Source organism: Marmota monax, unplaced genomic scaffold (assembly GCF_021218885.2).
Source record: "Marmota monax isolate L192 unplaced genomic scaffold, Marmota_monax_Labrador192_F-V1.1 WCK01_AAM20220418_F8-fsc00055, whole genome shotgun sequence".
In the NCBI taxonomy this organism is placed as follows: Eukaryota; Metazoa; Chordata; class Mammalia; order Rodentia; family Sciuridae; genus Marmota; species Marmota monax.
Window position 1 is genome coordinate 2,707,575 of NW_026695205.1, and position 121,896 is coordinate 2,829,470.

General features: G+C 46.2%; 3 long non-coding RNA genes across 4 annotated transcripts; 2 read left to right on the forward strand and 1 right to left on the reverse strand.

The window, feature by feature from the left end:
• Positions 1–9,714: 9,714 nt before the first annotated feature.
• On the forward strand, positions 9,715–96,978 carry LOC124083361 (uncharacterized). The gene is made up of 5 exons (XR_009225471.1): positions 9,715–9,858; positions 10,181–10,348; positions 53,577–53,679; positions 74,115–74,398; positions 88,499–96,978. It is a non-coding gene; the product is annotated as an uncharacterized LOC124083361 (long non-coding RNA).
• A 338-nt stretch (positions 96,979–97,316) lies between these two features.
• Positions 97,317–104,771, forward strand: LOC124083402 (uncharacterized). 2 transcript variants are annotated; one of them, XR_009225491.1, is made up of 3 exons: positions 97,317–97,460; positions 103,671–103,740; positions 104,549–104,771. It is a non-coding gene; the product is annotated as an uncharacterized LOC124083402 (long non-coding RNA). The 2 variants fall into 2 exon arrangements; XR_006848719.1 differs by having other exon boundaries at positions 104,558–104,771.
• Positions 104,772–106,538: 1,767 nt separating this feature from the next.
• On the reverse strand, positions 106,539–113,026 carry LOC124083353 (uncharacterized). Its single transcript, XR_006848705.2, has 2 exons — positions 111,987–113,026; positions 106,539–111,551 (listed from the first exon to the last, which is right to left on the reverse strand). It is a non-coding gene; the product is annotated as an uncharacterized LOC124083353 (long non-coding RNA).
• Positions 113,027–121,896: the final 8,870 nt, after the last annotated feature.

A 121,896-nucleotide genomic window follows, 5' to 3' on the forward strand; every position in this document is an offset into this window, starting at 1 on the left:
AGTCAGTCTGTGTATGTGAAAGGGACAGGGGACAGGACTTACGAAACCCAAACCACCCGGGAATGCGCCAGGTTCCTGTGCTGGAGATGTGAGACATTTCTCCTGGGGTTTCCTTCACCCTGCTGGTCAGGACTGGCTGGACTTTGGTCGCCGTGGCCTGATCCTAGTAGACCTGTAATTTAAATGGATTTTGAAAGAACGGGAAGCAGATGGCAAAGGGCTGCGACACTGAGAAAAGACAGCCTGGGCGTGGGATGGGGCCCACCACCCACTCGATCTACGACCTCGCAGGCACTGTTTGTGTCTCGAATTTCACACCCACTGTTCATAAAATATGAATTTGTAAAATCACTAATCCATACATGGATTTTGAAATAATTCAACATATTGATACATGTAAATCTTTGGACTAATGCCTGGTACACAGTAAGTGCTCAGAAATGTTACACTTATGTTAACAATGATTAGATCCAACTGCCTATCCAATAACAATATTGAACAGGGAATAAACCTTAAAAGTTCATCATTTTCTTCAGTCTTCCCGAGAATTGTTCAAGTACAGTGGAAGAATCATGGATCAGACATCACTTCCAGGTGTGTTACCTTTGACTCTTTACCTCTCCAGTTTCTTTTCTTTAAAATGAAATAGTGTTTCATGGGGATGGTATGAGAACTAAATAGCATCATTGCTATGGTTTGACTTTATCCCCTCAAATTCACACGTTAATGATATTTGGAGGTGAGTTTTTGGGAGGCAATTAGGATGGATGAGCTTGTGAGGGTGGGGCCCCTGGATGCCATCTGTGGATTTATAGGAAGAGCAGGGGAGACCTGAGCTAGCATGCTTGCTCTGTCTTGCCATGTGATGTCCTCTGCCATGTTATGATGCAGCAAGAAACCTCTCACCAGATGCTGGCACCATCTGATTGCAAAACCATGAACCCAGCTCCCAGACTATGAGCTAAACAACCTTCTATTATTTAGAAAATACCCATTCTCTGGTATTTTGTTATAGCAATGCAAAACGGACTAAGAAACAGCATCAGGAACATTGTGCCTGATGAAGAATAATGGTCAACCTGTGTCATTTCCCTTCCTTTCCCCGGACAAACTGACTCATCCGAGAAAAAAAAATGAAATGTTTTTGAGTCAGAGTTCTCACAACTAGGGCCATTAATTATTAACCCAATGACTATTTACTGAGACCCTACAATGAGCCAGGGCTTGTGCTAGGTAATTGGAATACAATGAAGAATGGGCCCTGCTTTCCTAAGGCTTCCATTAGCCTGGAAAAGTCAGTCTTAGTGGGTAAGACTTTTACTTTGATGTTCAAGAAGATGCAGAAGGAAACATTGGTGATCATTAATTCTTGAAAGAGGAAAATCCAGGGAAAGTTTTGTTGAAGAAGGAAGTCGCCTTTGGATTCTCTTCTCTCCTTGAGTGGGTCTGACAAGCACCTGCTGGGCCTTGTCTCTACTCTCCTAAGGGAAAATGGAAGCTGAAGGGAACCACAGGCACTGATTAGGCTAATTTCTCTGTCCCATCTGTCCTTATGGCTCAAGATCTTCACAGGCAGTTCCAGAAGCCTTCAGAACTCGATACCCAATATCGGTTCTCACTAAGAACTCACCGGCTGATTTAGCAGAAATTTGAAAAGGTGGCTGCATGCCAGTGTGCTCTGTGAGTTCAGAATCACGAAGTTCCTCCCCTGGGAGCTTGGAGTTTTACCTCATCAAAGCTCCCTCAAACCCAGCGAAGAGTTTTTTAAGAAGAAAAACTAATCTGTGGGAGGGAGGTGTGAGGTGGAATGGAAGAAGTGTGATCTTGGAACTGGATGAATTGGGAGAGGAAAGTGCTTATTTCTGGAATCAGAGACACCTTGGGTCTGCCGTCTCTCTAGCTGCCTGACTTGGAGGAGGTTTCTGAGCCTGGATTTCTCTCACTGCAGCGGGGGATAGTGACATTAGCCACTTCATCAGGTGGAGTCCCATTAAGGTCGACCTGAAAACGTTCTGGGGGAGCGGATGGAAGTGGATGATCCAGGATCTGGCTGGGCTACAGGCTGAAGAGTGTCAGGAAAACACATGCCACATGCTTGCCAGTGTCTACTGTGGGCCAGGCTCTTTGCTCTGTGCAGGAATTCAGGTAAAAGAAGAAAAGGGAAGAGGTTAATTGTGTGACTGTCAAATGCTGTCCACACATTATTTGGTTAAATCTTTTTTTATATATATTTTTTTGTTTTTATTTATTATTGGTGTGTTTTTTTTGTGTGTGTGTGTGTGATGCTGAATATTGAACCCAGTGCCTCACACATGCTGGGCAAGCGCTCTACTACTGAGCCACAACCCCAGCCCCTTATTTGGTAAAATCTTGACAACCTCTTTCAGAGATGGCAGCTGCAGAGAGCTATAGTGTTCGGATGTGGGAAAAATTGGAGACTCCATGAGTTTAAACAACTGATAAATGACAAACCTGAATCTGAGACGCCATCTTACTCCCCAAATCCATCCTCCACCAATTCCTCAGAAGGTGAACAAGACCAGATCTTTCTTCCAAGAGGCTCACAGTCTAGGTCACTGTCATCACACAGATGCCTCGGCTTCCACCACGACACTGCTGTGCCATCAGAACTCTCCACTTCTTTATATCCGAATTCACCTTGAGTCCTAAATTCCATCCATGGGAAAATTTCAACCTTACCTCTTTAAGGTGAACACAGTCACTTCTGCCATTTATCCTCAACAATGTCTTTTGGACAAACAGTCAATTTAGAAAATTATTGCTCCTCTCCCTTTTACTCAAAGGTGATCGAAGTTCCAAGCACTTGGATGATTTTCTGGCATTCTGTCTGTGTCAGTTATCTGATCTTGCTCCCCTTTGTGGAGGGGAGATCCATCTACTTCCAGACCCACTGTTTTGTCCTGATTCCCATGGTCCCCATGGTCCCTCCAGGCCCAAGCCCCAGCCACACCCTGTAGTTCCTCAGGTCGGTATTGGGTTCATCATGTAACATCGTTGGTGGTTGGGAATATGAACTATGAGCTGCACATTGTGGCTCTGGACTTTACCTGAAACCAGAGGGCCCACTTCCAAGTCATGCACATAGAATAGCACTGAAGGGCTCCCTTACATCTTGGTCTTCCACAGAATCTTCAGTCAAGGACCTTGGGTGTCTGGCACACGGCTCAGTCCCTGGCATAAGGTGAAGACTCAATAAATGTCTGTTTTAAAACAACGTCATAGCTGGGCATATGCTTGTAATCCCAGTGGCTTGAGAGACTGAGGCAGGAGGATCACAATTTCAAGACCAGCCGCAGAAACTTAGTGAGGCCCTAAGCAACTTAGTGAGACCCTGTCTCAAACTAAAAAAATCTGGATTAAATCTAGCTACTTTTATCTGAATATTTCAAGCTACTAGAGTCTGAATCAAACTCACTAAATCCTGGAGCCAGAATGGTAAGTTCTGGCTCGCTCGCTCTCTCTCTCTCTGTGTGTGTGTGTATTTTCCTGGTGAATTGGTGGGTCCCTGTGCTAAGCATCTTAAGTCACACTGTATTTCCAACACTTCTATAAGATGGGCATTACTATGCCTGCTTTACGAATGAGTCAAATAAAAGAGTTTAGAAAAACTGAGTAGTCAAGCGACAGTCAGGTTTTGCACCTGTGGTCAGGTGCAAGGTCTGGCCATGTTGGAGTGCATAGCCGGGTCCTGAGCCTGAGTTCAAAAGCCAGGCTTGGTGTTCAGGAGGCCATCTGGCAGAAAGCACAGGCAGGGACATGACCCAAACTGACCTCGACTTTGAGAATCAAGACTTGTGTACAGATGGACCCTGATGGAAGAAGCAGACTGCACACAGGGAAAAGGCAGAATCCAGACTTGATCTGCTTGGAAAAGAGGGCTCCCGGCGGGGCTCAGAGCCTCCGTGGTGGAACCCGTTGCCCTGACCATTGGTCTGGAGCAGGCACTCTCTGCCTCCTGGGATCTGAAGCTGCTGCTTGGCATGAGCAGAGAAGGCAGGCAGCAGATGAGGCTGGGGTCTGCAGTTACCCCTCCTCTGCAGAGCCTCAGAACTTCTTGGATAACACAAACACAAGTTTGATAAAATGTAGAAGCTTTAGCATTGGAAATGGAAATGTGGGCGAAAGCTTGTCTCCAAGATGGGAAATAGGAATGTGAAGGGGGAGGGTAGGGCCCACCAAGTTGCCTGACGACAAGGGGAGGAGGAGTGCTGGGGGCCATGGAGCCCTGGCTGGGCTCGGAAGTGCCGGGGAGGTTGGGATGTGGGATATGATGCATAGGCCAGGTAACTGATAAAAGGGAACATTCACACTCTGGATTTGGGGGGTCGTCTCAGTATCACTCCTAAAAGCCAGTAACTACTGCTGTTTCTTGGTTTAGTGGCTGAATGAAATGGGGGGCACTGGTTCTAGGCAGTGGAGAGCATTCTGTACCTGGAGGATCAGGTACAGAAAGGGCTGAGTTATGGGGTCCGGATCCAGAAGGTGTGCTCCCTTCATTCTTAGTGGATGACATGGGGACTCTCTACTTCCAGAGTGACAGAGTTCTTATAAGTCTGAGTCCCCCGTGTTGTGCCTGTGGCTGCTCCTCAGAGTTTTTGTTTGAGAAATGAGGTCATGAAGAGATAAAATCCCGGAAGCCAATCCATTACATGATTTTTTGAAGCCACAACACGTCCCTCCCCAGCAGGCTGCCCAGGTGATTTCTACACTCAGCAATGCAACGGCAGCTTCAGCCTTCCTTTAATGGTGACAAAGCCAACGGCTCCAGGAAACATGCCCTGGGCTCAGGGTGAGAGTTTCGATTTTCTGTGAAACATCCGGTTCGCATCCCATGATCACTCTCGCTCTGGTCCCTGGGCTGGTGGGCAGATAGATACTGGCCCGACTAGGAACGGTGTGCTCCTTGGGTGGCGTCGGGGTCCCCTGTGCTGCACGTCCTTTATTTTTTACACATCTACCACCAACATCAGGTTTTATTAACACAGGAGACAGCTTTCTAATGAAATATGGCCCTTAACTTCCTTTTATATTTGGTAATATCCTGAACTCTTTATCCAAATGAAGCATAAAGCACTTACAACTGTGTTTTGCCATGCCACTGACCGAGGAATATATTCATTTGCAGTAACATGGGATTCAATGGAGTGGAAAATAAGCTCTGAAAATTGCTCTTGCCACAAAATTGTATCAATAAATAGGAAAAGCCCATTTAGATTTCACTGACCAGCCTCCCCCCTGTGACAGAAATTAATATGGCCAAGTGGTGTGTGTTGAAGGTAAGAAGCAGAGGTGCAGAGGATGAGTGCACCCTGTATCAAGGCCTGCCAGTGTAGCTAGCTTATTTTATTGTCCAAAGAGAGCTGAGGGTGCGTGTGTGTGTGTGTGTGTGTGTTGCAATGAGTGTGAGGAAGGCACAAGTCCCTGGGGCTGAGGCAGGAGCAGAGGTGCTGGACATTGGGCACTGGGCATGCGGCATGCTCTTGCTGTTGTGTTTGTCTGCAGACACTGAAGCCCTTCCCCAAGGGCATCCATCCCAAGACAAGAAAGGGAGAAGCAGGCTCATATTGTATTTCTTTGAGTTACTGTGTCTTCTGGCTGTTAATTTCAATATATAGTACCATGTTCTCATCATAAAATCCTAGCAGACATATCCAAAAATAAACACGTGGCTGATCTGTGGGGTTTTTTCCCATGTGGAGATGAATAAAACATCAAGTTCAGGTGTAAAGTAGTCAATTATGATGTTCAAAATTTGTGGAAACTACAAAGACTTGTGATTGACGATATGGAAATAAAGTCAAACGAAGAATCAGAACAGTCGGTTCGGCGTGAGTTTTTGCAAACTGGGTGATCTCTCTGAACTCAGTGGCCAGGTTTGTAAAATGGCTTTGCTACTTTGTGTTTTCCAATTGTTGCAATCAGATGAGACTGTGTGGGCAAAAGTCACTGCGATGTTCTGTGAACACTTGAGGCTCTGTTATTATTTTCCATCATCAGCACGGATGTTGAAGAACAACAATTATGAAAGTAAATTACACCTTTAGGAACTTCTTTGTCACGGAAAAGGCTGAAATACGTGGTGAAAGATGATCCACCTGAGTCTGAGGAGCCGGATTCCAGTGCTGCACCTGGTTAAAACACAGCCAGTCCTGGAGCAGCGAACACAACCCCTCTACTTCTCACATCTGTGAAATGAAGAGTCTGCACTGAATTATCTCCAAAATTCGTTCCCAGTACCCAGTTTTGTGCCTTTGATCAAAGAGGGATTATGCTGAAAACCCAGGTGATAAGCTAGAAGTGAAAGAGCATATGTTGTCATTTTAAGAAACCAGAAGATCCCAATTCTCTGTGACTTGATGTTAAAGAACAAGGTCATGGAGGAAATTTTGGAACTCTTTTTGGAGCTATTAGAAATAGAGATATTTCCTGGGATAAACTTGTCTAAACCAAAATCACCTTTCTTGGGCTGTTTCGAAACCTTCCCATTTCCCTTTTTTAATTTTCATTTGAATAATCTGTCCAATGTCAACGAAGCTTGCTAGAGATGGCAGAGTCTCCTTTCCAGACACCCGCCAAGATTCTGAAGTCTTGGCAAAGATGTAAAGGCTGTATTCAGGAGCCTATTACCACCCTTGTAGAAGGTGGCTGTACTACCTCCTCTCCTTGCCAATAGGGTGCCTGGAGTTGGTGGGGGTGGGGGGGGGCTCCTTTTAGTGTGGACATGCAGAATAATAACCAGGGGAGGAGACTCACAGCCTCTTGCTGGTTGTCTGAGCCCCTCCCTGGCCCTCTAGGTGGCCGTGAGGAGACCTGACAGTGGTAACTCCACGCGGTGCTCAGCACACATCTCCCTGTGTGATCTTGTCACACTGCCCCTTCCGCCCTGCAGGGTTTCTGCTGCTCTCATTAGTCAGAGCCTAGCAGATGATCATACAGACTTGTAGCAGGTGGAACAGGGGAAGGAACATTGACTTGTAGTCTGTGTCCCATTAGCAATGTGGGTAAAGGGAATCTGTGCTGTGTTCTCTGGCTCCAATTAGTTGCCAATTAGACTCTTGGAAAAAGTGCAATTCCTTAATCAAACTTTGGGAAAACTTTTCCAATGCAGAGTCAACAGTGCTCCCCACAATCTGGTGGTCAAAACTAAGGCTCTGATTTTGTCTCTCTTGACTAAAGCACCCGGGGTAGCTCCAGAGGCCAACTGACATATCGAATGTATGAATGAAATATGTAAAACATTCTCTTTGTAAAAGCCCAAACAATAGAACTAAAGCCCATTCTCTTTATCATGGTCCCATGTCCTTCCCAGAGGAGAACGCTGTCAGTGGGTTACTTTTGTTTGTAGATATGTGGATGTATGTAACAGGGAGATGAACAGCCACTCAGCTCAGGAGTCACTAGATACCTCCCTGCAGGATCCACTCAGAGATCCTGCTACCATCACCCAAAATGCCCTCCTCAAAATGTGAAAAGGAAAGTGTTGGGATTTGTTGGCTTAGGGAAAGAGTGCTGGGACTCTTCCCATGTGACTTCATGGAGAATGAAAGGACTGAACTCCATCCTCAGGCCGTCCTTTTGTAGTTTGGGAGTGTCTGGCTTCTGATTCACTGACTGGGCATCTACTGGGAGAGTGGCCTTGTGCTCGCCATTTAGCACTCATTACTGGATCCACAGGGGACCGGGGATCTCATCCACAGTCTTTGGTTTGGAGCAAACTAAGGAGTTTTCTGTCCTTCAGGTGGACACAGAAGAAGGTGCCCTGAACACTCTCACTGTTACCTGATGGAGCTGTCTGACTTCCAGGGGAGGAGACCCTGTCCATAAGAGAAGGTGGCTTTGAGCCACTAGAGAGGTGGATCAGAAGGAATCAAATCAGAGCCTTTCATCTATCTCAGGAAAGGTTCACCACGTTCCCCAAAGGAGGATGTCTGCCAACTCATGGCATCAAGGACCAGACGGTGCCAAGAGAACACCTGAGCTCCAATTCCACCTCTGTTCCAGTACAGTGGAGGGGGAGGGCGGGGAGCACACCAGGAAGGAGGAGGAAGAGAAGAAGCAGAAAAGCAGACAAGCTTCCCCCCTCCAAGTCCCTCCAGCCAGGAATCAGGCTGAATTAGGTAGGAAGGAAGGACACATGAGATTGAGGGCTTAAACTGGGACAAATGGATTGGACTCACCTGGAGTGTTTAAGGTGTGACAGTGGCCAGAAAGCTGTGAGGTCTTTCCTGCATATCATTAAAATCTTGGAAGGGGAAATTCAATGCAGTTAAAAGCAATGACAAAAAAAAAAATCAATTCCATATTTGTCTCCCAATGAATCAGACTTGTCAATAAACCAGTTATGTGCAGAAAGATTTAGTGCTGTTTGTGTTTTTAACATTAACAATGTCATAATGTATATATCATGCTGTAACTTGCTTTCTCCCTCCCCAATATGTCTCGGAGATCTTTATCTGTCAATATACTGGGATTTTTGTTGTTATTTATGACTGCTGCATAATCTTCCACACTAGAACCTTCCTGGAGTGAATCTGGCCACTCTGTGATGATGGGATTTCAACTGTTGGGAAATACCACAGGCCATGCAAGAGGGCAAGGTCTGGCATAGATTTCTGAAGTGGGACCATGGCTTCTAAACTGGGAATTTGTCCAGGATTTCTGACTCCCTGGTGTTCTCTAAGGCTGGACTCTAAGGATGTGAAGATGGAGGAGAGTGGAGAGTAGATGGCCTCATCTTCTCCTCTCCATCTTCCCAGTCACAGCTCCTCAAAACCCCATCTTACCAAGGTAGGAGAAGAGCCAGGGACTTCAATCCTGTTTTCTTCCCTAAAAACTGGAGTGGGTTCGTTCATTCTTTTTCCAAACTTTGGTACTGTGGTAATTGACCAATAATATCAGAGAAGTACTTTGAAAAATCTTGAAATGGAACAAACCATCCCCATACCAGTTAGATGTAATATGTCCCATGTGTTTGTGAGATACATATATTTTAACCTCTAGTTTATGTTTTAAAAGTAATACATGCTCATAACAGCAGGATATTTTTCTGGTAATACTTTGCCTCATTGCCATTCATTACTGAACAGATGTAAGAGTATTCAAATAAATATATGCAATATCAAACATACAGTGCTGAGTACGTAGGGTATGGATGCTTTGCATTCTGTGGGATCCTGCTCACCCTGGTCAACATCTATACATGCATCTTAAAATCTAGTGAGCTCCCCCTCCTAATCCTAAGGATTGTATTTTTATTTCTCTTTCCATAGCTCCCCTCATGAAGCTCAAAAATGAGTGTCAGATTTTTGCTCCTAGAACTGTTCCTAAAATATCTCTTCTTTGTTTTCTTCCAAGAGTAGAAGAATCTGGCATTGTTCTGTCTCCAGTTTCAACCTGGGGCTATTTATGGTGATTTTCCTGTGGTGTAGTTGGAACTGCCTTCCTTCCAAAGTCTCCCTACTAAATTTTTTGCAACAAGCACATTGTATTTATCATGCTCTGACCCAGACTAGCTAAGAGCACGTGCACATTCCTAGACAATTTTGGGAGAATCAGTCACTCCAAATATGTTCTCCTGATTCACAATTCTATTTCAGGCTCTTATCTACAGGCCTTGGTCAAATGCCACTGGGTGATGATACAGATGAAGCCAAGCCTGATCCTTCTGAAACCTTAGCCCCCACATCAGCCACCTGCCAGTGATTATTTTTTTAACTTGGAGGAAAAAGTAGATATAAATCACTTGGTGTGTCTGACAATTTTTTATTGAGGGGATTTATAGAATCACAGGCTCAGAAGAGAAGCCAAGAGCCTGGAGAGTTGTTCTCCTGCCTTGGGGTAAGTTAGCAGTTGGCTTCCTGGGTAGACTGGCTCACTTTTCTTACTATAGTTTTTCAGAATAAAAGATTATATTCCTCATTCTGCACAAAGGATTATAATGTTCAGTAATCCTCACAGCCGGGATATTTTTCCTTTAACCCCCCTGAGAATTAGAGTTGGAAACCATTGGCTTCTCATTTGAATAAACCTCGGTTCCTGAAAAGTCTTGGCATGAGTATGTGGAGTCATCTGTGACCTTTGAAGACATCATCTGTTTTGGACACAGATAAGTCTGTGTTTCTATCATTTTAGTGAGGTTTTTTTTTGATACTTTCTCCAGGTGCCCGGGATCAGATCTGGAACGGCCACCCCTACCTTTTTCCCATGGGCAGAATGGCCCAAATGCAAAGAGGACAGATTTCCTAAGAATGGGAGTGTGTGGAAAAGACGGATGGCCTCCTCTGCACCTGACAGCTTCCCACTGACAACATCTGTGAAGGGAGGAGAGGTATTTACTTTGAGATCCTATTTGTGTCACTAGCAAATCAGATGTAGACTTGAACGGCATCTGTGGAAGTGAAGGCAGAGGCTCTAAATCTGCTTTCTCCTTCAGCCCTGCGGCCACCATGTCCCTCACTCTTGACGTTGGGCAGAGTTTGCTTTATCATTAAGTCTCTGGTGGTGAAACCAACTGCCTACAGCTTGTCAGGCCAAAAAAACCCTCCTGGCAGGGTCCCATGACTGCATGGGGTGGGAAGAACCCCAGTTCTTGGTGGGTGTGTCTTTTCCATTGACATTTTAGTCCCTGGCCCACTTCAGTCCATCTCAGGGACAACAAGACTAGAACTGGAATATGATGAGTTGTTAAGCTCAGAGTCTGATGGACAACTCAGATTCGAGCTCTTCTTTACAATGAAAAATATGTGTTCCTAGTAATATAGATGCCTGTGACCTTCACACGAGATTTCTTCCCAGTAACAGTTCAGATCTAGAATCTGAAGTTGCTCAGAGAACTCAGAAGTGAAAACTTTTACAAAAAATCTCCTCCTCTTAAAAAGACCAGAATTTAAAAACTGAGTTTTGACCTACTGAACTCTTATTATGTACTATGCAAATAAGACATGCTACCTGTCTTCAAGAGCCTAGCCTTGCCAGAGAGGACCTTCACGTATGTGATGTATGATGCTAAATAAATGCCATGGGGAGGTGTTCTGAGCCAGGCAATGTCTGAGAGGGGTCTTGAAAGATGAGTGGGCTGCAGTTAGGTAACAGGAGAAGAAGGGCCGGGGGAGGTGGTGAGGTAAGGGTGAACCACTTCTCCAGGGAACTGCAAGTGGTCCCGTGAGGCAGGATTCAGAGTGCAAGGTGGGAATGATACAATGTGACATTCCATAGACAGGATGAAGGGCAGACCTAAAGCATTAGAGTTTGAGCCTGAAGGCAATTAGGAATCATTACACAATAAGGATCGCCTCCTGTTTGTGACTTTAAAAGCCATTTGGGTGGTGGAGGGAGAGGCTTACATAAGAATGAATTGGTGAAGACAAAGTTGGAGGTAGAGAAACTGGAAAATTCTTGAAATAACATGAGAGATTGGTGTGAACTCAGGTAGTAGCAAGGGGATGGAGACGGATGAGTTGGTACCATATTATGGAGACGAATTAATGGTTTCTCTGATTGGCTGTTACAGCTGTGGGAAAAGAAATCAAGGGAGAAGTAGCTCCAAATTGTGGTCACTGAGGAGAAGGTACTGAGGTCAGTTTCAGAGGTAGGAATTGTGAGATGTGTATGGGGCATCCCAGGGGCAGTGTCCAGCATTGGTCTGGATCATCTGGGTCTGGGTCGTGACTCACTGGTCACTGAGCCATCTGCATGTACGAGTAGGTGAAATCACCCATCGCTTGTGCAGAGGAGCAGAGAATGTGCACTCTGCCCTTGCTTCATGCTGGAGCACAGCCCTTCAGGGTCTCATCCAGTGTGCAGCATTGACAATACTGTTCTCTCCTGGCACCGACGGACACGCACTTACATTCCTCCTCTGTTTTCTGGACTTCACAAAATCACAACTTCCATTATTAAAATCTCACCTATACCTTATAGTTCATTTTAGTTCTCAGGAGGATGTGGGAAAATGTCTTTTTTTTCTGGGAACATAAACAGATGCCTTAATTTGGGTATTAGCTATGCCCAGACACCAAAGTGAAATGATGTATGATGATGCCTTTGGGACAGCTACACTGAGTGACAAATCCTTGCTTCGTTTCCAGATGTGGAGGTGGATTGTTTTCTGTTAATTCTGTTCCCTGACTGCCAGAACTAGATTCCGAGCCCTTTGTCACTATTTTTGTTTCCACAGAATAGTCTCCATATCTGTTTGTCTCTGACCGCTGGTGGATTGTTGTGAACGTTTACATAATGGGCATGGGAGGAGGATGGCTTTCAAAACTTGATTTTCCAAGGCCTGACAAAAGAGTAAATATTTTTAGATTTTTGAGAAACATAATTCAGAGCAGCAAATAAATGTGTCTTAGTGTTCTGAGGGATTCAAATGTTCTAAATGAGGACACTCTCAAGTAGCATCTGTGCCTGTCTCTTCACCACGTCCCTAATTCCCTTTGAGGCACAGTGAAGCAAGATCACTCTGAGCACCGATTGCTTCTCTTCTGAAATAAGTGAGTGCTAGCAGGTCTCCCAATTTGCAGGTGCTGTTTTGTTGAGTCAAAGAATACTCCAAGTAGGAGCATTGGCATGCTGGAGAGGAGCGTCTACACCTCTGCAGTGGGACTCTCTGGAGGAGCCACGTGTTTCCCAAATCTTTTGGAATGGATAGGATGCAATTCCATGCCCATTTTGTGCCTTTTTAATTTTGCTCAATTTGAGACCTCTGGGGTGGACTTGTCTACAAGATGTGAGCCCACCCCAGAAAAATCTCGGTTCTTATGCCATTTCTCTTCCTCCATCCACTAGTGAAGACTGGACACATCTCTGCCTTCACAGGTGAGGGGTGTGGGGGCAGGATGGAGTTGCTGATGTGAACTGGACTTTTATGACTCAACCCTGGCTAGTTTGACTTTAGGGACATGGTTTCTGTACTAATAACAAATGCTGTCAATCAAAGCATCATATCGAAGGGTACAGTGTTAGAGTCTGTAAACAAGTCAAAATAACACTAACAGTACAGAACCTTGTATCTAGAATATTCTTTATTTAGATGGAAAAAAAGTATCAGAATAAAAAAACAAGACTTGTGTCCCAGTGAGTTGATTTTTACTCTGGAGAGAGTGGCTGATTGGAAATAGGTGGGGGGGGGGGAGGCAGAGCACAAGCTACCTCTAAGTAGAAATGGGGAGGGGGGTGGTCAAAAATGAGTTCTGGGGACAGACTTCTATTCAAAAGGAAGGACATATGAATTCATTTTGGAATTCTAAGAGGTGCTGGAAACAGAAATTTAAAAACTGTAAAGATGACCTAGAGTTTTGTTAAGAAGTATCTGGTTTGGCTTTTGTACCCAAGCAGTCAACTGCGCAGCTTAAGAAATGGCTGAATCCTTTCAACCAAAGTAGAGAATGATTAATGCAGAAACAGCAGCCTAGCATTAATGGCAGCATCAGGACAAGTGATGGTGGCAGGCAGCTTTCCGGGCACCGGACACAAAGGTGACTAAAACAGTAAGAGAAAGAACTCAGGGGCATTGTGGTGTGTATCTGCATACAATCTTGTGCAAGCTGGAGCAAGCAGCAGGTAACCACAGTGATCTGAAAGCTATGAGCAGTCCCAACGAATGACTGTCTCTCCTGACATTATTCCCAGGCTCAGGCAGCCTGAGAAATCAGTTTTTACTCTAGGTTATACGCACCACTACGGAGAGCATGTTTTAGGTCCTTGTTTCTCTCTGACTGTACCTCTCTCTATAACTCTCTCTGTCTCTCTTCTGTCTCTCCTCTGTTTCTCATACAAGTGTGCACAATGCTCAGACTTTCAGGTTATGAGACTTTTTTGGAGGCTACATGACTTCTCTAAAAGATCCAGAATTTTGGAGGTCTAGAGCTGGGGTCTGGGGTTTGAACGCATGTGATTTATACACAGGTGGCTCTTTGGAGAAGCAGAAAGAGGTAAGTAAGATAGAGCAGGTGTTATGGTTTAGATATGAAGTGTTCCCCGAAACTGATGTGTGGGACAATGCAGGAATGTTCAGAGGTGAAATGATTAAATTATAAGAGCTGTAACCTAATCGGTGGATTAATACATTTGATAGATTAATAATTTGAATGGATTAATGGGTGAGAACTGTAGCAGGTAGCTCATGACTGGAGGAAGCAGGTCGCTGGGAGAGTGCCTTTGGGAATTATATTATCCCTGATTCGTTATTCCTTGCACTCAAGTCTCATATTCTCTCTCTCTCTCTCTCTCTCTCTCTCTCTCTCTCTCTCTCTCTCCTTCCTGGCTGTCGTGAACTGAGCAGTCTTCCTCCACTGCGCCCTTCTTCCGTGATGTCCTGCCTCAGCTCAGGGCACAGCTATGGGGTCGGCCCACCATGGACTGAGCCTCTGGAACCTAGAGCCAAAATAAACTTGTCCTTCTCTTAGTTGTTCGTATCAGGTCTTGTGGTCACAGTGACACAAAGGTGACTAAAACAGCAAGAGAAAGAACTCAGGAAGCGTTTCGTGTCAGCTGGACTCCACAGAAGCTGTGGAACATCAGTGGCGCCCAGTGTAGGGGTGGGCAGGGCTTATTGTCTTGGGGAGTCTGCTTCTATTCATGGGTAATTCTTCTGAGAAGAGCACTATCCAACACCCACAAATGTTGGGACATGAGGATTCTCACCCAGAAAAGAGGATCTAGGTGGATGCTGCCACAGACTCTACCCTTTTTTTTTGCAGACTGAGTAACTGAGATTCAAGATACGCATTGCACTGGCTACCTAACCAGTCAGTGACACAGCACGAACTCAGAATTAGTGAGCAGAGATCACAGCATGGTCTCCCCATTTCATCCCATCTATGCATGAGACTCCGGGCCCTCTGGTAGTGTTGGTCCCCAAAACCAATATTAAAGCCTGCATGAATCCTGGCTCTGGCTGAGGCCAGCACAGAAGGGTGAAGATTATTTTATATTATTGGAATACAGTTCTCCATGGATCTCTTACGCTTCCATATGTCTTGTGAGGAAAGACACTGACTGCTGTTATTCCTGACCATCTTTTCAATGATATTTGTTTAGCCAACAGCCTTGGGAGACAGGGACAGGGTCTTTCCCAGGCAAGGGGAGGCATGCTTCCTATTCTACAAGGTTTGGATTCATTAAGCTCAGCTGTCATCTCTCATAGCATAATACACAGAGTATGTCCTCTAAGCAGTGCCTTCTAAAATTGGGCTCAGGGAACTGATGTAAAAGTAGGATATTCTGGCTGTTGCTAGTGCTACGACTAATAAAATGTCCTTTGCTTCTGACCCGGGAATGTGTTTTTCTTTTTTTTTTTTTTTTACCAATATGAAATTGTGCCAGGTTAACTTGTTAGCATACATAGAGGGTAAAATCTTAGACCCCTTGCAGAGTTTGACTAAGCATTGCCACTTCTGGTTATAGGAAGAAAATGTAGCTTTGTGACAGGTGATTTGAATTTCTCATGAGATTTTAGAAGTGTTTTTTTTTTTATCCCTAAATTATTTATTTCCACGCTACATGATGGTTGGTCTGGGATGTGCTTTAAAAACAATTGTTTGCTCTTACGGGGATGAAGAGCCTCTTCATTAAGTTAATCAATTTAGATTAATGCAAATAGGTAGACTGCGCTAATGGTCTAGTGCTTTACTCCTTTGGCCAATGGGATGTTAGCAGAGGCAACTCAAGCAGACCCTCGAAAATGCTCGCGCTGTTGGGTTTGTGTTGTATGTGTGCCATCACCATGAAAAGAGCAAACAGGACTACCTGGCTGGTCGCAGGACATGATGAGAGGCCCATGGGACACACATCCCCCAAGACACTCAAGTCAGTGATACCCAGCCAGCCACAGACGTATGAGGAGGCCAAAGCAAGACCAGTCGGGTGATGCTGCTGCGCCCTCTCTAAATCAGGCAACTCACCACTGTTGGTTAAGTCAATGTCTATGGCTGTTTTAAGCTATTAATTTGGGGAGCTATTGGTTATACACCAAAAGCTGTCATACTTTCATAACTATGCAGAGATGATTGCTTTTGGTTTTTCATTTGCATGGACTTGGGAGAAGGGTACTAAAGAGCTGCCAAAGCCCCAAACTCCACATCTTGGCTGTCAGAGCTCTGTTAACTGCAGTTTTATATGGTCAGTCTAGGAAGTTGCCCGCCCTTCCTCCCTCCCTCCCTCCCTCCCTCCTTTCCTGAAAAGCTGGAATCCAGCCTAGACTCCTTTCCCCAAATTGTACTCTTCAGCATGAAATTCTGTACAGCCACAAGTAGCTTCTGCTCACTGTCAGGCCCACGTCCCCCAGAGGCCTGGGTCCCTACAGAGATGCCCATTATCTAGCTTCTCTGCTCTTCCTTCTAATTCAATAAAAAGCCCCACTGTAGAACTGACATGACTGAGATTCCCACAGCCTAAGCCTGTTCGCAGGGCCCTCCTGACTAGCTCACCAAGTGTGTGATCGCCCTGCAAGGCAATTAGTGTCGGTGTCATTCAGTCATTAGATATTCTTTAATATGAGATTAGACAATTAATCTGATCATGAAAAGAAATGTCATAAAACTTGCAGGAATGGGAAGGTGCAAGTCTGGCAACTGTAAATGCGGGCATCCTGTACAAGAATTAGAAGAATTCAATTTAACATCAGAGCACTTGGGACCGGAACTGAAAAGAAGGCGATTCACAATTGGCAAGAGGAACACCAGAAACCTAAATGGGAGCAGCGGGGAGGCTATTCCCAGAAGAGAAATAAAAACTGTTGGGTAAGCAGTAGCGCTGCCTCTGTCATGCTTAGCAGAATGTTTCAGGAAAGAAGGACTTTTGATTAAACATATTTTTCCTGGATTCTGAAATAATCCTTTAAGATGACAATAAAGCAACTAAACAGGTAGAAACTGAGAAAGGTTAGGAGAATTGGCGGGGTGAGGGGATAAAGAACCATGAGTGAGAGACGGTGACAAAGCTTAGAACATGAAGATCAGATGAATTTGATGGGAAAGTGTTAAATATTTGACAAAGAGAAAATAGATGATATATCCCAGCCTCCTGAAAGTCTCAAGTATTGGAAGAGAAAGGTGTCTTAATTAGGTATAGGCACAATAATAATATATAACAGAGTCACAAGACCTCAGTGGCACAGTGACCCTTTGCTGAAGATCAGCAGGATTGGTCATGCATTTATGGGCGAGGGGGCTTTCCTGAAGGCTGGACTTGGTGGGAGCGCCTTAGCTGGGGCAGCTCTGCTGCACATGTCTCTCTGGCTCCTGCTGAGGCCTGTGGGCCAGCACAGACACCTTGCTCTCATGGAAAAACCAGAGGCACAGAAGGACACACTGAAATGCTAGACTCAGGCTCTGAGCAGGCACATTTACCCATGCTTCGTTATCTTGGTCAAAGTGAATCACACAACCAAACCTCAACTCGAGGGGTGAGAACCTAGACTCCTGCCCCTTAGGGAGAAGAGCTCCCAAGCCACATGGTAAAGGACACTGATGAAGGAAGGGGTGAAGAATTGAGTCCATCAACACTGCCTGCCTCCGTCTGTGTGGACTACCATACAGATTGCTGCAGACTGGCTCGCTTATGAGCAACAGCAATGTATTGCTTACACTTCTGTGGACCAGGGAGTCCCAGAGCAAGGTGCACATTCAGTGCCTGGTTCATAGACGATGGCTTCTATGGTGGAAGGGACCTATGGGGTCTCTTTTATGAGGGCACCAACCCAGTCATGAGAGCTCTGTCCTCATGATCTACTCACCTCATCAAGGCCCCATCTCCAAATGCTATCAACAAGTGAATTGGGGGGAGACACAAACACTTGATCTATGGCCCTTCCACGGCAAGACTGAGAGGACGAGCTAAAAACAGGGGCGTGGGTTGGAGCCTTCTTGTCAAGAGGAGTCAGAGCCTCAGGGGTCTCTCCCCAGAAGGCTGCAGAGGAGGGTCAGGTGACTGCTAAGACAAGGGGAACGTTGGCCTTCTGTAAAGTGCTTTCCTGCCAGGACTCTAGCTCATCTGAAGAAGAAAGAGGCAGTCTTTTCTGGAAAAACTGAATGAATACAGAGAAAAGGCCTAAGCAGTGCTCATGTGGAGCTGAGTTTGTGAAGGTGCATGGCAAAGGAATGTTAAATTTTAAAAGATTATTGTATATGTATATGATAATACATATAAAATAGATACAGTCTTCAGTAAACATATGTGCCATATAATTACACACAGAGAAATGTGTATATGTATGTGTAAATATCTGTATCGATATGTATAGTAATTTTACAAAAGTATGAATTAGACATGAAGTGACACCAGCGCATGAAGATAATTCCTTTAAGGGTGGATGTTAGAGTCTGTAAACAAGTCAAGATGGCGCCTGGCATTTTGCCAAAGGGAGTGGTTTGTGAAATAACGCCAGCGAGCCATTAAGTGTGGAGATTCCTTATTGGTTGTCTGCTGTATCTAGTTTATGTTAATTAAGATAAGCTGTGTGGAATGTATAAATACCCCTCCTGTCCTACAATAAACGGCGCCCACTCCAGCCGTATCAATGTACACAAGTTGCTCGTCACCCCCTGGTTATTTTGCCCAGCCAGCCAGGCTGCAGCAGGTGGAGATGGAGATGGGAATATGTTGGTAAATGGAGGGATAGGTAGGTCTAAATAATATTTTTCCAATACATTTTATGGCCAGATGTGGTAGTATGTGTCTTTAATCCCAGCAACTCTGGAGGCTGAGGTGGGAGGATCACAAGTTTAAGGCCAGACCTCAGCAACTTAGTAAGGCCCTAAGCAACTTTGCAAGACCTTGTCTCAAGGGCTGGAGGATGTGGCTCAGTGGTAGATCAACCCTGGGTTCAATCTCCAGTACCAAAAAAAAAAAAAAAAAAATGCAGAAGAGATAAGACATAAATAAAAGCTCAGAGTCTTTGAAAATGTAAGAATCTGAAGTCAACTAGAAAACAGGTAGTTCTGGATACTTCAGGAGCGCTAGTAACATGTGTCTCTGTTTAAGAACCAGAGGACCCTGTTTCTCTTTTCCTATTTTGTTCCTTTGCAACATCTTGGATCTCTCTCTCTCTCCTCTCTCTCTCTCTCTCTCTCTCTCTCTCTCTCTCATCTTTACATATGTAAAGTAGAAAATCAATGTATAAAAATGCTAATAATGGTTATATCTATGTGACAGCATGGCTGATTTTGTTCACTATGCTTTTATGCATTTTCAATTTTATATAATACGAATGCATTAATTTCAAATCTGGGGGAAAGTGTTACCTGTCTATTCATTTATGCTTTTATTTATTTGTTTCCTTCAGAAAATGTAGGTTCCTGGAAGGGCAGGTAGACTGCCCAGGAAGTGTGGTTTAACTAAGTTGACATAATTTAACATACCCTATCTTTTGGGGAATGATTTTGCCTGGAGGGAAGAATGGATGGTTTAACAGAATCCTGGGGAAAAAAAAAAAAATCTCTGCCTCCCGTGCTGGGCCTGCGCCTCTCCACGCGGTGCCCTTTCTTCACCACATCACAGCTGTCTGCCTCCCTGTCGCTTTCTCACGTGTTCGTCTCTCACTCCCTCAGGCTATTTTCAGTTGGCCCCCTCCCACTGCCTGGTCTATTTTCATGTGAAGAACAAGGTTTTTGAGAGCCCTACTTCCTCTGCCCTGGTCCCCCTGTGGACCGTCCTGAATGCATGTTGTCAGGGAATTATGCTTGGCCCAGTGCAGGGAATGAATAAAACACTAAGAGTCTATTCTCTCCAGGACACAGGAAAAAGTGCAGTAAGCTGCCTGTGTCCTCTCAGCGCCGGAGGATTGCACTCTGGTGTGCCGGGACCCTGGGCTCTGGCCCTCTGCTCTGCCACAGAATCAAATGGACTAGGATTAGATGCTCGGCCCCTGCCTCTGTGTGTAGCTCTGGGTAAGTTCTTATGACCCCTCAGCTTAGGTGTCCTTGGTAAGATGGGGTCATGACACCCACCTCACTGACTTCCAGGCAGAGAAAGAGCTGTCCTGGTCAGGCTGGGCATCCAGTGAAAAGACCTTTCCACCCCTTTCTTTCTACTGGATCTTCCCACTTCTTCTGTTCCAGTTGATTTTCTTAACTAGATAAAACTCCGATGCTTCTGTCACAACCCAAGGGATGTCTTGCCTTCATCTCCAAGTTGTATCTAGGCTAAGCTCAGATAGGAGCAGAACCAGAAGTCAAGGACCTTGGCTCTGGGGAAATGACAGCCAAGCGCTTTTCTCTTAAGGAAACCTTTCTCTATTAAAATGAATGAGGATATTACAACCTGCCTATCTCTTAACCCCGCTGCGAGATCTCAGTTCCTCTGGCCAAGGTCCCATGGTAAGCACTTAAGTTTAACCTCGTCGAAGCCTCAAGCAGCCCTTGGAGCTAATGTCATTCCCAGACCACAGAGAAGAAAAGTGAAGCTCCAATAGTTTGTTCAAGGTCAAACTGCTGGTAAGTGCTGGGGACAAAATCTGAAACTTAAACTCGGATTCTGCGTAAGTTCTGAGGGGAGTTCATCTGCTTTAATTTCCGGTCCTTGTTGCAAGTAGATACCCAATAGAAACTGGATTTGAAGACGCTAATTAGTTCAAAATGCCCATATCTCTGACATTATTACCTTTTTTCTCTTTGGAAAAGCCTTTCCTTCTCTTTGTTTCTCATTTGTTACCTTCCTCTTAATAATTTTTCATTCAGTGGGTTGGATTTGGGGGACTCCAAGGTCCTCACCTGTTTATCTGCTCACACCTTGATATCCACCAGCCTCTCACGTGCTGGGAGCTGTGCAAGTCACTGGAGATGCGCAGACGCCGGTGGGGTCACAGTCTGATGTGGAAGGGGAATGTCCTATGGAAGGGGGGTACTGAGAGTGGAATCCTGAGGTACGAGGCATTCAGCTGCAAGAAAGCCCAGTTCAAACTGACTTGAACAATAAGGAAATTCACTATCTCTTCAAACACAGTGTCCACGTCATGAAGGTAGAAGTCACATATGACCGGGGCTCCAGCTCCGTTTCTCTGCTCTTCTCTTTGCTCTTTTGTGGGCTGCATCTGACCTTGGCTTCCCTAAATCATTCTGGATGATGGCCAGTGGGGCAATGGGCTTCCTTGGTTGTGCCTAACAGGAGAGAGGGGAAAAACCCCTCTACTCATGTACCCACTCCAGGGACAGTGGAAGGGAAGAGATTATCATGATGGGAGTGGACTAGAGGAGATCCTGCCCCTGAGATAAATCCCCCCTGAATCACAGGCCTGGCATAGGAAGGAGCAAAGATGCAGGGACAGTAACGGACAGTGTGATGGAGAGGGAAAGTGACATTCAAAGTGGTCACTGATGGGTGAATAGGAGCTCACCAGACAGAGAAGGACCCAAAGTGTGTGTTCAGGGAAGCAAACAGTCTGTGCCTTTGCCAAAGGACCTGACGCACCTGATACCTGTCACGTTGCTCCACAGGGGCAAAGTAGATAGAGCCACCGGGGAGCATGGGGTCCCCTTCCTGTCGCACGCTGGCTGTCCCCTGCCCACTTTTGTGCAGACACCAGCAGGGTCCTGACCTTGTTGCCGGAAGCTGTTTGTGATCTTGCCGAGGCTGATGTGACCAGGGCTCAGTATGGGTGTGGGACCTGTGGGTTGGGGTGAGTACAACCAATCTCAGACAAAACCCAGTGGGCAACAGGGGAGAAGCTGCTCATCCACGTCTGGCCTGTGGCGTAGAGATGCAAGGACTGGGCTGTTTCCCTTGGTGGTCTTTTATTTCAGCATCTGAATTCTTCTGGAAATTACATTGCCTTCTCTAAAGGCTCATAAAGGGTTCCTTCAACCCTGCTCCAGGTGGGACTTCCGCTTGATGGCAGGGAATAGAGGATGGCTGCAGCCCACCTACAGAGTAACATGGGCCACTCTCCTCGCTTCGTTTCTTTCTCCTAAGTCATTCCCGCAGCATCCAGACACAATGTCACATAGTAACACAACCACAGAGACCTCTTGGATGCCTTTTGTGCTCCAGCAACTCCATAGCCTTCCTCCCTGTACAGGGAAGCCGCTCCATGGACTGTCCACACCACCTCTATGCCTCGTCCCCAGCCTCTCCCTGACCCACCCCAGTGAGGTCTCCATGCCCACTGATGTCCGTGAACCTCCTCATGAACACATCAGCGACTTCAATCTGCCAATCCAGTCTTCCCATCTCATTCCTCATTACTTGGTTTCTCAGACCCTCTGACACACCTGGCCATTCTTCCTTTTTGAAATTCTTCTTTACTTATTTTTTTCTGGTCATTTGCCCACATCACTGGTCACGTCTTGATTCCTCAGCTCTATCTTTTCCCTTTGCCTGTAAAGTTGGAGTGTCCTGGGTCTTGGTCCTTGGGTCTCCTTCCTTCTCATATTTCCTCACTTCCTGACTGAACTCATGGAGTAGCTCCATGACTTTAAATATTGTCTGTATGCCAAGGACTCAAAAATGTCCTCCGGCAGTCCCCAGCAGTCCAGGGAGCAACCTGTGGCATAGCCTATCACCTGCTTTACAATACTGTAGCGGAGTTAGTGTTCTCTGGAGGTGTGCATTAGTTACTCTGAACCACAGACAGTCGCTGCAATCAGGAGTCTGCTCTAAGCTGGCTTCTTTGCAGAAAGACCTTCCTCTTGAGGCAGCCACTACAAGCACTTCAGCTATCTTTAACTCTGATCAACACCAGACATTTTGCTAATTAACATGCTGAAGTCAAAACTGGGTTTTCATTTGTGAAATTAGTGGCTTGTTAATCAGCATAATGGATGTGAGAAATGGGTTTCATAGGTTGAATTAGAGGTAATCAAGACACGAGAATTGGCTACAATATTTCGGGGACATTGCCTACTGGTATAAAAACACCAGGTACCATTCTCCCGAGGCCGCAGGCCGGCCTGTCAGGGGCAGTACTTACAGCTCACTCCCTGCAGCATCCTGTTTCCAGCCACTAGGCCAAGATTTCCAGGTGTCTCACCTGCCTTGGAAGGTCCTCTTCTGACAGTGGGGGCCTCATTCAGTGTCCGTCGGGTGCACCTGGGTGGATGGCCAGGTGGGAGGACAGCAGGCGTGGACTGCTTGTTGATGACTTTACAGCTGCATGTTTTGTAAAATCTGACCCGAGACTGGCTTTCATTATAACCTGGTAATGAGTTTGTGCAGAAGAAACTGACCCACACCTTCCAGCCCCCTCCGCGCCTGTCCCTGTCGATGTGGCCGAAGTGTACCCAGGGCTGTGCACCACCCCACAGGCTTGTCAGTTCTCAACACCCTTCAAACCTAACATGGCCACAACAGAGCTCTGGTCCCCTCTGTCCCGACACATCCGGCCCCGGGCTGACTCTTTGGGGTAAGCGACACCCCACTTGCTCAGGCCTAAAGGTAGCCCCCAGCCTGACACTGGCCCGGCCCCCACAGCCCACATCCATGGGTTGTCTGGAGCCTGCCTGAAGGGGCTAGGCTCCATTTGTGCAGGTCTTCACGTCCACGTCCACGGTCGTCTTTCATCCTGTAGCTACAATAGCCTCCCAGCTGGACTCCTGTTCCAGGGGCCTCTAGTTGGTTCCCACCAAGCTGCGGAGTCTGTCTAAACTGGCAATGAGGCCATCTATTCTCCTGCTGTGGTCCCACCTAAAATCCCAACCTTTACTTCCCAGGTCCTCCAAGACCCCTGCACTCCGTGACCTCCTCCCCAGCTCCTCTCGGCCCCGCCCCTCTTCTTGTGCCACCTCCCTGTGTAGGCTTCCGTCTTTCCTCTGTCCCTCCCTGCCTCGGGGCCTGTCTGCCCGCCCCTCCCTCAGCCCAAAGGCCCCTCCCCTGCACATCCCTCAGGAGGGACTCCTTCCAGCCACTAGGCGAGGGACTCCTCAGTCACCCTCGGTCCTCTTGCTGCTTTCTTCCTAATGTATTTCCTGTGGAGTGACATTATATCACGTCTTTACTGATTAAGGACACGGTGATCCTCTCCCTCTTGGAAACACAGGCTTTCTGGAGACAGAGCCTTTCTTCCTTAACCGTGGGTCCCCAGTGAAGACGACAGTATTTGGCACATGGTAAATAAATATCCCTTAAATATTTGTAGAGTAAATGAATGGTTTCAGTGTGACATTACATTTCTCTGTTTCTGTCCTGCGATAAGGTCCCTATACACTGTAATCAGGACAACTGGTGAGTGAGATATCTCTTTGCCAGATATGTTCCCATTCACCCATTCATTCACATCCGAATCTTTCTCACGTGCCTTCTGTTGGGCAGACTCTGCAGGTAGTGCTGAGATGCTACTGTGAGGGGGCAGACGCCTCATCCGCACCCTGGGATTTACAGTCCAGTGGGAGCCATGGACACTAAATGGCGAACAAATAATCGTAAACTATAAAGGAAATCAACAGAATACCAAGATACAGGATGACAGGGACATTAACTCATAGAGTGTGGTTAGAGGCAGCATCTGAAGAGATGACCTCATGCTGAAGCCTGAAGGACATAGAGTAGAGTGGGTGGCAAGGGCAAAGGCCCTGAGGCAGGAAATAAGTTTGCTGGTTCAAAAAGAGCTGAAAGATTTTTACAGCTGCAGAGTTGTGAGTGAGGAATGGGAGTCATGTTTGACATTGAGAAGAAAGGTCATGCTGGGCACCGGGTCTCACCAGGGTATTTTAGTTTTTCATGAGTACAAAATAATTTTTGGAATATTTTAGCCCACTGTAGAATCATCATGCTTTTGAAATCACTCTGGAGACTGGGTGGGAAATGTGTGGAGTGTGAGTTTAGGGTCGGAGTGAGACAAGAGGTCAGTTAGAAGGCAGTGGAGATGCCGGAGCGAGGGTGGTGGAGGTTGGGATTAAGGTGGTGGCCAGTGGAAGGAAAGGTTAGGTGAGATGAGAGGTGTCCTGTGGAGGTGGAGTCTGCAGGACTGGGACACATGAGGCCCGTCATGTGAATGTACGATCATGTTGAATCACCGGGGAAGGAGAGGAGTAAGTGCTTGTCTGCAATTCCTGGCTTTTGTAGCACAGAGAAGGGTGTTTGTTGTTTTCTGAGATGAAGAAGACTGAGAGCGCAGCATCTTCGAGAGGAAAACTCTCTTCTCACTTGAACACCTTAATCGTAGCCTGGCGACAGCGCACCACGTCAGGTGGCCAGGAGCATGTGCAAATCCAGAGCCTAGGAGAGAGGAACAGAGGGTGTGGGGGGCTGGGAACGGGCTCATCACCTGGGGAGGACCACTGAGAAGACTCCAGGCCTGGGTAGGCTGGAGTTTGTGCAGCCAGGAGAGGAGGGAGTTAGAAGGGAACAGAGGGAGCGGAGGAAATCCCAGAGAGGGTGGTGCCCCGGGACCCAGGAGCAGCGCATTTCTAGGAGAGAGTTTGTCAGGTAGGTGAGCGCTGGGGACACCCTGAGCCTTGAGGCCTGTCGGCGCCATTTAGAAACACGGAGGCCCTTAGCTCTGACACTCGCAGTTTGAGTTGGGTAACGGCGGGGGAGCCGGGCAGTGCTGGAGAAGGTAAATGGAGATGCGCAGAGTGGAGACGGCCGTGTGGGGAAAGGGTTTGGGAAGTCTGACTGTGAAGAGGAGCAGGAAACTATTGCCACAGCGGAGAATCTTTGGGGTCAGGGGAGAACTTGCCCATCTTCTGTTCTTTAAGATGGGACATTACAGAACTTGTTGGGTCCTGATGGGACTGTCCCTGACAAGGAGAAACTGTAAGGAAAGGAGTGGGGGCAGCTGCCTTTAAAAGCCAACAGGGAGGGGCTCCAAAGCACAAGCAAAGGCATCGGTCGGTCGGTTGGCTGTTGGTAGGAGGAGAGGTTTTATTTTGGGCAGCTCGGGATGTCAAGGGAATTTACTTTTCCGATTCCATGGCTGACGCCCAGGAGCTGAGCAGGACCCCTGCATTCTGAAGGGAGGTGCACATCACTGGTGGGGACTTGGAGAGAGGGGGACCAAAACCTGTTTTGCCCCATTAGCCCACCAGACGACTCCAGGCCACACGAGGGAAGGCTGCGTGTGTGTGAGAGGCTGCTGCTGAGTAGCCTCTCGGGACGGTCAGCTTGCTGCTCCTCTCGACCTGAGAGAGCACTTCGGCCAACCAGGAAGAGCCTGGTGAGCATCCCCTGGAGGCTGGGGAGGCACAGGGCGGGTGCCCATCCATGAGAGGGTCTGCATGAAGAACTGCGGAGTGGCCGTGGGCAGCGGGGCACACAGCCTCACTGAGAATTTCTTACAAAGTCACCACCATCAAAATGGTCTTTTCCTGCAAGCTATGTGTGAACCCCACAAAACTTAGGTCGTCTTGGGACTTCTTGAAAGGACTGTCCCCAGCAGGACCATCTGGAGAGATGATGAAAGTCTGTGTGGAGGGGCAGAGTCCCCCTGGAGGGAGGACATTTCCCACATCAGGGACGGGGAGCTGGGAACCCTTCAGTGGGGACCCATGTGGGGACCCACCAGCGGCCCTTCAGCAGGGGGAGAGCTGCCTGTGGCCTCTGACCCACACAGGGCCCAGGGCTGGGGACAGACCATCAGGAAACACCACTGTGGCCTTTCTCTCTTCTGAGCTCAGCCCTAGAAGGGGCCGGGGACCATCTTTAGATGGTGGGAAGGAGAAGTGGACAGAGTGAGGAAACCGATCTCCTCCTCCTCCCTCGCCACAGAGCTGGAGTGTCTGGCTGCAGTGTGGGGAGGGCAGGGGGCATTCCACTAGGGCACCAGGGGACACTTTGTTATGTCTGGATCTGACTTTCTAAACACTTGAAAGCTGGATTTTTCATGAATACCTGAGAGGGAAGGGGAAAATAAGGACATGACCCCAAGTCCTCCCGTGCTGGGGAGAAGAGATGCTGTGCGCGGACGGTGAGGAAGGGACCATGGGGAGGAAGAATCGGTTGCTTTTTGCCTGGTCTTTTCTGATTCCAGCTTGTTCAAGAAGCTGGTGATAGTTACATTTGTTTCCATCTTAAAACTTTGTGATGTTTATTCTGTTGGAGTCCAAATGAAACTCGAGTCTGACAATTTCCAGGCACTGCCATATTTCCTGTTCTATCATATTTTAGACCAGGTTTGCACATCTAAAAGCATCCAGAAGCCTGGCAGGGAGCCAGAACTAAATGAAGAAGGTCAGGAGCCACGGAGCAGAGAGGAATGGAGACTGGAGAAGGTGTACCTTCCGAAGGCTCAGAAATCCTCTGTGGGTCAGACCCTGCAAACACGCAGACTGTCCGTTAGGGCTCTTGTGTTAGATGTCAGTCTCCCTAGATGGATCACTGCAAGCCTGCATTGCAATAGTGGCCACAGATGGGGCAGGAGGACAAGGGGATGTGGCAGGCCCCTGCCCCTTATCCCAGTACTTATCAGGAAAACACAGGAAGATTTTGAGAAATCCCAAATCCATAATTTACATTTTTTTTGTCCACCTACTTGTCACAAGTAGGAAAGCATAAACCTGCCACCCTCCGATCAGCAGGACGACAGAAGAGGACAGATGCAGAGGTGGGGCTCACAAACCCCCTTCCCCATCCTGACGATAAACACCAACACAGACCATTGGCTTGCTCAAAGAAGCCTCTTTTGAAAGAGCCTCGGTTGGATTCACTAACTATGTGCCAGGTGCCTACTATGTGCAAGGAAATATGGGGAGGTCAGCTGTGACCAGAATAAACTGTACACTCTGGTGTCTAATCTTGTCATTTGGAGTTATGCCTGAGCAGCAATATGTTAGCCTCAAGCAAAATATCTTGTCAGCAAAACAAGAGCTCCCTCAACCCAAAACAAAACATATGAGAGAAATAAAAAAAAAAAAACAGAATTTCTGTATGAGAATAGTCATATGCTAGAGAAAAAGAAATGTGATTCCGTTTCATTAAATGTTCGCTTTCTCAATGATTCCCTAAGACGGAAGCTGGAGTTCATGTCTTCACGTTGTATTTGAAGGTGCCACCAAAGCCCGGTGTTGGGAAGGCTCAAAGGCCATCCATGCCCCACTGCCAGGGTGGGCCAGTGTCCTCTTTGTAATAGAGCCACTTCAAGCCATTCATCCCTTAAGCTCGGACCTTCATGGTTACCGTAATTTGGTTCTGGGTCTGAGAGTTGTCCCAGGTCAGCTGTGACTAGGTGTTGTGCCGCAGTCTGGCTGGGCACAATCAGGAGCCACTTGTCAAAAGAAACTAACTTTATTTTTAGAACCACACACGCCAAACAAAACAGCCTCTCAGGAAAAACCTTCAGAGCCTCAACTGCCACCACCGGCTTTCCACAAGCCTCTCTCTCCCACACAAGCTTCTCTCCACCTCCCACAATCCTCCTGCTCTTGAGGCCGATTGGCTGGGTCACGTGGGCGGAGCCAAAAAAGTCCCCCAATGAGCAGCTCCGTGGTCTGAAAGGGCAGGGAAACAGCCCAATGAGCATCACCGCAGAGGAGCCAATCAGCTAGATGTTGCTGGGGCCGAGGAGCCAATCAGCTAGATGTTGCTGGGGCTGCTGTGAGCCAATCATCAGCCGGCAGCTGGAAGTTTGCTGGCAGCTGGAAGTTTGCTGGGGCCCCTTTGGCTGTGGCTCTCAACATCTCCCCCTCTCTGTTTAAACAACAAGCATGTGGCTTAGGGACCGTGCCTGCCTTAGGTTGTCCAATAGTACATATGGTCCTTAGGTTGGTACCATTGCAATTGGATCTTACCCGTCACTGACTACCGGTCCAGTATACAGCCACACCTGTGGAGAGGTCTTTGTACCAGCGGGGGGGGGGTGAGGTTCTTTGCCTCACCTCTGTTGGCCCCCAAATTTTAGCTGGACGATCATGACAAGCAGAAGGGAGGAAGATACACCAAGCCAATTGACGGCTCCTTTTGGAAAAATTGTACCACCAATGACATCATCAGCAAAAATACCCCAACACTACCACAAGTCGCTGCACCAACAGATAGTTCACAATGCATACAGGTGAGCTCACAATGTGTCCAGGCAAGTTCTGCAAGCAGTTCAGTGATGGCTATTGTAGAAGCTGTAGATTGGTTTTATCTTTCACTTCACCAGCACTGGGATGAAGACAGGAATTCTGGCAATAATGGCTAAAGAAAAAATTATGTAACATTACAGAAGGCACTAAAAGAAAACAATTTTCTTAACAATTTACATTATCTTTAAGAGAATTATTAAATATAATGAAAAGGAAAGGTGAAAGTAAACAAACAGATCTGTTAACTTTCTTTTTTGTTTACATATTAAAACAATCCTCAACAGTTGTTTACCCAATTTAAATTAAACCATATAAATCACATGAAAAAAATATTTGGATCCATTTTATCATGAGCGCACATCATATATGATATATGGACATACGTACATTCAAACATATAACACAAAACACAAGTGTGCACACATAATATAATACATACAACACATAACATTATAGTAAAGGCCTTATAACTTTTTACAGGTGAAATCTCCATTGCAATGTTTAAAAACTCTATAGTCAAAAAATAGAACTGATCAGCAAAACATTAACCTAGGTCTGTATGAGCTCAAAAAACAAAATAGAACTTCATGATATGGCAAAGGGCAATAATAAAATAGATATTGAAAAAAGCATCCTGGTTCTGTTGCAGATGTAAGAATAGCCAAACTGGAGTTTTGGATATCAGTTGTTATGGATTTGAGCCAAATCATCTTCTTTTTGGTCTGTAGAAATCGCTTTAGTTAATCTTTCTGGAATCCAAATCGGCTGCTGTTCTCCCTGTGGAAACACATAAACAGACCCCCGACTCCAGACAATCACTGGGTCAGGACCTTGGTTAATCTCTCTGGAATCCAAATCGGCTGCTGTTCTCCCTGTGGAAACACACAAACAGACCCCCGACTCCAGATAATTACTGGGTCAGGACCTTTCCATTGTCCTGTTAGAATATCCTTCCAAAGTACCTTGGGCTTATGCACATTTTTTGGACACATATGCCTTTCCGCAGCACTAAGTCCTGATGAATCCAAATTTTAAAAGTTTAGAGTAAAAAGGGTTATTTTAAGTTTATCTTTGGGGAATATATACCCCTTCCCAATTCCTTCTTTTTGCTTTAATAAGTACATTTTAATAGTTTGATGAGCTCTTTCAACTATGCCTTGTCCCTGTGGATTGTATGGGATTCCTGTTATATGAGTAATGCCAAATGTTGAGCAAAATTGTTTAAAAGAGGTAGAAGTATAACCAGGGGCATTATCTGTTTTTAACTGTTTTGGAACACCCACAGTGGCAAAATTTTGTAAGCAATGAGCTATAACATCTTTAGTTTTTTCTCCGGCATGAAGGGAGCCCATCAAAAATCCAGAAGAAGTATCAACTGTAACATGCAAATATTTTAATTTTCCAAATTCTGGCAAGTGTGTGACGTCCATCTGCCAAATATGGTTAGGTATCAATCCTCTAGGATTGACTCCAAGATTAACTTGTGGTAAAAAGGTCACACAATTTTGACATTGTTTTATTATTTGTCTAGCTTGTTCCTTAGTTATTTTAAAACGCTTTTGTAAAGTATTAGCATTGACATGGAACTTTTTATGAAAATTTATAGCTTCTTCTAGTGTAGAGAAAATATGTATGTCATGTGTAGTTTTATCTGCTAAATCATTGCCCAAACTAAGGGCTCCAGGCAATCCTGTATGTGCCCTGATATGTCCTATAAAGAATGGATCTTTTCTGTCCCAGATTAGACTTTGTATAGTGGAAATCAAAGAGAAAACAGTAGAAGAACGGGAAATCCTACCAGCATCTTCAAGAGATACTATAGCATTAACTACATACTGACTATCAGAAAATGAATTAAATACAGAATCTTTAAACATCACAAAAGCTTGTAAAACTGCATTAAGCTCTACCTTTTACAGGATGCAATGACCAAAAAGACAATAAAGGATTAGATGGTAAGTGGTTATCAAATGAAACATTAGATTTGCACATGATTATTGCCCAAGTATTTAACTCATTAGCTAACTCATCAATTTGATTCATAGTATATGGAGTAATAATTTTATTGGGAGAAATTCCAAACACTCCCTTTGCTGCTTTTATTCCTTTGAGTATTAATTGTCCTACAGCCTCAGGATACCTAGTAAGAATAGTGTTAGGAGAATAAGATAAATGTATCCATAATAATGGACCTTCTTGCCAAAATACTCCTGTAGGAATATTTGTTGTTGGTAGTACAATAAATAATAAAGGCAAACTTATATCAATTCTATCCAAATGCATATTTTCCATATATGTTTCAATGATTTTTAATGCCTTTCTTGCTTCAGGCGTTAACATTCGGGGTGAATTTGGATCTGATGGACCTTTTAGGATATCAAATAAAGGTCCCAACTCTCCTGTTGGTATACCTAAATAAGGCCTTATCCAATTTATGTCTCCTAATAACTTTTGAAAGTCATTAAGTGATTTGAGTTGATCTACTCGTATTTGAATTTTTGGTGGACGGACCATGGTTGAGGATAATAGAACTCCTAAATAATTAATTGGAAAATTTAATTGTACTTTATCTATTGCTATCTCTAGGTTATAATTTTTTAATAAGTTTGTAAGTGTGGCATAACATTCTAGCAATGTGGTTTTATCTTTGTGTGCTAATAATACATCATCCATATAGTGAAATATTTGTAGTTCAGGATTTTGATTTCTAAGTGGCTGGATTACTTTGTTAACATAAATTTGACACATAGTTGGGCTGTTAGCCATCCCTTGAGGGAGTACTTTCCATTCATATCTCTGATCACGACCTTCATGATTCAGTGCAGGGATAGTAAATGCAAAACGTGGACTATCCTCAGGATGAATTGGAATTGAAAAAAAACAATCTTTAATATCTATAACTAAAACATACCAGGTTTTTGGCAAAGCAGACAACTGAGGAATCCCTGATTGAGCAGGTCCCATAACAACCATCTCATTATTAATGGCTCTTAAATCTTGCAATAATCTCCATTTACCAGATTTCTTTTTGATGACAAAAATGGGAGTATTATGGGGAGATACAGAAGGTTGCATATGTCCTTCCGCTAATTGTTGTTTGACCAGGTCATGGGCTGCTTGTATCTTTTCTTTAGTCAGGGGCCACTGAGGAACCCATACTGGTCTTTCTGATTTCCAAGTAATTTTGATTGTCTCAGTGGCCCTTTCTGAAAATCCAACCCATGTCTTTCTGTTCCTTGATCTATTTGTATTGGTGCTGCTATACCTTGTTCTTGTTTTTCTAATCTTTTTCCTTTCCTAAAACCTTGTCTAGTCATAATAGTGGGTGCATTTTGGTTGATGTTATTTGTTAATGTCAAACATAATTGATCTAGGACATCTCGTCCCCATAAATTTATGGGAAGATGATCCAATACATATGGCTGTATAGTTCCTTCACATCCTTCAGGATCCTTCCAATCTAATACCATTGCACTTCTATGGGGATTAGTCGCCACTCCTAGGCCTCGAAGCGTTTGAGTGGCTTGTTGTAATGGCCAATGTTTTGGCCATTCTTGACGAGAGATGATGCTAAGGTCTGCACCTGTATCCAGTAGTCCATTAAATTCATGTCCTTGAATATTTAGTTTTAGCATGGGGCGAGAATCTAAATTTAAAGAAAGCATAGCCCAATCTACACCTGTGGAGCCTAATCCCTTGGAACCTCTTTCTATAGTACGACTGGAAAATTTATCATGTAGGCTGGGTATTATTAGTAACTGTGCTATTCTATCTCCTGGTGAAATTACTGATATACCCTTTGGAGAACTGGCTATAATTTTTATTTCACCTTCATAATCGGGATCAATTACCCCAGGACTTATCATAAGTCCTTTTAGAGTAGAAGAGCTGCGTCCCAATAATAAGCCTACTGTTCCTTTGGGAAGAGGTCCTTTCACCCCTGTGGGAATGATTTGAACTCCCATCTCTGGAGTTAGTACTGCTCTGGCGGAGGTGCAGATGTCCAACCCTGCGCTCCCTCTGGTTTGTCTGATGAGGGATCTGATGGACAATGTGTCCTGGGCACTACCCTGATGGGGTTGCTGGGTTCCTCCAGTGCTCCATATATTTGTGGTTTTGGGCCCCGGAGCATTGGGCCCCCCTGTCCATTTTTTGGCAATGGAGCCCGATGCCTTTCTCCACAATATCGTGGATAAACACCTGGTCCTTGTTCGTTTTTTGATAATGGAGTACCCTCTATGGTGGTTTGAGAACGGCATTCATTAGCCCAATGTCTCCCTCTACGGCATCGTGGGCAAATACCTGGTATTCTACTCCTTTGATACCTAGTTTTGTTAAACCCTCCTCCAATGGGGCAATTCCTTTTAAAATGTCCTGTTTGTTCACAATTGTAGCATGTTCTTGGCCTGGCATCTAAAGCCTGTTTTACTGCAGCTGCCACAATTTGCCCTTGTTCATTAATGTCTCTGGCATCTAAAGCCTGTTTTACTGCAGCTGCCACGACTTGCTCTTGTTCATTAATGTCTCTACATAATTTAATATATGTGTTTAAATCTTCATGTTTCCATGGTCTAATGATATCTCTGCACCAACGATTCGCTTGCTCATAAGCCAGGTGTTTTAGTAATGGCATTGCTTGTTCTGTATTCCCAAAAACTCTGGTAGCTGTTTGAATAAGCCTATCTACAAATTCAGCATAAGGTTCATTAGCTCCTTGTATTACCTTAGATAATTGACCTTGTAAACCTCCATGTCCTTGTAAAGTCTTCCATGCCTTAATTGCATCTACAGCAATTTGTGCATATACACCAGGATCATATGCAATTTGTTGCTGCTGATCCTCATAAGGTCCCTTTCCTAACAACATATCTAGATTTCTCTGAGGATAACCAGCTGCTGCATTTCGCCTAGCCGTCTCCTTGCAAAATTCCTCATTGGCAACCTTCCATAACAGGTATTGTCCTCCATTTAGCACAGCTTTACACATATTAGCCCAATCTGCTGGCGTCATGTTCAAGTTGGTAATGGATTCGACCATGCTTACAGTGAAGGGTGCTTGAGGACCATAGGTTGTTACAGCCTCTTTTAGCTGCTTCACTGTTTTGAAATTTAAAACTTGGTAAAATCGCTGCCCTCCTGCCTCAAATACAGGGCATGTTAATATTTGAGATCTTGTCTCAGGATCCCAACTATCAACTGCGGGGGTTGGGGACCTCCCACCATATGGAGGTGGCCTTGTTAGTTGGACACTTACGTCCTCTGGTGATAGAAAGGTGTTGGTAGCAGTCTCCTGTAGTAACTTTCCCCCTGATGGCTTTTTCTGTTTTACACTTTCTTTCTCTGTCTGACTAGCTTGAGAGGCCTTCTCTTTTACTTGAATCTTTTCCTCTGTCTAACTTGAGAGACCTTCTCTTTTACTTGAATCTTTTCCTCTGTCTGACTAACTTGAGAGACCTTCTCTTTTACTTGAATCAATATGTCTTCTCCTTCCTCTACCATTGTCTGAACTGAAGGCTTTGGACTAAGCAAACAAGATATGAACGTCCACAATGGCAATGTGCCAACTGGCAGAGTCCCTGGGCTTTTCTTTTCTATTCTTTTTAAATCTTCACCATGATGGTTCCATTGTGATATATTTAACAACTCCTCCTTAAAAAGCCATGGGCTACATTTTTGTATTGTATCAACGTATGCCCTGATTGTTCTTGATTTTACTGAGATGCCTCCTTCCTCTAACAATTTACTTAACACTCTTTCAGTTTGTTTTTTACTAATTTCTGATCCCATATTTCTACTATAATACAACCCAACAAGATAACGCCTAACAAAACTGAAACAGAGTGAAACAAAATTGGAACAACACAAAATCATTATAATAGCCTCCTGAAATGTCCATCCGTCCTTTCTCCCTATCTGTTCCTCAGATGTGAGCGGTTTTTCTTCCATCTTACACATCTCCAGGGACAGGCAACTTAAAACAAAAGTGAAACAAAATAACAAAAGAAGAATCTTAAAATGGCTACCCATCCTCTCGCCCTGCCCTCAGGGGCAAGCAGTTCACTTACCCTCAGTCGCTCCCCGTACGGGCCACCAAATGCCGCAGTCTGGCTGGGCACAATCAGGAGCCACTTGTCAAAAGAAACTAACTTTATTTTTAGAACCACACACGCCAAACAAAACAGCCTCTCAGGAAAAACCCTCAGAGCCTCAACTGCCACCACCGGCTTTCCACAGCCTGTTGTTTAAACAGAGAGGGGGAGATGTTGAGAGCCACAGCCAAAGGGGCCCCAGCAAACTTCCAGCTGCCAGCAAACTTCCAGCTGCCGGCTGATGATTGGCTCACAGCGGCCCCAGCAACATCTAGCTGATTGGCTCCTCGGCCCCAGCAACATCTAGCTGATTGGCTCCTCTGCGGTGATGCTCATTGGGCTGTTTCCCTGCCCTTTCAGACCACGGAGCTGCTCATTGGGGGACTTTTTTGGCTCCACCCACGTGACCCAGCCAATCGGCTTCAAGAGCAGGAGGATTGTGGGGGTGGAGAGAAGCTTGTGTGGGAGAGAGAGGCTTGTGGAAAGCCGGTGGTGGCAGTTGAGGCTCTGAGGGTTTTTCCAGAGAGGCTGTTTTGTTTGGCGTGTGTGGTTCTAAAAATAAAGTTAGTTTCTTTTGACAAGTGGCTCCTGATTGTGCCCAGCCAGACTGCGGCAGTGTTGGAATCTGGGAGGTCCTTGGTGCAGGACAAAGGTCAAGGCTGCATGGGTGTGACCAGAGGTGGTCTGTGGCTATGAGGAAGGCTGAAAGGACAAGGGAGGCAGGGATATAACAGGACAAGGACCCAGCCAGCACTGGGAGTGGACAGGCTGCCCCGGCAGCCATCAGTAGAAGAGAGGGTGGGCCTAGGTGAGTGCCAGATGAGGCAGCGAGAATCGGAATCAGAGCAGAGGAGAGTCTTCAATAGAAAAGAAAAACGTCCACGGAGACCTGAGAGCAAGGCCCGGACCCAGCCCGGGGGAGACGAGCCTCCAGGAACCCAGAGAGGCAGAGGCCAAGCCTCAGGCAGCTGACAAACGTCCCCCTGTCCCCTCAGCCCGTGCCCAGTGACCTGTGCCCTCTGGTGAGGTTAATTATTTTATCATCCAGGAGAGGAAAGATGCCAAGCAGTATGTCCCTGTCCCCTTGACAGGAGACTGTGGCATTCCATCGACAACAGGAAAAATCCAACTTTTTCAGAATTTTCCTTAGACGGAATGACTTCCTCTTCTTTAAGTGTGTTTCCTTTAGGTCTCCATCATGCCGCCGTCTCCTGGCTGGGGTCCTGTGTGAGTGGCCTTCCCTCTGCTGGCCCTGCCTCCTCTAAGTGGTCTCTCAGTATGAGAAACTCCCAAGGCTCAGTTTTGAGGTCTCCTCTCTGTCTCCTCCCATCCTAGGACAACAGCTCTTGTCACATGGATGGTGACGGCTCCCGTCTATAGGCAGGAAGTCTTCCCTGAGGAAAGCTAACTTTCTAAATGACACGGCGATTGTGAGTCAGATGGGGATTGCAGCATCATATTTCCAAAATGTGATCCTTGACCCCATCTTTATCCACTGCTGGCTCCTGCTCCTTCCAGTCCCTATCTTCATAAGGGGCAGAAGGAGTCTTCCTGGGCACCCCTGTTTCCCCATACCCTCCGTCTCCATCCCACCATGTTTCTGTTTTTTCCTCTCTCTACAACATCGCCACCCTGCCCCATGCCTCCGTCCCTTTCCCTGGGATTCTGCCATAGAGCTCACTCCCCCCACCCTGGACAAGTCCTGCCTGTCCAGCGCTCCCCTAGGCCCTGGGAACAAACCGTCAGGAGGCCTCACCTGAGCTCCCTCTGCCTCCTCCTCCACTCCACGCCTCTTTCCCTCCTTGACTCTCCTTCCGCCACCCTGGCCTGCTTCTTCTCCCCATTGCCTGGCTCAGTCCTGTTTGGACCTTTTCACCTTCTTTCACCCTGCTCAGAAAGCTCTTCCTGAGACTGTCCTTTGGTCATTCTGCTCTCCCCGTGTCTCCTCCTTGGAAGGTCCTCCCTGGACCCTGTTCTGGAGAGCTCCCCGCCACCTGGCGCCCTGCCACCACCCCTTGCTCCATCTCTTCACGCTCCAGTCCTTCCCCACAGTACCTACCGGTACATAAAGCCATTTATCTTGTTGATTATCTGTCTTCCCATCACTAGAATATGAACTCCAAGAGAACAGAGGCTGTCTCTGTCTTGTTCCTCATTAGATTCCTCTCCCTAGACCAAAAGCAACTAGATGTGGTTATTTAATAATTATTTATTGAATGACGGTGAACTCTATCTGCCTATGATGGCCACTCATTGATCTGCTGGAGTTATGTTCGATGAGTGCATTATTCCTTCCATGTGGCAAACCTTTAAATATACGGAGGAAGCCTTTGTTTCACGTGCCCGTGGGTGCACGGGTGGCGTCCTTGTCCTGGCTAGCTGTCTGCAAGCATTTAAATTCATCCTCATATGAAAGGATTTCCACATCCTTCACTATCCAGGTCACCTACCCCTGGATAACTTCCAAGAGAAGATTCTCCAAAGTTAATTCCAATGGTGTCTAAAAATAAACTGAATGACACCATAAATAGACAGTGGGAAAGAAATACTTGCAAGCTGGGATTAACAGCCAACTCCTGTCCTGGTCTGAAGTGTTTTCCTGTAATGCAGAATTCAAAGCATAGAAAATCTTAAAAGACTTTCTTTACTCTTCTCTCCTAGAGCAAATAGTCCTCCCCCCGGCCCCCAAGCAATCAGCCTTAAACATGTATTATTTAGTGTCTTGCTAGCTTCCTTCCAGGCACTGATCTAAGAGAGGTGAACTAGAAGACGGGGCCTCTGCTCGTGTTCCCAGCTGTAGGTCCCCTCGGGACTTTAGATGTGTACGTCACATTTGTCACATTTCCTCTCTGACACCTCCTCGGCTGTCCCATGGGCACCTCCACTTCAACACACTCCCCAACTGGAATTTGCTCCCCATCCCTATAATTCTTTTCTCACATATTTCCAGTGTCTGTGAATGTCACCAACTTACCTGATCACCCAAGCCCCAAACCTCAGAGTCATCTTAGATCTCTTCTTTCTAATAGCCATGTCCACTTTCTGACTCGGCCATCTCACCCTTATTTTCTCACCTAGCTCAGGCCTTCACAGCTGTTAGTAGGAGCCCTCTAAACTGGGCTTCCGGCTTTCCCTGCCCCTGCCTTGCTCTCCTTAAATCCACTCTACGTGGCAGCCATGGTGGTGTTGTGGAGTTCAGCTCCAGTGCTGCTGTGTGGGAGCCAAGACCACCTTGCCTGGTCCATGAAGCGTCCTTCAGCCTGACCTGTCCACCTCTCTGGCAACATCCACCTTTTCCTGATTGACAATTAGTTCTAAAGGAAGCAACTGAGAACCCACACCCAGCGTGTGTGCACATGGACACACACACACACACACACGCTGGTGCGCCATGTCTTTACTTTTCCTGTCCCTCTGTCTGGACTTTCCTTTACGCCTTTCTTCACCTGACCAACAAGAACTTTCAGCTTCTGCAGGGAGCCTTTTGCAGCCCTCTGCCTGGGCTATAAACTCCTCTTTTCTGTGACAAGTGCTGCAATTATGTGATCTCAGGTTTTGATCTGTGGCCAAACCCATATTAAGTAAGGTAGATGATAAGATAGGTGACCAAGTCCAAGGTAATAAAACCTCCGTGAAGCCACAGCAGGGGCTAGTTATTGTACCATCCACAGTGTGCCATTGTTACCTGTGTACACCTCGTAGTCCCTACTACTGTGCTTCTACCTGGAAACCAAGCTCAGGTCTTATTTATCCTTGCAACTGCTCGAGTCTCTATTGCAGTGCCCCACGCGGAGCATGACCCTGTAAATGTGTGCTGGACAGAATTGAGATTGCTAAGTGGAGAGAAACTAATTTGAGACACCATTTTTGTTTGTGATAGTCATGGAAAAGTGACCGTTTCTTTCTCTTTGCAGTCAAGGCCTTTTTTTGTCAAATGCCTTTTTAAAAAGCAAGTGGAGATAATTGTAAGTCAGCTGGAAGTGCTGCCAAGATAGGGCCTCCAGGAGGGGCCAGGAGATGGATGATATTGTCCAGGCTGCTACCATGTGGTTCTAACGGATTTGAAATAAAGAAAAGATTTGAAATTAAGATGAGTAAAGCCATCAAGCGCTCACAGGCATAGCAAAAGATATTGTCACCAGGCCCTGGAAGAAAGGAGGACGCCTCCCTTCCCTTCTCAGCCTTCCCTTGTCCTGTCAGACTCCAGCTCTTAGAGTCTGTCAGGCTCCAAGCGTATTCCTAAAGCATTGCATCTCTAGAGCCCCCGGGTCCAACAGTACTCATCTTTTCCACCATTCATTCATTCACTTGGTAGAAAGTTATCTATCAAATGAAGGCACAGGTGTGAATGTAAGGAATTTAGAGCCAATATTCTTCATGGAATTGTCCAGGGATTGCCTGCAGGTACATAAAGCACACAACGAGGACACTAATCTAAGAGGCATATGGCGTGCAATTAAATTAGGGGAAAAAAGTGATTCTGAGTTCAGAAGGTCTCATTTTTTCCATGGTCGGCAGGGTATCCTATAGAGCCCTTGTAAAGTAAATATAGAGAGATTGTGAGTGTTAATTTACCCTTGCCTTCAAGGGTGAGATTTTTTTTTTCACTTTTATGTAAGAGAAACAGTGATTATGGTGGATAACAGGGCATAGCAACGATTCTCAAACTAGCACAGCCACATCTCCACATAGGACAGCAGCAGCGGCGGGTAGGCATGCGCCTCTGGAGGACTCAAGAATCACGCCTTTCTTTTCCTTCTTGCCTCTAAAGGCAAAAAAACATTGTTTTCTGGATGTAGTGTAATCAGAACAGAGCCCGGTGTGGACCAGAAGCCCTGAATTTCCATCTTTCCTGTGTTACTTAAAAGCTGACATTAGAAAAGTGATTGAGCTTCTCCTAACTTGAGTTTCTTATCTGTAAGGTGAAATAATAAAACGCATTTCACAGGGTGGTTATAAGGATCAAACAAGATGCTGCTCTTGTTTCACTATGATTTGTCCCCCCCCCCGCCAAAATTTATGTGTTGGAGACCTGGTCTCCTGTGTAATGGTGCCTGAGAAGTGGTGGAACTTGAAGAGGTGATTAGATTATGGGGTTCCAATGTCATGGGTGGGTAAATACTGTCCCTCAGGAGTCCTCCCTTTCATGGGACAGGGTCAGTCACCGTGAGCGTGGACTGTGTAGGACACCTGGCCCCTTCCCTTCCCTCCTCTCATCTGCACACACCTGCTCAGCACTGGGGCCCACGCTCCCACTGTCCATGTCCCACCATGGAAGCAGGCGGGTGCCACCTTCCGTGTTGTGACACTGCACGAGACGCTAGCCAGATGCAGCTGCCTGACCTTGAACTTCCCAGCCCCGGCCATGAGCTGAATAAACATCCCTTCTTTAGAAATTACCCAGTTTCTCAATAAAGATTAAGTTGAGGTATAATTTTAAAAATTACCAATATCAAGTATTCTGTGAGAGCAGCATAATATGGATCAAAACATTTGGAATTGAATCTTGGTTTGGTCTGATTATCAATAAGACCCATAACGTTCAGGTGTCCTTGGCATTTTTGCTGTTGCTATTGCCAAATGCTAACGATCGAACCAGAACGTGGACTGGAATATCTGTGGGATTTCAGCAAGACTGTTAGTCCACCAAAGCCAAGACGTGGGCTGCCAGTTTCCACCACTGATCCAAACCAACAGCGGCCCTCGCCTCACATCTATCGACAAGCAGGTGTTCTGTGCTGGGTACCCGCCTCCATCCTCTCCTTGGACCCTCAACTCGAACCCACGAAGCTGGAACTCCTCCGCCCAGCACCACGGACCCAGTGGAAGACACGTGTGTGGCCAAGGCAGAACACAGGCCACCAGCTCTCCAGAAGCCATGCTTGTTATCCCAGGCCTGAACCTGAAGGATGCTAATTAATGAGCAGCCTATGTCCCTCGCTGCCGGGCTTCCTTTTTATTTCATACTCTCTCTTGACGTACCGCGACCTCCCCAGGGCCTCTTATTGCCTTTTCCACAGCTACCAGGGTGATCTTCTGCACCAGGTCACCCATGGCCCTGGGTCCCCAGGCCTTTGGTCCCTCCACCCTCTGAGTGTGTGTGGCACTTGCTCACCAGCTCCGACGCCTTCTCTCTCTGGAGACTGGGAGATGCTGGGAGGGAGGATGCTATGGTGGTATCCTGCTGGGCTGTGTGGGATGGTAGGGTTCCTTCACTTTCATTTTCTACTAGAAAGATGACTCTCAACTCTGCATTCACTTTTAGGATTGCCTGGAGATTAAAAAAAATAAATTCCATGGCCACACCCAAGTCCAGCATATTGGAATCAGAATCTCTGGGCTCAGTGATCGAGTCTAGGTTTTGCTGAAACTCCCACAGGAGGAAGCCTGGACATAAGCAGCCCTTCTCTTCCTCCTTCCTGGGCTCTTGCCTGCAGAGGGTCTGCTGTTGTGCTCCTAGCCAGGCCTGGAGGGAAGCGGTCTCTACTCTACCCACTTGGTCCTCAAGTGCTATCTGTTCTGGGAAGGAGGACCTGTTTAAGGCCGGACTCCTCAAAAATCCATTATTACTGCAACCAGCGCCTCCTTCTCCAGTAGTTGTTTTCAATAATAAATTTGACATTTATATCTCTCTTTGCCTGACACCCCCACCACATCAATTGATCTAGAATTTGGGAGGGGAGAAATTTATTATCTCCCTCACGCTCAACAGCAATCTCATGGGGTTCCCAGGCCATGAGAGGTACTCAATAAATATGTGTTGAAGAAATCCATTCCTTAGCCACTTCTCTCCATATCCATTCCCCACATTTCAGCCTCACTCTCTCCCGTCTCCTCTTCCACGGCTACAGATGGTATAAATGCTGCAGTCCTCGTGAAGACTGGAAAAGCAGGCAGACAGATGTGTTGTTCATAGCTCCCCAGCCAGGCATAACTAAACATTTACATTTATTACCAATTAGAGGGGAAACAGACTGTAGTTTTATGCACTGTATGTGGTTGGATATATTTCTTTTTGGGATCTCACTAAAAATTTCAAAATGTATCATTGGATCTCACTCTCTCACCAGCTCGAACCTCATTGAAAACACCATTTCAATAGAGGTCTACAAACGACGGCACAAATCTGCCTGTCATTCTCCCACCCAAGCACAGAATCCCGAGGAGGTGGAAAAACCATGACCCAGCCTCATCAAAAGATCAAAGGAAATTGCTGGCTGAGGTTAAGACAACCTGAGTTCCAGTCTCAGCATCTTCACCTGTAAAATCAGATGACTGCTAAGGAAAAAATGAGATTTAAAGATTTATGTGTTGTTCAAGGATTTCATCCCTTGGTTATTGACAATAGGAGCAATTTCAAAACAAGCTGACTGCCAACAACAGGGTAGAGACCCGGCTAATGCAGTATGGAAAAAACACAGGAGACCCACACATAAGCACTAAAGAAAATCATGGTCTTCCTACAAGGAGGTGCCACTCCACACCCACTGTGGCGGGTGCAGTGGACAGCTAGCATGAACATGCAGAGAGAAATTAGCAAGTGCTGGTGAAGACTTGGAGAAATCAGCACCCCTTGTGCATCACTGTTGGGAATATCAAGGGTTAGAGTGTCTGTGGGAGGCAGTTGGGTGGTTCCTTAAAAAATTAAATGTAGAATTACCTTGTGGTCCTACAACTCCACTCTGGGAGTCTAATGCAGTTGAAAACAGGCACCCAAACAAGAACCTGTTCATAACAACAGTGTTCACCGTAGCCAAAAGGTAGAAACAGCCTCAGAGGACACTCATGGGTAAAGGACAAACAATGGGGCACACACATATGATGGACTTGTTTACAGCCATAAGAAGAATAATGCAGTGATAGATGCTATAATGAAGGTGAGTCGCGAGAGGCCACATATTGTATGATTCCATTCTATCTGGAAGACAAAATCCAGGACAGAATACAGATCAGTGGTTTCTAGCTGCTGGTAGGAAGGGAAGATGAGGAGGAACAGCTCCATGGGTCTGGCATTACCCTGGAGTTACAGGAATGTACTGATGCTAGATAGAGGTCGCAGTTTTAGTGTCACTGAATTGTTCTCCTTAAATTGGTTGATTTTATATTCCATGAATTTCTCCTTACATTATTTTTTCAAATCATGACTTTTAAAGGATATCTATTTTTGTGGGAATATTCACACCATGGTAAAAAAACCTGAACATACAGTATAATGCCAATCTGTAAGATTAAGACGTATGTGACACACATATGCACACACAGACCTATAGGCTTATATGTGTGCATATATATTCACCCTCCTTCCCTGAAACTAAACTGAACAGAAGTTTAGAACTCTATTATTTGTATTAGAGATCCTTTCATTTTTTGGACTCCTTAAAGTGAGCACATTAATTTTATAATTTGAGTGGAAAACAATGTTACTGAATAAGAACTGGGTTATGTTAGCACTGCGATTCTAGGACTCTAAATATGCTACGTTTTATGAAATACCAATGAGATGTTGGACAAGGACAGATAAGTCTCTAGGGTGGGCACCCAGGAATTAATGACATAAGGCTGGCCGGCAGTGTCAGCCCAGAGACATCTAGAATACCAAGAGCTACACAGGCAATCTGTATGTATAACCTTAACTCTCATCACTTCATCCACAGCAGAACCACCCGAAGAGCAGACACACCAACTGCCAAGCTCCATGGCTCCCTCTCTTTGGTGCCTCCATTAAGATGGGCGCTCCGGGGCAGTACTCATGGCTCTCAGGCTGACTTTTCCACATTATGTGCATCTCAAAAAAATAATAATAATGAATACTTCTGTTCTACTCAGCCACCCTAGCTGAATTCCTGCTGGTTAAAACAAATTGATTTGGCTGGTTTTTCCCTGTTCTTCCGTTTTTCAAAAATAACATTCTTCATTGGTATATTCCTAAAATGATTAGCTCTTGTTTGGCTTGTGGGACCTGAAGGTTTTGCTCTCTTTGATTCTCCCTGTTTCTTTCTCTCCCTACCACTCAGCATCACTGTGACTCACTAGAACACCGAGAGTGAAAAAGGAGAGTTTGATTTCATGTTCCCAGAGACTGAGCATTGTACTCCATAGCCACAAATGTTTTTAAAATCTGACTTTTTGTTTTCATGTTTGCCATTCAATCATCTGAATAGATCCTAAAAGGGACTATTAAAGTATTGAGAGCAGGTTTATTTCTGCTGGTAGAAAATTCCTGTACATGGAAGGAGTTTGTTCCTAGACCAAGGAGAAGTTAAAGCCTCATTGTTTTCAATTGGGAAAAGATTCATGAAGGAAACACATTCAGATGCTGTTTCAGAAAAACTGAGTCAAGTTGCAGAGGCACGAGGTCATTCAGAGAGGAAGAAGATGTGGAAGGTTGAGAGCCGGAGGACATGGCTATAGCCAAGACCTTGGCTCTTCCCATACCCAGGAAAGAGAGGTTCCAGGAAACTCCGTGGACAGGGTGCAGGCTAACTGCTGAGAGCATGATCTGAACTGAGCACAGGTTCAACTGAGACAGAGGAGTTGACATCCTCCATCATGGCCCAAGGCACATAGCTCTGGTGTCTATCTAGAGGAAAATGGAGATAATATCAAAGGAACTCACTTGTATGTTAACTTTCCAGATACCAAACTCAAATGAATAAACTTACAGACTCCGCCACGGTCCCACCTCTAATAAGCTTTGCATGGGGCAACAGTGTGTGCCCTCTAAACGTCTGAGTGTGCATGTTTGTCCTGAAAGCTGGGAGTCATTGCTGCCGGAGATTTTAGCAGAGGCTGCATCCCTATCTAAGCCCTCCCTTGGGTGACTTCTTTTTGTTGAATTGTAAAGCTCTGAGCCCTCAATTGATAACCTGACACAGTGATTACTGTTTTTCTGCCCCTTTCTTGGAACCGACACTAATCCAGCTCCAGGGAAAATAAACAGCACTGGGATTAAAGAACAAAAGACACCCCTTCCCCCACCTTGACCTAGATGTCCCAGGAGGTCAGCAGATATCCAGGGGATGCTACCCTGCTCTAGCTAGCAGAGCAACGCCCTGTGTGACTTGCCTGGCCCCTCTTGGATCTCACCCCTCTGGGCTCTCTCCGTAGATTCCATGAACTAGGACAGTGCTTCATGTTGTCTACATTAAACCACACTTTCCTGACTCCGGCTTCAGGTCATCAAAACAAAACAAAACCCCTCTGGATCCAACACATGGGGCTCAATTAGTGGCTCCATCTACAAGTTGAGTTTATCAAGAGGAAGCTCTAATACATCCTAGCTTGATATCCCCTCCCAGCCTCATTTCCATGCCCAGGTTTTTGAATCTGAACGTTAGGAATGTCACATTCTGTGCTTTAAGCAACGTGAGGCTCAGTCTGCGTTGTCACTTACAGCAGCACAGATGTGCTTCCTCTCCTGCTGTGGTACTCAGCCTCCATGTGACATCTAGAAACTCACGATTCAGATGGGGAGATGGGAAGCAGTGTCAGGTGTCACAGGTCTGAGTAGCCGTCACCTTGCCTTAACACACCCCAAGCTTCCCAGGGTTTCTAGATGATCTTAACAGTGACAGGATGTATTCCTCCCATGGTGCTGTCTCTACATCTTAAAGAATTAATTGAACATAAAGAACAAGAGAGATATGAGAGGCTGTCCTCAAAAGTGTCTCGATCCTGGAAAGTGGAGGGGCCGCCCGTCCTGTGGTGCCCTGCCCCCACTCACACAGAGCAGTCAGGATGAGTTTATGTGGAACCAGACACTTGCTCCCCCATGTCCCTTGTGACTAGGAGAGAGGACTGGTTGGAATCAGAACATCATCACTGGAAGAAACAGCAGCTGTCACACCCAGCGTGACTGGAGAAAAATGATTAACACCATGAAGTCACCAAGGCGGTGACAGAGAATCAGTTCAGTCAACGGTCCAAAAGGCAACTGTTGGTGGCACGGTTGCTCTGAGAGGGGACACAGGGAGCCAGATCAGTTCCAGAGGTCAACACTGGGGAGAATAAGGGAGAGAAACAGCTCCGGATAGTTCTGCCCAGCGACATTTTTTTGGCTTGGCCCATTTCTGATGTGCTGGGTCCAACATAGCTACTGATAGTTTTTTATATCAGAGGTGATGGTGAGAGCCAGAGTGTCTAGGCAATGGCAGCAGGCAGTCAGCTCTCTGCTGGCCCAGTGCAGTCAGCCAGTGTTGTCCCAGCACCGTAGGGTGTCCTAGAGCTGAGACTGGGAAGAAGTGACATTGTCGGAGCTCCTGGGGTCATGGAGCTGATTAGGTTGGTTAACATTGGCCAGCTCTGGAAGATCTATTCCTCCTCTTCCTTCCCCGTTGTTAGGTTGGTTTGAGGTGGCTAAGGGAACAAAGCACCAGGCAATCCTCATTCGAAAGATCCACCAATCCGGTGCCAACAGAACCACCTGTCAATCAGTGGGGTCTTCTGACCAATCCTGGAGCTCAGCAAGCTCCCCCAACCTTGTCCCTGTAGGACAAGGGACTCTCAAAACCTCCCTTTCCTGTCTTAAACCCTCCCTTCCTTCCCTAAGCGCAATAAAAATTCCAATCTGGCTGAGCCCACAGGCAACTCCGCTCCGTTGGTCTGGAGGGTCTCGCTCAGGAGCGAAGCTCAATAAAGCCTTGTTCAGCCGCCTTTGAATTTGCCTCCTTTTGGTCACTGGGGCCTGACCTTACACCCATCAACAGAATGAAAAAGGAGCCTGATCCTGGAGTAGAACTTTCCAGAAACACTCTAAAAGGCACAGATAGAAATGGTTGCCATACCTGGCTGCCTTTGCACCAAGCTCTGAAGCTGGAGGCTTCGGGACCCTTCCCCCAGGTCCTCTCCTCTCAGATCTTCACACACCCTGGTTCTTTCTGTTCATTAGCACCCCCACTCTCCACTGCTCTAAGTCTGTCTTTGGATTTGAGCTTCATTATAATCTTATATCTTTCGACTTCCATGTTTTAATCCCTTCCCTCCAGAGCTATGAGCTTCTCTTGGTATTCTAACCAGTTATTTCCTTCTGTCTTCTCTTTCTCGTCTACCTTATTTTTGGACCCTTAACCATTTGAAACTTTAAGCCCAAATTTTAATTTTTTCTAATTGTTCTTAGCCATCTGTGGCTCATTTTAAAGCTTTCTGGCCTTTTACTTGACTTTCCTGTCTATATCTTAGATCTGTTTATGAAATTCCCTTTGATCTCGTTTTTCCTTTGCTGTGGTAAGTTTCACCTCACTGTTTACTATGTCCTACGGTGACTAGCAGCCTGGGTTCACCAACCACATGGAGGTAACCATCACCCAGAGGGACAGGAGGGGCTTCTTACTCCCAGTGGCCCCTCTGTATGTCATTTGCATTTCCCTCAACAGATTTCCGGGCTTGGTGGAAGAGGATTTTGAAAAGAATGTTGCCCCAGGAGACTGGAGAGACGGATGGGCAGAATCTCCCAAGAGCCCAGATCCCACCCTTCAGAGAGTAGTTTTGCCTGGCTGAGCCTTTGCTATTTGCCGCAGTCTGCCCTGGGTAGGGCAGGAATAGAACAGATTCCTCCCCGGCAGTGCTTTTGGCCTTGACCTTGGAAAGGAGCCAGGTAGGCTGAGTGGAGGGAACAGAGACCAGACTCTGTGATCACGTCTGTCTGCTCCTCACTGAGCAGCTTCTCTGCTCTTTCTGGGGAGGACCACAGGAGAGCCCAGGCGGATGTGGATGCCACATCTCACCTTTTTCCTTCCTCGTGAGAACAAGGAGAAGCTGTCTGTAGTGGAGGCCTTCGTGGACAGGGCTTCCAGTTGGGGCAGAGAGACCACTGCCAGGTGGGTATCTCAAACTGCCAGGCCTGAACCTGGCCACAGAGGCCGGTGAGAGGCACCATCTGTGGTTCCCTTCACTTCCTGACCTGGCTGCTGCCTGACCCTCACTGCCTCCCATCTCAGCAAGTCCATGGTACAGAGGAGTGTGGCTCAGGGTGGACAGGTCTAACTCTTGAGCACTCGAGGACAGTCAGGGTGATGACATTCCTTGTCACGTGCACAGTAGCACATCTTACCAGTGGCAGCTGGGCGGAAGTGACCCTTCCCACTGGAGGGCCACCATGGTCTTCAGAGGCTGACAACTGAAGCGTCCACGTGGAATTCTCTCTAGCCACAGCCAGCAGGGTTTGAGCATCCTTTATACGCAGATCTTGGCGTTGGGGGCCAAGGAAGCCACACGTGTGTGTTTTAGTCTTTGCCTCTGGGACTTTACAATGTGGTTGACACACACAAAAAAATATGCATATAGTAGTAATCTTGAGGCTCCTCTTCTCCACAGAGCCCTCTCTGCCTTCCTCCTTGGTCTCCCTAAAGAGCAGCTCATCCTCAGGTTGTTTCAAGGTCATTTCCTAGTGGGAATCTGCCTTTCCTGGGTTAGCTTAACCTCTACTGGATCTCACTGAAGCCCTTTCTGAACTTGGCCTTTGGATTTTGCATTTCACTGTTATTCTGTTTTCTTCATTACACAGTAAGCTATTGGAGAAAAGAGCCTAGTGCCCAGTTCTAGTGCACACAGGAGAGAGAAATGCTCAACAAATATTTTAATGAATGCATCACTTAATTAACAACAGAGAGATCATATGTTACGTGCTAAAAGCATAGAAGAAATGGCAAATTCTGGAGCTGTTTAGAAGGGAGTGGGGGAGCGGCTCATGAAGAAGGCCCCGGGGAAATAACGTGTGATCTGGCCATTTTTGTGACTCTTGGGCACCTGCTTCACACACATTCACTTCTCACTAGTGCCATGTTAAGGTGTGGGGTCCTCGATGACAGGGAAGTTGATGAGGATTTATAAACACTCCTCTGAAAGATTCTCAACGAGCTCACCAAAGCCACTTCTCTGCATGTGCATGTGTACGTGTGACAGTGGCAGCCAGGCCAGGTGACCTTGTTCAGCCAGTCTCCATCACTGCCACTTCCTAAAAGCCACTGCAGGTAGCCACCTGTGAGTGATAGAAAGGACCTAATTACCACACCCTCCAGCCCGTGTTCTGGTGGGGAGCCAGGGCATTCATAAAGAATTATGAAGAGAAATATCTCTGAGCGTAAGTGACGCACTTGGAGAAACCTTCACAAACATCACAGCCCAAAAGGGGCACAAGAATAAAAACCAACCACGGACAGCTCACTCAGACTGCGCAAGTAGATCTCGTGGAAGGGAGAGAGATAGCTGAGGCAGGAGGGCCCTGTAAGCCACGTTGCTGTTTTATGTGTATTTCTTTGATCGTCAGCCACATTGCCAGGTTCCAGAAGGCATGGCCTAAAGCTCCGACACCATGCAGCTGCCATGGCCCTAGGTATTGGTCTGTAGCAGGTGCTACTGTGGTTTGGAGGTTGAATATCCCCTAGAGGCCCAGGTGATCAAGGCTTGGTCCTCAGGGTGGCACTATTGGGAGGTGACAGAATATTCATGAAGAGGGACACTGTGGAAGGTACTTAGGTCATTGGTGGCATGACCTTGAAGTGGACTGTGGGACACCAGACCCCTTCCTCTGTCTCTCTGGCTCCTTGGCCATATCTCTACCACTTGCTCCCTGCTATTGCCATCTGGTACCCCCACCAGAGGCCTAAAAGCAATGAGTCTGCTTGTGATCATGGACTAGAATCTCTAAAGTTATGAGTCAAAATAACCACTTTTTTATAAGTTTATTTTCTCAGCTGTTTTGTTATAGTGATGGAAAACTGACTAATAGATGCACAATACCTGTTGCTTACTGCTAAAGAGAAGCCCATCTGTAAATATACCACATTAAAGAGGACACAGTGAGCTGGGCACGGTGGCACATGCCTGTAATCCCAGCGGCTCAGAAGGCTGATACAGGAGGATCTCAAGTTCAAAGCCAGCCTCAGTAATGGGTAAGGTGCTAAGCAACTCAGTAAGACTCTGTCTCTAAATAAAATACAAAATAGGGCTGTGGATGTGGCTCAGTGGTTGAGTGCCCCTGAGTTCAATCCCCAGTACCAAAAGAAAAAGAGGACACATGAGGGCATCAGGTAGGGCTCATGCTGAATAGGACCCTGGGCACCATCCTAAGCAAGAGGATTTCTTTGTTGTTGGTTTTGTAGGGCTGAGGAAGGAATTCAGGGCTTTCTATGTGCCAGGCTGTCGGTCTATCACTGAGCTACACCCTCAGCTTTCAGACATGGTTTTTGAAGAAGATTGGAGAGGGTGGTTCTGTGGTAGCAAGTTGTTGTACTAGGTGTAGAGAAGTGAGGGTGTGTGGGTGCTTGGGTAGGGGCTTGTGGTCAGAAATGGTAGGTAAGGGGATTCTGCAGAGGGGTGGTGAGTGAGAAGATCGCTGCCAGTGGACAAGAAGGGAGAAGAGCGATGAACATCGTGAATGACTGCCCACCGTTGGAGGTGCTGCCTATATCAGGGGTCACGGAACATATTCCACGCAGTTTGTGGGCTAAGGCTCAGGCCGAGGTTTATGAGCTTGTGTGTAACAGCGGAGAGGTGGAGAGGTCTCGCTTGGCGGAGTTCACCACCGGCCCACTAATTTAACTCTGAGACCTCGCCAGGGCTTTCTGCTCTGCAAGGAGCTGGCAGGCAGAGCGGTGACTCCCACACAGCCCACCCACCAGCCAGGGCTCTGCAGCGGCAGAGGCATCGACAGGCCCCATCTCCATGAAGGGGCTCTTAGGAAAAGAAGCTTCTTCAGGTGACTGGAAAGGCCCGTGCCCTGCTTGCACGGCGCTTGGAGAAGACCATGTGCCTGTGGAATCCAGACTGGACAGCGGGGCAGCTGACAGGGAGGCTGGCCAAGTGCTGCCACAGCCACCAGGGAGGGAGGTGGCAGCTGGCCTCCAGTGAGGAGGGGACAAACAACTAGAGGAATGTTTTCGATTCCACTTTGATGTGGTGACACTGAGGAAAGAGGACTGAGCTTGGGGGCAAAGGCAGCTTCACCAGACCAGTCCCCCAACGGGATCTTCCGGAAGCCCTTCAGCGGAAGGACCCTAGGCCAGCCTGATGCGAGGCTCCACCTCCAACCACTGGACCTTGGGAGAAAGCGTCCTCTGCTACCTTAGGCTGCTGTCTTAGTGGCCACACTTGGCCTGTGATTTACACCGGCTCTTGATGAGAAGGCACGTGGTGGAGGTGTGGATAACGACAGGCTGAATTACACCATCCATGGCAACCAGGCCTGACTCGTCCCCTGAGCCACACTCTGCAGAGCGTTTTCCATGCATTATTTAACTTGATCCTGAACAAAACCACTGAGGTAAATAAGATTATTTCTTTCGTATTTTATAAATGAAGAAAAGGAGATTTGGAGCCTTGTCCTCAGGCCACAAGGGGAGTAAGTGGCAGAGCCAGGACTCAGTTCTCAGCTACATGGGAACATCAAGGGTCCACCCACTTATCGCCGACTCTTTGTCCTTGGTGTATGGACCGTAGCGTTGGACTTTACCATTATACTGTTATTGTCCAGTCATGACTATACTGTCATGATCACTTGTTCTGCGCCAGATTTAGGGTGAGGTGCTGGGGGTGCAGCCTTGAGAGCAGCGTGGTTCTACCAGGAGGGACGGGGTCTTGGGAGGGAACGGCAACCCGAAGGCAAACACACATTTACAACTCAGCATGCCCTGTCCTGTCTCTGAAGCTCACTCTAGGAGAGCCGAAGCACCCAGGGTGTCCAGAGTCGACTCTGTCTGGTGCTGGCACCATCTCATTCCAATCATAGATCCCTGACCCTTGAAGGACTCCCTTCTTGGTCATGGTTGCCTGACCTCAGGCCACAACAGCCTCCTTTCCTCAGAACCCTAACGTGCCCTCTTTTGCCACCAGCCAGGTGACTTCCTGTTCATCTTCTCTTCAATCCTTCCTGGGCACCTCGTGCTCGTCACGCGGCCTCTGTAAAAGGCGCTGTGCTAAGTGCACAGCAGTTTGATCAGGTGAGGACCACGGGCAACGTTGGCTGTTCATTTGTGGCACTAGATCTGAGCATGGTAGGAAATCAATAAACATTTGTTTGATTGATTAAGGTGCCCAGATGGAGCCTCCCCATGGTTGGGAGGTACCAAAATGAATCTCCTGAAAGTACTTCCGTGAAACCAGAGAGTGAATTGCAGAGCATCTGCGGGGTTCGTCTGGTGCTCCTCAGGTTGATAAATGGAGTCCGAGGCCCACCTTTGATGCCTTCGGGCCGCAGGGCCGGGGGCTTCAACAACCGCCTTCCAAATGTAAAAGTTCACTTTTGCTGGGGAGAATCAAAGACTCTGACTCTTTCAAGTAGTTTTGTGAAACAGATCTCAATCCAGCAGGGAAGATGCTAAGAAGCAATTAAAAAAAGAAAAATGTATTGTTGTTATTTTTACCTGCATCCTGTTCCTGGCTGTGCTGCTGCCTTCTGAAGGGGCCTTGGCACACACACTGCCTCCAAGTGCCAGTTCTCCCATCTGTAAAATAATCCCCGTCCTTGATCCTCCGCTCGCAGGGGTGCTGGGAAGCCTGGGGAGGTAGTGTCTGTGCTGTGCGTGCAGCTTCCTGGACAGAGGCGCTAGATAAATAAAGGCAATCACTGCTATTTAGAGGGTGCACAGTGGTTCAGAAGTGCTTTGTGCCCTGTCCCCTTTCTTCGTGTCTCCTCGCCCAAACGTCTCACCTCTGCTGCTACCCAGAAGCACAGTGGTTCTGATCTGCCTGTAGAGGGACTAATTGAACAGAACCCTGTTAGATCCCACCGAGTTAGCCCAGGCTGCCTGTCTTCTGGGGCTTTTGAGAGCTCCTCTCTTTGTTGAGAAAGGGAGAGAGAGACATTGCCAGGAATGGCAACTTGCTGGCTCCTTCATTAAGGCAGCTTTTCCCCAAAGGGTCTCCTTACCCCTTAAGCCATCTCCTCCTCTGAAACTCACTTCACACTGTGGCGGCTGGATGCAGGGACGCTCTTGCTCGGTTGCCTTGGCAACAACTTGTGTTTGTTGTCAGCAAAGTTTACTGTTCCGTTGTCATTGTCCCCCCCTCTGTCTCGTGGTTCAGAGTGGTGGATAAACTCTAGGAGGAGGGGAAACAAAGGAAACCCCCCAGGGAGTGACAGGAGGAGAGGTAAGAGCCAGCACAGAAGCCTCCAGAAAGGCACCGTTGGGTCTTTGGAGCCTGTGGAGCAGTTACACGTTGAAAAAAAAAAGCTGCTAAAACCAGGAAGCAATTTTTCTATAAAGATGCAAAGTCAGGTCAGTAGAGACCTTGGCACGACAGGCCTCGCCCCTTGAGAATCACAAGAACAAGGACTTCGCCAGCCACGCTGAACACCTCCTCAGGGTAGATTAAGGCCACTTTGGGTATATTCTCCTCACCCGCAGTGGACTTAGGTGTTATGGGTCCACTGACCCTTCCTGCGGGCTTTGCAGAGAGCCAGGCCTGGCCTTCACAGTGCAATCTGGCAGAACCGTCCCTCACGTTCCATAGGAGCACAGGCTATTCAAATAGTTTTGGTTAGCACATTCGCTTGGGATTTGTTCTTATTTTGTTTGTAATTTTTCTTCCCTTGGAGGACTTGGCATAGCTGAGCCAGAGAAGACGATTCCAAGACTTGTGAGTCTGAGAAACACAGCATTCTGGCCTCTTTCAGCTTCTGAGCTTTGACGCCTACATAGGTAAGTGACTTAAGTCGCCAAGTACGACTCTTACATTACAACGGGAGCAAGTGGCTTTATTGGGGACAAATTAGTTTGAATATCAACTGTAGGTTTAAAAGGCTACAGTTTTAGTGTTTCTTATTCATTTGTTCACCAAACCCTTATTGGGTTCTGATTATTTGCTAGCTACTATACTGGGCACCAGGGGTACAGGGATGAAGAAAACACTAGAACACCTCTACCTTCCTAGACGCTGTGCTCTCTCTCGGTCCCATAATCACTATTGGTGTTCACATAAGTGCTTCTGATAGTAGCAGAAACTAGATGGAGGACACAGAGTCATTGCACCCAAATTTTCCATACATATCACAACCTTAGGGTAAAAGGAGCCTTTAGAAGCCATCATTGGTTAAGAATGCCTGCTTCAATTTCTCGCTTCTTATCTAGCAGCAATTCGACTTCCAGAACATTCTCCAGATCTATTCACCCCCACAGCTCACCTGCCTCACACTAGTGTCTCCGAGCTGGTCTCTCTACTTCCATTCTTTTCCTCCTCCATAATCCATTCTCCACCCAGCTGACAGAGTGATCTTTTAAAAATGCAAATCAGATGATGTCTTCGCTGCTTAACGCCCTCCAAAGACTCCTCTGCACTTAGATTAAAACTTTAACTCTCACCCTCCCCACTAAATCCCCAACACGCTTAGCCACCCACTCCTTGACCTCACCTCCTCCGCTGTGCGGAATGGAATTGTTTGGTTGCTTACTTCTATTATAGCCCCAACTACCATGCACCAAAATGCCGCAGTCTGGCTGGGCACAAATCACGAGCCACTGAAGCAGGAACAAACTTTATTTCTGAACTCCACAAGCACACTCCACACATGCTCCCCGGGAACTCTCCCGAACGCCACGCGGCTCCTCTGGGAACCACCAACCGGAAAATCCCTCCTCCGGCACTTCCCCAACCAATGAGAACTCTTCAGGAATCCCGTGAGAGCTCAACCGGAACTCAACGGGAACTCCCAAGAACTCAAAAGTCATCATCTTAATGGCTTGCTGGCATCACCTCTCAACCACTACTTCTGGCAAAAATGCCATGCGTCATCCCGACTCGGCTGTGGCCCTCAACACCTAAACACATAGAGAAAACTAACCTCTAGGAGCTGGGTGCAACACCCTGGGTTCAATTCCTAGCACTAACAAAAGAGGAGAAAAATAAGAGAAAAAAAAATTCTTCTAAAATTAAATTCCTTCCCAGCCATTACTTTGTCTGATTTGTTAATTTTTACTTATAAAAGTGACTTACAAAGTAGATGATCATAATTGTTGTTGAATTTCTAAAACTCTGCATTTCATACTATTACCAGTGCCCTAGGCCAAAAGCCTGTCTCTCAGGGTTCCAACAAAGCAGGCCTAGCCACTTTCCCCCAAAACCAAACAGAGAGGTAATGGTGAAGAGCAGGAAAGCAACTTTAATTGCTTGTGGCCCCATCAGAAGCCAACGCGAGATCAAGACTCTCAGCCCTGTCTGCAGGGTGCCAACACGTGCTGTGGGTTTCACTAAAGAAAACTCAGGTCAGCCGTGAGAGGTACGCGGGGTCAGACTGTGGTCTGGAGGATCATTACCCAGTTCTGGATCTGTGAGGTGGCTCTGGGGAAGTGCTTGTCTCCTGAGAGGGCGATCTTCGTTTGTTTCACAGGATGCAGGGTCTATCAGTCCTGTGATCACGGGAAGGGACAATTGGTTCCTAGGACATGAGTGTTCCTGTTGGATGGGGCCCTCATCAGGGGGGTGACGGGCCTGCAGGTAGCCTCTGTTCCAGAAAGGTGTTGGGCAATGACTGGAGACTTCCAGCTGCCCCTCCAGGGGTCTGAGACAAGGTGCCCTAAATATTCCTGCAAATCTTAACTTAGCCATGAAGGGGGTCAAGATAGATTAGGTAAATTGGGGGCAATAAACCTGCATTTACTAATTCTTACATGACCACTCCTTAAGGATTAATATGTCTGTATACAGAACTGAGCAGGTCACGAAGTTCAAGGAGACAGTGACAAAACGAAGGCAGAGAGGCCAAACTTTGTCCTGCTTTCAGTTATCCATGGGGCATCTCAGTAGAGTTACTTTTAGCAAAGGCAACCTCTCAAACTCCCTTAGTAATATCTGCATTACTAGGGTCCCCAATGTATATGTTATTTTAAGAATTTGTTTAGGTTTTCTCATATTGTGCACATTTTTCTCTCCCTTTACTATCCACCTCTCGGACTTTGTTACATGAGACAAACCCACTTCCTACTTATGGACGCTATTTCAGTGTTGTATGGAGCTCTTAGGTCCCACTACATCTTCTGTTTTCCAGGCTAAATGCTCTTTGTTCCTTTAACCTTTGACATGGGCTGACCTTCTCTCTCTTGCTTTCTTTTCTCTTGAAACCTACAAGTTTGCCTGGTTTTCTCTTAAAATGTCTGACTGGTTTAGTTAAATATCATAGCTATCTAGGGAAGAGGGGATGAGTCAATTAACAGGGAACGTTTGGCTGGTGAAAAAGAAACTTCGTCCAATGCTGTAAAATGTTTATTGATCGCTTACATGAAACTAGTTTAATGTCTGACCAATTAAACCTAATTGAAGGCCCTGCTCTTCCAAGCCAAGTCCATTGGATTTTGAGCGGTGACCTGACGGGGAGATTAGTGAGAGCAGTTCCAACTAATTCTCTGTTCTTAACTGCTCCTAATACAGGCTGGTGCTCAATAAATATGGTATCAAAATAATTATAATAAAATTATGCAAAATCTAAGACCTGATAATTAATGAAGAAGTATTTGAACTGTCAGTGGTGTCTTGAGCCCTAAAGGGAAAAATAATAACCTGACAATAAAAGTGAAATATGAGATCAACCAATTAATTAGCAGAATAATTTAATCTGATGCTCTGAAAGTAGGCCAATTAAAATGCACTGTTACTATTTAACATTGATTAAACGAGGTGCTAGATCCTGCACGCAGTTTGAAAATAGACCTTTTTCCTACCCTCAGGGAACTTAAAGCTAATTTAAGCAGTTGCATCTAAAAGGACAAAGGAGCAGGAGGTGTGGTGTGGATTGATTTCCTGGAGCTTCTTCTCCTAGTGTTGGAGGAGCAGAAAGGGCTGTTCCCACTGCCATCAAACGTCCCCTCCCCTCCGCTCACACCCAGCCTCAGCCTCCTGCCTTCTGTAGAGGTGACAAAGGTCAAGTCAGGCTAGAAGAAATGATTAAAACCTCCAGAGGCTTACCTGAAATCGTGAAGTCTTCTACACTTGAGCTACTGAGGAGAAAAGAGGATCCCAGACATCATTAGTGCCTTTGATAATTCGTTAGGAATAATTCATCAGCTGCTAATGAAACAACAATAACAACAATAAATACAAAAGCAACCGAAACCATCTTGCCTCCCAGTGTACTTAGGGGAACACGCATACCCACTCTCACATTTAATGATGGTACAAGGATAAACCACAAAGTAGCCCATTAACTGCTCATTTTACTTTAAGGAATTCTGATCTCTGACACAAATAATAATAATAATCTAAATGTACTTATAATTTGCAAGCCGCCTTCTTGTGAAATGAGTTTTGCAGTCTCCCCTTCCACTCTGCTCTCAGGGCTGGCTGATCAATATGTGGGTGTCATAACACTGTCCCTGAAAGGAGCCCCCACTGCTGCCATCTCACCAGAGGCAGCACAGGTGAGGGACACCCTGCTTCTCTTTCCTGGATTGCATGTGTGCTGTTGGGGTGCCCTTTGAATTGCACTTCTGGGAGACCAAGAAGGCTGTGTTGAGGCGCCCATCCTATTCTCCTTAGGGACTGCTGGAGTGCATGTAGGAGATGCTGGAGAACAGCTTCTGCCTGGGCACCGTCCTACCTAGGAAGAGTCTCACCCAGCTAGAGACGTAGCTAGCTCAGCAGCAGAGCATCTACCTATGTACACGAAACCTGAGTTTGATCCCCAGCACCTCACACACCAAAAAAGATACCATCAAAGTAGAAGAAAGACTATTAGGGAAAAGAAAGGGGGTCAGGGGAAAGGGGAGGGTAAATAGGGGTGGTGGGTATGACTGAAGTAGAGACGATGTGCATGCATGAACCTGCTACAACAAAGCCCATTATTCCATACAATCATTAAGCACTGTAAGTAGAAAAAAGGGACTCACCCAGGGCCCAGGACTAACAAACACCATGCTTTCATGAGACCATTCAGCAATGTAAGAGGCCAAAATGAGTGGTCCTTTGCCAAAATGTATTGCAGACTGTACAAGTACACTAAATGACTGTGATTAAATACAATAGAGCTCAGAACTCATCTACTAAGGCTAGTACCAATTGCCAAGTGACATGTACCAACGTCTGGTTTCCACTCATGTGTCCATGACTCCAGGTTAGAGTACAGGTATTTGCCTAAATCAATTGCACTGCCTGTAGCTTGACTTGATTCCTTGATGTGTGTTTACATGAGAACAGAATGGCAGCACTAACCAAAACAACATGTACAGCAGTCCCTCCCTCTCTGTGGGGGACACACTCCAAGACCCTGTTGGAGGTATGAAACTGTGGATAGTACCAAACCTTATGTGTACAGTACTCATTTTTTTCCTATATGCTCAGCACTGCCATGTAGTACCAGAGTTGATCTATACTTCCATGATTTTATGTCCTTGTCCCTTTGTATCAGTATTCTTGGGGCCATTATTAAGTAAAATAAGGATTACTTGAACATAAGCACTGTGATAGTCATAACAGCCAATCTAATAAGCATGATGGCTACAAATGAGTATCGGGCAGGTAGCCTATACTGTGTGGACATGTTGGACAAAGGGATGATTCATGTCCTGGCTGGGGATGGAGTGGGATGTTGTGAGATTTCATCATGCTACTCAGAACAGTGTGGAATTTAAAATATACTTTTTTATTTCTGGAACTTTCCACTTAGTGTTTTCAGACCTCAGTTGATCATAGGTCACTAGGGCCATGGAAAGAGAAACCTTAGATAAGAGGTGACCACATAACTGAGCTCTAACTGAAGTTATCTGCAGCTAAGTGCTTCCCATGCATTGTAATCCTTATAATCCAAGGGGTGGACCCTAACATGAATTCCCACTTTAAAGAGATAAAGAAATTGAAGCTTAAGAATTGAGTAACATGGTAATTGGCTCAATCTTTCTGAGTTTCCCTTTTCAAAACCTCTGTGCTTTACTATCCCCTGGTCATAATGTGTCAGGTATGAAGGCTGCAGTCTTGCTTGGATATACACAATTGTGACCAATCACCATAATCTCTAAGGTGCACATCCATTTGTTTACTTAGCCCTCTGTCCACTGACTTAACCTCTCTAAAATCTCTATGCATATTGTACATACATGTGATATTACAACGACTTCACAGCAGCGTGCAGACACTGGGGGTGTCAGCATCTCTATGGTGGTCCTCTTCCTTCATGGTCATGGTGAGTTTACTTATTTAAAATTTCACATTATTTTCTTCATCAGCCCAATTTGAAATGAGTAATCTGTTCCCTAACCTCTGCTCTGCTAAGAAAGAAGAAAATGGAGGTTAGTTGTTTTTTTTTTTTTTTTTTTTTTGACAGTTGCAATGGATCACTTTCTCTGTCCTGAGGGCTGAAACAATGTTTGAAATTGCAGCAAATTGGGATCCCAGGGCCACATCCATCTTCTTCTGCAGAGACTCCTACTCTTCCTTGGAATTCCTTGGGGGGTCTTCCATTTGTTGAACGTTACAAACGTAAGGTACATAAAAGCTCTTCTCTGCCTGAGTTCCCCAGCCCAGCAGCCTTGGGGAGCTTCTGTTGTTTGTTTGCACTTGATACTCCCAATTTTAAAATTTATTGCCACTCAAAGGGGAAGGTCCCAGGCACAAATGACATGGGATATAGAGGTAATTATGTGACTGTCCCTTGGGCTAGTGAGGTGATGTTATGAAGTGGGTAGTGAGGATGTGGTCTAGCCTAAATGACCAAGACCCCTTCCCCAGGTCCTCACCTTGGTTCTAACAGGGGATGTTCTGGACTGGAGAGAGGACATGATTCATTAGTAGTATATGGCTGGTTAGCCACAGGTTTAGAAACCTCTTCTCTGAACTCCTGCCCCATCCACACTTTGGCTTCCCACCACATCCTTTCTGTCAGCTGAATGAGTGCATCAAAAGTCTGGAAAGTGATGCTCTAACTCTACCTTTCCCCCAAGTAAACACCAAAGGAAAACACTCGACCTGATAGAGCACTGGTCACCAGATAGCCTGGCAGTGCCCCTGGCCTGAGGGAGCAGGATGTATGTTGTGCTGATTGACGTGACCCTCCCCCAAGGTCTGGAGAGTTTTATGGTCAGGTGGGAGCAGAGAACCATGGGAATTCCTTCAATCACGCAAATCAACGCCCCAATTAAGAACTTTCTTTTGTACCTAGAGTCCCAGCATTCTCAAGCCTGGTCAGCTGTTTAAATGACCAGGTTTTACCTGTAATTCTTAAAATGCATATTCACCCAACTAATGTAATAACTTGGATTCTGCAAATGGAATTTCCCCCAGATGTGTAAGTGGCTCTAAGTAGTTTAAAAAGTTTTAAAAGCTCAGTCAGTACTTTATCCAGAGCCTGTTGATCATTAATAGAAGTTCTACAGAATGGAAGTCAGCAGAGAGGGCCATTAAATGCAGATGGGCCAGTTACTGGCCGGCAGTCTGCTGCTGTCCCTGTCATTCTGCACGATTGCTGTCCCTCTGCCAGCTCCAAGGTGCTTTGAGAAGGCTGACAGGCACTGCTGATTTTTTGGTGCTGTTTCAGGGAAGGGAGAGACTCCAAGCCACGTCTTTATATCAAAAATGGCACATGAGGTTGAGATTCTGCTTGATTATTCAGAAAATTAATCCTGGCCTGTATTTGTTCCTTGAAATGAACTCCGGGTTCTGAGTTAATCTTTGTCTCTTCACTGGGTTTCTGGAAATAGTCACCCACCCACCCCTGTGGCTTTCCTGGTTTCATAAATGCAATTTCATGATGAAAATTTGAAAATAATGTGAAGGTGGTTGATTGCCAGGGAAGGCGGTTGCCTCTGCCATTGATAAAACATCAGTGAGCTTTTTCATTTACACAAGCAGAGAGAAAGATGCACATGTAAAGAAAATGATAGAATGTCAGATACGTAATATAAAATCATCATACCATAATTATATTAAAATATATGGTTTAAATTTACATATATTTAATACAGATGATGCCTATTTTATTTACACATTATTAGGAAAACCTAGCTCTATATTTTAGGAAATTGAACGTTAACTTCAAAAAGGCCTGTAATGTTTTCACCTACGTGATACTTCAGAAAGTTAATTTTCTCCCCAGACTGTGTAATTTTAACAAGAATAGCCTAACGTGATTCCGATGCTCACAAACAACTTCCATGTACTGAAAATTGGGTCTGAAATAGGATTCTGGGTTGTCATTTTCATATATAGGATTATATTTTGTGCATATAGTTCCATTTTTAATAATTTTTAAGTCTGAAATTAATTTAAAAACTCCAATGATTTTTTTTTTTTTTAAGGATAAAGACATTGCTTGTCTTGATCAGATTGCCTCTTGCTCTCTGTAAAATTCCCTCAGGGCCTCATCCAGGGGTAGCATCTTTTTGGCAGCCACATCCCCATTACTCTGTTAATGCATTTTGTAAAGAAAACAAGAAGAACCATATAGATCTGCTATAGGCTGGAAGTTGTCATCTACAAGCCCTTAATGGTCTGGCAAGTCATATCTTGTTTCTGAAAATATCATAATTATTTCTCCCCAAATGTCAAGAGCTTGTTTGTTTATACCCTCAAGCTTTTATAAGAATTAAATACTTCCTTCTGAGGGTGTGGTTGAGAGCGCTGGAATGCTAGGATTGGAGATGACTGAGGATGCTGTTCCTCATGGTCAAGGGCAGGATTGATAGACCCACCTGTCAGTCATTACTACCAATGAAACAAGGATTAATTAAGTAAAAATAAGGTTTGAGGAAGACAACATTTCTATGGGATTAATTTCTCAGTCTTTACCTTAATCATATGCCTCTATTTAAGTGACTATATGAAACAGAGTGGCCAGCTCAGAGGGTCAGTAAAATATACATTGGTTTTTTTCCCCTTTTCTCTCCTTCAAAATTTCTTGGATGGTCTTGTCTCAGGATGATTATATTTCTTTGCAGGATCTGGGCATGCGTACTGTTGGATGCATCGCCTCAAACTATATCAAACACACTTATATATTATGTACATATTTTATGTACCCACTTCCCACATTAAATCAAATTTATACTTGATTATAGAAGACTTGACTTGAATTATAGTTGACTATTCGGTATAACTTTTGTAGATATTTAAACATTTATTTTTTTCAGTAATTTTCCCCTTTTCACATTTTAGAGGTTTATTTATTTATTTTAGGTCTCAAATGTTTCCTTTGGAGAGCCTGTGCAGGCTAGGTGCTGAGCCTAGAGGACTTTCCTTCTTGCCTCTCTGAGAAGAGAAAAGTCATCCACACTCACCAGAGCCAGTCCCCTCGCTGTGCCTTAGCACTAGCCCTGGTGCCCATTATCAAGTGTCTGGAGAATGCCCCATGCCTGACCACATGACTAGGGGGTGACAGAAATGGAGAGTGAGGATCCCTGTAATAAAACGTGGGTCCAAGCATCTCAGACAGGGAACAGTAATGGCAAAGACACAGCTTTCTCTAGGCTTCTGACCTTTAAAGTAACTCTACCTTCTCATTTTCAAAGGCTTTAGAGATGCTCATGATTAATTTTAGGTGTCAACTTGACTGGGCTAAGGAATACCCCCATAGCTGTAAATACCCATGTTATTTTTTGGTATGTCTATGAGGGTGTTTCTGGAAGAGACTGGCATTTGAATCAGGAGAGTGAGTAAGGAAAGTCCACTCTTGCCCAGTGTAAGGGTCCACAAACCACTTGGTTAAGAGACTGAATAGAATAATAAAGAGGAGTAAAGGTGTGTCTTCCTTACTCCTCTGGTGCTGGGTCCTTTTCTCCTGCATCTGGACATCAGAACTGCAGGATCTCCAGCCTTTGGATTCCAGGACTTGCACTCGAGGCCCCTCAGGTTCTCAGGCCTTAGGTCTTGGGCTGAGCCAATACCAGACTCCCTGTTTCTCCAGATTTCAAATGACATATTGTGGGACTTCTCAACCTCCACCATCACAAGAGCCGATGAGCCGAATCCCCTGAGAAGCCCCTTCCCATACATCTGTATCCAGATCGTCTGTATCCGTTCTCTCCTCATCTGTCTTCTATTGGTTCCGTTTTTTTGGAGAACCCTGATGAATACAGAGGAAAAGACTTGGACCAATTTTATTTCCTTCTTACCTTTCCAATTGTTCTTTCTCTGCATGTTATTTTACTCCTAACTCCATGGAATTAGATGTTGTCCTTCAGAGTCTGTCCACACCTCCTTCTTTTCTCTTTCTGTTCTTGTTTAGCAATCTCAAGCTTTCTCAAGGCGCTTCCCTCTTACTGTATGTAGAAATCCATGCTTCTCAGTTTCCAGGACCAAGCTTTCTTCTTTCTGTTTCCATTTGGCATAATGAACATTTCCAGGCATCCTAAAATAAATCTACCTTTTCTTCCAGAAAACTCTACCCTTTGTTCCATGTTCCTTATTTAGGCTACCACAGAAGAGTTACCAGGCATTGGGATTTACAGCTTCAGCGTCATCCTTGCCTTCCCTCTGCCCTGGCCTGTTAGACCTTGCCCCCAGCCTTGATCCTCTCTTGGCTTTGCTCCATCCTCAGCCCCTCCCCTTCCCACCCCCACTCCATCCTCAGCCCCTCCCCTCCCCATCCCCCACTCCATCCTCAGCCCCTCCCCTTCCCACCCCTACTCCATCCACAGCCCCTCCCCTCCCCATCCCCCACTCCATCCTCAGCCCTTCCCCTTCCCACCCCTACTCCATCCTCAGCCCCTCCCCTTCTCACCCCTACTCCATCCTCAGCCCCTCCCCTTCTCACCCCTACTCCATCCTCAGCCCCTCCCCTTCCCACCCCCATTCCATCCTCAGCCCCTCCCCTTCCCCCACTCCATCCTCAGCCCCTCCCCTTCCCACTCCCACTCCATCCTCAGCCCCTCCCCTCCCCATCCCATCCCCTACTCCATCCTCAGCCCCTCCCCTTCTCACCCCTACTCCATCCTCAGCCCCTACCCTTCCCACCCCCATTCCATCCTCAGTCCCTCCCCTTCCCATGACCCACTCCATCCTCAGCCCCTCCCCTCCCCAACCCCACTCCATCCTCAGCCCCTCCCCTTCTCACCCCTATTCCATCCTCAGCCCCTCCCCTTCCCACCCCCATTCCATCCTCAGCCCCTCCCCTTCCCATCCCCCACTCCATCCTCAGCCCCTCCCCTTCCCATCCCCCACTCCATCCTCAGCCCCTCCCCTTCCCCTCCCCCACTCCATCCTCAGCCCCTCCCCTTCCCATCCCCCACTCCATCCTCAGCCCCTCCCCTTCCCACCCCCACTCCATCCTCAGCCCCTCCCCTTCCCACCCCCACTCCATCCTCAGCCCCTCCCCTTCCCCCACTCCATCCTCAGCCCCACCCCTTCCCATCCCCCACTCCATCCTCAGCCCCTCCCCTTCCCATCCCCCACTCCATCCTCAGCCCCTTCCCATCCCCCACTCCATCCTCAGCCCCTCCCCTTCCCATCCCCCACTCCATCCTCAGCCCCTCCCCTTCCCATCCCCCACTCCATCCTCAGCCCCTCCCCTTCCCATCCCCCACTCCATCCTCAGCCCCTCCCCTTCCCACTCCCACTCCATCCTCAGCCCCTCCCCTTCCCACTCCCACTCCATCCTCAGCCCCTCACCTTCTCACCCCTACTCCATCCTCAGCCCTTCCCCTTCCAACCCCCATTCCATCCTCAGCCCCTCCCCTTCCCATCCCCCACTCCAACCTCAGCCCCTCCCCTTCCCATCCCCCACTCCATCCTCAGCCCCTCCCCTTCCTGCCCTTCTCATCCCCCACTCCATCCTCAGCTCCTCCCCTTCCCATGCCCCACTTCTGCATTCATTCTCTTCTCACCTGGATCATTGAAACAGCCACCTAACTGGTCTCTCTGCCTCTGTTCGTACCAGCAAAGGCCACACACTTTAAATTCAAAGTGCCCACTTGAGTCGGTAGCATTTCTCCACTAAGGAGGCCAGGGACTCCTTCATCTAACCCATAGGGTTCTCACGTTTATTTGCGGCCTCTACTACCCACTTTTCCGAAGTTAAAGCAAATGCTCACTTTTATATATGCTTTGCCCATCACAAGGGATTCGTTTGCGGCTTCCCACGGGTCCCTACACCTTTGTCTCCATCATTTTTTACTACAAGCCCTTGCTTCCCACATGGAAATGTGGCCTCGCCCTAAGCTTCATCCCGAAGGCTCTCTCCTCTCAGAGGCTCCCCTCAGGCAGGGCTTTCCTCGGCTCCATTCATCCATGCCCCCTCCACTCCACATCTTATGGAAAGGGAATTCTCCCTCTTGTGAATCCACTCTTAATTTTTTAATTAACTAACTTTTCTGTTTATAATCCCATGACATTTCCTCCGTAGCTCCTAGGGTAATTATAGCACTTTGCATTGATTCTGGAGATGTCCCTCCATAAATATTTGGTGGATGGATGAGTGCAGAACTTTATAGATTTTCTTCCTCTAACAAGTCTGCCTTCATATCTCCAAGTCAATTGAAAGAATATTATACGTGGAGTGAATTGATGTTTGCTTGCAACAAGTTATTTTAAAGGATAATTTGAAAGGGTGCTTATTTCTGCTGTGGAATTGCAATTCTTTATATAACTATGAAAAAGAGAAATTAAGCTGGTGATGGGATGGTTTTTATGATATCCTCTTTACAGAATATTTGAATCAAAAATGTGTATGATAAGGCAAAGAGCAAGCCAAGGACAATTACCAGCAGTAACAACAATAATAATTTAACAATCATTTTTTATTGAGAACCATATATGTGCCAGACACTGTTCCACATATGTACACAGCATGTCTACCCTTAAGGTCTTATAGATTTGCAAACTGAGACTCAAGAGAGATTAACTTAATTATCTAAGAAAAGCTTAATATTTAAAATCCATGCTTAGGTTTCATTTTTCTGGATCAGAATCTACTCCCTAAAGTATTTCTAGTTAAAACTCAAGTGTCTCCAGGAAACTCCCTTCACCCTCATTAAGCCTGTTCTGCTTTGGGCTAGTCTGTGGTTTGCCTCTGCTGTGCTAGAGGGAAGTCGTGACTTTGTGGCAGCCGTGACCAGAGGTCTGAAGGGATGAAGTTATCAGTGCAGGATCCTTCAGGGCTTGTCCTCGAGGTGGTTCACCTCAGGGTATGGTCCAGCAATTCCAGCATCTGGGTGTGCATTTACCCAGCTCTGCCTGAGCTGTGTGCCCAGGGCACAGCACTGTGCACCCGGCTCAACTTTTTCCTCTTAATACTTATTGACATAATTTGACTTAAAACAATAAGTCTTAGAAACCTGACCATTGTTCGCCAAAATGACTCTGTTAGGATAGGGAAACCCCAACCACAAGTGCCACGCTTTGGAGCTGCGGGAGGTTACCATGTATTACATAAGCTTCCTCCAGGGACTTTGCATAGGCAACGTAGTGAGTGTGGGTTGGAATCTTGGCTCCAGTGCTTAGGAGCTGTGTGGCTTTTCAATGTGTCAGTTCCCCAGTTTGTGTAACATAACAGGTGGTGGAAAGGGCAGGGAGAGAAGATAACCCCTGTTCTAAAAGGTGTCAAGAGGGTTGGAGCCAACATATGTCCCTGGTATGGATGAAGTGCCCAACAAGTGGTAGTTGTTGTTATCGTCCATGTGACAGGACACTCCCAGCATTTAGCAGAAGGAAGTGTCCTGTTAGAGTTTCCTATGGCTCCTGTAACAAAGTACCACAAACTAGGTGGCTTCAAAGAGCACAGCTGGTCCTTGCACAGTTCTAGAGGCCAGAGTCTGGAATCAAAGTGTTGGCTGGCAGGGCTGTGCGTCCTCTGGAGGCTTGCCGGGGAATCCGGTTCTTTGCCTCTTTGAACTCCCACAGCTGCTGGCATTCCTTGACTTATGCCCACATCACTTCGGTCTGTGCCCAGGATCACACTGTTTCCTCTTCTATGTTTTCCTCTGCCTCCCTCTCATAAGGCCACTAGTCATTGAATCCAGGACCAACTGGGATAACCCAGAATGATCTCATTCAACATTAACTTAATTATATCTGCAAAGACCCTTTTCCAAAATCAGATAGCATCCTCAGGTTCTGAGGATTAGGATGTGAATATATTGGACTTACCCTGAAGGACTGGGTAAGTTTTTGTGTGTGTTTGTGTGCAGGTGAACCCTGTGTGGTTTAGAGGGCTCCTGATGGGGAGTTGCAGTGTTGCCATTGACAGCCAGGGGGCAGCACAAGAGGCAAAAACAGATGCTGAGGGTGAGGAGAGAGGCTGAGGCACCCAGAGGAAGCCTGGAATGACCAGAGAGGCAGGGAGCCGTGGTTTGGGGACAGCTGGGCTCCACGTGTGGTCTTGCCCCAATTCACAGTATAACAGAGGACAGGTCATTTCTTTATAGGCCTGTTGCCTAACTATAAGGAAGGTTAGACCAAGTTAGAGGTTTTTAAATTAATTTCTTGCAAGGTGAATGCAACCTACCCAAGTGTTTTATTTGTATGATTTAAAAATTCAAAACAAAAATTGGTAAACATCATGTAAAAATTAGATAGTGAACCCTGATAATCAGCTGTGGCAGCCTCTGGACACCCAGGCTCTTGCGTGGACATGGTGTAAGGGGTGGCCCCATGTAGGCCAGGCACGAACCCTCTGAGTCACCACCCCTCCCACCTGGCCTTCTTGCCTCTGGCCTCATCCTCATCCTCTCCCACTGCAGGCTCCCTGGTGACAGGGAATTCTTCGCTGCGTCCAGGTTCCTATCAACAGTGAGATTCAGGTGAGGGATTTTTTGCTTCCCCCTGTTGGGTTCACTCACTCCACGGTCTGCCTGAGCTCTCTGGAGTTTGGCTTTGTGATCCTGAGTCGGAGGATGGAGATGGCTGCTCATCTCTGAGGCCAATGACCTCGGTGCCAGAGGAAAGCCCTGGGGTGCTGGAGACAGAGCTGCTCGTCTGTGAAAGCTGTTCTGATTCCATCCAGGCACAGGAGCTGCTCTGTCTGGAGACCTGTACTTCTCAGTTCATAGAGTGAGGTTCTGGTCACTCCTTTCCCCCGTTTCCTGAGTCCTCAGATCCCTGCCCATCTCTGCTCACTTTTCCGCCCTCCTGCCACTGAGGCCCTCCCAGCAGGGTTTTGGTAGCATCCTCCCACACACTGTGACAGCAGCCTCCTTCCTGGGGCCTGTCCTGCTCTCCACTGCAGGATCCCGGGTGAGTTCTGGAGAGCATTTTCAGAGCCTTGATGGCAATGAGAGAGGACTGGGGGACCTAGGCTGCATGTGTCTTCAATCTGGTCCCTTCATGAGGTTCTAGCTAAATGTTACAATTGTGATCCTGTAGTGATGGACCAGCTGAGGAGACAGTCTCTCATTGGGCACCTCCTATGACTCAGGAGAGTGCCTTGTGTCCAGTTGTTGTGAGGGCTGAGGCTGCCTGGTCACCCTGTGGGGAAGCTGCCCACACCCATCCCCCAGTCTCCTTGTACTTGTACTTCCCCAGGATTCCCCCAGAGAAGGTGGAGAGCCGTCCCCTCCCACCTCTCCACCTGCCTCCCCAGCCGGGGCCCACGCACTCACCTGGAAAGCTGGGTTCTGATACTGACAGCTGAATTAGCAAGGCGAGGACAAGCACAAGGCTCTCACAGGGAGAAGCCACTGCTTGTGGTTTTATTTTTATTTAGTTCTTGATGTTCCTGAACTTTATTATCAAATATCAAGCTAAGAAAGTTTTAAAAACTATAAAAACAACTGAAAGGCTTTCTCTCTTTTGAGTCTTTAACAATGTGGAGTTTGAGTCGGTGGCAGCTGTGGGATCTCCTTGGTGCCTTGGTTCTGGGGCAACAGTGTGGCCATAATGCCAGGGAGGGAGCCCAGATCAGTGGAGAAGGACGCTCAGCTCAGAGGCAGGATGGAGGGAATGTTCCATCCACAGGAAGGCAAAGGGAGGGGCAGGGAGAGCCACTGAGGCAGGAAATGATCTTCCTGCCAGTGTCACCTGGGACTGAGGACCTTCCTAAGGCTCTTTGCAGCCTCTGAGGACAGAAACTCTTTCTTAAAGACTCATGTGGATTCTTCGCCAGGGTATGCTCATTTCAGCTTATGCCCTATTACCCGCCTGCATTTTTCGCTATTCTGTGTGAATGGTACCACTATTAACCCAGTTGCTCCAGCCAGAAGCTCAGACGCCCTGAGCCCAGCTCTCTCCCTCATTCTCTGCCTTCTTAGGTCATTTCTGTCTTTAGGTCATTTCTGAGTGTTGGCTCCACCCCTGGCTCTCCTCCTCCAGGCCCTGCCGCTTCACTGCGGAGCCAGCCTGATCCATCTCTGCTGCTAGCCTTTCCCCTCCTCATCTCTACTCTGCCACATTGGCCAATTTAATCACATTACTAATCTGCCTGAAATCTTTTTAAAAGACCTCCCAGGCTCCTGCAGAACAAGATTCCATTTCTTTTCCAGTACAAAGTTCCAGTGTTCTGGCCTCATCTCTCCTACACTTTGATTTACACAGCAGCTCCTCTTATATACAATTTTGCTTCATGTACTTTCAGTTATCTGCCATCAAACATGGTCTGAAAGTATTCATGAAAAATTCCAGAAATAAGCATTTCATGAGTTTTAAGTTGCCCCTTTGCCCAGTGTTAAAAAATCATGCATCATCCTACTCTGTCCTATCCAGGAAGTGAATCATCCTTTTGTCCACAGTATCCATACTGTGTATGCCACCTGCCCTGTAGAATTTGAGAGAGAGACCACATTCACATGATTATTATTACAGTATATCATGGCAGTCATTCTATTATTAGGTATTATTATTAATCTCTTACTGTGTCTAATTTATAAATTAAAATTTATCATAGCTATGAATATACAAGGGAAAAAACAGTGCAGTTAGCTGTCCATATCTGTGGGTTCTGCATGTGTAGATTCAGCCAACGGAATATTTAAAAGATTGTTAAAATTTTATATCTGTACTGAATATGTACAGAATATTTTTCTCCTCATTACTCCCTAAACAATACAGTGTAAAAACTATTTACATAGCACTTACATTGTATTAGGTATTATAAGAAATCTAGAGATCATGTAAAGGATGTCAGTAGGTTATAAGAAAATGCTACACCATTTTATACATATGTATATAAAACATTTGAGCATCTGTGTATTTTGGTATTCTCTGAGGGGAGCCTGGAGCCAACCTCCTCAATACCAAGGGACAGCTCTATGTAGAGTTTGGCACTACACTTGGATTCAGAGCATAACCCCAGGGATCAGGGGACTTCTGAACCCAAAACTCCAGGCACCCTGGATATTGCAGGTCCTTGGAGGTGCCATACTGATCCTCACTGGGCTGTCACACTCTGCATGGATCACCCTTCCTTCACTCCCACCTGTTTATGCTGGGAAGACTCCAAACATCTACTTTCTGTGAAGTCTCCTGAGGGGCTGGCCGCTGGCAGCCCCTTCCCATGTCTCTCCCGTGGGCTTCCGCTGCCCCTCGCCTTGCTTTAACTGTTTGCAGGCACATTGGATCCTACTCCTGATGGGGAATTGGAGAAAGGCCCTAGACCTTATTTATGCTCTTCTCTCTCACGGGTAGCAGATCACCTGGAGCACAGCAGGCTTTCACTAAATGCACTCGTTCACAAAACAAGTGTTTCCAAATTGTGTGTCCTTCTTCGGGCTCTAATTAAGGTCCTGGAGATGTACCAGTGAAAAGTATGGGTCCAGACCCTTTGCCCAGGGAGAGTACCTAGAGGCTGAGGAGCCAGAGGATAAATCAGAGAAAAGGTAAGAGCATATATCATGTTTGACACTGTCGAGTGCCAAGGAGAAAAATCTAACCCAGAGGAAGGATCTGAAAGAATCCTGCATCCGTTGAACAAGCTTGTTATGGTTTAGATATACTAGTTGCCCCCCAAAAGCTCATGTTTGAGACAGTACAAAGAAGTGTGGAAATGAAATGATTGGGTTAGGAGAGCCTTAACCTAATCAGTGCACTAACTGGGTGGTGACTATAGGCAGGTAGGGGTGGCTGGAGGAGGTGGGACCCTGGTGGCATGCCTTTGGGGTATACATTTTGTCCCTCTCTGCTTTCTGATGCCATGTCCTGAGCTGCTTTCCTCCACCATGCCCTTCCACCATGATGTCTGCCTCACCTCAAGCCCAGAGCTATGGTGCCAACCATCTATGAACTGAGATCTCTGAAACAATGAGCCAAAATAAACGTGTCCTCCTCTACGTTATTCTTGTCAGATGTTTTGATCCCAGCAGTGAAAAGGCTAAAACAGAACCATTCCTTCTCCCAAGGGATTTTATGAACTCCCAGGACAAATAGGAAAATGGGGATATACTTGGGATGAATAAATTCAAGAGAAAGCAAGGCATCTGGCTACTACACATTAATATCTTTTTTAAAATTTGGTTTTGACCCTCCAGTGATTGGACTTAATAGGAGCCTGTGGTCTGAGCGATCCCTGAATATTAGCAAGTAGACCTGCGTTGCTCCCCAGCTCTAGGGCTCGGGCTTGCTGGGCTGGGTTCCTCTCAGCCCTGGAGCCTCCTCATGGCTGCCTGGCTCCTCCCCTGCCCAAGTATCTACTGGGTGGTGGAGCAGGTGCTCAGGCATCTTGGCTTGTGTCAGGGTTCTTCCAGCCTCACAAACACATGTACACACACACACACCTTTTCACAAAAGATCTGCAGCCCCTGCCATGGAGCCTGGAGGGGGTTGTGCACTTTGTGTCAGCTCTGGAGAAGGACCGTAAACTCTGCCCCACCACTGACTCAGCCCTTGGGACCCCCTTCCCTCAGCACGTGGCATGCTCGCTGTCCTGGGTGAGCCCTCAGGAAGCCACCTTCGGGTGGTTTTCAAATGCATCGTTGTCTGGGAACTCAGCGCGCCTCCCCCTGCCATTCAAATGTCTGTGTGGGTGACCACTGTGGCTGAATTGTAGCCCCCCATTAGCACACTGAAGTCCCCACCCCCTGTACCTCAGAAGGGAACTGTATTTGGAGACAGAGTCTTTAAAGAGGGGATCAAGGATAAATGAAGTGGTATGGGTGGGCCCTCACCCAACAGGGCTGGTGTCCTTCTAAGAAGAAGAGGTTAGGACATAACGAAGCCTTAGGGCCTGCCTTGCAGGGGCCAGGGAGGAGGTGGCCATCTGCAAGCTGAGGAGAGGGGGCTCAGAGGGTTATACTGCATCTCTTTACTGCGACTCGCTGAGGACTTTGGAGAATGTCTCCAGTCTCTGACACAGAAACGCGCTTCATCCTGAACAAAGGCCATCTCCAGCCCCTCCTCACCCACCCACCCCTCTGCAGCAGGGGACTCAGCTCTCCAAGAGGGCAGGAGCCCTCCCTGTCAAGTGGTCCTGGCTGGAATTATCTAGTGAAGCTTTGCTTCATTATAGATATTATTGTCAAGCCAAAGAAAAAAAATGAAATGGCTCTAAATTGGAAATCATATTAATTAAAACAATCATTACTGTTGTCTCCAGGACCAAAATGGGGTTTTTAGGTAAGATTGTGTTTTTCCCCTCTGGATAAAAGAAGAATTTTTTTTTCTTTTCATTTTTGAGCCTCAATAAACAGAAAAAAGAGCAGCATACTTTTGAAGAGGGTTGGAAAATAAAAAAAATAAAATAAAAAAGAATGATAATTCATTATTCAGTAATCAACTTCAACTGCAAAACCAGCAGATTGTGCAGAGAGCACAGGGCTGTGGGGAAAGGCAGAGGCAGACCCTGCCCAGCTCATATCCTCTGGAGTGAATCATCTCCACAGAGACCTTATTAAGAGGAGAAAGATGGGGAACTAGCATGGGGGAACCTCTGTTTGCAGCCTCTACCTTTGTACAGCACATTAACATGCACAGTCATTGTTTCTGGGCCTGCACTCCCTACTCTCCAAGCCCCACTCCCAGATTAAAAATTACTATATACTCATCTGCCTTAAGGTTCCAGAACAGATCCTCTCTTCTGGGACCTCTGAGTACAGAGAGAAACAACATCTTTGCAAGAGGACAAACCTGTGATGCAGCCTCTATTTGTTGGTCTGCTCCTTCTCTGTGCTGTCATGATAGGAAGAATTTGAGGATGGTCCCTGAGAGCCCCCTCCAGAGTGTATGAACACCTTCTCCCCGTCATCATCCAGGAGACTTAAATCCAGGTGCTACTCTGAAGGGCTTTTGTAAATGCAATCAATATGCCAAATGGTGACGTGGAGGAGAGTATCCTGGTTGAGCCTCACCTAATCAGGTGGACCCTGAAATGAGACTGGGCTTTTCCTGAAGATTTGGCAGTGAAGGGGACTTGACCTCAGGGAAGATGTCCATGGCTGGCATTGAGGATGGAGAGTGTCATGGTTTAGATATGAGGTGTCTCCCTAAAGCTCATGTGTGAGAAAATGGGAGAATTTTCTGAGGTGAAATAATTGAGTTGTGAAAGTCTGAACCTAAACAGTGCATTAATCCACCAAAAGGGATCAACTGGGCAGTAACTAAGTAAGCAGGGTGTGGCTGGAGGTGCAGGGTCACCGGGGAGTGACTTTGGGGTTTATGTTTTGTCCCTGGTGAGTGGAGCTCTCTTTCTCTGCTTCATGATGGCCATGTCCTGAGCTGCTTTCCTGTTAGAGTTTGGATGTGAGGTATCCCCCAAAAGCTCATGTGGGAGACAATGCAAGACCGTTCTGAGGAACAATGACTGGGTTGTGAGGGTCTTAAGCAAATCAGTGAGTTAATTCCCTGATAGGGATTAACTGAGCTGTGACTGAAGTGGTGGGTGTGGCTGGAGGAGGTGGGAATCGGGAGTGGCTTTGGAATATATATGTGTATGTATCTGGCAAGTGGACAACTCTCCCTGCTTCCTGATCACCGTGATGTGAGTTGCTTCCCTCTGCCACACACTCCACCATGATGGTCAGCCTCATGGTGCGCCGTGAGAAATGGAGCCAGCCTTCTATGAACTAAGACCTCTGAAACTGTGAGCCCTCAAATAAACTTTCCCTCCTCTATAGTTGTTCTGGTCAGATCCTTTAGTCATAGCAGCAAAAAAGCTGACTAAAACATTCCCTCTACCTTGCCCTTCTGCCACGAGATTCTGCTTTACTTTGGGCCCAGAGCTTGGGAGTCAGCCCACCATGGACTAAACCTCTGAAACTGTGAGCCAAAATAGACTTTTCCTCCTCCACTTTGTTCTTGTCAGGTGTCCTGGTCACACTGAAACAGCTGACTTAAGCAAGAGGGTCATGTGATAAGGAATGTGGATGACTTCTGGGGTCTGATAGCAGCCCCCTGTGATAGCCAAGAAGGAAAAAAGGACCTCAGTCCTATAAGCACCAAAGAACTGAATTCTGCCACAACCATATGATCTTGGAAGAAGACCCTGCATTCCAGAGGAGAAAAAAGATTAATTTGGCCTTGGATGACCCTGGGCAGAGAACCTAGCTATAACATGCTTGGACTTTGGACCCACCAAACTGTGAGCAAGTAAGTAAATCTCTTTTAAGCCATTAAATGTGTGGTATTTGCTATGCTGCAATAGTAAACTAATAGCTTTCATGGATCCTACAGAATTCTGCTGACAGAGCTGGGCACTTACATAATCTGCTTTGCAAAATGTTTCCAGGTGTGCAGTTACATTCAGGCTTCTTGAGATTCAGAGCCCCTCAAAGGCAGGGATGATGGGTACCTCCCCTGTGTGAGAGAGTATGGCGGTGGTTAAGAGCACTGAAGTCAAACAGTATCTGTTAGACTCAGAGCCTTAAAACGTCAACCATTTTGCCATATCAAGACAAAACAGTTTTGCTATTTCTAAGAAAAGGCTAATGATGAGATTGAGATTATTATGAGGATTAAATGAGACGATCTATATAGACCAGTACCATGCTCTCACATAAAACATGATGAATAACTTTATGCAAATCATTGCTTATTTTCAACCACTAAACAGACGGAGAAGCTATTTTATGCCTGAGTAGGTGCTAGGCTAGGTGCTAGCACTACCCAACCCTGGCTTTTAAGTACCTTGAAATCAATCTAGTCCCCAGCTGTTTGGGGGCATGTTCTCTTCAAAGAAGGAGTTCTACATTTGGAGGGTGAGTAGCACAGGGAGTGGGCTGTAAGTGGGCTGAGTCTAGGTTCCCCAGCAGGTACATTGGAGGGTCCAGGAGCTCTTTTACGATCCCAAGCATGTCCTGGAATCTTGTACCACAAAAGCAGAGCCAGGATGAAGAAGCACGTCCAGCCTTGTTTGATGTGGGAATCATGGGAAGTCCTTATGACAATGCAGACCCAGGGCAGCAGAGGGGTGCTTGCTGCACATTTCATATGCACCCCTCACTCTGACTCTGTCCAGTGATCTATTGCTGTGTAACAAAACTACCCCCAAACTCAGAGCCTCAAAACATCAACCGTTTTGTTATATCTCAAGATTTTGTTGGGTATTTGGGAATTGGGGCAGGGCTTGACTAGACAGTTCTTCTGCTCTGTGTGGGGCTGACTGAGGTCCCTGGGGGACATCTAGCCAGCAGATGAACTGGTCTGGAAGAGTCCATGGTGGCTTTACTTCATAGTTTGTTACTTTTCTAGGGATGCAAACCAAGACTGGCAGAGTATCCTAGGAGACAGGGTGGGGAAACTGCCACTTATGCAAGGCCTAGGCCCCCAAACTGGCTTGATACCACTTGTATTTTATAGGACAAAGCAAAGATAGAGTCAAGGGGAAAGGACAGACCCAGACCTACCTCTCAGTGAGAAGAATGTAGAAAAGGCAGGTTTCATCCCCCACAGACTGAAGCAGGGTCAGGAAACACTGTTTGCTACAGAGTGTTAAATAACTAAGGCCTACAGTCTGAACATAGGTCAATAAAAGTTTTTTTTGTTTTGTTTTTGTTTTTTTTGTAAAAGACCAGATAGTAAATATCCTAAACTTTGTGAGCCACATATAATCTTCGTTACATATTCTTTTTTTTTTAAACTTACAATCCACCACTACAAAATTATAAAAACCATTCTTAATGTCCAGGCTGTAGCCAGATATGGCCCATGGACTGTATGTAGTTTGCCAACTCTTGTTCTAGAATCATCTTCCATGCCACAGATCCTGGCCAAACTCAGTATCATGACAGCTTCTGCCCATTGTAACAGTGACACTGAAAATCTTGGAGCTGAAAAGGACTTTGGAAGTCACTTACTCCATCTGTCCTAAAGGTGTAGAAACTGAGGTTCAGAGAGATTAAGGGATGTGGCAGAAGTGCCATAGCTAATTAAAGGTGGACCCGCAGAGACTCCCATGCTCCTCTGTCCTAATCCATTGTTTTTCCCAGTGCAACAGACTACATTTCAAAATGCCATTTTTCTAGTCAGCAGAAATAGCAAATATCTAGGAGGATGGGTTAGACATAGCAGCAATGAAATATGCTTGGACCCTGGGGACCTTGGAACATGTTCCCCCGGCTGGCTGTGGGCCAGGTTATAAGTAGAGGCCAGTTTTGCTGCAGCACTGCTTGGCCGGTCTCTGGTTACTGGCTGAAAAAACAGTCATCTGTCACTCCCATGGGATGATCTCTGGTGAAGATGCAGAACACGTAAGAAAGAAAAGGCAGGTGAGGAGGGGTTACACATGGACCTGCGGCAGGTGGACTTTGTGGGGCCAGAGCTTCTGGCTGGAGGGAAGCAGCAGGACCACCAGTCATTTCCTTAGTGGGAGGTGCTGTCCAGAGGAGGGCCTCACCTTGCTGAGGTCCTCAGGAAGCCTTTTATTATCAGCAGTCGCTTTCTTGCATCTCCACACCCCTGTGTGCTGTCTCTTATTCAGACATCCTCAGGCCTGCAAGACTTTCTAGAAATCTGAAACGTCATCTTCCAGAGTTTTCCCTCAGCTTCCCAGGGATATGAAGGCACTTGTTCCAGTCTCTCTCTCTCTCTCTCTCTCTCTCTCTCTCTCTCTGTTTTTATTGTGTGTAAATAATATAAATAATCTGACCCCAAGTCACCTAGTGAGCTTGCTGCAAGTTCCATTCCTCTTATATATCTCTTTTCTCATAGGCATTATCCAATTGTATTATAGTTATTTGTTTCTATATCTGTTTCCTTATTAGACTGGAGGGCAACTAATGGCAAGAATATGCTTTTATTTTTATTTTTCAGTCTCCACAGCCCCCACTACAAAGTCCATTGTAGAATAGGTGTTCAAATAAGTGTTTGTGAATGAGGACGTGTGAGAATTCATGAAAGGGAGTCCATTGGCAGTGGTCTGTCTGCATTCGTCCTGGGAGAGGGTGCCATTTTCTTCATTACTGGCTCTGAAGAACTGGAATCAGTTGAAATAGTCACTGCCAGGAGCTTCTGAAATATTCTCCTTTGGGACTTAAATAGTGGTACCCTTCTTTAAGGAGTTGATGAGACAGGATTTTGTTTAGGTCTCTTGCAAGGTCTCTTTTAAACTGTGGTTTGGACGTCTTCCACCCCCCTTCCCCAGAATCCTAGACACTGGGCTTCTGGACTGACCATATGTTCTGGCTCTTTACAAAGGGAAACACACAAGGTCAACAGTTGGCTTTTGATAATTTGGTTTATGAAACATTCGAGAATCTTTGCTTAATATATAATTCATACTTTAGAGGAATATAGTTATGCACTCCGGCCGGAGTTCTCTTGGATGAGCCTTGGCAGTCCCAGATACTCTTCATATGGCGGTTTTTGATTCACAGTAACGAGACACTGGCTGCTCATAATCCCTTTCCACATATCAATTTTATTTTTTACATCAATTCCTGCCTTTTGCCCACATAATGCAAGCTTTTAGTAAATCCATTCTGACCTTTTTGCAATGGCAGTGCAGAAGAGGATGACATTATTGGTTTTCCAACAGTTTTGCCCAGTTGTTGGATGCTGACATGAATTCTAGACTGTTGGGCAGGTGAGCTTCCCAGGCAAAGGAAAGATGCTTGTCTTGTCTCTTTACAGGAAAAAGGCATATTGAGTGATTTGGTGCACCCCTTCACAGCTGCCCATCATATAGCTCTGTTGCAGCAGCGGTTTTGCTGATAAAGTTAAAAATAGCCAATTGGAGGGAGAGTGTGGGCTTGCATGGTATTAGACTATGCAGATAGATTTTAAATTCTGTGGACCTGGTTAAACTTTAACCTTCTCTTGCTTATTGGCTTCTATGTGAGTATGGACCATTCAGCAGGGAGCATGGATCACACAGGGGAGGAGAGCTCAAGAGCTGGGCAAGACTGCATTTTTTATTTACAAGGCAGCCTTGTTGGTAATTCTATAGTTTTTCTAGTTTTAGATCTAGTCTAGGATAGAGAGGTGGAAGTGGGCAATGCTTAGAAGGACATTGAATGAGTTGGTGTGGCTGCATTTTAGCAAAAGTTATGGCTGTAGAAATGCACCCACTGAAGACAAATAAACTAATGACTACTCACGCAGGACCTGGAGCAGAGACAAAAAGCCTGGAATACAGAGAAATCATTTTGATTTTCTGCCACACTGGATCTCCTGTTCCAATTGCAGGCATATTCCTTCCTGGCTTTGAACCTCAGTGTCCTTCTCCGTAGGTTGGGGATAATACAGCACTCTGCTTGGAGCCTCCCAGGTCATTTAGCTCTGGCAAATACTCGTAGCCTGTAGAAATGAAGGCTGGCTTCAGGCAGAATTGTTCCTCATGCCTCAATCCTGTTCAACACCCTGGGAGGTCCACTGCCTTTTCCATCTCTGGAAAGGGAGATGTGGCCAGTCCTGAGATCCGCCCTTTCACCCCATGTTTTGAATATGTCCCCCAGAATTCATGTGTTGGAGACTTAATCCCCAGGGTTAGTGCTGGACGGGGGTCTAATGGAGGTGTTGGGGTCCTAAGAGCTCTACCTTCGTGAACAGATTAATGCCATTATGCAAAGGGATCATGAGAGCGGGTTCACTCTCTTGGGCTGTTGTCCTCCTGCCTTCTTCCACATGATAAACGTGATGGAGGCTGTCACCAGATGCCAGTACCTTGACCATGGGCTTCATGGCTTCCAGAACCATGAGAAAATAATCAGTGTTAATGATAAGCTATGCAGTCTCTGGTGTTCTGTTATTAGCAGCACAACAAGACTAAGACATCTCCCACTGCCGGGTGAGGAGTGGACGTTGAAGTGGACCCCGGACCCCCAATGGGGAACTGCGATGGGGGTACCTGAGTGGTAGTCAGTACCTATATTTTATTCATGGACTCAAATAAATGATAAACTCATACCCCTCCACAAACTACCCCAGGGATTGACTGGGTTGTGTTGTAGGAAACATCAAGGAACAGCTAAGATGCTAGTGTTTGAAGACTTTCTCCCCGACCCTCCCCAAGTTCAGGATTGTTGTTTCCATCCAGGAAAAAAGTCTCTCTTGTCCTCTGTTGTAGGTGAGAAGCAGCTTCTTTGATGAAAGAAAGGCATTCTCAGTGAAATTTCCTCCAGGGAGCCCCAGACATCTCCACCCTAGACATGAGCACCACAGATGAAATGTGGACCCGGACCACAGAGGCACTGTGTTGTTCAAGGGCACTGCCCTAAACCCGTGAAAATTCTTGGAGGCAGTGACAGGTAGATGTTGAGACAGGAGAGATGAAGGAGGTGGAGGAGGCAGGGCAGGGGAGTCTTGCAAGAGTCAGAAACTATCCACAGTGAAACTCTAGATCGGGGCAGACTGCCGGCTGCTTCTGTCTGGTTTGCAAGCTATGAATGGTTTTTGTATTTTTAAATGGTTGAAAAAAAAGAAAAAAAATATTTTGTGCCTTGTGAAAATTATATAAAATTTCAAATGTCAGGGTCCATAAATAAAGTTTTGTTGGAGCACGGCCACGCCCGCTGGTTATTGTCTATGAGTTCCTGCGCTACCATGGCAGGGTTGAGCAATTGCAACAGGGACCCACAAAGCTAAAAATACTCGCCATCTGCCCTTTCCTGGCAGATTTATAATATGCTGACCCCTGCTCTGGACAGTATCTTAAACAGAGGTATGTAAATTCGGTTTAAACTTTCCCCAGCAAGAAGCACTTAGCAATCATTTGTTACTGCATCTCTTTTCTGGCGCAAGGGCCACAGCTGCAAAGGCAGGTGGAGAGAGACCTCCCCTGTTATGCCTCTCGCTCTGATCAGCCCCTCAGCCACCTGCACGACTCCTTACACCCCTTATTGCTCCCTTTGAAAGCCAGCCTACTGGTTGAACTCAATGTACATGCGGTTTCATTTGAGCAATCATATGCGGATTACATCCAAGTTTCTGAAATACCACAGAAAAAGTTATTTATGGAAATATGTGTGAAATGTGTTACAATGATTTCCATATCTTACAAATGATAGGCACAGCACCGCCATATTTGAAAAACCGAAGGGGTATTAATCACTGTGTGATATGCAGTGTTATTAAACTTCATGGTATTGAAGGTCCCATCACAGGGTGTAGGTAATCTGGCTACTTAATTACACCTGTGGAATACTGGCTGCATGGCTGCGGTGAGCACTACAGTATTTGCCACCCCTCTATAGCTCATGACATGTATTAGGAATTCACAGATGCGTGTTTTCCCCTTGGCATTTTTTACCCTGTTAGCACTTGCAAAGTGACTGTTGGACAAGAAACTAACATTAGCCAGCCTAGAATTGTTTTTATTTCCACCACTTTCCACCAACCAGATCTTCCTTTAATTAGGTTCCTGTGTGAACTAACCATTTTAAAAATGTGTATGTGCATATATATGGGATTTTTTGTTTTTTTGGCAGTTTGCTTTACTTCTAAGTGGCTGAATCCTTATATATTCCCTAAAGAACTTGTTACATAACCCAGAGACAGGTTTTTAACTCAGGAGAATCTAGTGCAGTTGGAAGGACAGGAATATATTGAAAGAGAGCTAAAGCAATAAAATAGTTATAAGATTGCCTCATGAAGAAGGTTCCTGGGAGTGCGGGGAAGGGCCTGGGGCTTAGATTTGGCCACTGAGAGGTGGAGAGACAGATGAGCCGTGGTGGAAGGTAGGATTCTGGAAGGGGCAGAGGCGAAGGTATTTTTTTTTTTTTTTCCTGAAAGTCTTCTTGAGAAAGGAAGATGGGGACAGGTTCAAGTTCAGAAATAAAGCAGCAAATTAATTTGGAAAGAACGTGGATGGAGAAAAGGAGGCTGTGGGGGTAGCAGTGATGTGAGGGGGAGCGTGAGCTCGTGAGGAACAGGGGGATCTGGTTCCAGGAGCCATTGTGAACGGGAGCATGTGCAAGGAGGTGGGTGGGTGGCAGAGAGGAGCCTGCGAAGGAGAAGCTAAGTGAAGGCGAGACATGGCGCTGGGCTTGCCCGCGCCTGCTACGTGGGTGTTGGGAAGGAGAGAAAATAGCAGGACGGGGCAACGGGGAAGGCATTAATTGCATGCCACCTGTTTCTGTAACCCGACCATAAGTACCATGTCCCCATCAGGCTTTTTAATGGACCATTGAGGTGAACCTTGTGGCTCGGTGCCCGCCAGGAGTGACGGTATTGAGGCGGACAGCCCTGGGGCTCTGCTTCTCCCCTGCAGTTCATCATGTCTGAATTAAAAAGGGAATTGTTTGGACAAGCCTGTTAAGTGAATGTTTTTCCTGCATTAGTGGGAGAGCTTAAGGAGCTCCCATTGGATGGAGCCAGGATCTGAACTACCCACAGCTGTGCTGGGGGATATTTATGTACCGACATTCACATCGCCTCTCTCCTGGGCCATTTTGGCCTCCTGTTCAGATTGAGCCAAGGTATCCATCCAAACCTCTGCCCAGACTGAACTCGCCCTGAGTCCCTCTCCTAAATTGTCCAAAATGTTTAAGGCCTAGATGAGCACTCCAATATGGTTGTTTCAGTGAGACTCTGAGTGAGCATGCGTTCACTTAGGGGTGTGTGTGTGTGTGTGTGTGTGTGTGTGCACGCGCACGCGCACATGCACAAGTCAGGCAATGAAGGGAGATGAGCTCTGGTTTTAGAGACTCTCCTAGCAGCAATTGACATGGAAAGAGTTCAAGAAAATATCATATATGCATTTTTTAAATTTTTTTTCGCTTCTTTCTATAGGAGTTATAGGAAGTCATAGGAATTCCAGCTTCTGGGACGTTCCCAGTTGCCCCATCTCTAGTTTGTTTCCAGCAGAAAGTGCCAGGAGAAGCCAAAAAAGAAGTCAGAACCATCTAAGCTTATATTTCAGAGGGAAAGAAGTCAAGTCTTAAATCCTCTGGGGGTCTGTACACTGGGAAGGGAGGGAAGCTATTGGGGAAGGAGGTGAACCCCGGGGCGGTGGGGGGGAGAGGGGGCAGCACTGGGGTTCTTCTCTGCCTGCAAGGCTGCCTTGCCAGAGGCACCTGCGCACCTCAGCAGCAGAAGGCCTGGCTGGAGCTTGGAGAGGAGCAGGCTCTGCCAGTAGAGAAGGTGGGGCTGAGAAGTCTGTGCTGTGGCCAAAAGCATTCCTGGGTCCTGCCTGCCCCATTAACTCTGCCGAGGGAGGCCTCCGTCTCAGCCAGTGCAGGTGTGGACACTCAAGTCATTGCTTGGAAAATTGGGCCCTGGAGGCAGGAGCTGCCAGCTGCTCCGTGATGGGCTCTGCCGCACTCCAACCGGGCTGTGCCCAGCCTCTCTTCCTGGCTCCCCTTTCCCGGCAGTGCACCCAGCTCCCCACTGCAGCCCCTCTCCAGTCCTCGCAGTTTCCCATGTAATTTGCTTGTAACAAGCCTCATAAAGTTTGACTGTGCTTGCTGGGACTGCGGACCAGACGGCCGAGCCGAGTGTGCCCGTGTTTCTGGCAGTGGAGCTCCAGGGGTTCGTGCACGGCCCAGAGGAGCTGCCTGCCCAGGCTTTTCAGGAACGGGGGGCCATTTGACAACCTTTGGACTTTCGAAGTGGCAAGCTTTGGGTGGGCTGCAGCGTCCAGTTGAATTCTTATGGCTGATTAGTTCAGGTTTACAGGTCCAACCCCTCTTCCGTCTGCTCTCTGTCCTTGGACTTCTGAATTAACGTAGAACAAAACATGTATCGTCGTCTCATCCCCTGGGACTGTTGGGCCCATACCTCTGCAGTCAGTCTCACCCTCCCGACCCCTCCCAGCTCCTTGCCCTGTCTTTGTCACAACCCTCTTCCTTCTTTTCCAGGACTCCTTGCCCCCTGATCTCCACCCCACCCCACACATCCTCTGCATTTTTCTGAACCTCTGCCATATGCCTTATTGGCTTGGCATCTCAGTACATGGGCAGATGGACAGAGACTAAAGCAACAGAGTAGGCAAATTCCCAAGGTGAACTAAAAAGCTTTGCTCTGGATTCTTCCAGCCCACCCAAGGCACTTATCATTTTAACAAATGTTTGCAGCACCATTATGTACAGATACTATTTTAAACACCGGGGCTCTCTGTACTGTGTGCCCTGGGCTCTGAGTTACCTTGACCATTATTACTTATATTAACACTTATTTTTCAGATAGTACCATTATTAATAACTACATCTGCAGGCTCATTAAATAACTCGCCATATACTACACATTCAAATAAGTATCTTCCATATGTCAGTCATTATGCTAAGCAATTGGGGCTATAAGGTCCCCTAGGGCTTACAGAAATCTCTGGAACAGCCAGGCCCAAAGATGTCCATTGGCTAGCCTAAGACTGAGAACTGATGAACAGGCAGCTCAAACTTTTTCAGTTAGTGCTAATCTTTCTTCAGCATGGTGTCTCAAACTTGGCTATACTTTGGAATCACCTGGGAAAGTAAGATATATTGATATCTGGGTCCCTATTCCATAGGTTCTGATGTCACAGATATGGGTATAAACAATGATCAAGACTTCTTAAAGATTCCTCAAGAAGCCAGGTGCAGTGGCAAATGCCTGCAATCCCAGCAACTCAGGAGGCTGAGGCAGGAGGATTACAGGTTTGAGGCCAGACTCAGAAACTTAGCAAGGCCCTAAACAATTTAAAAAGACCTGTATTAAAATTTTAAAAATATTTTTATAAAACAGCTGAGGGTATGAATCAGTGGTTAAGAGCACCTGGGTTCAATCCCCAGTACAAAAAAGAGTTCCACAAGTGATTCTAATATGCAGAATGAGCCTCTGTCCAGAGCACTTGTAAACTGTGCTGCCTTGCATTACATTCTGCTGTTTTCGTGCTTGCTGCCCACAAATGGACCTTGCTTCCTCTGTAAGACTATAAACAACTTGGGCACACAAATGTGCCTCTTACATTTTCTATGTGGCCCCCAAACAGCACAATGCCGAATGCCCCAAGAATAGACATCAAATACTCATTGGAGAACTACAAATTGCAGGGTGTAATAACTAACAAGTATGTGTGTGAGGGGGGATGATTCAACAAAGACCTGCGAAGGACTTCCCAGCCCCTCAAACAAAGGCAGTGGGCCTGAGGCACTGTCTCCGACAACTTGGACAGACCCCTCACAGCCAAATGCCTCTCCTAGAAACATCAAATGTGCTCCTTTACTTGTTCTCCCTCTTAATTTTCCCCATTTTTTTTAATCTCCCACAGGATTCTTTTTCTAAGGAAACCTCTCTCTGCATTTAAAACTGTCTATTTTGCAAACTGTAAACAGGTGCTACTTTGCTTCCCAGAACCCTCCTCACCTTTCAAAGCTAAAACCTAGAAGCCAGCCTTCACCACCAGCCCAGTCAGGAGCCAGTCCTTCTGCCCCTCCACTGTTGCCCATGTCGGGTCTGAAGAGCTCCATATAGTCGAAGCACAGTTATTAGCAGATCTTGGGTCCTTTACAGGAAGGTGGCCAAGCCCGTTGCTCCTCATACATGTGGGTGTGGGAGTGGGATTATAGCATTTAATCCAAATAAGATTCATCTGTCAGCCAAGTGTCTCACTCCAAATAGCTTGGATCCAGAAAAATGTGAAGTACAATGTTAGTTACTCCACCTACTAAGTGCAGAGTCATGAAAAGAATAGGAGGAGACAAGCAAGGGCAGGAGCTTTACTTTTGAGAAGCACTTGAAAGCATCCATCCATCCATCCATCCATCCTTCCACCCATTTATCTAACTGATCAGTCAGTCAGATTTATTGTGCCCTTCTAAACAGGGGCTGGTGATAGGAACTGAGCTGAATAGGGCCTGACCTCTACCTTCCAGAGATCCCAATTTAATGGGGGAGAAAGTATGTACATAAATGGGTACATCCATGAGTTAAGTGCTGTGATGGAGCTCAGAGGAAACTTCCTACCCAGTTTGAGGGGTGGGAGCAGGATGGCTGGGAGGGCTTGCAAACTCCAAAAAAACTCAAGGCCCTTCAGCAAACAGAACCCCCTGGACTCTCCAGAGGCACCTGTAATGATGTTTAAAAAGTAAACAAAGTGAGATGAAGGAAGTGAGGTGAGATTAGATTTGAAAGCGGCAAGTGTAGGCCAGGTCCATGGGTGCAGGGGACAGTGTTCAGCCCTACCACTGGGAGCTCACAGAGCGCCGTGGATGCTGTGAGCACTGGGTGCAGGGCATGAGAAGGGCAGGACAGGGGCATATCAGAAAAGACCTCAGGAGACAGGGAGGTGAGTGGGGGGGTTGGCTTGGGTCTGATTACTTCCCCAGGCCTGGGCTCTGGGAAGTGACTGGCCACCTCTGTCACTTCTGCCACTAAGCATTTCACAAGTAACTGCCCAGGCACCGAGCAATTGTCAGATGGCAATGCCATCATCTCCTGTGAAGGTGCTCTCTGGTTGAGACTTCACAGACACTCCCCATTGCATGGAGCTTGTCTGAGATAAGAGAAATTATTAGCAATTCTTGTTGGTGTTACATGCTCTTTTGAGAACTACAGGTACAGACCCACAGGTGCATTTTTAAATGATAAGGACTCCCTAAGAAAAAATAAAACCCCCATTCCCAATGACACCTGCCATAGAGGATATCAGATTAGGTTTAGGATACTATATGTCCTATATCTTTGTGTGTGTGTGTGTGTGTGTGTGTGTGTGTGAGAGAGAGAGAGAGAGAGAGAGAGAGAGATATTAGGGATTAAACGCAGGGCCCAATACACTGGTCAGGTGCTCTACCACTGAGCTACATATACCCCTAGTCCTTTTTATATTTTCATTTTGAGACAGGGTCTTGCCAAGTTGCCCAGGCTGGCCTTGAACTTGCCATCCTCCTGCCTTGGCCTCCCAAGAAGCTGGTATTATAGGCGTGTGACACCACACCCAGCTCTATATCTTTCTTTGTTAAAGTTCCATTTAGAATCTGGGTCAGTTGTTCTCCATCTGCCCCTGAAGCTCCAACAAGCCATTTACTCCCCAATCTCTGCTTAGCAGAATGAATGCAAAAATCATTCCAGGGTTAAGGCCAGAAGGAGCCCACTGAATATACCTTTGTTTGCTTTTTAAACATCATTACAGGTGCCTCTGGAGATTCCGGGGTGTTCTGTCTGCTGACAGACCTCAAGTGCTCTGGAAAGCTCACTTGGCAGAAGCCCTGGGGGAATTCTGTGGCCCACCCGGGTTAGGCATTGCTTTTTCCCTTCTGGGTGTTTCTTTTTAATGAGAGTATCTGTTGAGCTGTTGGGGAAAGGAGAAAGTTTATTCCTGTTCATTCTGGGCAATTTTCTGTTGACCTGATTTTTGCCAAATACAATGGAGAATTCTGTCACCAACGCAAGATGATCTTTTTGATTGTAGGAGAAGTGGCCAAGGAGGTGAGAAGATCCAAGTGCGTGAAAGGTGGCAGGGACTTTCCAGACTCCCTCCTCATGACCACAGGGAGGCAGGTAGAGGCATCCCCTTTGCACAAATGAGGATAAAGAAACTCGGTGATTTGAATAATCACAGAGGTGGGAAGTAGCAGAACTGGGTGCCATGGGTCTGCACCAGGGCAGGCTCCTAATTAATATCTGAGGATTTGAAATTCCATCTGCAAAATTAGCTGGAAGAAGAGCAGGCCTTCTCTGATTAATTTAGGAGAGTGATTAATGAGGGATGTAAGGTTTGATAAAAGGAATATTCAATCAGATTTGCAACTTGCAAATCTCCCTTATGGAAACCTTCCCTGAGGCGTGTCTTGTAAGCTGGGGGGACCAGGTGAAGGCAGCAGAGCAGGGCCTTTGTATGGACTTTTGTTTGGGAAGCTGTGGCTTGATAAGTTCACGTAATGAATGACTGACTGACCAGGGCAGGAACCCGGGCTCCTGGCACCTAAGTGAGATGTCTTCACTCTACACTTGTGCTTTGCAAGCTTCGAAATTCTTCAATCAGTAGAGGTTTCTAGATTCCACTCCACAATCACTGAACCACCATTTTGAAAACAGGACATGGAATCCATATTTTGAAGAGCATCCTCACAGAAGGTGATTTTCCCTGACAACATCAACATTGGTGAATGGGGTGTGTGTGTGTGTGTCTTAGACTTTGAGGGTTGGAAGAGCCAATTTTTCCTTAATGTGGAAATGAAACTTAACCCTAAGCACTCACTAGTCAACTGATGTCTTCTAATGTAAAACACAGTTCTGGAAGGAAAACTAGAACGCACCCCTGTTCTCCTGAATGTCTAGCAAACTCACTGTGAGGAATTTCTTCCTTGTATCTAACTATAGATTTTCTTTATTCCTTTCCCCCCCCCCCATTTTCTTATCTTTACTTGTAGAGAACATGCGATCACCATCCCTTGGGTGTAATTGAAAGAAATTATGTCTCTCTCTTCAGAATCCTCTACTGCAGACTGAATACTCTGTCCTCTCAGCATCAGAATTATGAAATATTTTTAGACTGAGGCAGCCCTGAGCTATAGACCCTGAGGACGACATCACAGAGATGTTCCAAAGATATACTTTTTTTCCAATGTGACATATTTTGAATAAATAGTGTTAAAGATTCACATTGATTTCACTTAAGAATGGAAACATATATTTTCAATCTTCTTCTGTTGCACTACATTTTACTAAAAGAATTCCCCTAATCCAGGGTTAGGAAGCATACAAAAATGAAGACTAATTTTAAAAATCTCTGATCATAATGCTACACTCTTTATGCAAATCAATGAAAGCAATCAATTCATTTTTACAGGTCACTCCATCAAGATTCGCAGTGGGAAAAGGTCGGCAGTCAGCCTTCCCCTTGACAGAGGGAATCAGCAAAGGGAGGAAGGGGTCTTTTCCTATCTGACCCTCATTCCCACACACCCCACTCCCCCAAAAAAATCTATTTATTTTCCCAAATTTCTGAGGAGTGATTCCAGTTTAGACTTAGGAAGATAATTCATGTGCATATTTTCTCTTGATAAAACAGATCACAGAAATGTCCTGGGGTGGGGGTGAAATGGTTTGGGTGATATGACAAGATTCACAGAAAGGAGCAGAGGTCTCTGAGTACGGCTGGGTCACTTGGACATGATGCTTCTCTTCCTGGCACTTGGCCAAGAGACTGTCTTGGCTCCGTAGAGAAATCATTGCATTTTTTAAAAAAAACAAAAGTTTGTTAAACTGGTGCAGTAGGACTTGATTTAATATCCAGTCAAGTTCAAAATTTTCCATATGGTCAAAAACATGAATCAATAGTTGGTATCTATTTACTTTTGTTCTACTTTTTTATTTTATTTTATTTTTGCTTTGTAGGAAAAAAAAATAGTAGTATTTGGAAACAGCCAACAAAAAGAAATAAAGTCATCTGAGAAGGTGCTGAGACCAGCGTATGTCCTAGCCCCATGAAAGGACCTCGCACAAGACGGTGAATCGGCAGAAAGATCTGGAACGCAGTAGAGATGGAAGTTCAGACAGGAACACGTGGGGCAGCACGTGGATAGTGCCGTGGGCAGGACACACATGCTTTATGACCCAGAGATGCCACTCTCTCCAGCACCAGCCAACTCTGTCTGGAAAGACCCTTTGGATATCCATAAATGCCATGTACAAAGGAGATTTTTTTGTTGTTGTTCCTAAAGGCTCATTTCCTCTGGCGGCCAATGAATAAAAGGTACAAAGAAAAACAGCCAGCCATGCCCGGGAAAGACATCAGGGCCACACCTTCCCCTGGCCAGGAGATGAGAGCAGGGAGGGAAGACAAGAGCACGCCAAGCCCTTTCCCTCGTGGCCAAAAACCAAATGTGGTTTGCAGATGCCTTGGCCAGCGACGGCCCCTGGCTGGGAACTGCCTGTGCTCCTGTCCCGCTCCCTCACACCGACTCCGAGGGGACCCATGCATGCTCTCTTTCTGCCCTGCTCTGGCCTGGGCACCGGCCCCCTAGGAGAGTCTAGCCCTCTTCCTCGGCCGAGCAGCTCAGATGTGCCACCACCTGCCAAACCAGCCTTATGAACGGAAGATGCTCAGTGCCCCTGCAGCCCAGAAGTCCCCTTGAAAACCACCGTGAAACTCTCCATGGAAAGAGCTGAGAGCTGAACCACTCAGAGGCAGTTTCTTCAAAATAAGATATCAATCAAATTCATCTTTTCCAAGCTGCCTGGAATGCCAAATTACGTGTGGGCAACATAAGGACAGTCCTGGCTGCCTAAATTGTGCACTGATGAGATACGGTCTGTGGTGTCTCCAGCGGACATCAGCACATGTTTTCACAGAAACACACTCAGAACAGGACGTTTCCCATGGGCCACCTTTCGTGGCCTTCCTGCTTTCCTAGGCCGGCTTCCCTCCCCTCCGCTGGTCTTGTTTGGGAGTTGACTTGCCCTCCTTGGGCATGATGACCATGGGATTTCAATTTTCTCCCTGGTTTTATACAAACCGAAGGGATTGAGGTATTGATGGTGTCAGTGGTAGCTTGTGGTGACCTTCCCAGCCTTGTGAAGATTTTCGATGGTGTTCACAGTCTGGAGAAATGTCAGTGGACATTTGCTTAAGCCCAGAAGGACCCACACACGAATCATGGTTAGGAGGCCTCATTTCTACAAGGAGACCCGGATGCTAAGGGCTCTCCTTCAGAAGAGGGTCCCTCATGCAGTTCCTCCTTCCAACCCAATTGAGCAAGTGACATGCCTGGTCACAGAACCACAAGCTCAGTCTGTCACTGACCTGAAGGTCAAGGGTCCAGAGAGGTATTCTTCATTTTCTTCAAGGTTATCTGTTGGTACAAAAGGGACCCCACTGTACACGAGACTCACAAAGCAGCAGGACCACGTTCCACGAGGCCACTGAACTCTCACAAGACTGCATGGTTTCGAGGAGAAGGCTGCCCCAGGGCTGTTCTGGAAGGCTGGGGTGGGGTTGGCCGAGAGGGAGGGAGACTGTGCGGTGGGGGGATGTGCTGAGTGCAGTAGAAACCTGAGCTGCCTCTTGTGCTGAATGGAGGGCTACTTTGCCAATTTGGGTTTCCCCTTCAAGCCCCCAAGGTGATGTGCGAGATGCCACTCGCCCAGGCATAGGCAATGGCTGGACGGGGCTGGTGAAGTTACAGCTGGCCATCTAGATACCGCCCGAGTAAATACCTGCCCAGAACTTGGGAAGTGAAGCATTTTCAAGAGATGAAAATGCCCACATGTAATGCCAAGGGCAAGGGCTCGATCCTGGGGAAGCCATTAGCTCTGCCCTTTCCCTCCCTGCCTTTGGGCTAACTCTGGGCCAATGGTTCCATGTGGGTCATAAGAAACATGAACAGGGACATAAATGGCTGATGATGAATCTGCCACCAACATTTTACAAAGCCACAGTTGAATACTGGCCGTGGTGCTGGAAGTCTCAAGGGTTGTTTTTTTTTTTTTTTTTTGCTTGTTTTTGTTTTTATAGAACACACCATTGAAATACACTGTTAGTGGGTGGTATAGCACAGTGGCTGGGTGTAGGCGCCGGAAGCAAGTTGGCAACGTGAAGTCCTAGCGCTGCCTCTTACATGCATGAGACTTGGGAAGCAAGCTATTTAATTTCATTGTGCCTCAGTTTTATTTTTCCCTTGGAAAAACAAGGTTGATGATGATGATGGTACTTCCATGGATTTGTTGTGAGGAATAAATAAGATTGAACATACAAAAGAGTTAGAGGGCCTTGCTAGGAATTGACCTTGGGACACACGTCAAGTCACCACTGGGATGGTGGTCACCAATGAGCCAGAAGGAGCCTCAAAGGCATCTGGTCAGATGCCACCACCACACAAAGAAGGAAGCTGGATTCCTGAGAGGCAACGATTCTTGCCAAAGGTCACCAGTAGCATGGTGCTAGTGCTGTCCTCTCCTGACTCACAAAGGGAACGGTGGCACTTAGGTGTCATCTTCCTCACTAAACACAAATGTTGACAGGCGTCACCCTGAACTCTCCGTTCACGGTGTCACCTCCCCAAACTGAACAGCTGAAACATTTTCCAGGCACCACATAGAAGAGTCCCACAGGGGACCATTCCCAGTGAGTCCCAGACAGAGGCGCTTGTGTAATGAGACGAGGGAAGGGCACAAGGCTTGTGTCCCCACAGCCAGCTGATGGATGGGAGGCCCCTGTGCTATGGCAAAGCCACTTCCCATTACTAATTTGATGGTGTGTGAAATGAGCCATGTTTATGAGCAGCCGAGGGAGTTCCTTCAGGGGAGCTGCCCCGTGTTCCGTGAGCCCAACTGTCCCAACAGGGTGTCAAGATGGCTTCTGACCCTCTTTGCTGACTAAGAGTGGTGGCGACAGTGACACACAATTTGCTGCATTTCTCCTTTCTTGACAAAACCAGCCTGGTCTTTGGGAAATAATACCTGCTTGTTTTTGGTGACTCTACGCTTGACTCTTGCTCCCCTCTGTGCTCTTCTGAATCAGTCCACCTTCCCTGGGAAGCATCATTTTGGAGAAAAATAGGTTTCATTTGAATTCTTTCAAGGGAGGTCACTCACTCTGTGATGTCTGAGATATCGGGTTGAGCTGGTAAAATGGGACAAGTTGATATTATATTAAATAATCCTAGCCTGAGGTTAGGGATGGAAGTGCTTGGGACAGCAGAGGAATAAAGGATTGATTCTAAGTGTGGGTGTTCTCTAGGGGAACACAGTAGAAGCACAGGAGTCTTACAGTTCTTCAGTAAAATCTATCAACAAACTTTTCTTTATAAACAGTGCAAGGACCAGGATGGACAGTCCTCTGGTGAAGACCCACAAAGACTTCCACACGTGTGGTGAGAAGCAGAGGGAAGGAGGAAGGCTGGGGGAACGCTCCAAGGTGTTCGGTGGTGACCTGGACAGCAGGATATTACTTGATAGCAAGGACATATGAAATAGAACTCACCAGCCCTCTGCAGAAATGGTGCATTCTGCAGGCAGGCTAATTTTGGTTACATTTTTCTTCTTCTTTTTTTTCTTAACAAATGTGTTAGAGATTGAATTATGTACCCCCAAATCCAGAGGGTGATGCTCTGACCTCCAACATGACCTTATCTGGACACAGGGCCTTTAACAAGGCAATTAAAGTTAAATGAGGTCATAACATGGGACCTCATCCAATAGGTCTGGTGTCCTTACAGGAAGAATGAGACACCTGAGCTTTCTGTCTCCGCTCACACACAGACAAAAGCCATATGAAGACCCAAGGAGGCAGCTATGTGCAAGCCAAAAGAGGGGCCCCACCAGAAGCCAATCATGCAGGCACCTCAGCCTTGAACTCCAACCTCCAGAACTGTGAGAACATCAGTTTCCATTGTTTACACCCCCAATCTGCGGTGTTTTCTGGGCAGCCCAAGTGGACTAATACAAGAACTCCTTCTGCCTTCCAGTCGGACATGTTAATTTTTCCCGAATCCGTTTTCACCTGGAATGCTGTGCCAGCCAGTGCCCCTCCAATCTGGAGAGACAACTCCTTATATAAGTGACTTTTAGAAAGCCTTGAAGGAAGGATCCAGAGGGAAGGTGAACAAGGCTCTTCTGTCTGCTGCTCTGTGGAGGTGAGGCTCAGCAGCAGATCCTCAACCATGAGGGGACAGTAGAGGTTCCAGATTGTAGAAATATTATCTATTTTTTTTCTTTCTTCTCTGTTGCTTGGAATTGTTATTGTCCAAGGAGAGCTTAGTCCCTCTTTGAAGGGCTTTCACTTGATTAAATCAGGTCCATCCAGGAAAATCTTACTTTTGATGAAATCAAAATCAACGAATTTGGGACTTGAATTCCATCTGAAAAATCCCTTTGCGGTGGCACCCAGACTTGTGTTTGATTGAATAGCTGAGAGAAGGTATGTGTACATTATAAAGTGGCTGCCATCTCCTGTGGGACACTCCAATGCACTAGGAATAATCTCTCTTGTAGTCCATCCTAACCAGGGATGCACCAAAAAGGGAACTGGGGGTAATACTGTTTAGCTATAACAGGGCCATCACAAGCCCATCTCAGCACTGAAGGCTCTGGATGTCCTTTGGTTTCACTTGCATGGTCACATCTAGGGTTGGTCTGTCAAAAAAACTCTTCCCTGACTCCCTTGGAAAGACCACCAGGCTTCAGAAAGACATGTTCTCCTCCTCTTCCCTTAGTGGTCCTCCTTAGGTTTAAACCCTGTCTGGGCTCACCACGGTAGTCTTTGTTTCTGTTCACTGAAATGGCCTAGGAAGGATCCATCTACACTCTGGTGGATGCTTTGCTGTAGGTCTTCCAATGATAAACGCAGGTTGAATCATGGCTTTGCCATTATAAGCTGTATGGAACTGGGCCAATCCTTTTCCTGTTCATGGCTCAAAGAATAATCACCCCTTAGGGTCACCCTATGGACTAAGTGACAGAGTATATGTAGAACTATGCATGGCACCTTTACACTGTAAGAATTTGATATGTGATAACACATCTGGATCATTATCATTGTGACTGTTATTTGAATTACTTTTTCACATTCTTTAAAGAAAATCTCATACATTTCTTATCCAGATCCAGAATTACCCTAACCAGATTTTTATCAACTGATGTGCTCTTCACCACCTCAAGAGTTATCTCAAGTTTCTAGCTATTTTAAGACACATATTTAGAGAGTCTTCTAATTGATATCAGACCTTCAGCATTTTCTCAGATACACTTCCCACCACGGCACCAGCAGCAGCAAAGATAAATATAATAATGATAACTCCATGGAACCTCAATGTGTGCTGAAGGAGCCAATGACAATATGAACAGCAGGAGAGGAAGTTTCTTCCTACCAATTAATGGGAAGCCAAGTCTAATTTGCCACCTGCATGGCACTTTTGAACCTGTCAGGGAAAAAGCAAACCAGTGAACTTCATCTTGTCACTAGTCTTCTTAGGGGCTGCTCTCTAAAGCAAAGGAAAATAGCATTCATTAAAGTGAAAAATAGAAAGCCCGTGTCAGCCCCCTACATTCTCCTCTTAGTTAGAAACAGAGTCCATGGTTGCCGATGGGAAGGTGGTTCTGAAAGCCCACTGGATCTGTGCTGACTCTGGAGACTGAATATTTTCTTAATAATTTCTGATTTCTTTTTGAAAAGTTTTGACTGTTAAGTCATTAGCTCTCTTGGAACTTCAGAGTCAAGGGACATTTTAAACACTGGAGTTCTAAATCTGAGAGAATGTTGTATAAAGTCAAAGATAAATTCTAAGTGTAGAATACAGGACTTCCAAAATGGGTTCTCCTTGAATCATCTAGAATAACTATAAACACATTTATACAATCCATTATTAATACATTCCTTGGTAAAACACCCACAATCAAACACAAAGCCCCCTTCCCAATATATTTACTTTGCTTACAATTATGGATGCGACCACTAGGAGGCAGGGTAACAGATGACCAGGATGTTAAAACTAGGGTCGACATTAATGCAGCTTATATTTAGTAGATCTCCCATGTGCCAGGAACATTGCAAGGCAAAGCTACTTATATTCTAGAAAATTTTCCTTAGTTGAAAATAAACATATTTATTATTGCCACTTTTATATAGAAACCTTATGCTATCAACTTCTAATTTATTGATGATGCACCTAATCAGAAAAAAAAACAAGCTCTTATAGAACATTTCTCACAAATTATGGTAATCTAATTCTCATCGTATCCTCATTCCTTGATTAAAATTACCTCCTTCCTTTGTTATGAACTCTTCATCATCTGGGTGAGGCTCCACTCTGCTGGCACATAGATATGGAGGCTTTTGGCCCCATGGGGGGCTTTCCCCTGCTTCCAGAGGCACAGGGACTTCTTTGCCCTCATCCCAGTTGAGCTGTGGTGCTAGGCCCAGGAGCAGCCTCGTGCCCTCTCTGCCCCTCCTACCCCAGCCTCATATCACAGTGAAGGACTGAACTCAAATGCACCAAAGTCAAGGGGACTCATGGGGCCAGAGTGCTGAGAAATCCTCTCTACCTCTTTTGAGGATGATATTCCTTGTGAAGTCTTTTCTTCCACGGTATTTCAGTTAAAGAGGCCTGGACTGCTCTGAGAAAGACCCGAGTATGTAGCTCACCAAGTTCTACTTTAAACACCAGGGGTAGTTAGATTGTCCCTCCTTGGAAATTTCATGAAGCAGAGTGGTTGAGGAAGGACGAAGCCTGTCTTGATTTGGCATGTAGCTGTTTATTACTAGAAACCCAGTTTCCTTTTGAATCAGAGGGACAGGTTTTATTTGTCTTTTCAATCTCTGGGGCTCAGCTCTACTCTTCCTGAAATCTCTTCTCCCCTACAGGATAGGGTGGCAAGGAAAGAGAAAAATCATGTACCAGAGCCTCGAGACCATTCCCTTGCATGTACGTCCATGTCTTTTCCTCCTTGAGGGCTATTTCCATTTTTTCTCTTTCTGACCAATACTTCATGTGCCATCAGTGACTCAGGTTGCCTCTAGCAACAGCTTTGCGTAAGCAAATCATCACCCACACTTTCTCCTTTTAAGAATTGTTTCCATAAACCTGTAACTTTCACCACAGTGTATTTCCTAACAAGATTTATAACCAGGAGACTTAATGGATTTTAATAAATGGGACACTTGAAGTATTTCCGTCAGGCCAAATTGTCACGTTAGGGACATTTTCCTGGGTACAGGCATTTTGTGTAGGATAATTTCCCAATATACACACACACACACATACACACCCCTTTATGGGTATCTCCATATGTTATTCGTATAATAATACATAAGACAATAAATTGCCTTTGCAAATATTGGATATAATAGAACTAAGCTCAATTTATTAGATACCAGGATTAAGACATTAAAATTAAGGCAAAATAGGGAAAGAATAGAATATATTTGTCTTTCCATGTGCTTTCTCCAGGGAGGACATGAACTCAACTAGCAGTTTAAGACCCTCCCAGACTCCCTGGGCATCACTAGATATGCCCTATATGCCCATTTATATATCAAGTCAGAATTTTCCAAACCAGCTCCCACTTTAAAGCCTCTGTGCTGCCCAGGTCCATCCACAGTAGTTGAGGATAAGAAGAACAAGAATGTCCTGATGTCCAGGAGAGTCTTTATGGGCATATCTGTCCCTAGACAAATCTTCTTAGGAAGGAACGAGCCAAGAAAACACCACAAAGAAGTTCTAATTTGAAACACTATTTGCATTGAATGTCTAATTTTCTATTTTCAATGGCCATTTACATCTCTGCCTTAAATAAGCTTCATATATATATACTCACATGCTCATTCATATATACAGGCATATGTTTCTTAACGAGGGGGTATGTACTAAGAAACTCACCCCTAACGATTTTGTCATTATGTGACCCTCACAGGACATAGTTTCATAAGCCTCAATGGTGTAGGTCAGTCATTCGACGTGACCTCAACATGTGATTCATGAGGCTGCTGCTGGTGGGACAGGGCAGGCTGGTTACCGTTAAATTTTTATAAGAACAGAGAGTACACTCTAGAATAATGTTGAAAAACACACAGTGTAGTAAATACATTAACCAGTAATGGAGTCATTTATTGTCATTGTAAGCGTCATTACGTAGTATGTGGGATCCTGTGTGATAAAATTTTGTACAGCTGGCAGCGCAGAGGACTTTTTCACACCAGCCTCACACAGTCACACGAGTAGAGCATCCTGCTGCCATGTCAGGGTGGCTGTGTTGCCACTAGGCCGTAGAGTGTTTCAGCTCCATTACAATCTCATGGGACTGCCATCAATTGTGTATGGAGTCCATTGTTGACTGAAAAGTGGGCTGGGGGGGGTTGTCACTCAGTGGTAGAGCATTTGTCTGGCACGTGTGAGACCCTGGGTTCTATCCTCAGCACCACATAAAAATAAATAAATAAAGGTATTGCATCTGTCTACAACTAAAAAAGTCATTAAAAAAAAAAAGTCACTCTGCGTGCCTGGCTGTAAAGGGTGCATGCGTCATGATGGGTGAAACCTGTCAACTGGACAGCTCACATTAGCTTCAGAAAAGCCTGAGAAGGATTTTGAACTACCTAGGAGCCACGGAGGGAGGTCAAGTTTAGTGGTGCCAAACTTAAAATCTCATGAGAATAAAATCTGCTGTGATTTGCTTTGCTCTTTGTCCTTGTCCTATCTGGGACATCTAAGGCAGAAGATCATCAAGACTTCTGGCTCCAGAGGGAGTCCTCTGACCTCCGTGCTACTTTCCAGCTGTGGAGTTTCCCCCAGCCTTGGAGAGGTGGCATAGAAGCTTCCTGCAGCTGTGGATAGAGATTCCAGAGAGGCCACCTCGACTGTAGGTGAGGGTTATTTTAATGAAATATAAATGTAGTGTCTTCATGACTTTTTAAAATCTGTAAAGGTATACAGGTATTAATTTTTAAGTGCAAAGTGCTGTGAAGCCCTGAAAGAAGTACCAAGAAAAAAAATGATCTGTAGATTGGAGGAGGGGTAGAGAGGACTTGGTATAGATTCCCTTGGGGGGGGGGGAGAGAGAGAGAGAGAGAGAGGGTCACAAAATCAAAACTGAATGTAGATAGGAAATGGGAAGAAAGGAGGGAAGTGAGACACCCCAAAAGATAGATGTGAATGAAATAAAACAGCAAGATGTAACTAAATGGTGGCTGGATTCTAATAGAGTCTGCCAGGAGGATCCAGATCTCAGGGGTGATGTGAGGGGAGGTTGTAGATTAGGCAGCCTGAGCCTCTGCGTGGCTGGTAAGGGAAGCCCTGTGCTGTGAGCACGCTGTAGACCAGAGCCACTAGTAGCGAGCACACAGGAACAGGAGCTCTTGAAGGAATGTTACTTACCGAACTACTCACCAATATTAGTTACAAAGCTATCCCGTGCTTAAAATCTAAGGTAAGCACCTTTTGTAGAAAATATTAACTTCATCGATTGATTCAGAAGACATTCATTGTGCAAGATGTTACGGTAGGTGCTGGAGACACAATAATGAGCAAGATAGAGTCTTTGCACCCCGGTAGCTTTTGTTGTAGAGGGAAACCTACACACTAAAGCACCAGAAAGCAAAAAATCAATAAAAATATATTTATTGTGATCAGTGCCATAAAGATACCACAAAGGGAGCTGTCACTGGGAAAGCCAGTGGAGATGAGCCCACCCTAGATGGAGAGGTCTGGGGAGGCTGCCCTGAGGAGGTCCTGAGTTGGGGCTGAAAGGTGAGGAACCAGCCGTACAGAGTTGTGAGGCTGAGGATCAAATCAGTGAAGGCCCAGGAGGCAGCAGCCATAGTGGCTCCGGGGGAGAAAGCAGTTTGTCATGTTCCAGAAACTAATAACAGTCTGGTGGGGACCTGTGAGTGACACTGCAGAGGGATGAGGGGACAACAGGCAGCTGGAGGCCAAAATGGCAACCTGACTGCCGGGTGGGGACTGGATTAGAAGGCAGGTCCCTGGAACATGGGCTTGCTAGTGGACCTCATAATTAAACTTGCTCACCTAATTAGGAGACAGTGGTCTCCCCAGGTGAAACTAGGTCTGAAATTTACCCCAAGAAGAAGCAGAGAAGGAACCTCCCACTGAGCAGGTGCCGCCCCAACCAGGGCCAAGAAGGTGCTGATCCGCTTACACTCAATTGCTTCTCCCGACAGGACCCACAACGCCAGCCAAGGTCATTCCTCTCCCCCAGGAAGTGTACATGAATCAGTGTCCCTTCATTGGGAACCTTAAGCCAGAGAAGGGCTTCCTCCACAGCGGCTACTCAGGCTGGTGTCTGACTGTGTTTGAGTGCCAGAGATCGTGGAAAGGAAAACATAACATCCAGAAATGGAAGGGAAGGGTCTGCGGCTGTGATGGGAGAAATCCGCCCCCCACCCCATCCTCACCCAGTTTCCTCTTTTGCCTGGGAACAACAAACAGCGTTAACCCATCAGGGATGGTGACAGAGATGTGGGAAGTGGAGCTCTGTTTTGGTTTTGATCATAATTACAGTGAAGTTGGATTTGCAAGGGGAATGCCATTCATTCGGGACATGGTGTGGTTCCCAGGTCCTTGACCTCCTGGGATCTATTGAGGGTACTTGTATGCAAGTATGCGCCTGGGCCTTGCGAACTCCCTGTGTTTGTGTGAGTCTCACTGGCTGCTTTTGTATCTATCCCTAGCATCTGGTTTTGTTACACATTTTTTTTTAACCTCTGAACCACATCCCTAGCCCATTGTTTATATTTTTGTTTTAAGATAGGGTCTCAATAAGCAGCTCAGGACCTCGCTAAATTGCTGTGGCTGGCTTTGAACTTGCAATCCTCCCGCCTCAGCCTCCTGAGCTGCTGGGATTTCAGACGTGCCCCATCATGCCCAGCTACACAATTCAACTTTTACAGTTTGACTTACTGATTTATAAGGTTAAGAAATAAAGCCATTTGACAGGGTTGAATTGAAACCAGTAAGAAAAGTGACTCCTTCCCCATTTCTCTGGAAACCTCTGCCCTCCTTCCCTAAACGAACTGTTGCCGGGGAAACAATGTGCAGAGGGAAAGCAGGGAGTGAGCACAGCCCTTCATCCTTGGGAGAGCAGGCTGTGCTTCACGCTGAATCCTGCTTACTCAGCACATCCCGTGCCTCCTTAGGATCTGCTAGAGAGGGTTTCTTAGCATTCATGGCTGGCAAAACCCTAGGCGATCCTAGGCAATCACCTAGGCCAGACAAGCTGCAGCCCAGGGCAGACGGAATTTGAGCCTGGCAAGCTGGGTGCCCTTCTCCAGTAACTGGTGGGGAGCAGCTGCCCCTCTCAAGGAACTGGATTGGCTCAGTGAAAAATAACCCTGTAGTGTGCATTGGCTACTGCCTTCAGGAAGACAGAGTTCTCTCTCTCTCTTTTTTAATAGTTTAATTTTCTACAAGGTGCATGTAGTTCAAAAAATTCAAACTGTTCTGTGATCCTCAGTGTCCTGCCCCAACCCTAGATACCAGAAGCAATTGCTTTCAATTATTTTAATGGTTCCTTTGGTAGTTGTCTCAATAATTTTAAATAACATGCTTACACTGCTAGATTTTTCAATTTTAGGCATGATCTATTGATTTTCCTGTTTTAAAATATTCTCATTTGGCCCCCAATGCATGTATCCACAACCTTTCTCTCTCTCTGTCTCACACACAGACACATAGACACACAAACACACACACACACATGTACACATACACATGCAAAAACAAGTGTGCATACATACGCTTCTATTCTCCATTTTCTGGCTATGGTTATATCACGATTTCTAATTAGGTTACTATGCATCTGTCACATTATTTTGAGAGTGGAAATCACATGCTCACATTGCTGAGTCATAGGGATGAATGTGATTTTTTTCTTGTATAATTTTCCCCCTGAAGTTAGTTAATAATTTGCCTAAATTTTCTTTTCACTCAGTTACACTCCCAACTACCTCTAATTCATCTAGAGCTTTATGTTCTCAGCACATCAGGTAGTCTGTTGGTTTCTCCATTTTTCTTGGCCACAGCACCCTGGAGTGTCACCCTGGGTGGCCATTTCTGGCTGCTGCCCAGGTCAGCTCCCCAACAGCCCTCCAGGGATGGTCCTTTGCTGTTGTCCTCAGGTCCCTTATACTCATCTCTATGTTGGGTCCCTGATTTTCTGGATCCCAACTCTCCTTCCTTATTGATTTCTTCTCGTATCTTCCAGTGCCTTTCCCGAAAGGTACCTGGGTTGAAGATACATTTTAGATGATTTTGTATCTGAGAAAACCCTTCATGTTCTCTGTGATGGAGCATAGGAATTGTTTTCCCTCCAAAGCTTGAAGATGTCTCCTGTTGCCTCCTGATTTCTCATGTGATATTGAGAAAGGAAGATGGTTTGAATGCCACTCTTTTATTTTTAACCCATTTTTTTTTGTCTGTGGAAAGCATTATGCTGTTCTCAGTTCCCTAGCAGCCTGAGGTGTCATAATGTGTTCCTAAATTCTTGTTCATTCATAATACTGGACAAGTACCGAGTGCTACTTGGACCTTTCAGTTTTGGGATATTTTCTTTAATTAATTTTCTGATATTTTCATTTCCTCTATATTCTCATTTCCTTTTGCTAAAACATCTACCTTTCAGGGACCAACCTGCTGAAGGTTGATCCTCTAGATTTTTGTAGAGGAGTATAAGTTTTTTTTTAATTTTGTATATTCTCTCCTATTTTTCTCTCTCTCTCTCTGAAATATTTTCTACCTTTTGCAGAATAAATATTTCATCTGCAACTGTAGTTTTAATTCCCAGTCACTTCTCTTTGTTATCTCAATGTCCCTTTATAGGTCCCCTCATTTGCAGCATCCTTGGCACGGTGGTTGAGATTATAAACTGGGGAAGCCGATCGCCTTGGTACCAACTGCAGCTCATCTGCTGAACCAGCTGGGTGGCATTGATACCTACTTACACCCTATGTGGCTCCATTTTCCCAGCTGTAAAATGGAGCAACACAACAGTCACTTTGTGCAGGATGGTGCTGACGACTCTTCATGCTGCTCTGAAAGCACTTGGAGCAGTGCCAGCACCAGGAAGTGCTCGGCACATACCAACTTCATTGTCATCTAGGCGGTGGCCTCTCCCGTCTGTCTGAAGATAACAATAACAGGACTTTTTCTTGAAAATATTTTCCTCCTTCCTGTTTTGCCTCTGTTTGTGCTTTCATTCCTGTTTGCAGTTAGTTGTTGGTTGCTCTTATATGCTAAAGGCTTTCCTGAAACATCGCATGACGTGCTGATTGGATGTGCCGAGTGTTTGCACCTGGCTTTCTGGCAGGCGTTGCTGTAGGTAATCTGCCCGGCACTTTGATATAGCACCCCCAGAATTGGGCAACTTCATCTCTTACCTCATGGTACATGCCTGGTAGCCCCAGAGTGTTCTTAGAACTGAGCAGGGTCCAGGCCAAGGTCCATGGGCTGAGTTCAGCCCATGTTGCTGAGCTTCCCGTCCCTGAGCCTGAAGTCCCTCTTTAGAGATGCCACATCTAGTCCTCCACCAGGGCTGGGGCTGACAGTCACCTAGACTTGCAGAATAGTAGAGAAGACCCAGGGACCTATTTTCTTCTAATCAGATATTTAGCAAACATTCCCATTGTCATCTCTGCCTGCACGATTCCTCTCAGGACTACTTTGGGCTCACATTTCATAGGCTTTTCTGGGCCTCTGGGGTGAAGACCTGCTTGCTTCTGGACCTTTCCCTCTCTAGACTCTGGTTCCAGCATGTGAAGTTCATTACCACTTGTTCATCTGTTTCTAGCTCTCAAATTCTGTGGCTATTTTCTCCTTCTGTTTTTCTTCAGCCTTCTTAAAAATTCCCTTATCATCATCTTCCTAGAGCTTCAGGAGGTGCAAAGATACGCAGGTGTGTTTAATCTGCCACTCTTTACAATTACACTTTCCAATGCATTTCTAGTGAGCCTGAGTTCTGCACAGTGGACCATAAATAATGAGGACCACCGTTCAGATAATTAATAAAGAGAAAGTGCTGTAGCAGGGTCATCAGTCATGGGGTGAGCTCCGAGTCGTGGGAGGGTCTGCCCTGATCTGCCAGCAGGCTCTCATTGTGTGATAGCACCTCACACTGTGGATGGGCCACGAGGCTCAGGGGAACAGAGGGTTTTTCTATGGTTGCTATTCTAGCCTTGGACAGCCTAAATCCCTGACTTCAATCTCTGCCCTTGTGAAATAAACAAATCTCTGTGTTTTGTGTAAGGTTTAGATATTTTAAACCGTGCCAGTTTCTTTTATACTACAAACCACCCTGGAACTAAATTTATATTTTCCTAGCCTTTTTTCACCTTAGACTGAATAGGCTGGTATAATGCCCACAATTTGCTCAGTTGAGTTTCTTTAAGTCCTAGCTCTGGATGCGGTACATAATAGGTACTCACTAAATTGTTGGCTGACTAAAGAGGAGTCAGAGCTATCTGACACTGCATTGGAACTATGATCGTGACCTCTGTGGCTGTCATTTCTAACCAACTAGATACCATTAGGAGAAGCCATGGCTGTGACTGAGAAGAGCCATTCTTCACAGGCTCTGAACCGTGATAGGCTGATGATGGCTGCTGGCCTCAAATACCTGAGGGCAGAACTGAAAAATGATGCCCCTGCTAAGCCAGACTCCGCGTCCTATTACCCAACTCTTGGGCCATATGTTTAGCAACTTATATTTAATAAATACAGCAGCAGAATCTGATTATAGCAAGCCCCGTGCTAGTTAAACTCGATTGCCAGGGAAATAGAGTTAGCATCCTGAATTGTTTTTATGTATTGCCGTGTGCAATTGGAATGCCGGTTCCATATGGCGCTGGCTCTGTCTGTGGACTGAACAGCTCATTCCCCGTCAGATGGTCCCATTTTGGGTCAGTGATGATTGCAGGGAGCTGTGTGTGGAGGCAGGTGATCCCCAAGGGGGTCCATTAGAGTTCGGTTCTTTCCCCTCCATTGCGGTCCCACTGCAGACCCCTGGACTTGGGCACAGCTGGCCTGCAGGCCTCCGTTTTTAATCGGCACTTTGGTATTTACAGTGCTGGCTCCATCCAGGGCTTCGGAGAGGCAAAGACAACGGCTGGAAGAGAATAAATGCCTCCTATAAAGGTTAGTGGGGATTGTGTTCATGCTTCCACAGCGGGGTGGGCTCTTTTATCTGCGCGGGTCCACCTGCTTCCAGCTGTCTCAGTCCCAAGGAGCATCCCCAAAGCTGCGAGGCTCAACCAGAGGGGAGGGGGTAGCGTGCGGTTCAGCCCCAGAGTGGTATTTCCACCCTGCCAAGCCCAAGAATGCACTCTCCTCCTTTCTTTAATGCTGCCTGGGGAGAGCTGGCCATCCTTTGCCCTGGCGGGAAGAGGTGGTTTCCTCTTCCATTACTTTATAGAAACGTCTTCAGAGCTATCACCACCCATCCACCTGTTCAGCTTATTAATAAAGCAACGTGGCAGTTTCAGGGAAGAAAGTGGCCTGGTAGGAGCCTGAGGTCACTCTTTGAAAAAAAGGACTCTACTCAGATCCCAAGAACAGACACGCACTCCTCACCCTCCGCTTGCTAAGGCTTTTGTGAGTGCTTTTAGAGTCGATTACAGGGAGGCCGCTTGGGCACATATGGATATCTGTAGGGCTCCCCGGCCACGCTCCCCATCCTAAAGGACGTCCATACAATATCACCAGGGTGCGGAGCTGGGGAGGCGGCTCCCTCCGCCCCTTTCCCTTCCTTGTCAGAAGGAATCAGCTCAGTGTGGAGCGTGGCAGGCTGCCTTGAAGTCATGACTCGGAAGCCTGGACTCTTGAGCTGGCAGCCACTTTCCTGTGTGTGTCACGTGTCCTCCATGGGCTCCTTCTTCTCTAAACATTCTTTGCATCATGCTGTTATCCTCCACTCTCTTGCTCTCTGTTTTTTTTTCCCCCTAAGATTTCTCAGGCCAACCCACGAAAGGACTTTTGAAATGCCATCGTGACCCCCTCGCTCAACGGTCCAGGATGCCGACTCCTTTGCTCTCCCAGCTTATGAATGTCTTGAAGTCATAGAACCTTCTTATTTAAAAATAAAATTAAACCTCCTTGCCTGAGCGGTGAAGTCTTAATGGCCTACATAAGGCAAATGGCAATAAAGCAAAACAAGTGCATCTTTATGGCCAACCACTCATGTGAAAGAGGTGTGTAAAATAACCATAATAGTCATGGCAACACGTGGGTGTCCGGGAAGCCAGGCTGGGAGTGGGGCCCATCATAAACTATGCCTTTCCCATTAATGTGATTCCCTGTGACTCCTGCAAAATAAGCCTGGGGAGTGGCGATGCTGGCCCTGGCCCTGGTCTCCTTTCCTGAGGTGGTCCTCAATGTCGAGGTCCATAGATGTTTGGCCTCATGGCAGAGGCCAGGGCTGGACAGGGTAGCACCCCTACAGCAAGCCCAAGTCATCACCCCCTGCCCCCAAGCCCCTTGGCTGCAAGATCATCCAATTTTATGTTATTTTGCACCTTATGTCCTTTCTGACTTCCTCTTCTGTAATCCCCAGCCTTCAGGAAAATCCTATTTAAATATTCTCCTTGGTCTCAGCTGTGCTACAGGGTGGGCCCGCCAGGCCCCTGGCTCTTGTTTGGCCAGAACATTAAATGGAAACATCTCTCTCCACAGACCAACAGAGGTGGCCCTAGTAATTAGCAAAAGATTTCCCTCGGGCAGCATTTTCCGAAGTGGGTTGCGTATAATGTGTGTTTGGTTTGGCTATTAATAAGCCTGATGGGGGGAGGGAATGCTGTGATCAAATAAAGTTGGGGGGATGTTGGGTTAAGCAACTGAATGGGGCTTTTTTCTAGCAAGACTTCTCCAGAACTTTGTGTTTACCCCCCGAGGCTGCTGCAGCAACCACCATCTCAGTGCCAAAAACAACAGAATTTTTTAAAAAAATTTAATTTTTTAGTTATAGGTGGACACAATATCTTTATTTCATATTTACGTGGTGCTGAGGATCGACCCCAGTGCCTCACGCATGCTGGGCGAGCGCGCTACCCTGAGCCACAACCCCAGCCCCCAACAGAAATTTTTTCTCTCCCAATTTTGAAGGTAGAAGTTTGGAATCTGCGTCCCTGGGCTGAAATCAAGGTGTTGACAGGGCTGTGCCTCTGGGGGCCCCAGGGGACACCCCATTCCTTGTTTGTCAACATTTCTTGACTTATTACCACCACTCAAACATCAAAGCCAGTGTCTCTGGATTTCTCTCTGTCTCCACACAGACTCCTTCTCTGCATCCCTCTCATAGTGACACAGCAATGGCATTTGGGCCTAACAAGCTTCTCTCAAGATCTGCAATCCAATCACATCTGTGGCCATAGAAGGCGATATTTAGAGATATTGGGACTCAGAAGAGAATACACCTCTTTCCAACCCACACTTGTACCCACCACAGCCTCTAACACAGGGTGAGGACCAAGGGCCTCTAAAATGAGGATAGAGCTGGAGGGTGTTTCAAAGCTCTCCTCTCAGGACGGCCTGCTGGGCCAGCGGTCAGGGGCACACCTTGGAAATTTCACCAGAGGAAGATGAACCTGGGGAAATGTCAGAGCTGATTCACCAGCTGTCCTCTCCCTGTACATCTGGGATTTACTTTTCTGACCAGGTGGACATTTCCCTTGACTCGGGAGATGATATCGTCCCACAGATAAAGTATGGAAAACCATCGGTAATTTCATAGGGACATGCAAACTAATCTCCACAGAGGAACAATCTCTAGGGAATAGTGAAGCTAGCACTACGTTAGGGGTTTCAAATCCTGGATTGGATTCCTGGTGCCCCTACATATAAGCCAAGCGACCCTGGGGGAAGAAAAGTAACTTTTCTAAGCCTCAGTTTTCTCTTTTAGGCAATGAAGATAATAACCAATAAGTACCTCACTGGGTGAATGCTGTGTATAAAAACAAACTTTATTAAAGTAAGACATTACACATCTAAGGACTTACTTTTATTCTGTGAAATGCAAAACAAAGTTTTTTCTTTAATGCTCACCCTCTCTGATGGTCTTGTTAATGGTGGGTTAAATTTCTATTGGTTTTCTCTGGAGATCAAGATGTTCCTCCTCAGCCAGGGTCCAGAGCAACTCCTCTGTGCTTTCTTTTTAACCCCCTGTTTGGGCTGGGGTTGTAGCTCAGTGGTGAAGTGCTTGCCTCACACATGTGAGGCACTGGGTTCAATCCTCAGCACCACGTAAAAATAAATAAATACATAAATAAAACCCCTGTTACATTCCCAGTGGTTGGTGTGCAGTATGTGCTCAATAAATGTGCAATGAATGAACTCTCTAGCCTAGATTTCTTCACCCCGTGTCTTCTTTTTACAATCATAGAATCCTGAGGTTGGAAAGGTCTTGGTGACGTCATCCAGAACAGTAGTTTTCAATGCTAATCTGGCGATTGGCCAAGTCTGGCTGGCCTACGTGAGAAGCAGCTGGGAGCTGATCACAAACAGCTTCTGGGCTCCACTCCGGGGACTTTGTTCCGTGGGTTTGAGACAGCACCTGGGAATCACCTTTCCACAGGTTTTCCTGGGCCATGTGATACAGTTGGTCTTCACATGGCTCTAGCTGCCCCTGCACAGAGGCCACTGCTAAGGCACCACACTAAACACCCTACTTCTTTTTAAGGTTCTCCATAGATTCTGCAGTTTCCTTCACTAGAGATGTACCAAGGGTCAGGTGAGTCCGCCACGATTCAGAGCCTCTGGGTTCATTGGCTCATTCATCCGTCTATTCACGCAAACATTTATCATGCACCACCGCCCACTTATTCTTGGCTTTCTTTCTCAAGGGACCTCTTGTCATCAGGAACCTCATGATTTAAAGCCTCATATTTCTCCTGCTTTGCCTTGAGTGTCGGATGCGGGAGGCTTGCTTTTCCGTCTTACTGTTTGCTTTTCTCTTCCTTGGGATTATCTCAAGGTAAGGAGGGAGCTTTTCTTCCCTAAATGTTGCATCATGATCACCGCTGGGAGGGGTCTCTAGGGACCAGTCCCCAGCAGTCGGCTAGCTAGCGTCATTCCCTTATCTCTCTACGTGAAGTGAGTCAAGAACATGGATTTTCTGAATGTCAGAGTCAGAAAATAGAAGGCACAGGTTTCTGTCTCCCATCTCCTTTCTTAAAACAATGTGTATTCAGAAATTTGCATCCTGAAATAGCACACAGGAGAGCAGCTGCTCCCCTTTCAGAAGCACCGTCCTTGGCACATGAACCTGGCTGGCTTGAGGAAGGGGCCTTTTCTCCTTCGGGGCTCGTGATCACTTCCGGACATCTTCTGATACTCACCAGTGCACACTTATAAATATCACATGGCCCCAAAGCCAGCCAGCCGGCCAACATCTCTGAAGTGGTGGGTGAGTGAAATCTTAACTGTACCATATTTTTCCTGGCTACAATGGGGCCTTGCTTCTTTTTCAGCCTCTCTGGCCTTGGAGGATGGACATACTCTCCTCTGGGTCCTGAGTCTCCTGTGTGTAGTGCATCCCAGTTCCAGGGGTGCTCTGGGCATGTGTCAGCAGCAGTCTTCACGTTGGCCGGGAGGCAGATGCCCCAACAGTTCTGAAAGCTGCCCCAGCGTCCACTGGAGTAGGGGTGCAGCCACAGGGCACCCCATTGTTGTATTTCCTCTGGAACTGGACTCACAGGGTCCAAAGAGGCTGCTCTCCTCCTATGGCAAGTCACACCCTGTGAGCCTGGGCCCACCTCTATGACCTGTAGTAGGTCAGGAGACAGGGCCAACCACAGTTTTCTGCAAGTTCTTCCATTTAAGGATCTCTAGATAAAGGTGCTGCCTTCTTTTGCTCCTGTTTGTCCAGAAGTCAACAGAAGGGATGAGGAGGCACCAGGAAAGGCCTAGCACCAACAGCTGGGACTCCAGACATGGGACAATTGTGGGAACAGGACAGAGTGCTCTTCAGAGGTCAATGGAAAGTGGGAGAATTATTGCATTTTCTGGACCCAGCAAAATCTGAGGCCTGGTGGCCCCAAGGAGAGGGCAAGTTGTCCTAGCCGTGTGTGTCTAGCATGCAGAGCATGCCTCATTAATGAGGCCAGTGGTCTTTTTTTCCCCCTCTCTGTCTTTGTTGATATTTTCATATACAATTAATATCATGAATTTTCATTGCTTCTACTGGGAATGTAATCATTCAAACTAGCCCCTTATGTTGTTAGCAGTGAAATTTGGAGTTCAGAGAATCTAAAGAAATGAACCGTTTGAATGTTAATAGCGCTAATTGTGAAATTTAGAAAATTCCCACTTTCTTCCTCTTTCTTCTCCTAGTCCCTCACTTCATCCAGGTATCCCAAATCACCTAAAAATTGATACAACTGTACACATATTCGATTCCTTGCTCCCCTTATTAACTCAAATGGATTCTCCTCCCCAAGCTCACTGTGGGTCTCCCACCTCGCCTATCCCAGGAGAGCCTGGATTAGGGAGCTTCTTGCTCTATTTGCAAAACTGTGAATGCAGGCCTAGCCCAGCAGATCTGACACTTGGTGTTTGTCCCCTGAGCTTTCAAAAGGACATTTGCATATTTCCTGAGGAGGAGAGTCACAGGGAGCCATGGTGTCAGCCACCATCACCACCCTTCCAAGATAACTGGAGTGGAAGGACATGCCTCATTGTGTCTCAGCTGCGGGTTTATTTTGATGCTGGAAAATGGGGGGTGGGAAGGGAAAGCGTGGGGCAGAGAGAAGACAGATGAATGGTTCATGGAGGCAGGCGGAAGCGGCAGACTGAGAGAATGGATTGATAGATATTGGAGCCGAGATGTAAATAGGATGGTTTATCTAAGCTGTTTAGAGTCCCCCTTCTTAACTATCCATCTATTTATCTATCTGCCTTAAGCAGGGACTGATGGGCAAACGTGGAGAGGATGGATTAGCAGCCGACTGGGAGCCTCCGGTGTCCCAGTCTCCAGGAGCAAAAGGGCCTTGAGACCCAGGACAGACTACAGATGCTCCCTGAAGGGTTTCCTGCCCCTGCCCCTCCTGTGCTCCCAACACAAGCCCAGGCTGGGACAGAAGCCACTCCCCTGCCTCCCTGCTCCAGACCCCTCCTCTCACAGTGCAGCTGTTCTCGGACCCCACCGAGTGGGAAGAAGCAAAGGAGCAGGCTTGGTGCTGACATACATTTTGTCCCAAAGACTTGCTTTAAATTCCAGTCAGGCTTCCAGTCTTGCAACAACAACAGGGAAAGGAAGAGGAGAGAGAGAGAGAGAGAGAGAGAGAGAGAGAGAGAGAGAGAGAGAGAGAGAAAAGAAAGCTACGCTGCTGCTTGGGCTGCTGCTGAAAGCTGTCAGCTGTCAGATCTGCTTAACTGACAACCTGGTCCCCAGCGCCCAGGGAGCTGGCCTGGGCAGGGGCTGGGCTGGCTGCCTTGTAGAGAAGTCCTGGTTGTCCTAGAACCATGACAGGAAGCACCATGTTCACAGGGTTCCAAGCTCAGTCCAGGCACTTGGGTGTGAGGGGGTTGCATCTGCCAGGGTCACATTGAGCAACAGTCTTACAGCATCGGGCAGCCACCAAGGGTGAGCTGGCTCTCACATTTTCACTGGCATGAATTGACTTCCATGATCCTTTTTCCTCCCTTTCTTCCTGCTGGTCTGGAATTCCCAGGTATGAAATTCCTGAGACTCAAGACACCATTTCAAGGCAAGCTCCTCATCAAGTGAGAAGACAGCTGGGCTCACCCAGCCTCCACTCCCCACTCACCATGTGGCCTCAATTACGGTCCCTATTCCTTCTTCACCTGTGACGTGGGGCAAAGCAGTCGTGCCTCTAAAAGGGACATCATCTTGGTTCTACAAGTCCAGAAGAAGAGTGCACTTGGGAGCATTTCATAAATTAGAGGAGCCTATAAAACATGACGCCTCTCCAATTTCCCTCTGTGTCCCTGACAGTCCGATGACAAAGATTTACACAGTGTAGTTGCTCCATGATGCACCCGTGAACAAATAGGTAAGTGCACACCAAGTGTAATAGGTAAGTGCACACGAAGTAGGAGAAAGTCCCTCTGCCTCTGCTCGTGGAACATCTGGGCCTCGCCATAGGTGTTCAGAATCAGAACCCCTGGGATGAGATCCTGATTCCATCCTTCATCCAGCTGCATGGGTAGTCCACCTCGAGGTCGGGAAATGTGTGTTCCGAGTAGAAGATTGGCGGGCACGTAACCAAGTTCTGAGATGTTTCTTAAGGACAGACTGTGCCTCGCTGGATCCCAGCACACAGCCCAGTGCCTGACGAAAACTTGACATCTCTGAATGAGGTTTCACCTTGTGGGTGTCACAATCAGCTTTTTGGAGGGCTGCTGGGAATCCACTAATGAATCATCTCTCATCATCTGTGACACAGAGCACAGCCATCGGGAGGCATTATGTGAAGAGGGGGCCATTCCAAGAGACAGGCCCTGGGGACAGGAGAGGTGCTTAGAGACTCTTTCAGGAGGCACCAGCCTGAGGTTTGTGCATGGAAGGTGCCTGGCTGGCTTCACCCTCTTCTTGCCCTGGGGAAAGCAGGGGGGTGAAGAAGGCTTCTAGAAGTAGTCATCAAGTTGGAGAAATGAGCAGGAGGAATTGCTGGGCAGCTTGAGGGAGAGAGGCCTCTCAGGTGGGGGCATAACCGCAGAGAGGAGCTAGACACGTTGTGGTGTGGATGAAGAATCACCCACATTTAGAGCTGGCAGGTGTGGGGACACATGAGAGAGACAAGGAACCAAGCAGGGAAGGGCTCATCAGCCGTGTCAAAGACCCTGGAATTAAGCCAGCTGGCTGTGGGGAGCAGGGAGGTGACACAGGCAGTTGGTGGTTCAAACAGAACATCCTGGTCAATCTCTAGACACTGTGAGATCTAAGTCGTTGATATCATGAGCCAGAAACGTAACCTGCCTGCATAACTTTACATCTTGTAGGAGCCATGTGAAAAAAGTAAAAGGAAAAAAAGATTAATAATGTATCTTGATTATTATATTGAAAATACAATCATTAAAAGCATTTCAAAATGTCATCAATGTTACACATTATCCACCAGATATTTTGCCGCCTTTCTTATTGTACTATGTCATCAGAATCCATTGTGTCATTTCTACTTAACAGCATGTCTTAATCGTCCTAGCCACCTTGCAAGGGCTCAGTGGCCACTTGTAGCTAATGGCTTCCATGGCGAAGGTGCAGATCGAGTGAATGGAGCCTAGAGTCTAAAAAGCAGAAACAAGGTCAAGGGAAGGTCATAAACGTCTAATCCAGGGTGTTGGTGATGGGAGAGAGGAGGGAGCTAGACTGTCAAGTGGCCAAGCTTTCCCCGGGGCCTTTGTTTCTGAAATCGGGGTGTAATATTTACCTTCCTGGGTGAGGTGCAGGTTCTCTGAGATCCTGGATGGCTGGCGGGGAATGTGTGCTCAGCACTTTCTCTCCACTCTCCTGGCTGTTTGCTCTCCTTGGGAATGAGAATTGCCATCCCACTAGGAGGAGGTGGTATTTGAAGCACTAAAATAGCACAGCACAGGGAAAGCTGTGGGTCCTGTAGGGAGCCTCTTCGTGCCAGCCCCACGGCACCTGCCCAGGTGTCTCTCTCCATAGCCCCCGGAAAAGTGAAATGAGTGCCCGACTATCGTGAGGAGGCTGGGAGAGCAGTGAAGCCAGTCCAGAGGAGGTGGCAAAACAGGACTGCTGACGCCCGGGCGGCTGCCACTTTGGCTATCAGCAGCCAGCAGTTGGCAGCAGCTGCAGGTGATTGAGAACTTGGCAGTTTAATTGTAGGAATGTGAACACCGTGGAGCGCCAGGCTGGCATGGTTAAGAGCAAGAATGTCACCCCAGAGTCTGCATTCCTTGCTTTTTAGGTTGATGTGCCCTGCTCTCTGGGGGAGTTTCCCCCGCCTAACTCCAAGGCACACATCAACAGCTTCTGTGTGTTTTGGAGGCAAAAATGCATTTCCAAGTAGATGCAGGGTACAGCTCTGCAGATAGAGTTGCTGGGGCTGAGGAGAGAGAGGCTGGGGCCAGGGTGGGAAGTCAGATGATTCTTGACTCGATGAAAAGCGCATGCAGGGTGTCCAAGGAGTCACACAGAACTGCAAATCTTGGCCACATTAAGGTCCTTCTGATGGCTAGGAAGTCCTGCCAGCCTCCTGTTCTCATCAAGGTGACTTTCAGATGGATTTTTGTTTGTTTTCAAAATGACTATTCTGGATGGCTGAAGTCACCGCGTAGGTTCTGAGAATCTAAAAATGTTCCCAAGTAATTAGTGCCCAGAGTTGGTGAGACGCACAGCACTGGTTCCCTGGGGTCGCCTCTGACTCACAGTCATTTGCTGTCTCTGTATTAGTCAGTGGAAGCCAACTGCTGCAACAAGCAACCCCAAGGTCCCACAGGACGATAACAAACGATCATTTGCATAACAGCACTGATGTGGAGGAGCCAGTCCCCTGGACAGCTCTCTCCCAAGCAGAGAGAGATCCAAGGACCCCCCCCCCCCCCCCCCCCCCCGCCATCGTCCACATCACGGCTCCACCCCCCACTAGCCTGCCTTGCTCAGAGCCTCTCCTGTCCTCTCCTAGGACGAGAAAGAAAGGGAAGCATTTACATGTGTGGGCATCTGTGGGCCAGGCATGGGAAGGACTGGGAAATCACCTCTGCCCAAATTTTTGTTCAGTGCTCAGGCACATGGCAGCACCCACCTTCAAGGGAGGCTGGCAAATGGAGACTGTGTCCCAAAGGAGACAAAGGGAAATGTTTACGGAGCAGCTCATCCATCTTTGCCACAGTCATTCTGGTATTCTTCCTCTCTCTGTGATGAGACTAAGATAGACTTCTCGTGCTCTGACTTGCCCCTGGAGGTTTGAGAGTCAGGACACTGCGGGAGAGGGGTGACATTAATTAGAAGGTAATGCCCTAGAATTCCAAGGTGATTATTAATCAGGACGATGCCATGGTTGAGCTATTGTAATGCCAAACTAAATCTTTTGCTCTCCTGTACTCCAGACCTATTGCATTAGTTTTCTCAGTCAACAGAAGATGTGCAACCAGAGTGCCAACAGGACAAACCACCAGGCTGGTGCTCCCTTCACTGATTGGGACCAGGTTGTCATTCCTAGCTCCCTTGCCAGCTAAGCTTAGCGGATCATTTAAGGTGGTATGACCGTGGAAGAGGACTTTGCTTTTGCTTGAGAAAGTATCCCTGAATATCCAGAACCAACAACACTCTCTGCAAAGCTGTGGGGATTTCATTGTGCGAGGCGAAGTGGATGATGGGTAGCAGTGTTGGTGGGGGGATGACAGAGAGGGTCATTATAGCAGATGTGTGGCGTGGCAGAGTTTCCCTCTGCAGGGTTGACAGACACATTCCTTAGCTTCCTGGAATATCAACTGCTGACTGCTCATCTTATGCTTCTTACTAGAAATCATCCTTAGTCCAAGGACAGGAATCAGAAAATTGCCTGATCCAAAGTCATGCCTCCCCCCAGGGAGGTGGTTCATAGCCGGTGCCTGTCTGGTCGGGAATACAAAGGCCTGCCCTCTTGCCTCATATCGGGGCAAGTTCACAGGGTACTCAGGCTCCAGTGCTCCCCAGAGAATCAGTTTGGCTTATGTCCAACCTCTGTGCCGGCCAGCATCTCCCTGTTCCTGAGGTCACGTCCTTATTTTCCTGCTTATGCGTCCTCCACGAGTGCCTCTGCCCAGAACCTCCCATCTAGAGTTTGTTGGTACAAAAAGTGGTTTCAAGAAACTGAGTTTTTAAATGGGGTTTCACAGATGTGAAAATGCAAACTCCTTCCCTGGTAGTGGGTGCAATGCATCTGCCCCCTGTGATGCTGTAGCAGTGTAGTTGTTGAAACTGTAGAAACTGCCATGCGGTGGTTACAACTCGTACCAGTGGTAGGTGGATGCTAGCTACCCGTGGAAGGGGGTGCGTGGCCCAATCTGGTGTTGCTGTGCTCACGAGGGTTAAGGTAATTATAAGGATGATAAGACTTGGGTGACTTTTGCCGAGCACCATTGATTTGTTAAAGATAAATAATGACAGGCTCAGATGATGAATTACCACTTCAAGCCAAATAGGAAAGCCAGAGGGTCTCCTTAGCAGCATTTAAGGAAACCCTAATGTTTCCTTAATACCAGAAGAAGAGGAAGCAGGTTCAGGACTTATTATTATCGGAGTGGGGCTTCAGATAGGGCTGAGTTTATGCAGTTAATAACTGCGATTGGGTCTTGGAGGTCCCCTCCACACCCCTCTCTGCCTCATTAGAACACAGCAGCACTCCTCTTGCTTAAAATAGGATGAATATCTCAGATAAGTCATGTTCTCTAAAAGCCAATGCTTGCCTTCTTCAGAGTCTATCTCACTTCCCCTCCTGGCAATTAGGCCAACAAGGAAGATCAAATTAGAGCACAACCAGACAAGAGAGGCGCTAAACCTGCGGTGGAAGGAGGGACACAGTAGGCACCAAAGGATCCTCATGGTCTGGCCAACATGTTCCCGTAGTAGCTGGTAGCAGATGCATGGGACCAGATTTCAGGGTATGGATCAAGAGAAGCAGAGCACCAGGTTGGTTAATCAAGAGTTATCAACATGGGGACAGAATCCTTTTAATATGATCTGACACCTTGGCAAGGACTCAGGAAATGATACCAATGAGTTGGTAGAAGGGCTCCTAGAAACTGACAAAAGTGAAGCACAGAGTGCCTTGGAGAACAGAGACGGACAAGATCAAAAGGGCCAGGGAAGCTGGGGCTCCTGAGCGCATTACTATACAGGTCTGGAAACTCACCAGCTGCGTGTGCTCCAGGGGAGGGCCTGAGGGCATTCCAAGGCTCAAAGCAAGAAGGCATGCCTGGTAGGAGTGGGCTCTCTCTAGGCTAGGGCTGAGATGGGGCCAGCACAGAGATGGGCTTCTTGATAGCAATGAGCCTGATTATGTTCCCCAAACAAAGGAAGTACAGGAGGTAGCACTCAGCCCTCGGAATCAAGGAAGTTGCAATTACTGTAATGAAGCAAAGTGGCCACAGATATGATGTGTGGCCAAACTCAAGTGGCATTTGAGTTGGGCTGGAGGAGTGGCCTCTAACCTTCAAAGAACGTGGAGATGCTAGTGGAATTTGGTGTTTCCAGAGACAAGTCAGATGAGCAATTAAAGGGGATATTGCTTGGTTTACAGAAGCAAAAAATTTTGAGAATGTATGGTAAGAAATCTGAAGGAAGACTTTTAGATTTCAAATTTATGTTCCTTTGTGAAGTTTTTAAACTGGAGTCAGTTTTTAGACCAAGTACAGTAGAGGCAGAAAGCAATATTTTCTCCAAATGGAAACACCATAGCCATAGTTGAAATCCGGGTCAACAGTCTTTCACTCAAGTGATTGCATGTGGGAAAAGGATACCAAGACTTTCCAATGGAGGCTGGACGTGGCATGAGAATCGACCCTGATTCTCAATGAAGGACTCAATGTTTACAGTGTCCTCCTGTTTGAATGGGGCTGGGTGGGGCCAGGAAATAAATGGAATCCTGGAATCTAGGTCTGGCTTATGGTAGGTATGCTTGGCTCATCCAACCTGTGATCACTGACTGGCTTAATTGAAATAGATATTGGAGGTTAGAGGAAACCTTCACATCCATTCCTCCCCATGTAAGCTATGAAATATAATAGTAAACAAGTGGAACCCTCTGAGTCTGTGCCCTGAATCAAGCCCAAATAGCCAATTAAAAAATAATACTGCAACCTGGGGAAAAGGATAGAGATCGGGGCTAATTTCAAAGATGCAAAGAATGCAAGGGTGATGGTCCCTATCGAATCCCCATGCAATTCAGCAGAACAGACCCTACAAACATAGAATGAATCACAACTGAATGAATCAGTACTGAAAACTTAATCAAGTAGTGGCCCTAATTGCAGCTGCTATGCCAGATGTGATTTCACTAAAACCGAGGAATGCAGACTCTAGCACATACTAAGCAGCCATTGATGGGGTGAATGCATTCTCTTCCATTCCTATCAGAAAGGAGCATGAGAAGCAGTTCACACTCTGGGATGGACAAGAGGTATGGTATTGTCCAGGATCTTCGGTCATAAGGGAGATAGAGCAGCTGGCATTCCATAGAACATCACATTGGCCCATCGTATTGACAGTGTCACATGAAAAAGGCCACATTAACATGAAGTGTCAAGGTTATTGAAAGTCTTTAAGCACACACACTCCTGCAAGTGGAGATTAAAGCTTCAAGCTAATGACCTTTTTCAGGGGTCAGTGTACCACAGCACTCCAGGTTGTACTCTCCAACTTAGGTGACAAAGGATTGCATCTCATACCTCTCACTACTAATAAAATAGCACAAAATTTGATAGTTGCTTCTGGTTGTACAGGCAGCGTATTCTGGCCCATTTGCTGGGTAACGCAAAAGACTGGAAGCTTTGAGTAGTGGCTAGAGCCGTAAAGAGCTCAGTGGAAGGTCCAGGCTGGGGAAAGTGGCCTTGACACTTGATCCATGTACCCCAAGAGACACTAGGGCTACAGGTATTTATGGTAGGAAAAGACAGTGTGTCGTTTTATACAAAAGCCCAATAGAAGAATCACAGTGCAGACCTCTGGGTTTCTGGAGAAAGTTCAGGCCGACAGAGAACACTCATCAGAAAGCAGTTCCTAATGTGCTACTGGGCCCTGGGAATACAGAGCCACTGATCATAAGACACCAAGGGAACTCATGGCCAGAGCTACCTGTTATATGCTGGGTCAGCTAAGGGCTACCCAATCATGGGTTGGGGCCAACCCTATAACAATTCATTCTAAAGTGAACATGGGTATATCCCAGGATTGAGCCCAAGCAGGGACAGACATCAAAGTCAGCTAAATGCAGGTGACACAGAAGTCCAGCCATCCCTCAGTGCTGTCCGGGTGTATCTCCATAACTCACATCTAGAGCTTAGTGGAGGGGTCTTCATGGCCAGCTAACAGAGAAGTACAGAGGCTAAGATTTGCTTATCTCTGATGCATAGTAAGGACGGAAAACCTCCTAATGGTCAGAGGGTCAGAGTGGGATGCAATTAGTCACCAATTTTGTGTAGAAAGAGCAGTGGTCTGAGGTAAAACTACACATGACCTCATGGGCACTGGTGAATGTCCTGGTTGGTTGCTCAAGGGCCTGGGAGGAAACAGATTAAAAGATCAGAGATAGGCAGGTCTGAGAACAGGATGAGTGGATAAATCTCAGGAAGAGTTGGATGTTTGAATTACACGTCAATGTCTACCAGAGAGCATTTCCTGTGTAAGAGGTACTAGACAACTAGGTGGAATGACTTTGCCAGCTTGTATAAGCCAATCTCTTTCATCGGCCACAAGGTACAAGGGGGTAAGGGGTTCCCATTAATTAAGACTAATTCAATTACTGCTGCTCTGCCTGGTCCTGGGAGACAGCCAGGAATGTTGGAGGTGGGCTGAGAACTGGACTAGTGCTCTGGATTATTGATTATTCTCACCTGTCCACCATATTAGCCTTTGTGTGTCTTTGTGTGCCCACAGATAGTGCTGGGAGGGATATATTTTTCTGTAAACCAATTCGAGTCTTCAGTAAAATAATTCCCACAGATGCTTCTGGTAAAAGCATAAGTAAGAGCCAGAATGCATTAGCTGAAGAAAGGGTACACCAATAAAAGAAATAGACAGTACTTGAAGATGGTATGTTCTTGTATAGAGGAAATTATAAGAAATACACGCACACACACACACACACACAAATGAACAACCGCTAGCATGAATTCAACAAATCTGGAGGATATAAAATCTACATAAGAAAATCAGTTGTAGGGCTGGGGTGGTGGCTCAGTAGTAGAGTGCTTGCCTAGCATGCACGAGGCACTGGGTTCAATCCTCAGCACCACGTAAATGTAAAATAAAGATATTGTGTCCACCTAAAACTTAAGAATACATATTTAAAAAAGAAAGAAAATATGTTGTAGTTCTGTTCACAGTAAACAATCCAAAAAAGAAATCAAGGAGAAATCTCCATTCATGAGAGTACCAAAATAATAAAAACTTAAGAATAAATTTAACCAAAAAATGTGACTGGGTTCATCATTGACAGCAATTAAAGTCTTCAACAAATGGGAAGTTATTCCATATTTATAGTTCAGAAGACTTAAACAAAAATTCCTATACTGATCTACAGATTGAACATAATTGACATTAAATATCATCTACTGTTTTTTTTGTAGAAATTGATAAGCTAAACCTAAAATTCATATTGAAATGCAAGGGACCCAGAATAGTCAAAGTGTCTCAACAAGGAAAAACAAAGTCAAAGGATATACATTTCCTGAATCAAAATTTACTACAAAACTACAATGAAGAATGTGGTACTGGAATAAAGATAGATATGTAGATCAATCAAATATAATTGAAAATCCAGAAATCAAGCTATACATTCATGATTAATTAATTTTGACACTTGTACCAAGACAATTCCATGGTGGAAAAAAATCTTTTTCAATAAATGATACTGAAATGATTGAACCCATGCTAAATAATGCAGCTGGACTCCTGTTTCATGCTGTATACAAAAATTAACTCTTATTGGAGTAGAAGCCTAAAACTAAGGGCTAAAACTAAAAACTCCTAGGAGAAAACATAGACATACATTTGATAATGCTGTTTGATAATGCTGCTTTAGATATGACACCAAAAGCATATGTAACAAAACAAAAAGTAGGTAAATTGGACCTCATCAAAATTTAAAACTTTTGTACTCCAAAGGGTACTATCAAGAAAGTGAAAGAAAAAAAATCGCTTAGTGGAAGAAAATATTTGTAAATTGTATATCTAACAATGGACTCATAAAAGAACTTTTACAATTCAACAATAAAGACACTTTTTTTTTCAGTGAGCAAAACTTTTGAATAGACATTTTCTCAAAGAAAAAATACAAATGTTCAATAAGCCCATGAAAACATCCTCAACAACATTAGATGTTTGGAAATGCAAATAAAACACACAATGAAATACCACTTTCTATCCACTGGCATGGGTACAATCAAAAGGCAGATAATGATATGTGCTGGAAAGGATGTCCCCGTGAGAATGTAAAGTGCTGCAGCTTTGGAAAACAGTCCTCACAAGGCTAAACCAGTTATCATGGTAACCAGCAATTCCATTTTAGGTAAATACTCAGGAAAATTGAAAACCTATACTTACACAAAACATGCAACCGATGCATATGGCGGCATTATTCATTAATAGCCCTAGTGGAAACAACCCAAATATCCATAGTCTGACAAATGAACAAGTGAAATGTATAATAATGAAATGTTATTCATCTTTAAAAGAAATCACATTCTGATGCATGCTATAACTTGGATGAACCTTATGCCGAGTGAGGGAAACCAGACACACAAGGCCATGTTTTGTATCCTTCCACTTACATGATATGTTCAGAACAGGCAGGTCCATAGACACAGAAAATAGATCAGAGGTTGCCTGGGTTGGAGACTGAGGGGGAATAGAGACTGCCTGATGAGGTGCAGGATTCCTTTCTTGGGTGATAGAAATGTTCTAGAATTAGATAGTGGTGATCTATGCACATCTTTTAAAATAAAACTTACCAAATGGCATGACTTAAAAGGATGAACTTTATGACATATAAATTATATATGCATATAAATTATATATCAATGAAGCTGTTTTTTTAAAAAAATGAAATGAAGGGCATTGGTTCTGGAGGATTATAGAATAAAATATTAGGTTAAATGATGGTTCTGTGTGTGAATAAGTGTGTAGGTCTATGTTGCTCCCACTGCTTACATTCCCCCACCTTTCTGCCTATCCACATCTTACACTTCCAATATAACTGGAACATCAACTCTGCCTCCCTCGTGTCTGTGTCTACAAACCTTATGGCAGTACTACACCCTGGTTCCCCATCAAATAACTCAACCTGGAATTGACTGCAATTTGGTACTTGCTAAAAGTGCACTTAAGATGCATTATTTGAAGGAGACAGTCTAATGGGCATGTTAACTAGCCATTCTCATAGGTACTCCAAGCTTTATCACTGTAATAAGTTGTACCATCAGAGCAATGCTGCTAGGCCACATGACCCAGCTGAGCCCAGGCATTTCAGAGATGAGTTATGCTGTAATATTATATTCTCTGCTTTTATAGAGGGAATATATAAGAAACATCTATTTGAATGGCTTATCTGTGTCTTCCAAAAAACTATCATTGAAGACCTTTTTCATTATATTACCCAATGACCCTTATATAAGGGCCCAGATGATAAATTTCTCTTTGTTTCCAGGAAGTTTGTTTCAGCAGGTGAGTGACAGGTACTTTCCCCTCCCTTTCCCTGCCTTTTACTCAGACAAAGAACCATCTTACACAGTAAGAACCACCCAAACTTACTGAGCATGTGCCATGGGCCTGCCCTTGCCCTTTGTATGCTGCATCTTAATTGGCCATCACAAAATACTGCAAGAGACACACTCTCATCGTCCTTCTTCTGCAGATGTGTCAATTGAGGCTGAAAGATATTAAATGACATCCAGCCCCACACCCTTTGCAAGTGGCAGAGATGGGATTGAACCAAGGCAGCCCCACTCCACAAAGCAATGCAAGTCCAGCTCTTGCCTTTGGGTAGCTGTAGACCATCCCAGCAAGCTTCATTTTCTAAGTCATCTGCAAACCTTTTGAATTAAGGAAGTGTACATACCAAACCCATGTTTGCTTTATTTCCCATGGCTCCTAGCTGAAAATGCTCAATAAATAATTTTGATTGATTCATTCTTCTAAGTTCTGAGATCCTTGGAAGAATGACCCTTCATAAATTCTGGTGGCTGTTTCCATTAATGATGCAAGGGTGGCAATCACACAGGTTGGAGGAGAGAAGGACAGAACGGAAAACAAAAATCGTTCATTTCCTTTCTTAGATGAGGTGTCTGGGGGTTCACGGAGTGCCGTCTAAAGTCAGGGACCTCTGGGGTTTGCTGGTGTGGATTTAATCATCTCAATGTATGTGTCCGTAGAGTGACAGGTACTCCCTGTCCCTCTTAGGAACAGATTTACAGTTAGGCTTGGGAGAAAAAGACCTCTACCCAGCCAGCATGATGCTGTGAAGAGTTTGCAGGCAAGCCAGCTTCTTTGGAATTTTTATTTAATTAAGTTTCCTTCCTTTTCTCTTGTCTCTCTCTTCTCAGCCCATTGGTATAGATAGGTCAGACATCTTGCTCCCAATTGATGGGGAAATGAAAGGCCAGTAGCACCAAGGTCTT